This window comes from Lutjanus erythropterus, chromosome 23, assembly GCF_056507025.1.
Source record: "Lutjanus erythropterus isolate fLutEry1 chromosome 23, fLutEry1.hap2, whole genome shotgun sequence".
In the NCBI taxonomy this organism is placed as follows: domain Eukaryota; kingdom Metazoa; phylum Chordata; class Actinopteri; order Lutjaniformes; family Lutjanidae; genus Lutjanus; species Lutjanus erythropterus.
Window position 1 is genome coordinate 17254474 of NC_139339.1, and position 144179 is coordinate 17398652.

The following is a 144179-nucleotide window of genomic DNA, read 5'->3' on the forward strand; positions in this document are numbered from 1 at the left end:
GGTATTGGGTAGAACCTTTCACAGATGGTTCTGGCTTTAACCCTTTGTGTTGGGTTCTAGGTAAAACTCTCTGAAAGGGTTTTAATTGAAAGCTTTTTTTAATGGTTCTACCAGGATCCAAACAGGGTGTGTTCTAGATAAAAAGCATTGAACATAAAAGGGTTCTCACAGGGTGTCAGGTTTCTTGATGGACCTCCCAGAGAGGGTTCTGGGTCAAACCATTGCCTCATAGAAGGTTTCTCTGTAGAACCTCCCATAAGAAGTTTTGGTCAAATGTCAAAAGTCAAAATGTTTCTTAATTTGGTGGTTAGATAAGCACACTGGTACGACTGCTAAGGGTTCAGAAATGTGCGTGACGTTATAGCACATGTTGTTGTTGGCCTGCAGTGGTGTGTACTGTAGGAGCTCATACTGCAGGTCTGCAGAGCTTCAGTGTGGTTGAATGAAGGTTTTGACAATATTTGCTTTCACCTGAAAAATGAGAGAAGATATTGTACCAGACACCAGGTTCAGCAGTTTGTGTTTATGTACTGTCAAGTACTTTGTTCAGGCATTAACGTGTCTTTGGTGATCCAGTTATAAACAGGGGTAAAAATACAGATGTGAACACTTCCATCAGTTAAGTCTATTTTATCTTAAAAAACTATTCAGTTCCCTTATGTGAGTATAAGTAGCAAAGCCATGTCATAAAAACACTTCTTTTCAGGAAAATGTACTTACATCTAAAATAAAAGTTTATATTATGCAAATGTTAAAGTGATCCTTCTTAAATCACATTACCAAAAGTATTTCTGTACCACTAAAAGGTGGGGCTAATTTCAGATACTTCATATGTCGTGGGAGCTTAATATAACATCATATAATACAGTATAATAACAATATAACATATCACAAATAACATAATTTATTTGTTGATTTATATTTACTATCAACAGTCTGACAATACTAGTGCAAGTACCTCAAAATTATAAGTTTTACCAAACCTCCAAACCTTGTAGTGACTCAGAGTATTTCCCCAATACCTGTAATATTCTCTGTTAGTATAGTAGCCAAAATAATACCTCATTCCTGTGGTATTTGTAGTTTTGCTGTGATATTTATACAAATTACCTCTAAATGTTATTGTTGAGCCCCTACAATTATCATTCATTTAGGGGCATGAGTTTGTCAGGAGGTAAAATGAACTGCTGATAGTTTTTGCAGGGGTCGGTAGCAAAGTGGTGGGTTTCATGTTTCAAATGAAAGGCCGGCCACTCACTTCGGATACTGTTATTTGGATGTAGTTACCGCCGTGAGCCTTCTTGACGTTATTACAATACAGGGGTTGTTGCGCCTGTAGCCCCTCCCCATCTTCGCTTCTGATTGGACACACGCGGCCTGAGCCTCTCTGTTATTGGTGGAGGCCTCTGTCAATCACATCCCGCCGTTCGAATAGGGGGCCGAGCTATTCCCAAAAGTTTCCCCAAAGTTCGTAGATGTATCGAGTTAGCCAAAATAACCGGAAATAGTTCATGTACATTTCAAAATTAAAGCACCAACGCTGTTTTATGGGAGAAAAAAAACGTCTCATTAGCTCACACTGACGAAAAGAAACAATCAGCAGAATTATGTTATGAAGTTTCCAGTTGGATTCCATCTGTAGCTCAAGGTAACGTCGACTTTTCCTCAGCGTTTAAGCATCTTGACCGGAAGTTGCATTCGCCATATTAGCATAACTTTAACGATCTTGACCGTCACCAAAACTTTCCTCCCTCCCCCTCACGCTCACTGCTGCCTAAACTTCTCCATCCATCCATTCGTTGTTGTTGTTAGAGCGGTGATGGAGAAGCCCAGGGACTGCTACCGGCACCGCTAGCTAGCAACGATTCTAGGCCGGCTAACAAACTGACAGAGAGAGAGGAGACGAGGGAAGAAGAAGACGGATATAACGTAGCAGAGGATGGAAACGGTTGAGCAACTCGTCTCTTTCCACCACATTCAGGTCCAGTTGAGCGGGGGCGCGCCTTGGGGGTTCACGCTGAAAGGAGGGCTGGAGCACGGAGAGCCTCTCATCATCACTAAAGTAAGCTGACCATCACATTATAACATGAATGACAATGATATACATATGTGAAATCTTAATTACATCACCTCTAACTGCTTAAAAGTGTGTCTAAAGCGCTTGGGGTGAGTTCATGCTGCACTGTGTTACATTTACCTGACACTTTCTTAATATATCTGTATACATCTGCAGTTTTGGTTCCATATGTGCACAGTTTCACCTTGAAATGGACTTTAGGAATTGTGTTTCGTAAGGATGTGGTTGTTGCAACACTCCAGCTCCTCCAAAACAGCACTTGTGGTTAGTTTTGCAGGCTTGTGTGTGTGACTGCTCTCTCATTCATGAGCTTTTTCAGTCTCCTTGGCTGCTGTGCTGGTCCCTTGGTTTCAACTTTTCAACCCAAGGCAAAAAGTCTCTGAAAACTGCTTTTCCCTTTTCACCCTTTCCTGCATTTGGACTTCTGCATAGCAGGGCTGCAAAATCAATCAAAAATATTATTGAAATCACAAAATGGCCAAGTGCAATATCCAGAAGTTCTGTTTGTTGTTCTCTGCACTTAAAGCTTATGAATAAAATTAGATTTGTTTTTTAGATTCTTTTATTGCTTTTTAAATCACTACATGGCCTTGCCCCATCTTATCTATCTGACATGGTCACAATATATGTGCCTGCCAGGCCCCTAAGAGCCTCTGACTCAAACCTCCTGATTGTTCCAGAGGTTAGAACTAAAAGGCATGGAGAGGCTGCCTTTGCTTACTTTGCCCCAAAACTGTGGAACAGTCTGCCAGAGTGTCTTAGGGGCTCTAAATCTGTTGAAATTTTCAAACAAAATCTTGAGACACATCTTTTTACATTGCTTTTTCCTGAAGTGTTTTTAACTGATGGGTATTTTACCTGGTTTTACCTTGTCTTACATTACACTTCTAACTTTCATTTTATTTATTTATTTATTTATTTGTTTCTGCCTTTATTGTTTAAATGTTTCAATTTTCTCTCTTCCTCCCTCTCTCTCCCTCTTATGTTCAGCACTTTGTGTTGCATTTTATGTGTGAATTGTGCTATATAAATAAAGTTATTATTATTATTATTATTATTATTAATATTATTATTATATACTGTATTGTAGATCTCCAGCCGGTGCCAGCTTCCTATGCCCCGCCCCCTTTGCTCTGTGCTCCAACAACAGTTGACCAAGCTTGGTACCTCGATTGGCTTTCTCCTGTCTTGTAAAAAAATACATATGTTCACATCTTAGATTAGCTAATGTTAGCAAAGTGCTAGCTAACAACAGATGTATATTAGGTAGCTAGTTAGCTAATGATTGGTATAGTTTAGCTAGCCCTTTTAGCTAGCATCTTGCTACATCAGCTAACTAAAGAAGGGACTTTTTTACAGGTACCCCAGCAGCATGTTTTAGCTGTCTTAAAATTAGTTGTTTTTTTTTTACATAGACAAACCTAGCACCTAGCATATCAAAGTACAGGGAATGGCAAAGGAGGTACAAGAGGTACCTAGCTTGCTCAACTGTTTTTGTTTTTGGTGGTTATTTAAAATGATATATAATGTATTCAATAGCAAGGTAATAATTTAATTTCTGATGATAAGTTTGTCTACTGCCCCAGAATTATCCCACACACTATCTTTGTGTCCTGGGTGCTGTTTTTATTGTCCCAGGGACAACTGGACATTATGATCCATTTTGAAAGTGAAAATGAAAACTGTGATGCAAAAATGATCATTCTCAGTCATCATGAATCATATTTTAATCTTAACATCTGTAAAAGATTGCAATTGTATATTATTCTTCAGCCCTGCTGCATAGCTACATTTGAAGTTCCACTCTTCCTCCTCCTCCTCTGCAGAGAATAAAAAGTTATTGTCCAAAGCTAAAGCAAATATCCGGGCTAGTTGATGTTTGTCAGCTGTCACTGTCTATGAATGAAAAAGCTCTGTATATAATGTAATGCAGTGGTTGGGTTCTCAAACCTGGAGGTCAAAGGGTTCCCCCAGGGGTGCTAAAAGGTGTTCCCAAGAGGATCCCTGGCGAAATGAGGCTCCGTTCATCTCTCTGTCACTTCATTCGCTGGAAGGCAAAAATGCCCAAGTGCTGACAGACAACTAAAACCACTTCAGATGTCTGAGTTTGGGGCAGAAATGTGGGAATCCTTGAAGAAGATGGACTGTGATTGTTCGATGAGAGACTGTTAGCAGTGCTTTAGCTTATACACTGTGAACTGCAATTCTCTCACAAAACTTTTAATATGCAGAGTAAATAAACGTGAGCTGGGTTCAACTTAAAAATACAAGTTAATTGAACTTAGGTTGAATAATTTGTTTGGACCAACAGAGTTAAGTGAACCTGAGAAAACATGGTTTTGACTGGCCAACAGTTTTCAGTGTACGAGTTAGTTTTTTAAAAATGAAAGTACATAGATGTGATACACGTGCAGAATGACATGTAGTGTGGTCTGCTGTTATGTCTGCAGAACTCTAAGAGGTTAGTTTTAATTGCATGTGTGTGTTTTGGGTGGTTTTTGGGCTTTGTAAGAGATTTAGTGCGTGCTTTCAGATTTCGATGTGACCTCACCTTGTGCGATAAAGTGGCGGGGGCCAATGCTTCCTCCCGGCCTCTTCTCACGGTTTCACGCCGCGGGCGGTGAGCTGCTGGAAATAAGGAGGGTGTCTTTGAATTACTGCAAGTAATTATTGGTGTGTGTTCTGCTGGGGGTGGTCTGCGTCTGTGTGTGTGTGTGTGTTCAGTCCAATGCACAACTAGGCCGTCTGACATGCAACCTCTGCTCTCTCTGTGTCTCAGTCCTTCACTTCACTGTTGAAAAGTTGCAGCAGCGGTGGTGTAAATGTTGGCCGGTGTGTTTCTATATTCACCACAGCACCACAGCAGGGAATGGAAAAGCCTGGCTCAGTGATCTGGAAACACACACTGACACACACACCTCACACACACACACACACACACTAAGTCACACACAGTAACACAGCCCCTGGGAAAATGTGACTGGGACTGCTAAGGAAGATAAAAATCAAACTGTGTTCTATGGCTGTTTTGTGTCCAGTGGCTAGTTCAAACACACACACACACACACACACACACACACACACACACACACACACACACACACACACAATAAAGTATCTGAGGCGGTGAGTGCTGGACAGGGAACTGAGGTGCAGAAAAGTGTTTAAAGTGTTTAATGATTAAGTGTTAAGTCCTTGAAGGAAAGAGACGGGAACATAGAGAGAAGATAAAGGTTAGGTGTACACTCTGAGAAATAAAAGTTCTAACTAGAACCAGAAAGGGTTCTTCAGCTTGTCCCCATGGGAGACCCCTTTTTGGTTCCTGGTAGAAGCTTTCCAGAACCCTTTCAGAATGTTCTGCCTAGAACCCAACATAAAGGGTAATACCTAGAGCCATCTGCAAAAGGTTTCACCCAGAACCCCCTATGAGAGGTTCTACAGAGATCCCTTCTATGGTCTATTTATTCTACCCAGAACCCTCTCTGGGGAATCTATCCAGAACTGTTACCCCATCTAATGATGCTAACAAGAACTCACGAGGAGGGCTCTACTGAGAACCCTTTTATATTCCAAGGGTTTTATCTAGAGCTCACCCAGGGGGGTCCATTTGAGAACCCTTTGATATATATAGGGTTATATGTAGAACACACTTGGGGTTCTATCAGGAACATTTTATCTAGCTCAGACTTGGGGTGGTTCTACCAAGAACCTTTTTTAGATTCCAAGGTTTTTTTTTCTCAAACTCACTGAGAACCTTTTTATTTTCCAAGAGTTTCATCTAGAGCACACTTATGGGGTTCTAATCAGAACCTTTTTATAGTCCAAGGGTTTTATCTAGAACCCGCCCAGGGAGTCTACTGAGGGCCCTTCTATATTGCAAAGATTTTTTTCTAGAACACATTCAGTTGGTTCTACAGAGAACCTTTTTAGATTCCATAGGTTTTATCTGGAACCCATCCAGGTTGTTCTACCCTGACCCTTCTACATTCCAGTGTTTTATCTTGAACACAGTCTACATCCTTTGGAGAACTCTTTCCTCTAAAAAGTATTCTTTGGGTGAAAAGGGTTCTCTAATGCAACACTTAGCCTTACAAAGAACCCTTGAAAAAAACCCTTTCTTCAAAAAAGCTTTCTTTAGAAGCAAATGGTTCTGAGTAGAACCTCAGTCCTTTAGGAAGAACCATTTTAGAACACTTATTTCTAGGAGTGTAAATATCTATATATACATATGCATATGTGTGTGTGTGTGTGAATAACAGACAGGAGTGTGTAATGTGTTTTAGGTTTAGTGAGGGCCAGAGAGACTTTCCATCAGCCTCCACACAGAGGTTTAGTGTGTCTGTATGGACCACAGCTGAATACAGTCTTAATCCTCTCACTTCCGAGAGAGGGGGACGTGTGTGTGTGTGTGTGTGTGTGTGTGTGTGTGTGTGTGTGTGTGTGTGTGTGTGTGTGTGTGTGTGTGTGTGTGTGTGTGTGTGTGTGTGTGGGAAGAGGGAGGTAGCAGTGAAAGATACATAGGGCAAGAGAGCTATAGGAATCACTACATGAACTCTTTTAAACTAAATGTATGTTTAACAAATGACCTTAGATCTTCATCCTCAGATGTGTTTTTCACTCGCACATCTCAGACAACAGAAGTTATTAAATTTTTATCTGTGCAGCTGTCTGCACTAGCTCCATGGGTCTCACACCTGAGCTGCGTTTGATGGGTGCAGACACGAACTGAAACATTTAGCCTATTTTTTTTTAAACTATATGTGCATTAAAGCAAGTTTGATGCCCAGAAAAAAGTGCTCCAGAGGCAGAGATCATCTCCCTCTGTCCTGGTACTTTTTAGACTTTTTCTGCAGTTTTTGTGGGAAAACTGTACATTCACTTCCACCACCAATCTAAGGCATGTCCAAGCCAGACTGAATATATATAATCCCCCCAGCGGGTTCTGGGTCTGCCCTGGGGTCTCTTTTCAGTCAGAAGTGCCTGCAATTTTATAAATGATCAATAGAAAAAGTTCCATCAATACTGAAAATAACACTTGCAGCTTTGTGCTTCTCACAGATTTATGTCAGATTTAATTAATATGTTTGACTAGAATTTTGGGGAACATTTATCCTCTGTCTTTGAAAGAATCTGCTGTCTTTCGGGGGTAATCGTGGACATACATATGAGACAGAAAGTGTATAAAAATGTGCCAGTTGCCCATTCAGGATGTCTATATTTTGAGGGTTGTATGTTTGTGGCCCTTTGAGAGCGTGTACGCTGCTGGAGGGGGGAGGGTAGCCTCCTGTCTGAGACAGCAGAGGGATATAAGCCATTTGGTCAACATTCCTCCAGGAGCATAACAAATCACCACTGTGTGTGTGTGTATGTGTGTGTGTGTGTGTGTGTGTGTGGGTGTGGAGATATTGCGCATGTGTCTGTTCATAAAATTCTTATACACATAATTTTCAGACTGGAATACTTGTTTTCCTTGGAGCCAGTGATCAGCTGTGTGATGACATGGTGAGTTTAAGGTTTTATCTGCTCCAGAAGTTAGCCAGTCAGTCATTAGCTTTGCTAGTCAGTCATTCAGTGAGTCAGTCTGTCAGCCTGCTGGCAAGTTAAGTTAGTCAGTGCTTCAGCATGCTTCAGGGGAAATGCATATAAAAGTTGTGGTGGTGGCATGGAAATCATCTTGTGAGAGTTTGTATTTTGATTCCTTTTTTAGTTGTAGTTTCATTTTTTTTAAAAGTTTAAAGCAAACAGCACAAAGGATATCAGAACACTTCACATTGAATGACACAATGAAGAACAAACCAAACACAAGATTTAAGTGCAAAAAACAGATTAAATATCTTAAAGTGATAGTTCACCCAAACATGAAAATTCAGTCATTATCTACTCACCTTCATGCTGATTGAGGGACGGGTTTATTTTGTTAGTGCAAAACACTGCTGGAGTTTCACAGGAAAACAGTGTTGCAGAATCTCCCAAACAATGGAAATGAATGGTGACCAGTAGTTGACTTTGATTTTGTTGATGAATTTTACGAAACAAGAAAAAAAAACACTTGCTCCAATAATTTCACCGAAGATTCACCCATCTCAACATGCATTTTAAGCAGCAACAATCCCAAAAACAAGCCTGTGAAATTGTATAAGGACTGAGAATCAAATAAAGGTAGTTTATTATTGTTGACAACTTGACGACTGTTACAAGCATGTTTTATTAGCTGCCGCTAGCTAGTTAGCTGGGAAAGAAGAGATGTATACCTCTCCTCCTTCCCAAGAAACACAAAAGTAAAGATAAGTACTGAATAAGGGTAGGATTAGAATATAAATCATGCTTGTCTGCAGACTGAAGGACATGCAGCCATGTTTTAGAGTCATTTATCATTTAAAACTCTACCAGTTGTCATTCCCAAGTGTTTTCTAGCTGTTTTTATGTCCTTTGTCAAATGTGGTGCTAAAAATGACTAAGTGGTGAGTTTCTTCTATTGTTGTGTTTGACAGAGCAGCTGCTTCTGAGCTGTCAGTTCACTTTCATATGTGGTTTTGTGATCTACTGTGAGCTCTTTGGGGACATGCCTCTGAGAGTTTCTGTCTCCTCAACAGTTTTTGGCTGCATTGTGATGTCCCTGACTTTGAGGCGTGTTCCCATTGAACACAAAAAACTGTCCAAAAACCTCCAAGGTGGCGTTGTTAAAATTCACTTGTCGGGTTGTAATAAAGGTGACGCCCTTTTGAAGGCTGTTAATTTAAGAATTGATTAATCTTATGATGTTTTTGCACAGTAGTTTTGATGGATCCCAGTTGCTCGTGTGAACTGTCTGGACTGGAGTGTTTTTCCCACCAGACCACTGCAGACCAGACATGTCTGCTATCTAAATGAACATCAGACTCTTCATGTTGTACAAGAGTCTGTCTGAGTGGACTGAAGCCAAGCCTCACTGGTCTGCTGCCTTCATTAACTTCTTTATTTTCATAGTTTATTGTGCCAGAAGATGTTTTCCATAAATGTTATCAATGTCAAAGATAACAGGAAGCTTCATTAGAGTTAAGAATGAAAGATATTCCCATCTTTAACTTCATCTTCCATCGTGCAGCGCCATCGGACCAATGTGGGGTCCCGTTCGGAGCTCTGACATAAATAAAAGATGGACACCGCAGCTTTACTTCCTCCTGCTGAACACAACTGAATCCAAAATATCCCAGACACGAGCACTTCTGAGTTCCCAGCCAACTCAATCGCACGCAGAGCTCAATTTTTGTATCATCAAATTGTACAAGCTCAGTTGCTCACTAGGCCTAAAGTGCCTCCTTGCTAGGCCTAAGCATCAAGAATATTTTTATTAAATTTTTTTTTTTTAAACCAAACTGTATTATTCATGATAATGATATTATGTTTTCACATCTCAGGTGATGAAGAAAGGCATTAAAATGCAAATCTTAATGTTAAAACTTGCTCATATAGGCTGATACAGGACTTAAATGTGGCGCTGATCTGAAAAAAAAGGCAATGAATTGAATCTTTGTTGGGTGCAGCCTTACTTATGTGTGAGGTGGACGATTTAGCCTCTGGGGGGTCAGTGTTGTAACCAGCAGATATCCTGATAACAGATATCCAAGCAAAGACTGTCTTCTCTGTGTGCTGGTCAGCGTTTACAGTCCACTTAGCAACTTGAGACGTGAGAATGGATTTGAAGATATCTACATATGAATGCAGATGCATTTAAAAAAAAAAGTTGATTAAAAAGCTAAATCACAGTCAGACGATAGTTCATGGGTTCTGAGATTCCATTTTGGCCGTTATTTCCCACCTGATTTGCTCTCCACCCTTGCCAATAGATTTTGCATTCATGTGCAGATATCTGTTCATAGAGGTTAGGTATGTCAACATGTACTTATGGCTTAAATAGGGATGCAAATCGAAAGTGTTGCTTAGTTGATAGTAAATCTTTTTGATCTGACGTTGAATTTCTCTTGAAGATAAACTGCAGTTGCCATCATAAACAGGATTTGGAGCTAGTACATGTTTTATCAGGTTTCAAGTTTTAAACAAGTGTTAACATCAGGAGAAAATATGTAAAAATTGCAGATGTTGCAAATCATCAGATTTGATTTTGTCTTAAGACTTTAACTCACCAGGATCTAGATTTAATGGGTTTATCATGAGAAAAAACTGCTGAATGACCTCTTAAAATGACGATCACCAAAACATTGATCCTCTTTGATGCAAACTGACCCGCTGAGGATCTTGACACTCTCTTTCACAAACTGATTTTTAAATCCCCTGTTGCACAAGTTCACCTCAGCTAAACCCAAGCTGAGGGCTGCTCCATGTGGGTATGAGAGGGATGATGGTGAGAGTTTGTTGTTTTCTATTAGTGGCTGAAAGCGATTTTTCTTCTTCTTTTGTCGGAAATCTGACCATGTTTCTTGTGGGGAGCATACCAGCAGAGTGTGTTTGAAAACACTGCGAGCGAACACTGCGAGTCTGGAATTTGATTCGCCCATAACAGGCAACAAAGATGGAGACGATAATCTTTCTTTCTCTCGTCGTCCTGCTGTTGACAGTAACAGAAATCCAGGGATTTTACAAAAGAATGTTTTGACATGTGGTCGAAGGTATGCAACCAAATGTCTTGGGTTGGTAAACTGTGTGTGTGTGTGTGTGTGTGTGTGTGTGTGTGTGTGTGTGTGTGTGTTACCCCCTACATTCCAGTAAAGGTAGCCTCCAGTAGCAATCTGCTCTGCGGGGGGTAGATGAGGATGCCATCAGATAGAGATGCTATTGTCTCTACTGTGTGTGTGTGTGTGTGTGTGTGTGTGTGTGTGTGTGTGTGTGTGTGAGTGTATTTCCATGTCCTCTGCCCTAACTTGTTTTGCTAACTGTCCTAACTAACCAGAAACATATGGTGTGCAGCAACATAGTACACAATAGAGCATATTGATGAGTGTGTTCATGTTTCCAACAAATTATATTGAGTTTTGCAGTCAGAGCAGGATGGAACATGAAAACCCAGTTTAATTTTTATAATGATTTGTTCATATCAAGTCATTTATGAAGTAGAAATGCCAGAAATTCACTGCTTTCTGCTTCTCAACTGTGAATACTAGTATTTTTTTGGTCTTCTGTAGTAGAAAACTGAATAGCTCTGGGATTTATTCCATTGGTCAGTCCAATTGGGAAAGTTATTTTTGACTATTTAATAGAACAAATGATTATCAATTGATTAGATTTTCTGAAGTGCATATGAGGTACTTACCAATAATTAATGTATTACCTACAGTAGATGGCAGTCAATATGCCCCCAGTTTGGAGAAGCAGGAGGAGTACCGTTGTAGGAAGTTCAGTAATGTACTGCTGAGGACATGGTCAGTAGCAAACTATATTTTAGTATACGCTGTACTATACTTACAAGTAGATGCTATACTTTACTATACTTTACTCTGCTGTCAGACAGCCTTTTCTGATGGGAAACTGGTGTTATATAAGCCAAATATTTCTCTCCAAACCAACCAAACTCCACTGGCAAAACCAGAAATTTTACCTTGTACAACAAGGGAGTTATTGTTGGGCATGTCAACCACCATTTACTGTCAGTACATCATACAGCCCCACTCAAAACATCCGAATTATCCCTTTAAGCAAGACAAACTTTATGTTATAAGTGTTTTTGTGCCGCATGTAACGATTTTTTTGTAAATTTGTTAAATATATTGATGTATAGGGTAGTGTCAGCTTAAACGATGAGATGCTTCTGCTATCATAATGATTACAAGGGCTATAATTTAGGATCATTTTTATTTTGTATTTATTTATTTATTTATTTATGTTTCGTTTAGTCTGTAAAATGTCAGAAAATCAGTAAATCATCACACTGCTTTATAAAAGACGTAAGTCAATTAATTTCTAATCATCATTGCTTTATTTTCTGCACATGGACTAATTTTAGTTTTTAGCACTTGTACAGTTGGAGTAGATGATGTAGACAAACTCCCCTGTTATACTGCAATATCTAATTATTGTGTAGTGACATCAATACATATACCCTGATTTTCTTCTTCTTCTTTTTTTTTTACATTTTCTGCAAAGTTGATAGGGAAAGTGTTTGGTAAAATGAAAGAAATATAAGTGAAGTTACAGGCAGGAGTGTGTGTGTGTGTGAGAGAGAGAGAGAGAGAGAGAGAGAGAGATAGAGTGTGTGTTGGGGTGGGGTTGGAATGTCTCTATCTCTGATCTGTGGAGCCTTTAGCTGTTTCTTTTAGGCTACGTCTGGAGGCTACACACACATGTTAAAATAACAACCTTTCTTTGTCTAGGAACATCAGTACATTGGCCTCCAACACACACAACATTGTTATTATTGTGATGTGAGTGTCTGTGTGTATGTAGTTCATGGAAAAACTAGGGGAGATATGAAAGATACATGGGAGATATGTGACATAGTTGAAGTGTGTGTGTGTGTGTGTGTGTGTGTGTGTGTGTGTGTGTGTGTGTGTGTGTGTGTTGAGGGTGTAGTAGAAGTCCTGACCTCAGGCTGCTGCAGTTGTTATTGTTTTTGTCCGTGCTCTGCATTTTCAGAACCCCCCACCTTACCTTCTCACTGGGGGGCATCATGTTTTTTTTTCTCGGATTACACCAAAATTGCATCTTGATGTGATGGAGGCCAGCTTTTGAAACCTGCTTGGTTTTGTATTCTGCTGATTTACTCATTTAGACCTGCAGTTCCAGGTTTCCTCCTTTAAATCTATTATTGGAGGTGGTGAGCGGAGCGCACCCCCTGGTGAGTTAATTGAAGTACAAATACTACGCTGTGAAAATTCTCACTACAAGTAAAAGTCCTGCAGTTTAATCACTACTGAAGTAAACGTATTTATTCTCATCTAAATGTACTGAAAACATAGTAATAATACTTAGAGTTGCAATTATCTAATTGCAGCCCTAACATTTACAGCCTGGCACAAAAACAATTTTGGTCTCTGTAGTTAATTTCCATGTTAATGACAACTGTATGGGGACTGAATTTTATATAACGTACCTGTTTAAACCAGGCCTGGCTAGCCACTAGCTCAGCTCCACCCACTCTTCACCTTTTTGCCCATTTTTGAGTTTATTTTTGTCAGCCACTGCCAAGATGGCGACACCGGAGCTGCTACACTTAGAGAGTCACAGTGGCTCCTCAGAAACCTATGGGTGATGACACAGAGGCTCCATCCACTTATTATACTGTTTATGCTATTATTATTTATTTGGGGACTCAGATAAAATCTCCTGTGACCTACCTGTGGGTCCTGACCCAGTCTTTGGGAATGGCTGGTCTCGACAAAACTGCCTGACAGTTGCGGTGTTGTACAGTAATTCACTTTCAGGCCGTGCCATCCACTGCTGGAGTAACATGTAAAGACTCATTCATCCTGTCCTTTTAATCCCACCTTGTTTCTGGTTTCAGTTCTTCTTTATTACATTTTCCACCAGCCGCACTGCAGCTATTACGTTTAACGCTTTCACATTAGAAGCAGTTTCCACACTATTATGTCAGATTAAGAAGGGCCTGTTACACACATAACTTGTGTGTTTTCTGTGCGTCAGTGTTTATATGTTTACAGTTTATTGCAGTGTAGCCATGCCCCAAACCAAAGAATGTACCACACACATACACACACACATTCCACCATGCAATGTGGTCCACTCTCATGGCTACCCCGGCGAGTCGACTCCAGATTGAGGTCTAAAATGACACAAAACTCTCTTTGTTTACTGGATCCTCTCTCGTCGTCATCCCTCCCGTCTGCCCTCGGTGGCGTCTGATGGAAATACCCCTTTCATCCCCTCCGTCTTTTCCCCTCTGTCCTTGTCAGACGAGGCAGGTTACTTGGGGGATGTTGAGTGGGATTTTGCGAGTCATATCTTCCCTCACGTTCGCTCCCAGTTTGGATGAATGGAACCTCTGAGAGGGGAACCAAAATTTGTGGGTGCAGTGAGAAGGGTGGGTGGAGGGTGTGTTGCATTCTTGTTGGTCAGGAGTTATGAGGAGTTTGCCCAAATTGTTTATTCTTCTCTTGGGTTTGAGTGATTTTGGTTGGATTTGGGTTTCTGAAAGCTGATTAAAGTAGCTGATAATCAATATTTAGTGTCTCGCTTCCCATAAATAAGAAGGATTTAGTGTCTGAAACATAATCTTTTACAATGAAAGGCAGCCTGTGAAAGAGCATTTCTGACCGCTGTGGGATACAAAAACTGCACTGAAGTCTAGACTAATTAAATGCTCTTATTTAATGACAGGATAGTCAACACTGGCTGTAGTTGACTGTGAGATAAATGTGCTGCCTTAAAATTACAACCCTAATTCCAAAAAGGTTGGGATGTTTTGTAAAACATAAATAACAACAGAATGCAATGACTTGCAAAAACCTTTCGACTTGTATTTTTGTAAATATACACTCATTCTGAATTTGGTGCCTGCAACGTGTTTCAAGACAGCTGAGGATCAAAAGACTGGGAAAGTTGTGAAACACACATTCAACAAGTAAACAGGTTAATTGGTAATCAGGTGATCATCATGATTGAATATGGGAGGTCAGTCGTTCACAAGCATGGATGGTGTGAGGTTCGTCACATTTCAAAAAACTGCATGGAAAATAGTCAGTTTCTCAACACAAAACTGAAGGAATTCAGGGATTTCACCATCTACAATAATAATAACAAAATAATAACTAAATATTCAGATAATCACAAAAAATAAAAGCATATAAGGGACAAACTTGAAAACCAACATTGAATGCTTGTGACCTTTGACCCCTCAGGCAGCACTGCATTAAAAACTGCATTAAAAACCCACATAATTGTATAAAGGATACTACATGGACTCAGAAACACTTTGGAAAACTGTTGTCAGTAAACACAGTTTACTGCATCTATAAATTTAAGTTAAGACTCTACCATGAAAAGAGAAATCTAGAATCACTCCAGACTCACACATTTCAGATTGTTTTCAGAAATCATGGACGTTGTGTCCTCCAAGCTAAAGAGGAAAAGTACCATCCAGTTTGTTACCAGCACTAACTTCAAAAGAAGCATCTGTGATGGTATGAGGGTGTGTTAGTTCCCATGGCATCATGGGTAACTGTCACATCTGTGAAGGCCCCATTAATGCTGAAAGGTACATACAGCTTTTGGATCAACATATGCTGCCATCTAGACAACGTCTTTTTCAGAGACGTCCCTGCTAGTTCCAGCAAGACAATGTCAAGACACATTCTGCACGTGTTACAACAGTGTGGCTTCGTAGTAAAAGAGATCAGGTACTTTTGTGTGGTGTGGTGCATCACAAAGAGCAAAATACAACAACAGAGACCCCAGACTGCTGACCTGAAGTCGTATATCAAGCAAGAATGAGAAAGTATTTCACTTTCAAAAACTTCAACAATCAGTGTCCTCAGTTCTCAAACACTTACTGAGTTTTGTTAAAAGAAAAGGTTATGTATCACAGTGGTAAACATGATCCTGTCACAAGTTTTTGAAATGTGTTACAGGCATCAAATTCAGAATGAGTATAAAATTACAAATCCAATGAAGTTTATCAGTTTAAACATTAAATAGCTTGTCTCTGTATTTTGAAAACAACAGCCACAAAAAAGAAAGAAACTGTTAAATCTAAAAATCTGCAAAATAGTGTGAGCTTGACAATGCAGTAATTTTCTGGTATTTAGTAAAACTCCCATCCAGATCTGTCAGTCCCACAGATTGGAGATGGAGATGAATAAGTAGGAGAGACAGTTGGTGTGATAGGGATGGATGGGAGAGGGAAATGCAGTAAAGACAGATAAATTGGGACAGACAGAGGGATAGAAATTTAAGGAGGAGGGAGGAAGATGGTGGATTAAAGAGAAAAGACCAGGACAGGATGTGTGATGTAAGAAAATATGGGTAAAAGAAAGTGGCGAGACAATTTGATGAATATAAAAACAGTGGCAGTGGGGGTTGTGTTTAGCTCCTTTAGCTGTGGGCTGAAAGTTGGATAATAGATGGATGGAGAAAGAATAGATCAAAAGATAGAGGAGGTGGGGAAAAGGGCAGTCAGGGAAGAGTAAGGTTTCAGATTTCTGGACACGGCTGCCAGATTGATTCTGTCCTGCCTTTTTGTCTGCATTTATGAGTCTTTGAACACATCACTAGCTGTGTTTTTTCCCTTTAGTTTTGACTGAATCTGAAAAGTTTTTTCTTTATCTTTTCTCATGTTCATTTTTTGTTGTTTCCCTATTCAACAAATGCCACCGCCAGACAAAACTTAGAAAAATGACTGCCATTTCTAGACTATCAAGTAATTGTCTGTTGATACATTTTTAATATGTTAAATGACAGTGATAAATCGAGTCAAATACAATAAATAAAAGTATAGTAGTTTGGCACCATGAGTGAACAATCCCACGTCTGTCGTCACATTTTGATTCAAACGTTTCAAGGAAACAAAACAGACAGATTTCTCACACCTGAAATAACCAAAATTATTCTAACCATCACTCATATTAAGAAACTATGAATGAAACCGGTTTTTAAGGTGTAAATAAAGATTAATAATGTAAAAAAAAAAAAAAAAGATCCCTCCAGTAGTTTCCTACAGGTGTTTTCTGTTGTTTTTTCAGTGGCAAGTGTTAATGAATGTTTACACTCATAAATGTGATATCTCTGTGCGGTGGCCTCTCAAATCTGTCTACAACTGCTAAATTAACTGGTAGAAACACTGTTGATTTTGTCAGCAATTAATTGTCCACTAATGATCAGTTTCATCTAAAAATGAAGACGCAGAAAAGCGCCGGTTGCCTTACAGCTGGCAGTATATATGTACACAACAAAACCCACCAAACCACCACTGGCTAAATTTAGCATCTTCATCGCTGAATGTCATACTTTCTTTATCTAGGATCAAAAGATTTTCCTCAAGGAACTGAACATGGTTTTTATCTTATTGTTATCAATTTTGGTCTGAATTTTTCCAATGTGATACATTATGACTCTCATAAAAATACTTGAATGGCAGCCCAGACAGAAAAAAAAACTTTGAGCAGAAAGATTTTGAAAGCTGACAAAGCAGCTTTGATCTGACAGAAAGTAAAAATATACACAATGTGCTCTCTGTGTCTCGCTCATAAACACACCAACCGCTCACGAATCCACACCAGCAGAGAGGGGCAGGGTGGGGGATTTCAGTCGGGAGGGCAAGGTCATTTAGTGCACATTAGGAAGTTAATGTTTCACCCCTATTTAAAGTGTGTGTGCATCTGTGTGTGTGTGTGTGTGTGTGAGAGAGAGAGAGAGAGATAAAACGGATACACACTCACTCACATATGACACTGATGGATCAATCCAGTCAGCCCCTGGTCCCACCAGGCCGCCGACCTTCTAACCTTTGCCATTGTCAGCGCTGGTCACCGGATCTAATGGCTTCCATACTCCACCAGAAACACTCGGCCAGGGGTGTGTGTGTGTGTGTGTGTGTGTGTGTGCGCATTCATGCGTGTGTGTGTGTGTGTGTGCGCACGCATTCATGCGTGTGTGTGTGTGCGTGTGGATGTAGTATGTATTTCAACTGAAAGAAAACACAACACAATAACTTGACTTTTTTTTAGTGGGACTGTGTTTTTGTTGGTGATCTGGCACACTTTTATAAATAATTGTTTCAAAAGAGTCGTTCCTGAAGAGCTGAGGTTCTACCTAGAACCACTTACTTCTGCAGAACCCTTTTTTGAAGAAAGGGTTTGTTAAGGGTTCTTTGTAAGTCTCAGGCTTCCCAGAGTTCTTGAAGGATTGTTGGAGGCATGGGTGCTGAAATGTTGTTCTCTCAGTTTAACTATGGCAACTGTAACATTTATTGTTAAAATCTGTCTAATCTGTAGAACCCAATATGGTTCTCCATAGAACCCTCAGAAGACAAGAGGGTTCAGGGCTGCAAATGATGATTATATTGAGCACATAATCTGTTAATATGTCAATCATTTTTTCAATTAATCAATTAGCTGTTTGGTCAATAAAATGGTGAAAAATGTTGGTCACTGTTTCAGTTGAAAATATTACATTTTAAAGTATTTAAATTTGAATCTGTCGCTGTAAATCTAGTATTAGAGGTCAGAAACAATGCTATCTGCTGTTGTTGCATCCACATGTACCTGCCTGCATGTTGAAAAACTCTCTAAAGATTGTTTTCTTGTTCCTGTTCCGGTTAGATTTTTGTGGATTATGTGTCCTAGATTCCATCACCAGAATAGAAGACCTTTGTGTTTGTGTTTTCTGTGTTTCTGTGAGCTCACAGACTCAAAGTGTCCTCATAAAACCTCTCAAAGTTGAACTGTTTTCATTTGTGTATTTGTGTCATCTCCATATCAACCCCGAGAGCACCACTCCATCCCCAAAATGGTCTTTTTCCCCTTCCGTTGTGTACATATACACAAACCTGTGTGTGTGCGTGCAGGAGATATCACACTGCCAGAGAGTGTGTATTGTTTCCTTTGTGTGTGTGTGTGTGTGTGTGTGTGTGTGTGTGTGTGACTGTCACTTGACTGTATGAGTTAGGTTAAGTGTCAGTGTTTGAGTGTCAGGCTTATGAAGGATTAGAAAGACCCAGCTCTGTGTGTGTGTGTGTGTGTGTGTGTGGAGTGTGGGGGTTGTTGTGGTGGATTATGGGAGTTGGAGTGTGTGTTTTATGATGTATTGATCTGAATGATGGCTGAGGGTTAAAGTTCGACAGGTTGACGTCTCTTCAGAGTCAGTGGGGTTAGTGCGGTGCTGTGGTGCTCTGTTGCTAAGGATTCTGGGTAGCAGAGCTTTGATGTGGCCGACGGCTCAGAGTCTGTAATGAGGGGCTTGTTTTCTCAGATTAAGTCAGAATTTAATGGTATTACTGGGGCTTAAGGTGGTAAGAACATCTTTGGTGTAAAGCAGTCGGGTTTCTGCGCTGGATTTCCCAAAGATCACCTGTCAGTCAAACGCTGTGGGCGGCAGAGTGACGTCTATTTTCTTTGAATTTTCTGCAAATTAAGCTTCTTGTCTTCGTCTTTGCATCCTTGGCAGCTAACACTGGTTATACTTAAAGGGATAGTTCAGACCATTTGAAGTTAGCTTGTATGAGGTACTCGTCTATATGATATGCGGATCTCCATCTACTGTAGGTAATATAGTGACTGTGGATAAGTACCTCATAAAACCACACTTTAAATAATCCAAACTGTCCCTTTAATACTTTGCTCCTCTTCTTTTGATTTAGTTGTGTTTTCTTGTCTTGAAAGAAGACCTAGATCATTAAAGTCAATGTTTTAGTGGTGAAAACTGTTTTTATGGGCTCATAAAATGTCTAAATGTGAATTTTTTGGAGGCCAACAACATTAAAAATTATATTGAGATCTAAATCTTTCTGTCTTAAAGTGTTCTTCTTCAATTTACCCTCTTAACATAAGAATTAAACATGTGACACTTAAACATAAGATGCATTTATCCGTTTGTTGCTTATTTCTATGTTGTCACTTTGGCGTGCTCTCCTGAATTTATATGGCGCCAAAGTTGTGTGTTTTTTTTTTTGTCTGTGTCTGTGAAAAACAAGTATCTCTACATTTCTTGGCACCTCTTCAAGCAAGAAGGAGGGGGGGCGTTTTTAATTTGAATTTAAAATATTTAGTCTTGTTCTGGGAGTGCGGCTAATAAAAATATACAAGTAAGGAGACCCACCAGAAAGTGGCCACAGCACATTTTAAATAATTACTGGAAATATTCTGGATTAAAAACAAACATAAGAAACCACTGAGTTGTGGATTGCTTAGATATATAGGTTTGTATATAAGAGGAGGAAGACATGAGTGCCAAGTGGACACAACATGCAATACAGAAAGTAAGAACAGTATTGTGCCTTATTTAAAAGTCCATCTAAACTGCACAATGCACCTTTCATACAGCACTGTCACTGAAAGTGATTAAGTAACTGCTCAGATTGGTATCAGAGCTGTTTCATTCCTTTCCTGTGAACCTTTTTGGCAAAATTACAAGAATGGTCAAGAGATCACTAAGCTACTACACAGATGGAAACTCCCAAACTCCCACCCAAACTCCAAAAACATTCCTAACACAGTAACAGACACGTTAGGTGGATAAAAAAAAAGGAAAAACCAAAATGTCACCTCATCAAAGTAGATATTTTCTATGGGAAAATCAATAATCATGATTGATTTGTTGTCTTATTTAATTATGTTGAATAACGAGCTGACTGACCAAATCAAGCTTTAGTTGTAGCTAAAGCTGTTGAAAAGCTTGTTGAAATTTGAAAAGCTCGCATAAATTAAATCTGTCTTTGGCATAATATATTCTGTCAGAGTCAAATGCAGGTTATATATGACCAAAACCTTAACTTTAGCTGTCTTAATGCTAAGCTAGCTACCTTTAACAGTTGTTAAGCTGTTTTTTAATTCTCTATCTTGTATTGATTTCTCTGCTGATTTTTTAATTGTGGAATAACAAACTCAATGAGCTTAAATTTTAGCTAAAGCTAGTGGTAGCTATCTTACAGGCTAGCTTTTACTTGATCACTCTTGTAGTTACAGCAAATTTAAAAACAATTACAATTACACATTTCTGTGGCATAAGTGTTTTTTGTTAGAAGATGGAGAGGTTGTAATTTCATTTTGACCAACACATGATGGACGTTGATGGTCAGTAGTGCAAGGATGGGTAAAATATGAAGTGTGTGTGTGTCTTTTGAAGAAGACCACAGGTCCATCTCAGAGAAGGAGAGTCTGTCCAAACTCTGCGTGTTTGTGTTAAAGTCAGATGAAGCCAAGAGAGGCAAACAGATCGGGGGGAATGTAGAAACACGGAGAAGCATTCCTTCTCGATCCAAAACAAAACGCACACTGTTAACGTGAGAGGGAGAGGGAGTGATGACTTATGTTCACAAGCAAGTGAGCGTTTACTCACATGTTGGTGTCGATCCATGTGACTGAACCACAGGATGTCTCTGTGGTTTCACGTTTGAAATTCAGGATGTTTTAGTAATTCACAGAAGAAGAGCCTGTCAGTGGAAAGATTTTGATTTGAAACCAATCAAAATAATCCCTTCATTATCTTCTTATCTTGTTTTGTTGCTCTTCTTTTTCATCTCCTTTCCTTTCTTCACCACTCTTGTCTCCGTCTTCTCTTCCTTTTCCATCCTTAACCTTACCTCTTCTCTGCACATCCTTTTTTCCATTTCTCTCGTATCCTCTCCTTTATTTCCTTCCTTTTCTTTCCTGTACTCTTCTTTCTGCTCACCTTTCTTTACCACTCCTTTTCTTTACATTCCCTTTCCCATTTCCTTACCTGTTTCCTTTGCTTTCCTTTCCTTTCCTTTACTCTACTTTACTCTCCCCTTCTTTAGATTAATATTCTTATGCCATGTCCTTTCCTTTCACGATTTTCTTTCCTTTCCCAGGGTAAAACTGATTTGTTGTTGCAAATTTTCAAAAAAAGGTGGCTGAAATAAAATGCTGCGAGTACTCAGCCAATCAGAAATGTTCAGCACTGCAAGCCCCACCCTGAAAGTTCCCGTACTTTTGGAAAGTACCACCCGAGCTGGGACTTTCTGGCAGTTGTTCCTGGAGTTTAATTTAGACCCTGGTACCTGCAGTGGAAATGTGCTGAGTTTCTCCAAAGGTTCCTAGTCCCTGGGGAAGGTTCCTGTGGTGGAAACGCACTATTAGTAGCATATTCAAGTTCATATATTTCATCAATTCATCCCAACTTAAAATTTGTTCTTTCTTTCTGTTCTTTTTTTCTTTTTCTTCCTTCCTTTTCCCCTAATCTGTTGCCACTCTTGCATTGAATCTGACCAAAATGTGTCAGTGACCAGGGGTCCCCACGTGGTCAGAAAACACATCACCCAGAAAACAGCTTCTCTCTCTGGGGCATCATTGTCTTGTTTGCTTCCTTTAATGATTTCATGGGAAGGCCATTTAAGGACAGCACACCCTAAGTTGCAACATCAGGGATCTATGCAGCTAAACAGCAGTATACATGCAAACACACACACACACACACACACACATCTAGCTGCTGATGGTTTTGGTGTGAGCGTGGGAGCTTTTTTCTTTTTCCATGGCTGCCGTTCCCCTCCTCCCGCCCTGATAAAGAAGGCCTTGTGTGAGCGTGGGTGTGATGAAGGGAGGAGAAGCTCACAAGGCTCAGACTGGAGGGCAGAGGTTGACGGAGGGTGTGTGTGTTCCTGAGAGCTTATAAGAGAGCTTATTTATCATGTATGCATATGTGCATCTCCCCGTTCTTACAAATGGGGAACAGCAACTCTTACAGTGGAACAATGTGGAAATAAAAAGTATCTTGCTTTACCTGAAGAGCCACTCCAAAAGAGTAGGGACATTGTGTAATGTTCAAACTGATAAACAAAAACTTTCCATATTTTGTGCTTCATAATGCACCACACATTTTCAGTGGGAGACAGGTCTGGACTGCAGACAGGTCAGTCTACTACCTGAACTCTTGCACTACAAAGCCACACTGTTTTAACATGTGCAGAATGTGTCTTGTCATTGTCTTGATGAAATTAGCAGGGACGTCACTGAAAAGGATGTGAAACCTGTATGTAGCTTTCAGCAGTAATGGGGCCTTCACAGATGTGAAAGTTATGAGCCATCCTCCACATGTCTGCAGGCCTGCCTGATTATGTTTACTACTTGTTAAGATTTTTTTGATTTGGTCCTCTTTCCTTGCCCTTTGTGCTTCTAACATGGATAAGTACACTGCATGGCGAAATAGCTTCTTTTCTGTCTGTCTTTATGATTGCAAGTCTGCAAGGGGTCTTTTAATTGAAAGTTGACTGTATGCTCTTTTTCTGTGTCAGCCTGCATGCTCAATCTGCTGCGTGCTTATTGACACGGCATCTGTCAAAAATAGACAGCAGATAGGCGCTGCTGGTGGAATCGCAAGCATCGTGTAGAAAGGCAGAGATCAGCTTTGGCTGCTGCGATCCAGCCGTGCCTGGTGGAATTTAGCGGTGAGCCTGTTGAGGATGCCCATTTCAAATCAATCACGATGCTGTCACCTGTTACCAGTTAACCTGTTTATCTGTTGAACGTTCCAAACAGGTGGGTTTTTTTGAGCATACCACAACTTTCCCAGCCTTTTGTTGCCCCTGTCCCAACTTTTTTGAAACTGGTATCAAATTCAGGATGAGTGTGTATTTACAGAACCCAGAAAGTTTATCAGTTTGAACATTAAATATCTTGTCTTTGTACTATATTCAGTTAAAAACAGCTCCAAAAGTTTTTGCAAATCATGGCATTCTGTTTTTATTCACATTTCACACAACGTCCTGGCTTTTTTTTGTGTTTTTTTTTTAATTGGAGATGCAGTAAGTAAATAAAGAATGAGAAACCTTCTGGTAGCTACGCTGAGAATTGAACCCTAACCCCTGGAACTGGTAGTGTCTAGGTCTTCCCACGCGCAAGTTGAGTTTATGCAGTAGTTTGTGCATTTGCAGTCTCAACCTCATTCTGGAGAGTAGGTCAAACAAGTGACTCAGACTTGTGACTATAAGTAGCTCTGTGCCCACAGTGGAAATTAAGGTGAATTCAAACTCTATGAAAACAGGAAATGTGGTAGAAACTGGGCTCTACCTTCAGCACTGCTGCAAAAAGAACTGGCAGCTTCCACCTCCAGCTCTTCCAGCAACCATCTTTCCATGTTGCAAACCGCTGTTTGTGAATTTAATTCTCGGTTAAGACATTATGTTTGCAGACAATAGCAGGAGCATGAAGCTGGTGTGCAGCAGGGGGTCCTGGGAGCTTCTCCTCCTCCCTGCCCCGGGGGTCTTTGTCCTGGGGGGCCACACAGAGCCAAGGGGATTCCTGCAGGGTCTCGGGGCATGTGCTGACCTGTCAGACTGATGGCTCTATTTAGAACCATGACACACCGAGTTAATGTTGCTTATCATTGTCTCCTGGTGTCTCCTGGACAATATAAAGACTCTACAGGTTTATGTTGTGGTACATGGCTATAAATACTGTGGTAATCATGAGCCTCGGGTGCTGCTGTCAGTGGAGTGAATCAGGGGTGTAGTAGCAATAAAAAAAATGCTGCCATAGTGCTGAATTGATCCAAAATTGATCCATAGTAGAAAAAATAATAAAATGATGAGATGTCTTACCCAAAATGGACCATGGAGCTGTAGGTAAAGATGCTACAGGGACTATTATTCTAAACTTTGACACAAACTGAATAATTACTTTGTAAAGATTCTATAAACATATGAGATCATAGTAAAAAAGCAAAGATGGCAGGGTATCACTCTGTGTGAGTCTCATCTTCTGTAAGCTTTTTTTCATTCAAACCGATGACACATTGATTCCAGTCCGAGGCCTGCACAGATCCTCTTATATCCTCTGGATGTCTTCATGTAAACAAAGGCGAAACAGTTTCCTTCACTTTATTTCTGTGCCAGCTGTTGTGCGCATGTGTGTCTGTGTTTTACAAATATGTGTCTGTTACGGCAGATTTAAATTGTTGTGCATCTTCCCAGTAACGCAGCTCTTCCCAAACTGTACTTTCTGCCAGTGTTTTTTTAGTATCTTTTCTTTTGTGTGTTTGTGTGTGTGTTGCACAAACCTGTGTGTTAGTTCAGATTATTAAATGTATGCTCTATTAAGGATATTTTCACCGCTTTACCTTGACGTCACACAGCCTTTTCTGACGGTTACAGTCATATAATCTCCAGACCAACCAAACTCCATTAGTGAAATTAGTAATTTTATGTTGGAGAACACAGGAGTTGCTCAGCTATCGCTGAATCCATCTGTTGGTTTATATGTGTTATTGTGTGACTTCTGCCTTCTAAAAGATTAATTTGAATTCACACAGGTCACACAATAACACAAACAAACTAGCAGAACGAGTCAGTGGTAGACCAACAACTCTTGTGTTCTGCAAAGTAAAAGTAGAGTCTGGTGATATGGCTTTACTGCAGATGTAGCCTTAACTGTTGCGTATCTCCCCAGTGACACAACTTTTCCCACACCATACTCTCTGACAAAGGCTTTGAGCATCTTTGTGTGTGTGTGTGCGCGCGTGTGTTCTACAATTGTTTGTGTTAAAGGGATAGTTCAGATTATTATGTATACACTATATTAAGAATATTTCCACCACTTTACAGTGCCGTCAGGCAGTCTTTTCTGACTGGAAACTGACATTATATAGGCTAAATATAGCTATATCCAAACCAACCAAACTCCATAGGCAAAATCAGTCATTTTAACCTCATAGAACATGGGAGTTGCTGGTCTACCCCTGCTTGATCTGTTAGTTTGTTTGTGTTATTGTGTGACTTCTGTGAATCTGACATAAGCTCTTAAAACACAGATCTGACACAATAACACAAACAAACTAACAAGCTTCAGCAGCAGTAGACCAGCAACTCCTGTGCTCCGCCAGTTAAAATGACTCATTTCGCCTATGGACTTCGTTACTATCCCTTTAATGCAGATTTAAATTGTCTATCTTCCCAGTGACACAACTTTTCCGAAACTAGACTGTCTGCCAGGGGTTTTGAGCATCTTTTCTTTTGTGTGTGTGTGTGTGTGTGTGTGTGTGTGTGTGTGTGTGTGTGTGTGTGTGTGTGTGTGTTTTTAAGTCTCTCATGCTTTGTGGTGCATGTGTATATACACACACTGTTCACTTCCAGACTTTCTTACAGCTGTGTTATCCAGTGAGCTACTAATTTTCTCCATCTCAGCCTTTCAGTAATGTGAGGTCTGAGATACACATGTTTAGTCACGCACGTACGCACGCACGCACACACACACACACACACACACGCACACGCATTCAGATGTGTACAGATGTGTAAAGAAACTTGGGTATCTCCTGCTGTTTAATACTGAAGGGCAGATGTTTGCTGTGTTAATCATCTGTGTCAGAACTAGGCACACACACACACACACACACACACACACACACACACACACACACACACACACACACACACACACACACACTGCCGCAGGATAATTTTGTACCCCCACTGTTAATGATCATCAGGCTGGAGCTGATCGTTTCAGTTTTTGATAAAGACGCTGTTGTTCCATGCACTTTGGTGTGTGTGTGTTTGTGTGTGTGTGTGTCAGGTGATAGCTTAGTGATGACAACCTGTGACCAGCATGGGGATTCCCGTTTTTTTCCAGGCCACAATGATGGGCACCGCGCCACTGTACACACGTACACATGCACATGCACATGAAGTCACCCCTCAAATCTAAAAATAAAAGGGTGTGTCTGACCTGTGTGTTGTGTGTGTGTGTGTGTGTTTCAGCACACAGAGAGGGCATTCTTCTCCATCTCCTCAGTGCCTGGAGTGACCTCACCCTGTCTGGACATCCCACAGAAGCATGGCACACACACACACACACACACACACACACACACACACACTGCAGCATGTAGGTCAGACGGGAGTGAAACTGAGCTAAAGTGCTTTGAAACTGACACAGAAACAGCTGAAAAGAGGGTTTTTAGAACAATCAAGGGAGGCAGACCAGCAGATGAGAATCACATGGAGCTAGGATGGAACAAATAATCAATTATTATTGATAAGTTGGCATCGGTAGAGTTTGTTTTCTTCCGCTACTTCAGAAAGCTTATCTCTGGAACTGTTCAGCGTTTTGCCTGTTTAATATTGGAGTGATGGCACATGTTGTTGAGTGCGTTTCAGTTTGTTGCAAAATGACTCTTGTGAATTTCTCTACCACTGGAAAACTGCAGTAGTTAACATATGATTGATTCCTATTTTTTTTTTAAAGATGCACCAACTGACCAGCCCGTGACTGGAATTGTTTTCAGCTTGGCTGGTCATGACAAGTGATTTGCCATTCAATATCAGATATTCAACTCTGGGCCTGTCAGATTTCCATACATGTGCCACACAAGCTGCTCACAGACGCCCATTCAAAAATGCTAAGATGTTGTCACTGTTAATAAGAGGCACAATAGACTCCAAGAACAGGCTAAAGACAGACAGATCCAGCTCTGTTACTACCTGTGTTGCCAGTTCAGTGGCAAAACGAAAATGCCCGACCATTCTATGTTCATACATTTTATACAACATGGTGAGGTGGAATAATGGCACAATGGTCCCACCACAGGTAAATGTAAAAGGGCACTTTTCAAACAAAGATGATGGAAAATATCCCCTCAGGGAGGTGCAGATCTTCAAGTATACAGAATATAGAATAACAACAAGATAAAAACTGAGCTTCTGGTGATGGAGGTCATTGCAGCATGTATGACACTGTCTAGCCTATGATTCTCTATCTCTTAATATGAAATTAGCCTATTTAGAAAAGTCTTGCAGGGTTTAAATAATGAATAATGAATAAATAGGAAATAATGACACTTTGCCACAGCATATAGGGACACATCAGTGAGCTAAAGGGAGATCATGTGCAGTTGGTAGTGGCGACTGGCAATTGAATACAATCCTGCGGCTAATAAATTGCTTTTGTTGTTGGGAGAAGTCATCTCAAGATAAAGTTATACATGGTAATTCATCATTCCACAACTCATTAATTGATTAGATAAAGAGCAGAAATGACCAGACAGTTATTTCTTTTCCAAACAGTTATTCTGTTCCGTTTTAATAAATACTTTTCATCTTATATTTTTTATTTTTCATCAATAAAACAGTTGCAGCTTCTACAGTATGTTTTAGATGACTTTATCCACAATGACAGTATTGAAAATCACACCTTTGAAATTTCTAAATACTCTGGTGTATCGCATAGTTTTCCATCCCATTACCACTAACTACAACTTCACCATCTGCTATTGCTAATTCTGCTGCAATTAATCTAATAGTCTATGGAAACATGACTCTTTCCTCTGTATACACTGTACAGCCATCCAAACAATATTCATATAAAATCTCAACTCTGAAATAATCTTGCTCGAGTCATTGTGGAGTGTGTAACCAAACTATAAAATACTGAAAATGGAAAGATATGATGTCAGCTTCCAACCCCTCCTGTGTGAAGAAACGAGCTTTGGTTAATGACTTCATCTCTCTCTCTCACACACACACACACACACACACACACACACACACACACACACACACACACACACACACACACACACACAGAAAACATACATCTGCCCACTCTGCCCATAATAAACTCTCTTATTACCACTCTCTAATTACACCCTGCATACCTGCTGGCTGGGGTTAAGTATATAAAACAGCCTCTTCCCTCTTTCCTCCTTGTCTCCTTTCCTTCTATCCTACATCGTCACCTCTCTTCATCCCCATCCCTGTCTCTTCCTCCCTCGTGCTTGTTCATTTCTTTTGTTTTTGCCCTTCATGCTTCTCAACCTTCATTTTTCCTGTCTCCTCCTCCCTTCATCCGCATGTCTTCCCACCCTTCCTCACTCCTCATGTTTTCCATCTGCTTTTCCTCACCTTCCCATCACCCCTCCCTCCCTGCCCTTCCTCACTCCACCCTCACCTCTACTGCTGTTCCCCCTCATCTTCATCACCTTCCCATCCTCTTCCTTCTCTCTTTCCCTCTCTTATTCATGGGAGAATGACAGATTACTTTTTGAGCTTAACCATACACTGATTCAAACACTGAATTGTATGTGTGTTTTAGTCTGTTTGTTTATTTCAGCGTCCTGCTTGTATTACATTTCTGGTTAATTAGAGGTGACTTTATTCCTGTATAGTTGAGTTTCTTAACCATGCATGTTTTTAGGAACAGCTTGTGTGTGTGTGTGTGTGTGTGTGTGTGTGTGTGTGTGTGTGTGTGTGTGTGTGTGTGTGTGTGTGTGTGTGTGTGTGTGTGTGTGTGTGTGTTTGTGTGTGCATGTGTGCATGTGTGATTTGTTATGTGATGAGTTGTTTAATAACGTTGTGTATTTATTTATCAAGCATCACATGACAATTTTTCACAAAATTTCACTGCTGTACCTGTAGCTGCAGAAACACCCTTAAATAGCAAACCCCTCTTGAGCAGGACAACTTTACAGAATGAGATATCTGCGAGGGTTAAGTAGGACAAAATGTATTCACTGTCCGTATGCCACTGATATTTCATGAAGTGACTACAACATTAAAAGTGCGTTGTTTTATAAGGGCTTGAATGTCTCTCTGCTTTGGCTCTTCCACCTCCATGATCGATTTCAGATTATAACGTCTAGCATGTTGCTTTGAACTGGTCTGGAGAGGTCTGCGGGTCCTGTAGCTGTCGTTCAGCATGTTGACGTCTGCAGCTGCACAATATCACATATTATAACATTTTCTTTTGTCTTAAAGATGACAATAATTAGACCAAATCAGTAAAGTGTAAGTGTATTATAGGATATTTATTCTAAATACTTGATTCTGATTGTAGCTTGTAACTTTACTGTTTTGATTCAGTCTCACTCCTCTGACAGTAAAAGCATGCAATAATTAAATTTACTGCACGCTAACTGCAGATAAAGTTAGCGACTAGGTGGTGACCATGCACTGTAAAAAAAAGTGAGACAACTTAAAATTTCAATCAATGCACTGCAATAGATTTTTATTTTTTGAGCCCAAGTCAAACTTCTCAATTTTGTGTGTGTGTGAACTGAAGTGAACAGTGATCCTCGTTGTAAGCAGTGTTAAACATCCCACCACTGAAGCCATTTTTGCCTCTGGTTTGTTTTTATAATGAAAAACTCATTAGACACAAATCAACATAAACACTGTGTCAAATGCATTCAACTCATGCCAGAGGCTCTTTTTATGTCTGTGTGTGTGTGTTCTCTGTGAAATGTGTGTGGAAGAAGCTTAATTTTCAAAGGGCATAACCAACAATCCTTTCATTAGGAATGTAAGAAAATACCGACACAGTTGAGTATCGTGATGCTATGTTGTTACTGTCACTATCAGTTCTCAAAAACAATGTATTGTGATATTTTGAAATGTAAATTTTCGTGACACTGGATCATTTTTTGTTTAAACCCCAGACAGTGACATGGCAGTGATGTTATGCATAATAATATTGCAGTGCCTTACACTGTGTGCTCCAGTGTTTCAAAGTGTTTCAGGTGTTTCCTGAAATCCCTTTTCTTTGCCACGTCATGAGTCAGTATGGAAGCAGCTCAAAGTTGATTAAAATGAGAAGAAAAATGATGAATAGATCCGTCTTAATGTTGACAACAAAGCCAACGTCAGTAGAAACTTGACAGCAGTGTCAGTTCATCAGCCAGGTCTTAAACTGGATCCCAGTCCACCTAAACTGGTTTAAGAAAAGTCAACAGAAGCAAAGTATGAAACTGTTTGGCTCTTACAAAGACAGACCACATCAGAGGCAAAAGCTGTGATAAAAGTTGCCCAGTTCAGCTGTGGCTGCCCGCATCAGGGTTTCCCCCTGTTTGGAGTGGTATTACAACAGGATCAGATTTTCTAATATTAACCTTTGAAGCCAGAATTCGTGACAGCATTAGACCCAAGAGAACATGGCCGAAAGCACAAGTTGATATATGAAAGATCTTGATTTATGTTTGAGTTGGCTTGCAATGCAAAGCTCCCCGGTGCGTGTCTGTAAAACCCTAAAACTATAAAATCGGACCTGTGTTTCCATGACATGCATTCCTTTGATTTCTGCAGCCACAGCAGCAACAAGAGAATGAATGAATGAATGATGGCGGGAGAGACAAGTCTGCTCTCCATTTTCACACTATTTAATCAGGAATTTGTTTCTTTATATATGCCTCTGAGGCATTTATGAACAGTATTTATACAGGGTTGATGGTGGAATTCACCTGGGTTTGATACCTGAAAGGGAGTGTAATATCACCTAATTCTGACCTGCCGAGCAACCCCTGACAAAACAGAGAAAATATAGGATCTGATTTGTATTTGTGGACTATTAAATGTGGGAAAAAATGCTTGCACAGTAAACATTTAATCCAGTGTTTTCCTAATGGTATCAGTCATCCATGAAATAAACTCTTAGATACTTTAACGTGCACCAAACTCCATTCAAGAAAAATATTATTTAGTCCAAGATATCCTAAAAAGTTCTTACTGTTCCAATTAGATACCAAATAGCTCTTTATCACAGTAAACATTGATATGAACTGAGGTTTACATTCTTTGCGTCTTGAGTAACACAGTACCTTTGGCAAAATAAACATATCCTGGGTTAGAAAAAGCTGCAAATAATCCTGCTTCTAACAGAAACTTGTTGCTGCTTTCACTTTGATGTATACCCACTGCAAAAAGTGTTAATGGTACATTTTGTAAATTTAGTTAATTTCAAAATACTTTGTTAATCCCTAAAAGGGAAACTAAAGGCAGGGTTTTCTGCAAACATAAAAAGTCTAAAATATAAAAAAGCAAAGAAAAAGACACATATACCTTTGCCATTGCCATCATTATGCATTATTTGGAGTATTCAGGCTGGGTATTGGTAGAAAATTTTCAGCTGGGTGAAAATGACATCCAGGTGTTTTTCAGTACTTTATTATGAAGAATATTAAAAAAGTAAAGCTGACCTGAATGCTTCAAAGCTTCTGCTGTCGGCGGTAGTCTACATTTGTTTTGTTATGTTTTTAAGATATAATCTTACCATAACCCTAACCAATTTCTCCTCTTGTCTAATCCTAAGCAACCCAACCACTGAAAGAGCACTAACCAATCAGAGGCAGAGTAGGGCGGGTCACGCTTTGCCCCATGTGTAATAGCTCAGTGCCTAATAAATGTCTTTTTTCATGATAAAATTGCACATTTCAGTAGAGCTGAACAATTAGAACAATTATTAATCAATTATTAAATTAATCACCAACTGTTTTGAGTCATTTTTGAAAGAAGAAATATTCAAATTCTCTGATTTCAGCTTCTCAAATGTAATGTACACCTGTCAGGTGAGTGGATTATCTTGGTGCAGGAAAAGTGCTCACTAACAGATTTTTAACTAATTTGTGAACAAAATTTTAGACAAATAAACCTTTTGTATGTATTTATAGTTTATAGTTTTGTTGAGTATAGTATTTTCAGTGGTTTCTTGCATGAGTATGTTGTTATAGTAGAATGAACTGCAAAGTGACATATTACAAAATTTCCTCTTTGAAAAATAAATCACATCCACCACTAATTCTTTTACAGTCATAGTTGGACCAAGTCTTTTCCTGTCTTTGGTCCAGTCAGTAAGTTGGTCAGTTACCCCGTTCATCTGTGTGAGTGTGTGTGTTCCCGTCTGTCTCTCCTCCTTTCATCCCTTCTTTCTTTCTTAATGTCTGTTGTTGATGTGATTTATGGCTGAACTCAAACCTCACACCACACTGCACCGCACACTCGTCAAAGTTTCACCCCTCTGCAGCCTGGAAAAACGCCATGAAACATCCCAGCAATGCTTTAACAACACAGGCCTCACCACTGTGTGACCCTCAGTCAGCACACACACTTACACACAGTCTATTACAGAGGAATGTGACGGGTTTCTGTGGGATGTGTGTTTCAGGCTGTTTTGGAGATGCTCTTTAGGGCGGCATCGCCATGGGGACGGAGACAGTTTGACAAAAATGTCTCCAAAAATGGGTTTTAAAGGAGTCTGCTTGGCAGCGTAGAAGTGTCTCTTCTTCTTAACGTGAATGTGCTTCTGTTTGCCGTCCAATTTTTCTCTTTTATCTCAACCAATCACATCTTTGTCCGCAGATCGAGGATGGAGGAAAGGCCGCCCTGTGTGAGAAGCTGAAAGTCGGCGACGAGCTCATTAACATAAATGGATCCGCCCTCTACGGCAGCAGACAGGAAGCCCTCATCCTCATCAAGGGATCGTACCGGATACTGAAGCTCACAGTCAGGAGGTAAACACTTGACTCGACAACAATGAGAAATAGATGCACAAACGTTCATTATATGATATCTGCATGCATGCAAGTTTTTCCACATGCTTTCGTGACTTCAAAGTGAAGTTGTCCTCCAAAGTGGATGTGCGTGAGCGGCCTGTCTCCTTCTTCTTCTTGCCGACTCTTGCCTTGGCGTTCACACACTGAAATGGGAAGGAAGGTGAGAGAGGAGATGAGGAGGAGGTGACCGTGCTGTTCTCGCTCTGCTCAGGAATCTGTGAGCCTGACATGCGAACACTCATCAAGGCAGAGCTTCACAGATAGAGAACGTCTCGCAGGAAGTGACCCTTGACCCTCAGGGTGTCAGAAGGAAAGCTGGTGGATGTCTGGGATTGTGTTTGTTGAGTAATCATTTGGAATGGTGTTTGAATCTCAAAGGAAACAAGTCAACAAGATGATAAAATACAGATTTCTGTTTTCCTGTGCAGAAATCCTGTTAAAATTCAGATCAGATAAGATTTTATTAATCCTGAAGGAAATTCTTACTCCAGAAATCACAGTAACATAGAATTAATAAAGAGAAATAGTAGAAAGTGAAACAGAAAAGATGCTAAAAAGCTTGCACAATCAGTTGATAATACTGCAGATTTGTCTCTATAAGTGATGTCTTTCACATTACATGCAGTCATGTGATCCGTGATATAAAAACATTAATATGAGCAGCTTTAATGTTTATTTGCAGCACCCTGACACTAGTTGGTACAGGAGGAGAAACTGTTTCCCACTGTACTCCACCCAGCCTGATGTTGGTATTTTGGCTCAGGAAGCAGAACTAATGGCAGTAATATTTCCATCCTGTGGACTAAAGTTAAGTTGGCGTCTTAACTGGGACTTAGAGGGTGTTGGGTGAAAGTGACCTGCTGCAGATCAGAGCTCAGATGTAACAGCATATCAGCTTAAGTTTGAATTACATGTTGATCTCTAGGAAACATTTTCAGTTTAACACTTTCTTATCACCCAGGTGTTAGTTTTATCCTTTCTTTTCTATGTACAGACCTAAATGAATCAGATTTTGTCATTTATTTTTTGATGAATTTCCATTTTTTTGTATTGTCTCCCCCATGAGCTTATTATATGTATTTATTTGTGTGCATTTATTTATTTATTTATTTATTATTTATATGCTCTTTTTTTAATGACCCTTGGTTCCTTACCTGGTATTATTATTTTGGTATTTTTAATCAGTTATCTCTAGATCTCTTTTTACCTTGTGCTGTTGCCACTTAGTGGACGTAGGTGGAAATGCAGCAAATGATTTAAAAAGTTTGCAGTAAGTTTTAAATGTTTGGCTTTCCAGAGAGAGAAACTATATTTCATGTGTTCTGTTATTTTTCTCAGCGTCTCTGCCCCTTTGACGTCGGTCCTTTCCCTACTTCTCAGTTGGGCTCAGATTTAAAACCAGTGTGGCAGATTTCACTGGTGTTCGAACTATTACTTTGTCTTCCCAGACAGCTTCAGACAGCTGTTTGGCAGCGGCGCTTCTTGTTCTGGCTTCGAAACCAGATCAGCCGTCCAGCAGAAATCACAGTGTTGCCGAGTTTTCTGCTCCTGTTTCTGCAGCAGTAGGCAGACCCCCCCACCCACCCCACCCATGTAATGCTGTTAGACACGCACACACAGTACAAACCAGCATTTCCACACACGTATACGGTATCCATGTACATTCACACAGGCTTACACAGACAGAAGGACCAACAGACAAACACAGGAATGCTGCTCATTATGAGCATGCCACCCATTTAAATCCACTGTGTGTGTGTCAGTGTCTGGTATGTGCAGCATGTCTGACTCTGAGGGGCTTTCCCAACGCTGTGTGTGTGTGTGTGTGTGTGTGTGTGTGTGTGTGTGTGTGTGTGTGTGTGTGTGTGTGTGTGTGTGTGTGTGTGTGTGTGTGTGTGTGTGTGTGTGTGTTAAAAGCCATGTGTGCATCATTGTCCAGACTCTATGTGCTCCATATGTAACGACAACAGTTGTTTCCCTGTTCCTTGTTGTTCATGATTTTCCAAACAAATGGCACATTACAAAGTGTCCTTTCTACCAGCACAAGAAATTAAGGATGTCCTGTTGTCCTGGAGACAACAAAAATAGCACCTGGGACGCAGAGATATGATGTCAAAGACAATTCAAGGACAGTAGAGAAACTTTTGGGAAAACTTTATTATTATGTTTATGCTTCTTGGAATGTATATATCATTGTAATTGTTAGGTGATTTGGCACCAGCATGAGCTTTATGCTACATCACACACATGCTTACACACGGTCATGGTGTTTAAAATAAAGCGTTTACTAGAGCTGCAACAATTGTCGATCCTTAAATTAATTGGCAACTGTTTTGATAGGCGATTATTGGGTTTGAATAATTTTTAAGTCACATTTCTTTGATTTCAGTTCCTTAAATGTGAGTCATCTTTGACAGTAAACTGAATATCTTTGGTTTGTGGACAAACAAAGACATTTGGGAACATTATGTTGGGCTTTAGGAAACACCAATCAATATTTTAAACATTTTCTGACATGTTAAAGACCAAACAACTAATTTACACCTGCGCCTCTTAGGAATACTAAACATTTGAGGGCAACAATATGATTTTCCTTCTTGATTCATGTACAGATTATGTTATGTTAACTGATTGTTCAGTTATATTCATACTTTGTCTAACATGCTCCTCACATGCTGAGGTTTAAGCCAATAAGGTTATTTCTGTCTCCCTTAATAAAAAGCACACCAGGTTTTTCATACCTAATAATGACCTTCTGAGTCAGAAAAAGCAACAGAGGCGTCCATCCATTCACATGCCATCTCTGTGCCAACAGTCCCCTTGTGTTTTTAAAGGAGGTGGTAACAAGTTCTGGCTTTTGACGAAGGGCCCTTTTCCACTGTTAAAACTATACGAGAAGAGCCAAGTGAGCAAATGTGAGCATTTCATCATCCCTGAGCGAGCAATATGTGTGCAGTCTGGCAGTGGAGGGTTCCTTGTTCCTACAGTAATGGCTGAAAACCGGCTGGCCAAGGCTGTGACGTGATTGGCAGAGAGTCCAGGTGAAAGTGCGGCAGGGTCCTGCCCAAATACTGAAGCTGAGATTGGCAATTAGTGTCAGTAGCTTGTCAGTCAAAATGCAGTTGTGTGGGTTGGTTTTGGTTAGAGAGCTCCTGCCAAAATATAAATAATGTATAGAGAGAGTAATGCACGCACAAGAGAAAAGTAAGTATTTCTGAGGACGTGCACAACCATCGCTCCAAATGGATGCAGGATACGCGAGGCGGCCATGACGCATAGGGATGCGTAGGGGTGCGTATGCGAACGCGTAGTTAAAAGCAAAGTTCAGTCAGGTACAGCCTTATTAAAAATGATACAAGTAAGTATAACTAACTGTAGACAACTGTAGGTGGCAACATCAACATATCTTCAACTACAAATCAAAGCTGTTGCTGTTCTTACTTTCTCCTTCCATAGATGAAGAAAGCGCAGTTTGGTTTATATAGAACTGGTCTGACAATGACCAAACAGCTCCCCCTTGTGGAGAATCTACAGTTTTTAGACGTGAGTGAGTGAGTGAGTGAGTGAGTGAGTGAGTGAGTGAGTGAGTGAGTGAGTGAGTGAGTGAGTGAGTGAGTGAGTGAGTGAGTGAGTGAGTGAGTGAGTGAGTGAGTGAGTGAGTGAGTGAGTGAGTGAGTGAGTGAGTGAGTGAGTTACAAACCAGCTCCATTAAGTTATTTGCATCTTAGTTTCCTTGTTAAACTACGTTTTTAAAGTGTTAGGGTTAGTTTGTGTTATAATTATACTCGAAAATATAAATGCAACACTTTGGTTTTTACTCCCATATTCTGCACACAGAAGACTTGTTTCTCTCTAATTTGGTTCACAGATTTGTTAAAAAGGTGGAATGATCATCTTGGCAAAGGAGAAGTGCTCACTAACACAAATTTTACAAATTCATGAGCAAAGTTTGAGAGAAATAAAACTTTTGTGTGCACAGAAGAAGTCTTAGAGTGTTTAATTCAACTCAGGAAAAGTACGAGCAAAAATGAAAGTGTTGCATTTTTAGCTCTTTTGAGTGTAGTTAATTTCAAAACCTTTCAGGAGGATACACTTTTTGCTTAAAAGTGTCAGTGTTTCTATATGTATGTCTTTGGCCACCTCTTTCTTTTACCTGGACTTCCAAAATGGCTGCCCGCCAAACATTTTTCACCATTTCTGCCCAGCCGTGGGACTCCACCATGTATGTTTTTATATGTGCATGCGTGCATGTCTACATGTATTTTAGTAAGTGTGAGAAATTTGTGTCTGTGCCTTTTTCTGTTATTCTAAGCTCAATTAAAACTCACTTCACCTAAAACTGAGATGGAGAGCAGCTACGTGAATTTCTTGTCTTGGAAACATCAGGAAATTACACACTGGGGTTCCCCCTGACCTGTACAGTATTTTACTGTAGGAGCTTTTGTGAATAAATGGGCTTTTTCACTGAGAGAGCGGGCAAGGAAAATGTACATATTGGATTTAATTACATGATGTAAACGCAGAGGAAGGAAATGTAGAGTTGGCGAGGAGACGCGATGATTTGTTCAACTTGAGCAAAAGGTTGGAAAATGGTGCTTTTGTGCAGCTTCTCTATTAAAGTCTGGCTGGGAAGCTTTGAAATGAAAGCTTGCATTGGATTCATAAACGGGTGTATTGTACCTGACAGGTTTCCATTACATTAATAATACAGAGCTGTGTAACACCGGAAATGAAAAACATTTGATTCTCATGTAGAAGGATGTTAAAACTCTTCAACATTTTGACGCACTGACACTAATGCTTAACACTTTTTCTTTAGCGGTAATTGTTCAGACTTTTTCCTCCACCCTTCACATTATTGTTCATTCTTTAAATAAAATACATTCAATTCAGACTTGTTGCATTGTCCTGTGCTGCTGAGAGAAGAGCGGGCCTGCAGGCTAAATTTGGCACACCGCAGGAATTTACTGGCCTGCCCAGCAGTTCAGTGGAGGGATAAGACAGCAGTGTTTTAGTTTTTATTTCAGGACAGATGCTTTATAGACATTTTAACAGGCCAACTGATGGTAAAAAGGGCCCACACTGATGCTAACTAGTGTTGTATTTTTCTCTTAATTAAGGGAGCCATTATCTTGAAGAATGCGGTGTACTCTGAGTGTGCAAAAAAAAAAAGCAAAACTGTGATACAGATTTCGTTCAACATAATTCACATATATGATGTAGGGCTGCAGATTATTTCCATTAGTTGTTCCGTCTAGACTGGAGGTTCTCCGTATTTTCTCAGCCAAGGACCTCTTACAAGTGAAAACATACGGAACGTCTCCAGATTGACTGGTTACTAAGTGGACAGTGTGATGAGATTGTTTTGTCAACTGTGTTTCCTTCCACAAATATACATTCTAAAGAGCACACTACTGTTGTGTGCAAAGTACTAAAATATGCAGTGATGGTGTAAATGTGACATTTATGACTTGTTATTTTGCACATCACATATTTACAGTCTTTACTGTAAAATTTTAGATGTTGAATGAGGAGCTCTGACACAGATTTTTTTTTTTTTTTTTTTTTGCATGTGACCTTTCAGCCGTCCACCCTTTTTTCCAAAGCTGTGTCACCACCATTAAACAGCAGGAGTATTTCTGTCTCTTTACATCTTTTGGGCTGCTTTGACTGATGATTTTTCCACTATATTTCTGGAGGGGAAAGAATGTGGGGGATGTTTTGTTGGCTTGACCTGGAAATGTTTCTTCTATAGTACTTCCTGTTTTCACCGACCTTTTGTTAGATCCAACTCTACTGTGTGTATGTGTGTGCGTGTGAGTGTGTGTGTGTGTGTGCGTGCGAGTGTGTGTGTGTGGGTTTTGTCTCAGTGGGCAGCCGTGGAAGAGGCAGGAGGACATTCTTCAACTTTTGCATCATTTCCTGGTCTTTGCAAAGTCTCCCTTCCTGTCCACCTTGGACTTAATGTGTCGGTGAAATTCGTGTTTATGTTGTGTGTGAAAAGAAGCAGTTTTAATGGGAAGTGGACAAAGACCAAACAGTTTATTTACAGCCACTGATGGAACAGGACGCGGCTCTTTAGATGCAGGTGTGTGTGTGTATGGTGGTGTGTAACACTGTATGGACAGGCCATTTCATGTCCTGCTCATCTTTATCGACTCAGTTTGTTACTTGATACTGAAGGAAGGCACAGGTACAAGAGAGATAAAAATGAAAGTTATTCTTGTAGATTTCGCCAAAGAGCATTTGTTCGCTGCTCTTATAAGTTTGAATTTTGCTCATCAAGACCTGACACTGTGCTTTTGTAGTCAAACAATCAATACATGTAGGCTGAAAGGAATATTTACACATTCCGGGTCTATCATGATATGTATATATTTAAAACTAATTTAAAACATATAATAGGAATTCCCATTGATGAACGGAAAGTAGCATTGCAAATCCAGTAACATTTTCTGAATAAACGGATCCATTTTTATTCCACATGCTTAGCATAAAACGACACATATGCTCATATTTTAAGGCATAAATTTCAGCTGCTCTGTTAAAACAAACTAATAGCAGCTGTAAAGCAGTAAAACCATTCTAAATATAGTGTACACAGTCGTGCTGCTTCTCCAAACTGGGGGTGTATCTACCACCACCTTCCATAGGTAATTCACTGACTGAATAAGTACCTCATACATCCCCACTTCAAAAATTCCAGTCTATCCCTTTAAACCAGTGCAGTTTTATTCCTCTAAATTTATGTGTTTCTAGAAAGTGCTTTCATATTCAGCCTGTTACTATTTGCCAAACAAAACCCACCCTCTACCCATTAAAACTGCAGCTGTTTGTTGTAGTTTTGTGATCTCAATCTCTTCATGTCACTTTCTACAAACAGTAGAAATCTCACTCTGGAAGGAAATTTCTGTCAAATTCAGAAGCAAATCAAAACAAAAGTTTGGAAAAGCAAAACCTGTCAGATTACAGAGCAACAGAGCAGGAAATAGCCCTCAAACTCCGATGCAGGCCGGAGTTGCGTGGCAGCATGAAACGCTCACAGCGAAGAGGAGGAGCGAACATAAGGAAATTAAAATGGTAATTACAAGAGAGACTGATATCATGTTTGATGTTTTGACAGGGTAAACATGACTTTATGACAGACCTCTTTCATCTCGGCTCAGTCTTTCATCTGAGCTACACGTTCACTAAACATTTATTTTGCCTGAAGGCTGGATGGGCACGAGGAGGAGGAGGAGGAGGAAGAAGAGATGAAAGAATGGAAACAGGGAAAGTGGGTGAAAGAGAAAAGGGGGCACTTTAGGTAAAATTACATTTTGACATGTTTTGACACGTTTCGTTCCTCAGATTCAGATTTATTAACTCAGGTAAACAATGCATACATTGGATACAAACAAACAAAAATGACACATGATAGGAATAAACTGAAACATGATGTGACCACTCGCTCGGCCGTCACTGGTCCTTCTCACATTGTCAAACGTTTGCTCATTAGTTTTTCAAGAAATGAGAAGCAAGAAAAAGGTCACACATTTGTAGAATCACATTTCATTTTATATCTGCACTGACTGGTTTGAATGGTTTTTCTCATAGGTGGTATTTTGGACATTTTGGACGTCACACTCACTCAAAGTTGTACTGCTATGTTCCAGGTTGCAAGTCGTATAAACGTATAGAATCTGAATTATTGTTATCAAGTAATCACTTTCTGATTGATCAGCAGATGAAAAGACAATGGATATTTAAAATCTGGAGGGACGTCAAGCCATATTTCAAGCTAAAACAACATAATTGTTAACTCATTAGCTTAGAAAAAGCTCTGATAAACCTGCTGTACATGACTTGTTCAGTGCCAAACAACAGACAGACAAAGTTAGCGACTAGCTGGTGAACTTAGTGGAGCAATTAGCAACTAAAAAGATATTTGCCTCAGGAGTTGGTGGAGACCAAAAACAGAGCTAAAAGGAGAGTGAGTATTGGATTTATCTTTGCCAGGCGGACAGAGACACACCACTGCACATAGACAAATGTTTGCTAGGTCTCAATAAGATGATAAAATGTCAAATGTTGGATTCATTGCTTATTTCTACCTTCAAGTGTCTGGTCTGCATTTTGTAAATAATTACCATATGTCTTGTAAGCCTGCTTTGGCTGTTTGTGTGATTGTGTGACTTTGGTGAATCGAAACTAACCTTTTAAAACACCAAAGTCACACAATAGTACGAACAGACTAACTGATTGAGGCAGTGGTTGACCATCAGCTCCTGTTTTACCTTGAGCAAGGTAAAATTTGTGATTTTGCCTGTGGAGTTTGGTGGGTTTGGAGAGAGTGATATTTATCTTATATAACTGCAGTTTTCCCGTCAGAAAGGGTTGTGTGAAGGCAAAGCTTTAATATCCAGCCAAAACTCACATCTGGGCTATTTAAAATCTTCTTCTCGGTCCTCTTCCTCCTCCTCCTCCTCCTCCTCTGTAATCTCTCTCTGTCTCAGTCCTCAGTGTTGACCGGTGAGCTGCTTCAGCAGCGCTGCTCAATTTCACAGTTTGTTTGTTCTTGTTCATTTGAAACATTTGTTTTCATCTGTTCCTGGAACAGTTATACGGTGCTGATCCTCTCCATCTAGATGCTGACTCGCTATTTCAGTCTGTCCGTAGATGCTCGTTTCAGACCAGATACACACACACACACACACACACACACACACACACACACACATGCATGTGATTGTTAGGAATTTTACCGCAGACAGATTGATGGGCAAAATGTGCACATACACACACAAACACACACATCCCGTTGTTTAGATTTTTGTACTGCTGGGTCCCTGGAGACTGGGGCAAGACTGAGGTCTGTGGTGCCAAGAACCCTGAAACACAATAGTCTGCCCCCCATCACTCCTTCCCAAACTGAACAATAGACATTCCTGGCATTCCTCAAGACCTCTTCCTCACACACACACACACACACACACACACACACGCACACACACACACACGCACACACACACACACGCACACACACACACACACACACACACACACACACACACACACACACATACACACACACCATTCTGGGTCTGATTAGGGCCTTGACTGTAAACGACTGATTGTGACGCAGTAACACTGTAGACAGAGAAGTTTGAAAGCGTGTGTTTCTCTGTTTTAGTCAGCGAGTAACTCGTCCGCTGAGACGTGTGAAAGCAACAGGATGAACGGAAACGGGGGTGTTGGTAGCCGAAGGGATGAAGATGAGAGTTTATGAGGTTGGCAGTTCATCAGGATGGTAAAAGTGCTTGTGAGAATTGAGCCTCTTTATCTCCCAGGATTCTGATCTGACGTTTTTTCGAATGTCAATTGTCTTGCCTCGCTAAATAGGTGTGTCAGTGGAAATCTGTGTCCATGCTCAGTATCTACTCAGCACGATGGTACGCGGGAGGAAAAAACATAGTTTAGCTCTTTGAGGAAGGCCTGTCTATGGGTACATTTTGTATTAAATAATCTCCCGCAAAGGAGCGAGCTTGACACGACTCAAACTGTGCAACATAACTGTCAGTTAAAAGGATAGGTTGGATTATTTGGAGCGGAGTTGCACAAGGTACTTATCAATAGTCTGTGTTAGCTACAGTAGAAGCAATGCATATGCTATATTTAAAATATTTTCACCACTTTACTTTGCCGTCAGACAGCCTTTCCTGATGGGAAACTGAAGCTATATGAGCCAAATCAGTAATTTTACCTTGCAGAACATGGGAGTTGCTGGTCCACAGCTGCCTCAATCTGTTAGGGTCAGTTCAGATTCACCATAGTCACACAATACCGCAAATAAACTGACTGAATCGATTAATCAATTACTTATCAACTAATAAAGTGATTGCCTACTATTTTGACAATTGATTCATCGTTTTAAGTACGGCTCAACAATTTTGAAGAATTGCATTTGTTTTTTTTCTGATATTGCAGATAGAGCAGCAATGATTAATAGATCATTAATTGATTATTAAATTAATAGCCAACTATTCTGGTACTCAGTTTGAGTAATTTATCTGCATTCAGCTTTTTAAATGTGAAAATGTTTTATCCCTCTATGGTAGTAAACTGAATATCTTTGGGTTGTGTGTAAAACAAGTCATTTGAAAACATCATGTTTGGCTTTGATAAACTGTGATCAACATTTTTTTTTTACTATTTTTTGACAATTTATGGAGTAATTACTAATCGATTAGTAGAAGAAAAGTTCAGTGGATTAATCAATAATGAAAATAATCATTAGTTGCAGCCCTTGGCTGGGGTTTTTGACTATTGTCACTATTTTGTAAGGCTCTCTCTCTCTCACTCACTGGACTGTTTAATATGAAGATTTGATCATTGATTAATTGTGCAGCCCTGCCAGTCAGAGAAAGTAAAGTGTGCATCCTTCTGCTCATAATTCAGGTATAAAATAACAGCACACCTCGCAGCATGCAGTGCAGTGGCTGCGCTCTGTTTCTGTCACTCTTCTCTGCTTCCATCACAGTTAGTTCTGTGGTTTGTGGTGATTTAGAGACTTGGTTTGTAAAGTTTACAGCCTGTCATGCTGTTACATTGCTCCGTGTACAATGACACAGCTAAAAACAAGAGCTGAAACTTGATTCCCCATATTTATAATGCACATTTTTGTAAGTTTCTATCTATTTTATCCTGTAACTGTGATGCACACAGACTAATAAAGTGATAATTATTAGTTGAAGAATCTCAGTCGACTGAGGGGTCTCCGACTGATGATTCAAATCTCAGGGGGCATCCTGACATTTTATGGACCACAGGATGAATCTGTTAAACTGCAAAGTAGGAGATTGATCATGAAAAACTGCAGCCCGAGCACTGTGTGTGTATGTGTGTGTGTGTGTATATGAGTTTGTCCTCTACGCGTGTGGTCTGCTACAGTTTATCTGTCTCCTCTGGCCTGGTTTTTATTAACTGGACCATTAAACTGCAACTCCATGATACATGACACTGGCCTGACTCCACACACACACACACACACACACACACACACATAGTGGTCGTCTCAGACGCACACAAATTCCTGGAGGCCAACTTGGACACACACATGTTAAAAAGATGTTTCTTTTTGATGGAAGAGGAACCAGGACATTAAGTGTCATCATACTAAATCAGTGAGACAGTGCGGATGTTCCCTTTAACCCTGTAACCTCCTCCGTCCATGTTGGTATTTAATAAGTTTATATTCAGTTTGTTTGTATGTTACTCAAACTGTAAAAATATTTTATTTTAACCCTCGCTGATTGTTTAGTCCAGGGATTGTCAAACTTTTTCAGCTCCAGACCCAAAAGAGAAATTTGATGTCTCTCACAAACCCAAACATACAATAATAAATCATAAATTAACTTAATATCTCCATTTATAAATATGACAGAGGATATTATCTTCAAAAATCATCACTCTCAATTGTTGCCATCACATTCGTCACACATACTGCTGAACAGACAACAAACAATGATCTCCTTTTTTTTTATTAGGAAGAAAACAGCACATCCTCATATCTGCACCGCTGAAAGTCTCATGTCTACTATTCCCTAGTCATTCCCAAATGTCAGAAAACCACGGCCCAATTTGAAATCTGAAAATCTTCTGTAGCCCACCCAAACCTTTAATCACGACTCTGATTAACACATGAGATTAATTGTACCAATAATGAGATAAAAGACACATGCCTGTTAATGGGACTTGTCACCAAATACAGTGTAACGCCTGTTAAACTAGATCAGAAACATGAAGAAAAGCATGTAATTTGAAATGCTATGCTTTGTTTTATTAGGTCTGATTAATTTGTAAAAAAAAAAAAAATTGAATTTGAAATTAAAACTGAAACTGATAATAACCTCTCAAGACCCACCTGTAGTACTTTCATGGCCTGCCAGTGGGCCGGGGACCACACTTTGGGAATCACTGCTGTAAGCCATACAGAAGCAGTGTTTAAAGACTGAGGGAGGCAGAATAAACTGTCAGATAGGGGGAATTACAGCTGCACACATAATTAAAAATCCCAATATGAACAACCTTGTTATTATAATGATGTTATATTAACAGAGAAAACATGATGTTCTCGGGCTGTGCTCAGTCTCCGGCAGAAAATTATTTTGTCTTGAAATCCACCCAAACGGCTGATAAATGTCTAAATGGTCGATCGAGGTTGCATCTCAAGTTCAAAACAAGATGCAGGTCCGTTGATCGTGCACACACACATAGAGTCACGCATGCACGCACACACAGAAATGATTGATCCCCCGGTGAGGGTAAGGAAAAGACCTGCGCATAGAGACATATGATGTAAGACAGCAGGAAATCTTAATTTGGATCAGGAACATCGTCATTGTCATTGTAAAGAAAACACAACTGAACAGGAGGACATGTGGTCTGAAGAAGTTTAATAACTTGTTATCACAGCTAATCAACTGACATTAGCTTAGCTTCTTTCTGTGCTTGTTGTTTCTTTTGGTATTTTCACATTTCTCACTTTTCATCTCCTTTCAACACTTTGATTCTTAACTGAATCGCTGAGCACCAGTACACAAGCAAAACAATGTACTGCTGTGGACAGGGTCAGCAACAAAACATTTTAGACGTGTAAAAAAAAGTCCACCTTAAAAAAATCTACATCAGTTTAAGTACACACTATTTTAGAATATTTTCACCACTTCACTTTACTGTTATATAACAGCTGTTTCGTACCAGAAAAAGCTGTCTAAGTCAAATATTGCTGTCTCCAAACCAAACAACCCTCAAAGTTGAAATCAGTCATTTTAGTTAGTGTTATTAGGAATCCGAACTACCATTTTAAAAACGCCACAATTACACAATACAACATTAAAAAAAGTAACAGATTGAGGCAGCAATAGGCAAGCACTTCATCTTCATTCATAGTTTACTCTGTTACTGCCAATTCGCCTTTTTTCTAGGACTTTATCCAACTCAGGATTTGTACATGGAATACACTACACTCCACATTGTCTGACAAAAAAAGAGATAACCGTTTGACTTGATTGCAGTTGTCTCTGCAGTTTCTTCCAGTGTTTCTGTTTCAGTTGCAGCTACATGCAGTGCTTGAACCTCAGATACAGTTTGAACTCCCTTTAAGTGCCTCGACTTCAGCTGCAGCTGCCATTTAAATGCATTTTATACTGTAAGGAATCAATCTTCGCAGTGTCAAATTTCAGCTGCTATTTGTCATCAGAAAAGACATTTACTTACTTACTTTTGTACTTACTAACTCTGCAGAATATCTAGTCTTTTCTAATTGATTTAAACCACACTGACGTTCTTTGTTGATGAAATGTGAAACATAGAAACACCATTGACATGCCTGGAAGGGCGTGTAATTCACTTTCACTATTTCAAGTTTTGGGAACATTTTTTAAAAAACTAATTTAGACACACACACACACACACACACACACACACACACACACAGGGGATCGAGCAGTAACAAACAGCACATTGTGCTGCAGATGCTAAAGTGGACTTCTCCCTTCCTGCTGTCGACCTCTGGTATGAGCCTAGTCTCACTGTACTGATTACCTGGTATTTAAAAGCTATGTGTGTTTGTGTGACATACATACAGTGTGCTTCTAAGCAGTAAATGCATGTATACCAGTGTGTGTAGGTCATTCAGAAGTCCATAATAAGGGGTGATGAGTGCCCATAAGGCAAACAAACACTAGTCTGATTGCAAACACACACACTGTGCATTGCTCAGACCCATAAAGCAAACAAATAAGGCCTGATTGCAGGCGAACACAAAGGGACGGAGGGGAGGAGGTGAGGTTGTTTAGGCTTTCTAGCATAGTTAACCCCTCACCCTTTTGAAGGGAAGATAGGGAATGTAAGGAATCTGCTCATATGCATGCATATAACTCTCTCACACACACACACACACACACACACACACACACACACACACACACACATACAGACACACGTCTTGGTGGAGTCTGCAGGAGATATAAGTCTCCAGGAAATCCTTTGAAGCCCGCTGAGGGCCTCATGTTATTAAGTGTCTGCTGTTGTGCGGTCGGTTAAACTTCAACACAGTTAACGTCGGGCACTCACACCTCTTCATGTTTGCTCAACAAGGTTCAAGTCTGGTCGAAACAACGAGGGAAAAGTGACACTGATACAGGTGTTTTTCTCCAGACTGAAAGGAAAAATGTTGTATGTAGATTTACGTTAAATCCCTGAGGTTGTCCAACAGCAAAACTAAACGCTTATCGAATGATTTGTTGATGTTTTTAAGCAACAGTATCAAACATTTGCTGGGTCCAGCTTCTTAAATGTGATGATTTGCTGTGTTTCTTTGCCATTTATGGCAGTAAATTAAGTGTCTTTGGGTTTTGGACAATTAGACAAAGCATTTTTTACAATTTTTTTTTGACATTTTATAGATTAATACATTAATTGTGGAAATAAGTGGGAGGTAGCTCATAACAAAACAGCCCTTTTGTACACAAACGTACATTTTGAACCACAAGTTGCACTATTTGACCAATTCAGTTTGGCAACTTACAATAATGAGATTTATTTTATGCACGTAAAAGTACTTACTAAACTTCTGTAGAGGCCTGCAGGACAGTACTCAACAATTTGTCCAATAAATGAGAAATCAATTGACATAAAATTAAATGATGAATTGTTTCAGTCATTTATAATATATATATAATATATATTTGTAAAAAAAAAAAATGTTCCAGCTTCTTCAATATGACCACATGCTGCTTTTCTTTGGTTTTTCCCATTATAAATGGAAAATCTTTGTGTGTTTGAAACAAACAATTTGAAGAAGTTGCCTTGAGCTCTTGGAGTTTTGATGCGAATTTTCACTATTTTTTAAAATTTTATGGACTAAATGACTGAAGATTTATTAGAATATTTTATATGTGATATAATAATTTAAATGTCCACTTGGACTCAAATATGAACTGATTAGACCTCCTTAAACACATTTTTGGACATAACTCAAGAATTCATTTGGTGATTATGACAAAATTACACGCAAATATCTAACAGGATAAAATGATGAGGTGATGACATTTTATATCCAGAAGGTCAAAGGTCAGTATCACCATGACATCATAATGTTGTGTACTATACACGTGTGGTTCACCCATCCTTTATCCTTTGAGAGTGATACTAACATGCAGTGTTCAGTAAAAAGTTTTAAATGCAAAAACCCACTCCAGTATTACTTTATGAGTAGTATGGGGTTTAATGGTCAGACCCATAATTCGTTGATGATATTCCTGTAACAGAAGTGCGTACATGTCAGATAAGGAGGATGACTATTCGTCACTTCTACTCGTTGTTTTTGTCTATAATTAATCCTCCTGTATCCTCCTGCAGACCTCCCATCATCTCCTACATTCCCCTTCTTTCACCACATTTTGTTTTTCTCGTCTCTCCGCCAAAACTGAAAAAGCCCCCTTGTCTGTCCAACAGTCTCTGCTTTCTTTACTCTTTCGATCACTTTTTCATGCTCTGCAAACACCCGTGTGCATTAACACACACACACACACACACACACACACACACACGCACACACACACACACACACACACACACACACACACACACACACACACACACACACATATAAGGAGGAAGTACCTCTGCATTTTTTCCCTCATGTCAAACAATAACAGTGTGGAACTCTGGGTATTATTTTAGCCGCCGTCCACCACTTTATCTGCTCTCCACAATACTTCCTCTCTCACTGACTCACACATCCTGCCTGAGAGGGGGCGAGAGAGGCAGGGAGAGAATGAGATGGGGAGAGAAAGAGAGAGAGAGAGGGAGAGAGAGGGAGAGGGGTGGGAGAAATGCAGAGTGCAGGAGGGAGAAATAGCCATGTTTTGTCTTCCAGCGAGGGAGGAGGAAGAGAGGAAAAGGAGGGAGAGGGGATATGAGGATTGTCGGTTGGTTTTTCCCTCTTGGTCAGAACCTGCCAGACACTTTACTCCTTCAGATGGACATCAGCTCGTGGACACTTTTTACCAAGACTCAGACATTACGGACCAAACCTGATTCTCTCACCAGACCTCAACCGGCTTGAGGACAAGAGGCAAAAGTCTTGAGAATTTTTTAAGGTGGTGATTCTTCTCGGAAAACGTGAGGGGCATTTTAGAGAAGCCAGCCTTGCCTGAAGGCTTCCTGAGTAGACACTCAACTTTGAACTCTGGGCATCAGGGATGCTGGGACCTGAACTTGGATCAGTTTGACAGTGGATGCTTCAGCCTGTGGAGACTGGTAGGTTTGAATCTCTGGCATCTTTAGCCACCTCTTTGTTGGGATTCCACATCAGCATCTCTGATTACTTCTTGCTTTAACTTGTGGAACTTTATTTTCTTACATCTGCCATAACTCCAGACCTAGTATGGACGCTAATATTTTTAAGCACTCGCCTCATGGACCACCAACACCAATGAAAGTACATTTTTGGTTGGCCAGATGTAAACACAGCCTTTCTTTACTGTGACACTTGTCCACTTTTCCTATGAATTGTGGTGCTGAGTTTCCTGAATGCATTGTTTTTGATGAAAAACAGGCTAGACTTCTCAGCTAGTTGAGGGAACAGTTGGCACACATCGCAGTACATTACATCCATTTCATTCCGGTCTTCTGTTTTCATAGTCTGCCTTTTGTGTTTCTGGTTTTCCTGTAAGGATTGCTAGGATAGCAGTTTAAGTAGGCTTAGTAAATAAAGACTTAAGTAGCCCCGACAGTAACTTTTTGAGGTCAGGGACTATTGGACCATGGTCAATATCGAACCCTGCAGACTAGTATGAAGCTTCTTCCCTCGAGCTGTAAGACTCCTCAACGCAACCTCTGCAATCCACCACAAAACAGTTTGTCTTGTGTAGTACACCCTTGGAAATTAAGGTGCTAACTAGAACCATAAAAAGTTCTTTTGCTTGTCCCCATTGGTTTCAAGTGAATAACTTTTCTAAAGCTTCCACTTTTAACCATGGTGAGAAATTTGAAATGTTAACATCTACCAGACACTGGCAAATAATTGTTCAAATTCACCAGCCACTTAATTGTAAATCTTTATTTTTTCATTTATGATTAGCCTTTGGCTGGTCGCTGGTGCTAATTTCCCACCCTGCTTGGAACCCTTTCAGAACGCAACATAAAGAGTTGTACCTGGGACCATCTTTGAAAGGTTCCACCCAGAATCCTCTATGGGAGTTTTATCCCAAGCCCTTACACCTTCTGTGGGTGCAAAGAAGAACCTACACTGTGGGCTCTACTCAGAACACCGTTATATTATGGTACAAAGACCCCAAAGACGAAAGAGATTCAACAATCTTTGAAAGACTCTTTCTTTCAAAAAGGGTTCTTGGGATGAAAAGGTTCCTTCTCTTACAACGAATTCTTGACAAACTCTTTCTTCAAAGAAGGTTTCTTCACAAGCAAAATTGTTTTGGGTGTTTCTAATTTTGCAACGCTTTATTGCAGAATGATACATAAATGAACCTTAAAAATCAGAAGCCCTTGTGTTCTTGTTGTTTGGCTCAACAGTCGCCATGCTTTTATCTTCCCAGGGAGGGGCTGTGGAGCACATGATGCATTTTTTCACAAGATATGCAAATCTTTCGTCTTCGTCTTTACAATCTTTTAATCATCCCTGCCTTGTTCTGAGTCCTATCCTCTCAAAGTCTTGTATTGAAACAATTTCTATCCTTATCAGTAAGACAGAGTGTAAGAGAGTGCAAATCTATTTGTCTGGCTGTGTATCTGGCATTAGTTCTGTACTGTATTGAGACTGTGTGTGTGACTCAGATTATGCGTGTTGACCTTTGCGGTATCAGTCAGCTGTTGCAGTTGCTGACCATTAAGTGGGACATTCCAGCAGACCCTTTCATAGAGGCTCATTCAGAACTGCAAGACAGAGAATTCATAATTTCTCTGCCTTTGACTGCTGTCAAGGCTCATCAACGCTTCTTCTTCCTTCTTGTCGTTTTTTTCTGTTTTTGGATTCTTGTTCTCCTCTCTTCTCTCCATCAGAACAAATCTGTCTTGTATTCACTTGAAGATGAACGGTAAAAAACCAATGCAACACCCAGAGAATGTGTTTATAAATAGAAGCTTGCCATGTCTTGCGAACCTGATTGGATTTCCTGGTTGGTTGCGGTCGCCACTACAGCAGTCGATTTACTCATTATCTCGGTTTCCACGTCAAGGACACACTGTTGCTTCTCATATGCCAGCAAATTCTTCAACGAACATGATTCATGTGATTCCTATTTGCGTGTTGTTCCTAGCAGACACAGGTAGCCAACTGGGTTACAGTGTCAGAAACAGGAAATGGAACTTCTTTGGATTATGTTATTATCAGCTCATGCAGTTGTAATGGGGCATTGGTACCTCAAACGGACAGTAAAAGCCAGAACGTTGGTATGTTTCCTGTGTCCTATAAAGGAAAGGGCCACAGACTTTATGGAGCCTTCATAGCTGTCACTGAGTTCAGCCCCAACAAAAAGCTTTGGAAGCATTTTTAACACTTTACTCCCCAAGAAATTCATTCCTTCCATTTTTTAGTTGATGTTGTCAGTTGTACAGTTGCAGCACATTTTCTGACTCAAGTCCTTGAGATAACTAAAATGACTGTAGCTGCGTAGCTGAGGTTGAACCTAAACAATCCAGACTCTTATATCTTCTATCTTACATCTTGGCCACTGTCTTCTTAGACAATGTCCTTGTGAAACCCACACAACACAATCTGGATCTGAAAACTCAGAAAGCATGTTTTTGTTTTTGTCATTTGTAGGTCCTTTTCTTACTAAGACTGAATCAATTAGTTGTTTGTCAGGCTGCGTATTAAATTTTTGATACTGGTACAGGTAGCGGTCCATAGCTTCGATATGGTTTCCTGGACAAAATGGTTTTTAATACCAATTTTGTAAAATCCATTTTAACAAAATGAAAGTCACCTTACACCATTGGACATTATGATACAAATCTTTAGTTTCATTTATCAGCTATTTTTTACACACTCAAGCCGAAGTCATAAGATAAAAATATAAACCTTTTTACCAACATGTGGTTAAACTTGAGTTGTCTGCTTCAACTCCTTAGTTTTATGTTTCAGCACCTTGGTATTTTTCTACTCAGAGCAGTTTTTGAACATAAAAAATAAACCACAACTTTGGAATCGAAATTTGGTATCTAATGACAAGCCATTTTTTGATGCTCAGTGGTGTTGAAGCAAGTCGATCAGGGCCATAAAAGTGTTCAGTACTCAGCCCTATTTGTTTGGTCCATAATATCTCAGAAAATGGTGAAAGATGTCAATCACAGTTTACCAAAGCCCAAGATAAAGTCCTCAAATATCTTGTTCTGTCCATAACCCAAAGATATTCAGTTTACTTTCATAGACAACTAAAGAAACCAGAGAACCAGAAAATATTTTAAATCAAAATATTTTGCGACCAATTTAATAATTGACACATTATTGAAGAATCAACTAATTGTTGCATTTCTTTGATTATATGTATAAACATAGATTCCAGTACATCTTATTTGTTGCTTTTATGTTTTATGATTTTATAAATGATATACGTATATCTTTTCTATCTTTGTGTTCTGGAAAAACAAACCAAGCAATATGAACATGTTACCTTGGAACTTCCAGGAATGTCTCAGTGTTTACACTTTCTAGACTAAACTATTAATCAATAATGACAAAGATAAGATTAAGCAATTGTTGTGTGTTTTTTATAGGTTGATTAACAAACTTGTGGTGTGTTCCATTTATCTTGGAGGTCAGAGGTGGGAATGACTTCATACTGTACTCAAGTTGACCGCCTTCCAGTAGTTGATAAGGATTTGATAACAATGCACTACACAGTACTTTATGCATACAAACACCACAGCAACATGTCCACAGAACTTGGACAGTCCTGTGACTGATTTAATGAGACACAAAAGACCGAAGTGTGAATAAACAGCTTTCACTTCTACTTGATGCGTGGAGCAGCCATCGTGGATTTTAAGGTCTGCGTTGGTGAGGTTCCTCCGAGTCAGAAATCCCACTTCAGGGAACATTTCAGAGACAAACAAACAAAAAAGGTTTTTGTTTCTTAGACATCAAAGAATCTTTCACTTTTTGACCAAATGTAGCCTGGTTTTGACTTGGGCGTCTTTTGACCTGCAAATCACTTAAACTGTCCGTACTGAGAAAAATAACTGTTCAGATTTCCTTCTTTCAGAGGTAATTTTAAAATCCCTACTCATTCTTCTGGTCAAAGAAGTGTTAGTAAACCACTAAAATGACCAGCATTGTACGTACCAAAGCAAAAACTGCTTGTTCTTAGGCAAACTGTTGGGATTTTTCAGATTTTCGCCACCTCACAATATCACAGCTTTGGCTCCATGTCAAAGATGCAGTCCTTCTTGCTGTAAATCCCCAAATTTGTGGGATGCATGATTGCTGATCCCTCCTCAACATTGCTCTGAGGATTCTGGAAAAGCAGCGATGGTTATGTGGTTTGGAAGAACTTTCCCTTTCTCCCCTGCATGGCTACAAAACAGTACAGCAGCTTTCTATATTACATTCTTAAGTTGCAAAACTGCACTTTTGTCATCATTTTTGAGTTGTTGTTTTGGGTCTTTATCATACATTCTGTCTCCGTCTCACTTTTGCGTCTCATTGTTTGTTTTGATTTTCACAGTCATCAATCTCTGAAAGCTAAACTCGGAGAAAAGAGGAGGTGGTGGTGAAGGGGGGGTCTGCTAATGTTTGTAGTAAGTTCGATAATGGTATTTTGTCTGGTAGAGTTTGGATAGTTCCCACACATATTCATGTACACACACATACAGGCATAGGCACACATGCAGAAACACACACACACAGGCTCTACATAAACTTTCTCAGGGGATAATTTAAGGACATTGTCAGCGGAGTCGAACAATCAGTGGGCTCAGATAGAAATCCCTCTTAAGGAGTCCAGAACCAGGAAACTAGAGTGTTTATTTTGGAAATGGTTCTCCTGCTCCTGCTTTATCATAAACAATAATACTCAGAAATGGTCCTTTCCTTTCCCTCACGGTGCCAGGATCCGCATTCCTCTCCCAAAATTGTACCTCAAAATGTTTGTCTGAAATACCCGGAATAGTCTCCTTTTACATGTTTGTACTTTCAGTTTGGGAATACGAATGAAAAGACACGTTGAAGGGACTCGTGAGCTTCATGGGTATCAAACCTTTTCATTAATGTTGGGCATTCATTTTTTTCAGAGATGATTTCAAGTCCAAGTCAAGTTTGAGTTTTATTAAGTATCAAATCAATTGAGAACAATTCCAAGTCACGTCACAAACTTGTAAATTCCAAAGTTTATTTGGACGAGTCCAAGTTAAGTCTCAGGTTACTAGAAACAAGTCCAGGTCAGTCAAGATAAGTTCAAGTCAGGTATGAATCATGTAAGGTTTCAAGTCATCGAGACAATCCAAGGCCAGTCATGTAAAACAAGACTTGACTTCTAGGCCAAGTCCAGGTCAACACGGATAAGTTCATGTCAAGTCAATTGAGACAATTCTGACTTTGAGTCTTGTTTAGTGAATCAAGACAAAACCAAGTCAATTCTGAAGTCAAATAATAGTAATAATAATAATAATAGTAAGTCAAGTTATACATCTGTTTGGACAAGTTTAACTCAACTCAAGTAATTCTTGTCAAGTCTCAAATCAAACAAGACAAGTCCAAGTCAAAGTTGAAGTCAAGTCAGAGTCTTGTAAAGTTTTAAGTCAATCAAGACAAGCTGCAGTCAAGCGTGGGTCTAGCCAAGTTCGAGTCAAGTTCGAATTCAGTCATGAAAAATCATAGTCAGTGATCTTGTTAGTGAACTTAAGAAGTCTCAAGTTTATGGAGACAAATCCTAATCAAATCTCAAGTCAGTCAAGACAAGTTCAAGTCAGGTACAAGTTTTGTTCAAATTTTTATCAGTGTTTAGTGAGACAGCTCCAAGACAAGACTCAAGGCAGTCAAAATCAAGTTTGAGAATTGCCAAGTCAGCAGCTTTTGTTGTTTTCTGTACGTTATTTCCATCCAACTCTAATATTCCCAACTGTGCATTAATGTGAAAGATATCCACATAATGGTCCATTCAGGCGCTGAGAAAGGAACATTTATACCTGACTGTGTTTCTTTCTTCCTTTCTATCCTTATTTCTAGCTCTTTTTAAGACAGTCTTTCTGTTTGTCTTTCTGTCTCATACACACACACTGTCTGCGGGGGGCTGAATTGAATCTGGCTAACATCTGGGATCGGAAGTCTGTATAAGGGAATTAGTGAATATCATGGGATATGCTGGAATGTCTGGCTTTAGATCAGACTGAGAACTTACTGTACATGTTTGATGGGTTTTTAATGGAAGTCCAATATAAGGCCAAACAACATTTTAGGAAGCTGTTGCCACAGAATTTGGGTTGGCACGGTATTACTGCTGTAAGTTTTATGTGAGCCCTGATCCTCCAAGACACTTACAACTGTGGTTGCAAATAAGGATGTCATCTTAGCCATCTTGCCTGGGTAAATCATCACATTTGTGCAAAAATATAGATTATAGGGATCCTGTAGTAAAACAAGGGGAGGTTTCAGAATGGAAAGACTGACGTACTGTATAAAAAGGAAATTTCATTAGGCGTAAGGGGAAAGGATGACAGCCTTAATTTATCTATGTTTCACATTTATAGATTTAGACTGAAAGAGTTCATGCAACAATCACAGCACCGTGGCAGCTTCTTTATATGTTGGCAAAATGTCAGGGTTTACCTATATAAATTTATATTGTCAGTCCTCAACTGTTGTTAGTGCCAACAGACTGTAAATCTGAAAAATCCAGTTTAACGTTGACCTCCAAGCTACCCTTTTAAATGTTTTTTTTTCTGTCACATACCCCCTGACAAGCACAAAACACTTTTGGTAGAGAAAAGAAAGAGGAAAAACCTATATGAAGACATACAGTAGCGCTGCACCATCAGTGTCCATGTCTTATTAAAGAGCTTTATCAAATGTTTGTATGTTTTTTTTTTATTCTGTGAGGTTTTACAGCAGTTAACAATTGTACTGAAAACAGGGATAATGAATATAAATGTGTTTTTTTTATTATTATAGTATAATTATTTATTTAGGAATAAGGGCTGCACGATATGGTAAAAAAGTCATATTGTGATTATTTGACTGAAATTGTATTTAGTTTATGTAATAAGATTAGTGGGAATGATCATTTTTGCATCACAATTTTCATTTTGACTTAAAATTGTGATGATGTTACATTTTTTGGGGTCTGTGCTGAACAAACGTTTTCTTTCATCTGGAGAACAAGAATTGTAGGTCAGGGCATCTCCGCAGCACTACAGTACTTTTTCTCATACATTTTTCCTTTTTCATAAAATCAGATTTGGATATAGCACTTGGCCATATTGCAGTTTTGATCATTTTGTGATAAATTGTACAGCTCTATTAACAATTATGCATGACTGATGTTTTTTAAATGAACATTTTTTTTTTTAAAACTCATGTACCCCCTGTGGTGCTGTAAAATTTAAGAAAATGATAGAATGTAATTAAAGGGCACGTTCATTGTTTTTTGTATCTATCCAAATCAGAACAATGAAAGTTTGGTCAAAGTATGCATGCAAAATGCTATTTTCTCTTCTTGGGATTCTGTGTAATACGTAAATAAAACAGAATGTAATCATTTGCAAATCATTGACTTGTATTTCATTTGCATTTGAGGGTGTGGTAGTACACACAAGTAACTGTCACATCTGTTAAGGCAGCATTAATGCTGAAAGGTACATACAGGTTGTGGGGCAACACATTCTGCCATCCATACGTCTTTTTCAGATACGTCCCTGCTTATTTCAGCAAGACAATATCAAGACACATTTTGCACGTGTTACAGCAGTGTGGCTTCATAGTAAAAGAATTCAGGTACTAGACTGACCTGCCTGCAGTCCAGATCTGCCTCCCACTGAAAATGTGTGGTGCATTATGAAGCACAAAATACAACAACAGACCTCGGACTGTTGAGCACCTTAAGTCATATATCAAGCAAGAATGGAACAGAATTTGTGTAACAGCAGGATATATACAGTAAAATGGCTCCAAGTGTTTGAAAGTTGCTGAATGTGTTTAAAGTTGGACTTCTGTATGTGTAAACTGTGATGGTTTGTTGCTGCCGTTCATCCTCACCCGACCGTCTCCCTCCTTCTCGTCTCCACAGGCGCAGCGTTCCTCTCATCAGGCCTCACTCCTGGCACCTGGCAAAGCTATCGGAGCCGCCCCTCCCTCCCCCTCCCCCTCCTCCATCTCCTCCTCCTCCACCCTGCCTCCCCCCTGCCGACTCCCCTCCTCTCCCCCCTCCTCCCCCTCTGTCTGCCATGCAGCTCCACCCCGGCCCTTACACACTACCCTGGCACACAACTGACAACAGGTGAGTGGACTGTCATCCCAGCCTTTATGTAATGAATAATTAACCCTGATCTCAAAGTGGAAGAAGGTTTATTTCTCTCTTGGGACCACAAAAACCTTCCATCTATCTAATAAAAAGTGTTATTACATCTTCAAATGTAAATATGAAATACTGTTAGCATTGAAAGTGACCGAATAAAGCATTTCTTTATTTTTAATATAGTGTAATAACACTTTATTATTACAAACCCCTTCCAACATGGTTATAACGTTATCATCTAAAACAAACTTCTGCATTAAAAGTGACATTTTTAACTGAATGACAATAACTGCAAAGTTAATTTATGTTCAGCCAGTTTTCTTTTAACTTTAATTTGACACTTCTTATGTGCAAAAACGTCCCAGTGAACATGGTTATATCCACTGCCAGATATATTCTCTTTTTCGGAGCCAAGGGAACTCAGTTAGTTCCTTTGATTCCAGCTGATGAAGTTGTTTCAGTTTGACAACAAAGAAACTTTCCTGAACCACACAGCGAGTGTGTCATCCTGTCGTTTTGAGTTTGTGACTCCAAAGGATGTAGATTCTCGATCGCTGCAGGGGATTTTTGGTCCATGTGACTCGCCCACAAAAGCCAACAGTCTCCAGGAAACAGGTGACATCACCATGTTCTAATGTCAACACTGCCCACGTAGGAAGCCCATTGGTCTATTTTTGGCTTCTATTTAAACATTCCGAAGTGATAACCAATCAGACAGTCAGACAGACCTGTTCTTTTTTAGTCTGTCTTTTGGGGACCAGGTAGATATAAATGACAGTTTTTGCTGTATTTGCTTTATTTGGTTAATTGAATTGAATCAGGGCATGGACTCGCAATACTCACTGATACCCAGTCCGGCATTTTAGGTTGTATGGGAGGCATTTCTGATACTGGTACCAGTATCAGAACAACTCACTGAAACATGTAGAAACCCCGCTGTTTCTGTCTATTGATTAATTGATCACACACCTCATTGTCTCATCTTTAAATAATAATAGTGGATATTTTTATGTTGCAATGAAACAGTTAGAACAAAGGACTGATTTGTCAGGTTGAATATAAAGAAGGTGTGTTCGTACAGTAGTCTTTGTATTAACAGTATGATCTCACAAAGCTAAACTGTAATCCTTTAAAGGGAAAGCGGAAGTTACCACGGTCTGTATATTGACTCACAATAAAAATAACCTCTCTGTCTTTGTTAGTCAGCTTCATGGCTTCATGGTACGTCAGCTCCTTGTACTGTTCTGCTTTTGATAAGAATCAGTGATATAATGGACCACGATTAGACTTAATAGTCCCACGTGGATTAGAGTGTGGTGTGTGTGCGCATGTGTGTGTTTGTGGGTCTCTTATTCCCACAGTTTCTCTTGACTGATCTCATCATATACAAACACGCACACACGCACACACACACACATACACACACACACACACACGCACACACACACAGCATCTGATGAGGAGGCAGCTCCCGGCATAACTCTGGACAATGGCATGTGACTCCCAGAACATGTGGACAAAGAGAGGAAGACATTCAATAAACTGTGTTTGTGTGAAGGAAAGGGACATTTTGTGCAGTTTGCATCTGTATGTGTGTTTCTACACTAAGCAGATGTGTGTTTTTCTGTAAAACAAAAGTGTGTTTAGCCTACTCGTGATCACTCAGCAGAGAATCTCTCATTTCTCCTCCTTTGAGATCAATCCAGTTGGCCTAATTATGCCCATATAATTGAGGATTAATAAACAGCCCACAGTAACGAAAAAGAAACTGCCTGACAGCATCTGGCAGATTGTTTTAATGGCTTAACTGCAGCGAAAGGAAGAACAGACACATCATAAAAACTCACCTGGGTGGACTTTGTCCCTTAACTGTCTTAGTGTTTGATGATTTTGCAGTCCATTTCAAAAAGCCGTTATAAAAGTTTAACCTCCTCAAGTGTTGTTTCAAGTAAATACTGAATCACATTTTAAATTGGACTTTTAAGTTTTGGTGCAACAGAGTAAAAACTAAACTGAGATTAAAATGTAATCCTTTTTTTTAAGTTTTAAGTTTTAGTGTGATGCAACATAATTTAAAGTTAAACCATGATAATCGCAAGACCCACACTGAGAGTTAACCCAGACAGTCTAAACTCACACACACCATCATGTACAGTATTTTCGTATGTGTGTGCATGCTGGTTTATCTGTGTCAACCCTCCTCACACTCACATGTTCCACATGATTGGGCAGGAGTGACTGTCATTTCCTGTCCAGCTCCCGTCTCATTTCCTCTCTTCCTCTCTCTGTGGTCCAGGTCAAATCTATACAGCAGCCTGTCCTCCTCTCTCATTCATTGCTCACTTCCTTTAAAGATCATTTTCTCATGCAGATAATGAGACATTTTTTCCCACAGTGCTTTCTTCCTTTGTTATAAATGTCTGGTATCTTTCATACGATGTTAAAGGTCTGTTTCAGTGTCGCCTTTCCAGGCAGCCGTTGTTTTCCATTCACCTATATAGGATATGAGAATCACGTAAGCAACTTTTGAAATTTGCTGAAACTGCATATTATGTGTGAACTTGACACCTACAAGTTTCCATTGAAGGTTATTTTCCCATGTTTGTGTCAATAAGTGGCTAATAGGGACATCAGTTTTTTTGTGTCTGTCTTGTTTTTGCCACTGACAGGCTCAGGTTGTTGTTGTAGGTGTCTGACGCCGTTATGGAAAGGATTCCTACAGACAGAGTGCTTTTTGTTACAGAATATGACCCTTTTTGTTAAACCAGAAACAGCTGTTTTATTGCTCTCACCAAACTCACCTGATTCCATTTGCAAAACTCTGATTTTAAAATTGACATCGTCATCTTCATTCAGACTCAACATAAACAGAACAAAACTCGTCAAAACTGTTTTGGCTCATCTTTCCTCTGCTTTAACAATCAGCAGCTCTGGTCCGGTCGAAATAAACCTTTAATTCTCAGCGTTAGATGTGAAAATATCAGGAGAGGAGCGAGAGGGAGGTCAGAAAACAGAGCAGCAGCAGCAGCAGGGAGAAACAGTATGTACAGCCAGAATATTTTTAGATCTACCACAGTGAAGTAAGGGTTTACTTTGACCAAACGACCAGTTTTTGGTTGTTGGAGCAGAGGGAAAGACAAGGCAAGACATTTTTGGTTGAGTTTTGTTTTGCTTCGGTCATCTTTGAATGAAGATGACAATGTTAAAATTACTGTTTCTGTAAATGGAATTTGATTGGCGAGACCAAAAAAAAACCTGCTGTTTCTAGTAAAATAAAACATATCTTGCCCCTTAAAAAAAGGTCTCTCTCTGTAGCGATCCTTTCCATAATGTTGACAGACACTCTGAATAAGAATCTGAGCCTGTCAGTGCCAATACAAGAGTTTTTAATGGACTCAGTTTAATGCAGTTGCCGGGAGGGTTACATTGCAGCTCAGTGTTACTTCTGACGGCTGCAGCGCTCTCCTTCAACACTGGACCAATTTCAAAAAATGTTGTTCTTATTAGCCACTTCGCCCCCAAAAACATGCAAAAATATGGTCTTGGTTTAAAATTACTTAAGTTAAAGGAGAAGGTGTGGGCGCCATCTTCTAGCTTCACCTCCAACAGCGAGAGATGTCTTTTGTAGCTGACTTTTTCTGCCTGTACGAGTTGACATACTCATTCCCGTGCAAATTCAATGCATTGTTAATCAAAACAAACTGTTGGACTCAAAATAGATGTGAAAGTGAGGCGTGATTAACAAAAGCTACCAAATTTGTACAGGAGATGCACAACGCCACACAAGACAAGGACCAACTTTAGTTTATAATTTACTCTGTAGGTGCAGGGGTTTATTTCACAATACTGACCTGCTCACTGCACATTATCCTGCTTGTTATATGAGTATGTACCAAAAAAATGCAGATAAACAGAAGAGGTACAATAATGTATCATTTAAAAACTTGATGCAGATACGTTAAACAAGTTTTCAAGAAGTTTTAAGAATCAGCTACTTAACTCAAACATTATACAGAAACAAATGAAAACCAAACAAATCCATAGGCTGTAGGTGTGATATAAAGCATACATGATTTGTAATAAAGGGGCTAAAACATTCTTTAAAACCACCAAAACATTCAACTACACGAGCATGAGAAATCATATTTTGCCAAGAGTAAGTTGTGGTTAATACAAGAGGAGCAATCAATTTTCAGATCTCTGTATGGACCCTCTCTGTGACCATAAATACCACAGAAACAGCCTGAGGATAGTCTGCTGCCCTTCAGAAACCTCTCTCTTCTCTCTCCTTGGCAACTTTCACTATCGTTTGAGAAAGAAGCAAAGAAGTACAAAAGACGAGTGTCCACTCTCTCTTTTCTTTTATAGGAAAAATAAATACCACAATAAAATGAAGATATGTCCTCAGACGTTATTGTTGCAGCATTTATGGATTGGATTTCAACCAAGCAGAAAAACACAGGGAGCTCCTGCCTCCTGGAGCTTGTATTGATAACAATATGTGTAAAATCCCTGAGCTCTTCTGCTGAAAACAACTCCCTGTGATTTTGTCTCGTGGTTTCCCTAAAAGGAAATTCTTTATTTTCTTCTTCTGTTAGTTTGATTTTTTGTTTTTGCTTGTTATTAGACTGTTGGAAATAAAAGAAAGAGAGTGATGTGCAACAGATGTTGCATGTGAGATTCAAACCGGCGACATTGTGGCAGAGGGGGCAAAAGTACCCACATTTTTTTTAGTCAAGTAGAAATACAGATACCCGTGTAAAAAGAGACTCTAGTAAAAGTAAAAGGACTGATTCAGCTTCTTTTCTCAAGTAAAAGTAGAAAAAGTACAGGCTCTGCAATGTACTCTGTGTATTAATGTAAATTAATGTAACATTTTTTCTGTGGTCAAATCTCCCACTTAATGTTTCATCTTGTTACGTCTTTTATATTGTTTTTGTCCTGTTACATCTTTTATGTCTTGTTATGTCTTTTTCGTCTTGTTACTTCCTTTATATTGTTTTTGGCTTTCTTGCATCTTTTTTTTGTCTTTTTAGGTCATTTTTCAAAGTGTTTTACATTGTTTTTTGTCTTGTTAAGTGTTTCTGTGTCTTGTTATGTCTTTCTCAACTAACTTTCTCAACTTTCTCAACATTTTTTGTTATGTTATCGTTTTGTCTTCTTGTGTCTTTTTTGTCTTGTTATGTAATTTGATTCTTCTGTTCTTTTTTCTTGTTACTTGTTTCACATTGCTTTCGTCTTGTTACATCTTTTATGTTTGTTATGACATTTTCATCTTGTCAAGTCTTTTGCGTCTCATTACGTCTTCAGCATTTTCATCTTGTTATGTGTTTTTCATGTTGTTACGTCTGTTACATCTATTTTGTCCTGTTACTTCTTTAAAATTGTTGTCGTCTGGTCCGGTATTTTTTGTCTTGTTAAGTCATTTTTGGTCTTATTATGTCTTTTTATTTTGAGTCTTCATCTTGTTGCATCTGGTCCTGCTTGTTATGTAATTTTTCGTCTTGTCACATATGTTTTGTCATGCTTGTGGATGATATGCACGTGTTTGATCTTTGTGTTATTTTTTCATCTGTTTAGGTTGAAATCAGTATTGATATTGAGAAGGCAAAATAAAAATAGTCCACAATACCACTAAAATACATTAAAACTAAAATAACAAGCATGTTGTACTCCTTAAACATTAGGAGTAAAAAAGTACAGATATTTATGTTAAAATGTAGGGATTAAAAGTGAAAAGTCTTCAGAAAAATAAATACAGTAAGTACAGAACAGATGCCTGAAAACTCTACTTAAGTTTAGTAATAAAGTATTTGTACTTAGTTGCTTCCCACCTCTTCATCATGGTTGCACGGTGTGTAGTTTAGCCTGTTGAAGACCACACTATTTTACGCATGTATGGGATTTATTCAATGTGTGTCTGTTGTGGATCCATTTTAAAGTTTAAAGGGGTCTTCTTATCTTAAACAAATAGTGTGTGCCATATGTTGTACAGATCATAAAGCCCTCTGAAGTAAATTTGAGCAGTTTCCTCTGTAAACATCATGTCATCTAATCAATGCAAAGCTTAACCCACCCTCAATCCAGTGAAAGGAAACAATTTGTTTTCATTTTTCAATTAAATTTGAATAAGTATGTTTCAAATGTTTTTCAAAAAGTGCTTATCAATTTGGGACAAAGCCATGGTTGATGTAAAGGAGATGGGACAAGAAGAATCCGCAAGAGGAAGAAAGGAATGAAATAGGAAGCAAGGAATCAAGGGATGACTTAGAGATTTTGACTCCGGGCAGTGGGAGTTGATGAGGAGGAAATCCCTCTCCGCCTTAAGAGGCTTCCTCCGAGGGTCTTTAAAAACACATGGGGCTGCCGCGGATCTTCAGCTCAGCACTGATAGAAAACAGATTCCTCAGCTGTACACTTCAAAAGTTGTGTCCCAGAACAATATGCTGTTAATGTCTCGGGGGAACATTGCAACTTGCCACTTCAAAATTAAATATGACTTATTGTATGTAGTTTCCAAAAGCGTTAAACATTTTGTCAATGGAGGAGTAATGCCATACTGTTTGAAAAGAAACCACATGAATTTCACTGAGGGGCCATTAAATGTTACTTTGATGAATGAAAAGACTATAAAATGTCACAGTACAATGCAAGTTCCTAGAGACTCAGGTGACATTAGCTTATTTTGTCTGAAGAACAGTTAAACAGCCCAAAGGCCCCCAGTAACACTCCAGTCTGCTCTGGTCAACAGATATATTCTCCTTCCATGTTCCGCTGGGGCATAAGTAAGAAAGTATTTCAAGTGACGCAAATGTAGTGTACGCCCCCAAGTGCAGGATGAGTCTTCAGCATTATTAAATTGTTTTCCAGAAAAGAAAAACAAACAGTCTGAAGTACCATAAATAAGTAGTACGGCGTTATCACTGAAGCATAGCACTCACTCTCCAGTTTGTGCCGCTAACGTTACCCTGAGAAAGAGACTTAAGGGTGAGCTGTTATTCCGACTTTTAGCTGCCGAGTTGGAGACTCAGAGGGGGTGGCTCTCTCGCCGGTGGGGTACAAGGACATGTCCCTAGAGTGAGCCACCCCCCTCTGAGCAAAGCACGCCAAGGCAGCGTTGAATTCAGCGGGACATCACAATAGCTGATTGGTTGTTAGCTGCTGAGTTGGATGACAAGCTATCCCATTCGTAATGGTAGAACAGTGTTATTGCAGAAGGGTCAAGGGTGACAAACAGGCATGACTGTGTGTCTGTGCTAGCTTGGAGGATGATGTATGACTCTAAGCTTCTACTGTAGTCATACATCATAGTTCCATTTTAGCCTCAGCTTGAATTTTTTAACTTCTGGCACATTTGTCAGAAAATATTTGGCAAACAGTGTCGTTAATCAACATTGTCAGAAAAAACTAAAATTTGTACGATCATATAAAAGGTAAAATACCCTGGCGTCAAGCTGTAAGTTGATCTTCTTTGTCTCCTTGTCTTTGCAGTGACTTGTCCTTGCAGTGGGGTCAGCTGTCCAGACCTTACTCCTCCACTGACCGCAGCAGTTCCCTGGGCTCCATGGAGAGTTTGGACACACCAACACCCACCACACAGCCATATTCTGATTCCCATAATTCACCGGTGGACCCCACCCTCTTCAACAACAAGAGAGACTCTGCCTACAGCTCATTCTCTGCCAGCTCAAACACATCTGACTACGCAACAGTGCCATTGAGGCCCGGTGAAGCCTGCTCAATGGATAACCTCCTCCAGAGCCTGGGTCCAGCTTGTCGAGGTTACCCCGGTGCTGATACCTCCACCCTGGGGAGCTCCTCTGGCGAGGCCCCAGATGAGGCACAGCTTATTGCGCACAAGTCCAGGTCGCTGACCAGGCCTAGACCAAGACCTGTTGAGGTAAAAGAGAGGCCTTCCTCCTGCTGTTATGAGGAAGAGCGGAGGGGAGGCGACTTTGAGATCATAAGAAATGGAGAAGGACGTGAGAGAAAGGCAAACCCTCCTCAGCCTCCAACAAGGAAGGACAGTTTTAGGGCAACCCGGGGTCGCCCAAATGTCATCAACAAACGTTGCGTTTCTGCTCCTGTTGAAATTTCCAGTGTTTCTTGTTACTATGAAGAAGACAAGTCCTCTCTGAATGTTGAATCAGGAATCCATAACGGCTTCCCTGCACCAGAAAACGGTGACAAAACTGGGAATATGGTAGACTCGCACTGTCTCCAAAGACAAGCTAAAGACATTAGTCCTATCAGATCTGATACTAGTGCAAATAAAGACTGCAATTCAGAGACCACCTCAGATCACCTCTCTGACCCAGTCCCCATCACCTCCTCTTGTCCTGGCTCCTTACCTGCAGAATCCTCCATAGAGGTTCAAGGACAGCCTCAAACCATGCACTCTCAGACCAAGCACTCCTCTACGGGGCTGCACCGGCATAGTGCCCCCGAGAAGCTGCTAGCTACACAGCTTCAGTTACTACAATTTAACAGTGATAGCTCATCATTGGACCCTCCTGATCGCTCCTTGTCCCCTTGTAGCAGCCAGTGGTCCCAGTCATCCCTCCAGCCAATGAGGGAAGACCAAGAAGCTTCTCACAACCACCTCCACGCCCCGTCAAACAAATGGGAAGGCAGCCGTTGCTCAACCCCAGGATCTGTGTTCTTGGAAGGGGATGATGATGATGGGGCTTCGAGTGATAGGCTGGAAGGGATGGGTGTGAATGGCGGGTGCCTCCCTCCAGTTGAGCATCACCACCACCCTTGGGGCCGCTCTGTGAGCGTACCAGGGGACCCCACTGGATCGTCAGCCCAGGGAAGGTTGAGCTCTGACCAGATACTCGACAGAGACTTTGAGCCTCTTAGTGCTGCTGTCAGCATGGACACCTTACTGGAGGAGCACAGAGCAGTCAAAAAAGAGGATGTAGAAGCAGAGACAGACACGAAGAAGTCAAACTCGGCCAGAAACCATCGTAGGAACCGTCGTCGTAGCGAGCGATTTGCCACCAACCTCCGCAATGAGATCCAGAGGAAGAAGGCCCAGCTTCAGAGGAGCCGTGGTCCAGGAGGGCTGCTCTGTAGTGGGGAAACTGTCCAGGAGGAGGAAGGTCCAGACCTCAATGAGGAGGGGGGAGATCCAGACCAGCCAGCCCAGGAAAGGAGTACCAAAGTTGCATTTGCCTCACCTGTGAGCCCCCAAGATGCAAGCACCACAGCACCAGTTGAGAAATCAAGTGAACCAAACCACAATGTCTTGCAGACTCAGTCAACAACTTACTCTGAAAACACCAACATGTCCAGGTCTGTTCAGATTCTGGACCCAGGAGTGCCTAATTTTGGTGTTGGCATCCGAGTTGTGGAGGAACCAGCCCCTGCTGGCAAAGCCCGACGCTGGCGTTGGACCCCCGAACATAAACTGCAACCAGAACCAGAACCAGACCGAAGGTGTGGAGTTGTGGGTGAGAGGGTGTTGGGAATCACAAGGTCACGGCATGGGGTTTGTGCCTTCACCTCCTCATCCACCTCCTCTTATGGTCGCTCCTCTTCCTGTTCTCGGATGGAGGAGTCGGATCTCCTCCCATTTGCAGATAGAATGAAGTTTTTTGAGGAGACAAGTAAGGGTATGTCTGGGTTAAATGTTTTGAGTCTGTCAAATCGCAGGCAGCAGAAGAAATCCCCCAACCATCCAGAGCTCCAAGGAGGGGAGCTCGGTCAGCACCCAACCCAAAGAAGATACTCCTACCAGGGGGGACTTCAGCAGGAAAGTGCCCTGCATCCAAATACTGTGGAGGCCAGGAGGATGTCTGTGAGCACCAGCAGGGAGAGGCAGAGAGAGAAGGAGAGGGAGCAGGAGAGGGCAAGAGAGAGGGAAGAGAGGTTGAGGGAAAGGGAGAAGGAGAGACAGGAGAGGGAGTTAGAAATGGAGAGGGCGAGGCTGAGGGAGATTCAGCGGGAGGAGAGGGTGAGACAGTGGGAGAGAGAACGAGAGAGGGAGCTTGAGTTGGAGAGAGAAAAGGAGATGGAGCGAGCCAGAGAGAAGGAACGTCTCTTAAAAGAAAGAGAGAAGGAGCTTGAGAGAGAAAGAGAGAAGGAAAGGGAAGAAGATGCTCAGCTCATGTCACATCAGGACTTTTATGGCAGTTCTGGCATCAAAGAACAGAATCAAGACTTCCAACACAACAAGGAGAACTTCCACAACTTCCAGCTGAAACCTCAGGCATTCTCTCATAGCCAGAATCAAGTCCCACGATCAGCTTTTTATCCGGTCAGCACATCGTCCCAGCCCCTGGAGAACTGGCAACCTCCTCACCAGGGATACACAGCAAGGAGCTACACGCCTACAGAGGTAAGAGCCGCCATGAACACGTGCTTACACACACACACACACTGGGCCCTGTTTTAATCACACAAGTGCAAAGTGGTAGGTAGGTCTCCGGACACAAGACAATAAAGACACTGCATTTCGTCATGAAGGAGTCAGGGGTTGCCAGGTTAGCTCTCAGTGCAGTCTGCTGTGTTGGGATCTGAATTATAAACTTGACTTTGTCAGGTGTATGGGCAAAAACAGAGTGAAGAGTGAAAAGTGGGCTGAAAGAGAAGGTGATAGTGATCTGTAATGAGCTGAAGTATTGGCCATTTCACCAAGAAGTGGACTTAGTATGAAGAACATGCTATAGGTGGATCTTCATATCACTGAGGCTAACCAAGGGTCTCCCTTCAGACAAAGATGGAAAAAGCCAGCATGTTTCTGACTCTGGGAAAGTGGGAAAAGCAGTGCAATCCCTCAGTACATACTCATCTTTTTAATCTAATAATACACATTTAATATATGTGATCTCCTTTTGACAACTAATGTAATAACAAATGTAATACTTTTCATTTCCATTCACTGATTCTTTCCTGAAACTGCTGGGAGCCATCCTGGAGAAGGCTACCTCCCACTTTGAAAACCTCTGATCTGTAGCATAATTACTCTAATTACTCATAATTACTACTAATTTAATAAGTCTGAAATTTTCTTGCAGAAGACAGAAGTTTGCTTTTGTTATTTTGTGACTTTGGTTCCAACTCACATGTCGTGTGAGGTGAAATTACTGTTTTTGCTAATGGAGTCTGGTTGCTTTTGACAGAGTGATATTCTAAATATAGCTTCTAAATATAGTTTACACTCAAACTGATAATGGCTAAACACACTAAAAACACTTTCAGGGGAGAATCAGTGAATGGAAATGAAAACTGTTAAATTTGTTTAGTTGTTTTCATTTCATTAGTTGTTCCTTATCATCATTAGTTGTAGTTGTTTCATTAGTCATTAGTTGTTAAAGGAGATCACATAGAATAATAGAATAGAATTTCCCAGAGTGCCTTTAATATTATTTCATCCTATGCATAACATTTACTAACACTCATTTTGTGTGAAAGAAGCTCATTTTTTAGCAGTTATATTGTAAGAACGGGTAAATGGCCTGCAAACAAAACATTATTAGCAGCATTACTAATAAAGGAATTTATATTGTTGAGTAAAATTCATGGTTTTAAAGGCATCAATCTTGCTTAGATATAAACATGTTAGCGGTTCTAAATGCATTCATTAACAAGTGTGTTTACAAGCCTGCTGGCCTCAGCCCTGGTTTCCAGCAGCAGACTTGTTAAGCTAAATAACAGCCTGCGTCCCTGCAGCACTGAAACCAAGTAACGCCTTTCAGTGGAAGATAAACTCGGCAGCTCACTGAAATCAGACTGTGGTTTTGGACTGAGCTGAAATGACCACTGGAGACTGAAAACGATCTCGATTCCTTAAAAACCAGCACCAGAAGGGGATCGAGTGGCCTCACTTGGATGTTGTTGCTAAGTGGCCACTCGGTCCAAGCGCTCTGTGGTTGAACGGTTGGTTTGAAGTTGAACCTTGCATCCTGCATGTGGTCACAGTCTGAAAGTCTCATTGAAAATTCGTCGAATCATTGAAATAGCTCATGGAACTGAGGGAGATTGGGCAACGGCGGCGGACACTTGTGTCAGCGATAATAACAGCGTCGGGTTACATCTTGACCGCAAACTGATGCGAGTGTCCTGGCGGGGGGTGTAGTAGATCATCTGAACTTTTGAAAGTCCCGTGAACTTCAACATATTAGTGACCTTATCATCTCACACTGAGCAGAGCTGAACTGGCATTTGTTTTGGACTAAATCTGTCTTCAGCTCTGGTTGTTTTCGTGTGGTGTTGCCACACTGAGGCCTCAGGGGAGCCTTGGACCGCTGCATCCTCCATGTTTTAAATGAAAGGTCGTCGGTTTAATGCCATGGCGATATTGAATCTCGCATCATACCTGACAAAGTCCCACATCTTTAATGGTAACAGATGTGCTGGATGGACTACAAGTCTGTTGTAAGATTTTCTACAGACTCATGAAGACGTGCATGTAAACACTCAAACGCTCACATTTTAAATTAAATGGGGAATTCAGGTTCATTCATTACATTGTGTGTGTGTGTGTGTGTGTGTGTGTGTGTGTTTTGGAAGGAAGGAAGAAGAAAGAAACCAAATGTGAAAATACAGGAACGTAACAAGCTTCTGTTATTATTATTATTACTCGTGGTCCGTCACTCAGTGGACTCTCATTTTAGAAGCCCAGCTGTGTTTTCAGAAGTGTTGGGAAACAGTTCAGTTGAATTGTTGTTGGCAAAATGAGACTATTATATTAGATTATTTTTTATATCCCACCTCATTATATGAACATTAAATATACACTGTAGTGAAATGTGCCCTTTTTCTCAAAGGACCATATTTTTTGTAAAAGTCTGGGCAGAAAACACATTAGTGTTGTGATATTTCTAATTTTAATACAATACCTTGAAAAATAATGATATTTGATACCATTTACCAAGCCATATACCACATGGAAAAACTAACTCAAAATCAAAGGCATAAAATTTTAGATTTTAATTAAAAGTTAACTATGACAGTATTACAACACGATGATGCTAAATGAGATTCGTGACAAAAGGAAGACAGTGGGTGCTACTGCAGAGGAGAGAGCGAGAAAGTGCAGCTGGTACCAGAGTATCAATACTGCCAGCATTTCAAATATTCAACATCAGTATTTATAGATGTGTCAATATTTTTTAGTGTGCATAATATGCAAGATTTGTTGCTGGGAGATAAATGGTCATACCATCAGTTAGCTCATTTTAATCACTAGCTGATCTACATCAGTTGTCATCTAGTTAGAGAGTATCTAGTTACAGAGCAAAACACTAGATAACTAGCTACATGTTTTTTTTTTAGGTGGCTAAAATACATTTTGTTGCTGACCCTGTGAATAATACTCAATTTTATTTCCAGCTATTCACCAATAGAGGCATAAAGAAGCCATAAATTACTCGATGCCCCTTTTAAAGCATCCATTTTAAATGCATCCAGGTACTTGTGGTATAGTTTATTATCACAAAGTTATCAGTTGTTACCATTTTTCAGATTTTATGCTCTGTTGACAGCAAGTGACGGCCAAATATGTTAATTTTAACTTCTCACCATTCCAACAAAAATACCATCTGAATGCTCAGATTTACATTGTAGACGGTCAGAAAATATGTGGACCCCACGGGTGTGTTTGTGCAGCTTATCCTCGCCTCTCTACTGGCTGCTGTATCTCTGACCAGTAATGAGAGTTCAATGAGTTTGTTCAGCATTCCAGCGGTGGGGTAATAAAAGCACGTCAAATGTTTTGTGCAGACATATCCTGTATTGCAGCCATAATGAGCAAAGCATCATATTGTTGCTCAGATCAATGAGAAACATTTTATCAGTCTTCCTCAGTCTGTCACCTAAACTCTTGCTGTTTTTTTCACATATCACAGAAAATGTTTCACTGGGAAAGTTCAGTTAAAGAAAATGGATCACCCGTGTTTTGTAATAATGATAATACTAGTAGCTTAACTGTAGCTCTCTTTAAGTTACAAATTTGAGTTTGAAAGTTCAGTCTTGACCTAAGAAGTAGCTTGACAAAATAACAGGGATGTTGAAATTTCAACTTTTATTAAAAACACTTCTGATGTGTATTTTTTGCTCGCATAAAATTTGCATTCCCTTTCCACTTAAAGTGCCTCTGCTTTCTCTCTTTAATATAATAAAAATAGTCAGCCATGACCTCAACATGTGCAAAAATAGTCAAGAACTGTCTTTGACAGTGACTGTTTTGCAAAACAGAAACAATGCAGCTGTCAGTAGCGGCCATATTATAGAATTAAATAATCATAGACTCAGGAGGAGGAACAATAAAATCATTGTTAAACCAGTAAAATTGGTGGCCTGGTAGCTCAGTTGGTAGAGCGTTTGCCCCATGTCCTGAGGCTGTGAGTCCTCTGCAGAGGCCGTGGGTTTGACTCCTGCCTATGTCCCTTTGCTGCGTGTCGTTCCCTCATTCTCCCTCCTCCTTTCCTGTTCCGTCTTCAGCTGTCCTATAGTTAAGGCATAAAAGCCTCCAAAAATATCCTAAAAAACGAAACAAAACACTGAAATCATTTAAAAATTCATATTATGTGTCAAATTATTGATTTTTGGTACATTACCATGTAACAAGCAGTGTAACAATATACAGTGAGCAGGTCACTATTGTGAAATAAAGCCATAAAATCATTATAAACTTAACATCTTATGTCTCATAAATGTGTGCCAAATATTTTTATTGGTAACAAACCATGTTAGGACCGAATGGTGCAGGATGATTCAAGTCCTGCATCATTCTGTCGTGGTTTATTTCACCATATTGATCTACTCACTGTACATTATCCCTTTCTGAGATGGAGTAACGGTGAAAATGTCAAGAAATTCCTCAAAAACAACAAACAAACTAAACAGGCAGACAAGTGACTCAAACTGAAATGATAAAAATTCCCCACCTGAAGAAGCAAGTTAGGTTAAAATGGAGTGATGTTTTTTGACATGAACTCAGCAAAAGAAAATGCCTCCACCCCAGTTAACCTGATCGGACTGAAGTGTCAGCTGGGTGGAGTAACAGACCCACTTCCCTTCAGCAGGGACCTGAGCTCACCAAACACCAGATTGAAGCCTTCCTTCATTCCTTTGGTGTTATTAACCGGCTTTAAATGTCTTCCACAGACGTATCCCGCCCGGCAACAGGAAACGACCAAGCTGAACAGGAAGTACAGCCTGACTGAGAGGTGAGCCACTTCCTGTAACGACCACACAGCACAAACACAGACAGTTGCAGTCATATAAACAACACATCTGTCTTAATCTGGCTTAATTATCATCTATATCTACGATCGTGGCTTTTTGACAGACACACTTGCTCCATGTCTGTCTGATTGTCTCTAAGTGCGTCTCCGGAGACTTTAGGTGGGGTCGGCCCATTGTGCAGTGACGGGCGGAAATCCTCCTCAGTCATGCCCGGCTGTGATTTGACTATAATGAGCTCTAAGTGTGCAGAGCAATCATCCATGCTTAAAATGTGTCCATAATGACATGTGGTTGGAGGGTGATTGCTGTATGTCAGGAGGACGTTGGGGCATTTAGGACACGCATGGCTTGTAAAAAAGACCTCTACTTATATTTGACCTGAGACAGAAACAGTTGAGTGAGTCTGGAATGCACACAGGAAACATTTACTGTAATTTAACCACTTTCTCTGTCTCTCTGTTTTTGTTTTGCAACATTTCTCACCAGAAATCTCTGCCGCACATCCCTGTTTACCCACAAGACCTTGACAACCAGAGTTTTTTACTTTAAATGATGGGCTTCTTCATGAATGAACCACTTTCTGCCAAATTTAGAATGGTTTTATTTATTTTGCATTAGAATTGTGTATTGCTGAGTGTTTTCTGTGCTCTCCTTTGGTGTTAGGAGTGCAATAAAAAAAGAAAGAAATGTATGAAAGAATAAGAAAATAAAGCAGAAATATAAAGAAGCATAAATAAAGAATAAATCAGTTAATGAAGAATGTTGAAAATTAAAATAAACATTGAATAAGTACATTTAAAAATGTGTGAATACAAACAAATAAATAAAAAATAAACAAAAAATAATAAACAAGTAAATTAGAAAATATAGGAATATAAAGACAAATAAATAAAAGAATAAATAATGTAGAATTAATTCTAAAAATAAATATACAAAATAATGACTAAGTCAATTAAAAATGTGGAAATATAAAGAGAAATAAATAAAATAATAAGTACTTTTTAAAAGTAAAAGAATAAAAGAATAAATATTGAAATTTAAAACAAATAAAAAAAAGAATTGGAAGCACTTTAATTTATTTTCACATGTATTTCTGTATGTATTTATTGACACATTTCTAAAAATATGTATTTATTAATTTTTTAATATAAAGTCCTTAGTTTTTTCTGTACTTTATATTTTTATTATACAACAGTTGAATAGTTTTTTTGTCCTCTCCACATCACAGGGATTACCAGAGCTGGAGGCGGGAGTCCAGACCTCCAGACAGCGTTAATCAGTACCACCAGCATCCCCACCAGGGTCGATGGGGCCCCAGACACGTTGATGGTAGCGATGACCGCAATGGATACGCATTTGCTCCGACGCCGGCCCCTCTCTCGCTCCGAGGACGAGCCATGTCCGAAAATGACCTCCGCTTCGACAGCAGCCACCGCTGGTCGCCGTCGATCTCTATGGCGACCAGCCAGACCCTCAGTGAGGTGGAGGAAGGAGGTGGCAGCGTCAGAGGAGGACAAGCTGCCAACGCTGTCCGGCCAAATAGGAAGAAGACGCCACCTCCACCGAGACCGCCGCCCCCCAAGTGGGAGCAGTTCCATCGCAGGCGAGCATCTCACCACACCCTGTTCTCCTCTTCTTCATCTTCTTCTTCTACTGCTCCTCCCTCTGCTCCTCTCTCTGCCCACATCCCTCCAGCAGAGACGTCCAGACAGCGATCCTACAGTCTCCCTCCAGAGAGGCAGGATGTGTCCGAGGGCTGCCCACGCTGCAGCTGCACCCAAACCCAGGAACACGCGTTTCCCCGCGCCTCGTCCAATCAGAATCAGCCGCACAGGCAGGAACACCCATTCTCCCATGCTCCGTCCAATCAGAACCAGGCTCAGTTTCAGGAAGTGCCCTTTACTGTCGCTCCGCCCAGTCCCATGTTCTCCAGGAGAACGTTCAGACCAGTGGCTCCGCCCCAGAGGGAGCGGGACCAGAAGAGCACGTACGGAGGACAGCAAGAGAGGGTGGAGGCACTGTCCTCTCTACCTCCACCTCCACCTCCACCAGCAGAGAGCAGTGTGAACAGGTGAGCCCAGCAGGAAATTAATTATTTATTGTAGTTGTATTATTTTAAAATGCAGTTGTCTTCAAACTGGAGTTCAGGGACCAACAGAGGTCCTTGAGTGGACTGTAGGGGGTCTCCAGCAGAAAGAGGGGGAATTTTTTTTTTCTTGCATGGAAAGAGTGAAACAAGGTGCATGCAATCTACAAACTCTCCTTTAGATGACACCAAAATCCTACATCCTACACTACTTTAAGGACTGTAAAATGAAATCGGCATATTCTCTGTGTGACTTAACTGTATGTTCACAATAATATAGGGCAAGCTAGCTAGGCTAGACTAGACATTTCAATATCATGAACAACTGAGAGTGAAAGTCTGTGATTTCTGCACCAACGATCTTTATGTGCAGTCAGTGCCACAGCTCATAGCTCATGACCAGAAAGAGAAGGAAGCAGAAGATAAACTTTCAAAATAAAGGTCTTAACATAAACGTTTGAACTATGAAATTGAAAAATTTGCAACATCAGCTAAATAGAATATTTTGTTTCTGAGAAGGAACACTCAGTGTTTCTTTTACTAAAAATCTAAGATGTTAGGGTTGTGTCAGTATTTACCCCTAAATTAATAAATAAATTTTGCATCCTGTGTGTCTCTGCAGTTTATCTGAGATGAACTTCAGCCGCAGCCCCGACCAGGACAGAGTCACAGTGAAACCTCATAAACACCAGCCCAATGTGAAACCAGGAGTTGAGTGGGAGAGGGCCTCATCTCCCAAAGTTCATAGCGACTCAACAGTTCCACCTGTGTTAGAGAATGGAGGCGTTGGCGGGGTTCTACCTGCTGAGTCGTACTTCTCCATCGACTATGAGCAGCAGCAGCTGTGTGTGAGCAGAGGCTTTCAGAGCATCGATCCACAGAAGATTCCAGAACCAGCGACAGAATCAGAGACGACCCTCAGTCCGAGTCCGGCGCACAGCCTGGACGCAGACCTGGACGTCCCCATGGAAACAGACATCGACGACTTCCAGGAGGATGAGGGACTTCCTGTAGAGGACGAGCCAATCACCAGCGAGCTGCCCTGCTTTGCGCTGCCGGTCACGGTCCTGGAGACAGACATTGACACCTTACCGGACTGTGAGGCGTCGCCGTCGGGCAGGACGAGAGCGGAGAGCAGCTCTGTGGAGGAGGAGCTGGAGGCTGGGGAGAGCAGTAGAGAGAGGCTGAGCCTGGAGGAGCTCTTCCCCCACAACAGTGAGGGGGAGTCGGGCACAGAGTGTTGGAGAGGAGCCTACCAGAACCCTGAGCACAACACAGACAGCCTGGATAGGTAACCAGAGAGAGGCTGAGTGTGTTTCTCTGTGTGTGTGTGTGTGTGTGTGTGTGTGTGTGTGTGTGTGTGTGTGTGTGCATTAATTACACACACCATTTGATCTGTACAAGACTTAACTGTTCCTGTCACTAAGCTCATTCCCTCTTTCCCACAACCTCCAGATCTCCTCACTGCTGCCAGATTTCTTTTTCTCTCCCTGTTACAAAATGTTTGTTTTTGCAGACACAGGTGCCTGATGGGTAATTGTTGCCTAGAATTTTTAAATGATCATGGGAAAATGTAGAGGAAAGTGAATATAGCATATAAAGTGACCCAGCGAACTGCTATGAGCAGAATCAGCAGCACGACATATTTCAGCCGCTTAAAAAAAAATCAATATCAGTTTATGTGTGCAGTGTATTTAGAATATTTTTTACTGCTTTACTTTGCCGTCAGATAGCCTTTTCAAAGAGGAAACCATCGTTATATATCTGCCAAATATCGCTCTCTCCAAACCAACCAAACTCCACAGGCAAAATCAGTAATTTTACCTCACAGACAGGCAACAGGAGTTGCTGGTCTACCACTGCCTCGATTTATTAGTTAGTTTGTGTTATCATGTGACTTTGATGAATCCAAACTAATCATTAAAATCATAAAGTCAGAATATACATTAAATAAAGTATAGATTATGTATGCACGAAGATTATAACTAGATAGATATATAACCACAATTTTAAAAAAGTTGGAATGCTGTGTAAAACATAAATAAAAACATAATGCAGTGATTTATAAAACTTTTCAACCTATATTCAATTGAATACAGAACAATAAAAAAGTATTTCTTAATGTTCAAACTGATAAACGTCATTGTTTTTTGTAAATATACACTCATTCTGAATTTGATGCCTGCAACGTGTTCCAAAAAAAGTTGGGTCAGCTCATGAGGCGGCTGTCTTTGTACTGAATTCAGTTGAAAACAAGTCAAAAATGATTTGCAAATCACTGCCTTCTGTCTTTATTTATGTTTTACTCAATGTTCCAGCTTTTTTGGAATTAGGGTTTTATATCTGACCAAAACTTTTTAATAAACTTTTTATTTGATAATTGCAATTCCATGTCCAGCTGGTCTTTTTAACAACACAACTATCTTGCCGTCTGCAAGCCTTTAAAAGTAAATATAAATCAACAAAGTTGTCTGATAATACCACTACTTTTATCCCCCTCTGTTCCCATTTGTCCTTTTGTCATCTGTTCTGTTAACTGCTGCAGGTTCTCATTATTTTTGTTGTGCTATTTGCTTGTTTGCAGTTGAGATGTTTTCCATGTGCTGTTTGTTTTTCTTTCGTCTCACTCAACCCAGATAATTGATTGCATTGATTATTTATGTACTCTTCTAATCACTGTGTTTTATGACTGTGTCTGTTTTACTGCTTTGTCTCCTGTGTGTTTTATCTCCGCGTAAATAAAACAAACTCCCTCTCGCCCCCTCAGGCGGTCCGGTGCGAGCTCCAGCTGTTCGTCCTATTACAGCACGTCAGCCGCCAAAGCTCAGCTCCTGTCACAGTTGAAGGACTTCACCGATAACAGAGAGAGGGATGACGACGACGACGAACTGACATACAAGGTAACACGTGAGGCTTCTGTCTGGAAACTCATTAATGTGTGCTGTATTTTTAGGTTTTCTCCAGCCAAAGTTAACACGATGATGATCTTAGGTTAAGAGACGCGTGCTGCCTGTTATTGTCATTTTGTGGCGTTTAAACGGTTCTCCTCCTGTCGTGCAGAAACAGCTGATGGAGAGCCTCCGCAAGAAGCTAGGAGTGTTGAGAGAAGCTCAGAGGGGACTGCAGGACGACATCAGAGCCAACGCACAGCTGGGAGAGGAGGTGAGGAGAGACTCCTCTTATTTATTCATCTCCTCATTTTGTCACCCACTGGCTTTTACTTGTGCATCCAAACCTTTTTTTTGTTTTTACCATTTTATTTATTAAAAAATGCCCAAATTCTCTGACTTCAGATTCTCAAATGTGAATATTTTCTGGTTTCTTTCTGGTTCTATTTTTTTATGGATGTCTTGTCAAGCTGCACAGAGCAGATCAAACAAGAGAATCACAGATAGCACAGAGAATCTGGTCAGTTTTCAAAACAAAAGACCACATGCAGAGTCATGATCATAAAAAGGGACAAAACAATACATACAAAACAATAATTTGTATGTAAGAGTCAAGAGTGCAAGAGTCACATTCTTCCCTTTACCTTACATCCCTTTGAAATGTATTATTTAAGTTTGTAAACTTAATATATTTTGAACCAGGACCTTCATTATTTGTTCTAAATAAAACGATTGATTGATGAGTCTCACTTCCAAAACATCAGTATTTGACTGTGAATGAGAACGAATAAACAATCAACGATCTTTCAAGAAAGTAGATCTGGACATCTCTAGTTTTCCCTTGAGTTCAGTCACCTCCAGCTGTGTCTGTGTCTGCGTCCTCAGGTGGAGAGCATGGTGGTGGCGGTCTGTAAGCCCAACGAGGTGGACAAGTTCCGCATGTTCATCGGCGACCTGGACAAGGTGGTGAGCCTGCTGCTATCGCTGTCTGGGAGGCTGCTGAGGGTGGACACCACGCTGGATACACTGGACCCCGACACAGAGCACCACGAGAGGGTGAGGAGGAGAGGAGTAGAAACAGGGTGGACAAGTGGGGTCAGAGGTGTCTGGGTAATTTTCTGAGCTTAATGTGGCAGTTTGGATTGTTTTAAAATCGATAGTCATTGTATTATCAACAGTGGGATGTGTATCTTAACATTTCAAATGATAGTTATACTTAAAAATGTACAGAAAGGCATCCAAATATACTAAATGTAGTAATGTCCCCTCTCTCTGGCCTCTAGCTCCCCCTGCTGGAGAAGAAGCGTCAGCTCATGAGGCAGCTGTCAGAGGCTCAGGACCTGAAGGATCATGTTGACCGCAGAGAGCAGGCTGTCAGCCGGGTGCTGTCCCGCTGCCTGTCCCCCGAGCAGCACAGAGACTACAGGTACAACTTTATCATACATTTACATTACATTTCTAACAAAACATTACTCCATCAATACAGTCATATTTCTGCTTTAATTCAGGGACATTATGTTCACTTTGGGCGATGTTATGTTCTAGAAATTTACAGCGCGAGTCAGTGTGTCTTTTTTACTAGCCATTCTGTCTGACCCTGCAGAGCCACTGTAGTTTAGAAGCGACATGCTTGTGCTAGCAGCCCTGTGCACTTTGGCTGTTTTAAAAAGCACCAAAATGAGACCCTGATATAAGTGTAGTTTAATACACTGTATCAGCCCACGTTGTATTAAGTGTGAGATGAAAATATTCAACTTAAGCAAAAAGTTTGAATGTATCACTTTGATGGGCAGAGCCACTGCTCTCCTACAGTTTCTAAGCAAATAAACACAGCATCAGATTCTCTTCTGATCTGATGGACTTTACTTTGTGAACGCTGACGTATAGAGAGGAGAGGGGAAAAAGAGAGAAACCAGAGGAAAATAACAGAAACGGTTGTTGTGCAAGGTACTTAGTCAGAGGCAGAACTGAACTCAGACACACACTGGAGGTGAAAATTTGATTCAGTTTTACATCAACACTGACTGTTTTTAATAAAAAGGTATAAAAATAAATGCTTAAATTATGGTATGGTGTGCAACTGGTACCTACACAATGTAGGCGCTTGGTGTGAAAATGACAACAGCATCAATCAAAAAAATTACTATAACAATTGTACTTGAGTGTGCGTCGCATTGTGCCCAGCAGAAGATAGAGCCGTGAGACGTCAACAAAGAAGCAAATGTTTTAATGGCCACAACTTTTTGAATTGACTGTTTTTTGTATGATTGACTGATTGCAAAGAATTTAAGTCACAGGCAACATTAACAACAACTTTTCACTCCTGCCATTATAACAAGAATTGCTAGCTCACATATAACATATAAATAAAACATAAAATTCATGTTATTCTCTGCTTTTTCCCTTGTAGCCACTTTGTGAAGATGAAGGCGGCCCTGCTGGTGGAGCAGAGGCAGCTGGAGGACAAGATCCGGCTGGGAGAGGAGCAGCTGAGGGGGCTGAGGGAGAGCCTGGGTCTGGGGCTGGGGCTGGGAATCGGTATGGGAATGTCGATGGGATATGGACATTATTGAAGAAAATAAATCTGAAGAGATGAAGAAAAGTGAGGCGTGTAGTAACATTAAGTCAGAATCAGTTTCATGACAACAAGACAGAGTGGAGTCCATCTTGAGATTTAAAAGAGGTGGTAAACATGCAGTGTTCATGTTTGTTGAAGCTTTGATTTACAGAGATTCTTAAAGGAATAGTTAGACATTTGGGGAAATATGCTTATTCACTTTTGTCTAAGATAAAGATATCAATACCACTCTCATGTCTGTACACTGGCTCTGCACAAAAGTAATAAAACCTGCCTGCCAGCACCTCTAAAAATCACTGTTTAACACATTATATCTCATTTTGACTCCCTGGAGTCTTTATACTAAGCTAAGTTATGCTATGCTAAGCGTTCCAAAATGTCAGACTATTCCTTTAAGGATTAGCAGATCTGGAGATCCAGAACTTCTTGTGCCAAACTAACAAGTCAAACACCATGAATGTTTGTAGGTAGGTGGGGAAAACTTGACTTCTGCACTCAATGAAGGCCAAAACCAACACAGGAGGCCCGAGTCCAAGGTGTCATAACAGAAACAGACTGGACTTAAGTGCTAGAGGAAAAAAAAAAAGTCCAAGAAGAAGAAGAAAGAAATCAGATGAATTTTCTAATTTCTAGAAACATATCAACAACTTATCTCCAGACCTGAGATTAGAGAGCTTGTTGATGGAAAAGGGAGATTTGGACGTTGACTGGAAAGGAAGAGGATGTTTTTCCCCAATTTCACCCAAGTAAAAGACTGAAACGACCCTTTCTAAGTCCCGCCCCTTTTCACTCTGCTCCAATAACAGTTGAGCACATTTGGTCCCCAGCAGAAGTTTGTCTGTAATGTAAAGAAAACTGAAATTCGAAGTGACGAGCCAAGCTTGCTCAACTGTTAATGGAGGAGCGGGACTTAGGACAGATAAACTTAATAATAACGAAAAGAATATAAAATACGGCCTGATTAGCATATTTTATTTTGTGAGGCCACAGTAAGGACTCATAAACATGATACCACCTGCTTCACAAAATGTGCCTGAAACATGTACTGTAAAACTGTACTAATGACACTACACATCTTCTAACAGTATCACACTACGTTGCCAAAGACATTTTCTCTTGATGAATGTGTCACTGAGACGCTGCTTTTTTTGTGTGTGTTTTTCTTTTGTATTTAAATCTCCTGGTTCAGAGAACCAAAGGAGGCTTTTTTTTTTCGGTGCTTCACACTAAGAAACTGTGTTTCCTTTAGCAACACTAAAGTCATTATTGTGAGATGCCATTCGCAGCATTATTAACTGCCATATGGGAAGTTAGCTAAATGTGTGATTTCTCTTTTTGTATTCATCTTTGTTGCTGGTTGACACCTGCATTCAGCCGAACATATACTGTATTATCCACCATAATATCATCATATCTCTTTATATTCCCATTACTGTAATGTCTGTGGCTGTAACATGTTTTACTGTGTGGAGTTTGAGACTCCACCGACTCATTTTACTGTCACGTTTTAACTGTACAGAAGACACTTGTGTTTATAATGTATACGATGTGTATATAGTGATTTTGATTTGTGAAGTGACTGGAATTGGTTGTAAAAATTGGTTGTAAAAGATGAACGAGCAGACTGGGAAGAGGCAACGTTTACTGTATATTTTTTGATGGGGAATGAGAGTTGCAGTTTTTGTTGTTAGCTTGTTCAAGTTTTTGCCCCATCTCTTATGTTCTGCTACTGCCCAGTTGACTTTAAATTCATGCAGTTAATATTTAATGGAGTTTGAAGAACGTTTATTCACTTTGTTGTTGAGAGTTAGATGAAAAGATTGATACCACTCTCATGTCTGTACGATGAGTGGAAAGCTACAGCCAGCAGCTGCTTAGCTTAGCTTAGCTTAACTCAGTGACTGGAAACAAGAAAACAGTTAGCCTGGCTCTGTCCAAAGGTAGCAAAGGTGCCTCTATAGCACAGTAATTAACACACTTAATCTTTCAGATTTAATCCAAACAAAAGAAAACACAACACAAGCTAGCTGCTCTTTTTTTGTTAGCCTGCCCCTGTGTCATAAACAGCTAGCCTTTTGAGATTTTTACACTTAGGTTTCCATTTATGTCAGTGTTAGTAGATTTAATGGATTTATATAGCACTTAACAACACTTGATGATTCATGACTGCAATAGAATTACACCCGACTGAAGAGAAACTCATGCTAGCTAGGCTAACAACAAGCTTCAGAAAGTCTCTCGAAGCTAATGGGGCATAAAATTGATCATGAAAATCACCACTTCCAGAGTAAATAGACAAGCATTTAATGACCAAACTAGAAAAACAAGAAAAAAACATGAATTAAACTAAAAGGGCCAGCTACAATCATTTTATGTTGTGTTCTGTTTTTAATACACTGTAAAAAGCTCAGTGATTTTTAGATTTGGTCCACTTGCTATTGAAGTCAGTGAGCCCTGTTAGATACTAATCTCTAATCCATTACATGCTATACAGGAGAACAAAGGACCCGGGGAACATAAGACCCTGGGAGAGTTTATATGTAGAACTGGAGAACATAGAACCTTTCGTCATGTTCTGATCATCATACAAACCTGGGGAACACAGGACTCTTGCAACATAAGAGTGACCCCACTGTTTCCCTCCATTTCCAGTGTTCATGCTAAGCTAAGCTAACTGCTTGCTGGATTTATCTTCGTATTTAACACACAGATATGAGAGTGGTGTCAATCTTCTCATCAAATAACTTTGGTATAAGTTTGGTAAAGATAAACTTTCTTGAAACACAGTATGTCAGAAGGGCAGATTCTTGTTTTTTAAAGTTGATTAGCCACCATCACACTCCAGCATTAAACCTAAAATAACTGCAGCTGCCTGTTTTCCGCTCTTATCTGCCTTGATGCCTTATGATTTGATATTTTGCCAAAGTCTCCTGAGCTTTAACCTGTATCCCGAAGCTTGGACACAACAGGTTTTTATACAGTTCAGCCCTGCTTGTCTGAGTAAATCAAAAAAAACAAAACAAAAACAAACTGCAGCTCAACAAGAGCTGGGAGGGATTTGGAAGAGGAAATGTGTATATTTAGGCCGTTGAAAGGTGGACTTGCTAAAGTTAAGTGAAAACACAGACACCTTTATCAGTTTCACTGTTGTAGGAAGCAGCAAATCTGCAGCAAGTTGATTAAAAGTCACAGTTTTACACTTGGTTTTGCTCATTTCCTTTAGACATTTCCTGCTGTTTTAATACCAAACAACCATGGACTTCAGATGTCCACATATGTGTTCTTGTACCATAACAGCCATTTTCTAAGCCGACTGGAAACTTATTGACTTGACAAGAAAGGAAAAGAAGTTGGACCAGCAAGAGAGTATATTTCTTCTGTTTGTGTTTTCCTATGTAATTCTGATTTATTACAAAACCTTTTTTGTAAAGTGCGTTGCAAATTTTGTAACTGCAAAAACACTCCTGTGAGGAAAAAAGTACCGTAAATAATAATAATAGTATTTTAAACTAGTCGCACGTCTCCTGTTGTGATTCATGTCCTCCTGGGTGGACGGTCTCTTCAGTGTCTGGTGCTGAGATTTATTCCCTCCAGGGGGAAGCTGTTGTTTGAATGTGGTGCGGCGGTTAAGTAAATATGGCTGAGGGCAAATGGAGGTTGACGGATGATGAGTGGAGCTCCGAGGCTGGAGTTATTCAGCAGCCCGGCGGGAGCAGGAGGGAAGTTATTGACATTAATGTACTGCAGGGTGGGGCTGTGTTCAGATCATTAAAGTATATTGATGATCTTGAGGTGTGTGGACCGATCAGCAGGACGCCAGAGAGACGCTGCTGAGGGACCTGTAGGAGCAACATATAGTGACATCATCTTAATCTACATAAATAAATGGCTCGAAATCAGAGAATTTAGATTTCTTTTAATTAAAAAAAAGACTCAAAACAATGAATCAATTAATTCATCCTGTTACAATCTTGTCAATTGGAAAAACAGGTCCAGACCTATGTTTCAAATCTTTCCTGTAACAATTATTGTCATTATCGATTCATCTGTTATTTTCTCCATAAAATACCAGAAAATGGTGAAAGATTATCAAAGTCCAAAATTATGTCCTCAAATGTCTTTTACTATTATCAAAATAGCATGCAGATTAATTTAATAGTAGATCAATAATAGATTAATCGTTGCAGTTTGTGTTTTGTGTTTGTTTTTAGGTTTATTAGTTTGTCCAGCTGTTCATTCCTTTGTTTTGTGCAATTGATTGATTGATTGATTGATTTAAGAACAAAAACAGTCAAAAATTCCAAACAAAACAATTGTCAACATTAATTATCTTTCCTCCTTAATACTCCTTATTTTTTTTTTACTGTAAAAAAAATAGTAATGAGAATAGGTTTATTTTTCCAGTCAAATTTTATTTATATTTTAAGTACATTTCAGTTTGTTGAGCGATAACTATGAGCAGAGGAAGAGACTGTCTGCTACAGACAAAACCGACACACAGTTTTGTCTGTACAGCTCAGAGGTTTAAAAAGAACAAGTGAAACATGGTTTCTGTTGTACCACAGCTCCTGTGAGAGGAAGGGTTACACTGAGGGCAGGAAGAAGCTGTCGACACCCAACAGACACATGCTTGTGAATACAGGGCCGCACACTGATGATAAGTTGCCTGTCAGAGCAGAAAACCCAGCTAAAGGTTAAACAAATTGGGAAATCTTGAGGTGTAGCATGAGTTATTTGCATGATATATTCAGACCCATGATTTCTCTTTTCCCAAGCTATATACCCATTTCCATATTATCAGTTTATTAGAATAATATTAGGACTGTAAATTATTTTTTACTTGTGAGCCATAGCCAGAAATTCCACCAAAATATGGACATTAATTTCCCATTCGTGTCAGGCTCCACTGCAGATGAATTTTCTTTCATAACAGGGACAATTATTCATGGAAAAACTTCCAGAGAAATACAGATATTGACACCACTCTCATACCTGTAGGGTAAATATGAAACTTTAACCAGAAGTCTGTTAGATTAGCCTAGTATAAAAACGGGAAATGAAAAAATAGGAAACCTGTCTCTGCTCAAACATCCCCAAACAGCAGCTCCAATGTTTATAAAACACAGAATGCTGATGACAAAATTTTCCATCTGGATATGATAACTGGATAGGAAAACCAGGATTTTTAACCAGTTATCCAGAAAAAGAGGCTAACTGGTGACTATCTAGAGAGGAAACAGGGGTGCAACTTGGGAAATGCTTTGAAAATCTTTTTTAGTGTTCAGCAGATGGATTCTTTTTTAATCCAAATTATTATAAAAGTCTTTAAGGATTCTGGTATCTTCATTTCAGTGCTAAATCTTGTTAGACAACCTGTGGGATTTTCAGACTTCACTGGGTAATTATCTTTTAGAGAAATGAAAACTTAAGCCTTGTGACACAAATGTGACAATAATCCATGAGAAAGGCTTCAAAGGCTGTAAAATCTGCTTCACAGAATATAATTTTTACATCAAAATTAGTGTGTATGCAGTTTTGCAGGTAAACCAACTAAAAATAGGCAAGTGATTCCTTTCCTGTTCACCATACGATGGTCATTTTCCTTTGACATCTCACTTTTTTTCAAGACTCCAGGAGGTAACTGCTCCTAGCCAAGCAACAGTCCAACAAAAAAAAAAAAACGTGCCAAATTACATTTTGGTTTTTGAATAGGTTTAGTGGTATGGATCTTTTCATCAAGAAATGTCCTTGAAATGTAGATTTATGAATAACAACAGAACTTTTTTTTAGCTTGTTTTAGGGGTGGAGTTTTGTTCCTAGTGACCTCTTTACTGAGTCCAGAAGTGTTATGCATTCTAAGTGTGAAAGCAGCTTTTAATGAAGCGAAACGCTGCCAAGGACCCTGGCAGAGACCGACACAGAGTGCCTGTAAATCACCATGTACATTTCTCTGGAAACAAGCCAAAAAGCAGATTGCTTTTGCCGTCAAAAATGAGACTGCTTTCCATCATACGAGTGTGATTCCTTCAACGTGCGCTTCCTCCTTTTTTTTTTCCAGAGGTGACTTTCACAGCTCTGAAATTCCACATCTTTGTTTGCACCAAGCCGAGCCTCAGATCAATAAAACTCTGAAGCAGCCTTTGTGGGGAAGAAAAGGGACAAACTTGATAGAGCGGGCCGCCAAGTCGGCCAAAAACTGGTGCTTTCAAGTTTAGAAATGTCACGTGATTTACTGAAGACTCTGCATCGGAGTTGAGGAAGGAAACTAATTTGCTTCACTCAGAGTGAAGCCAACGACATTAACAGCCACTTGCAGGCCTTTAGGGACCAGAAGGAAGAGGTCTTTGTAATGGTTTCTTCTTCCCTAGAGGCCTGAAGGACATTTTCAGTAGCTTGTTGCTTATTTTACACACTGACTGATGAAGAAGGGATTGAACTTTTAATCTGCTTTAACGTAAAATGCAAATGTTTGCATGTCTGGCGAATTAACTTAATTTAGCCTGCGCTTCCTTTCCCGACATTAATGAGTGTTTTTTGTGTCGTATTTCTCCATCCAACCAATGTTCACCTGGATGTAGCTTTAGCTAACTTTATATCATGTACACAAACATTAAATAGGCCTTATTATACATATATAAGATCCTTTTACAGGGTTCTTGTTTTAAAACGTGTTTGATGGAAACTGAGACAGACTTCTCAGATGACTCAAGGAGTTTAAGCATCTTTAGTGAGAGACATTTTAGCTGAGAAAATCTACAGTCATCAGCTTGAAATGAGAGGTTGCTTTTGTTTACTTGACTATCATGTCATATTTCACAGTTTGACCAATAATTTTATGAGATGTAAGCTGGCTGCAGCTTCAGTCTGTTAACATTAACATAATATCATGTATGCAGTTGTTAACTTGACATATTTTTACAGTGTTCTCATTTTTAAATTGTGTCAGATGGAAACATTACAAAGTCAGCTGAAGAAGTCAAAAAGTCAGCTTTAAGTTTTCTGCTGATCATTCAGACAGTGTAGGAAGTGGGAAAATGAAGCCCTCAGCAGCTTTCACCAAAATGGATTAAAGTGCATTTGCTGACTATCTTAATATAATTTTGCTGTGATCTGGCCTTAAGCAAAATAACATGTACCTCCAAAATAACTACTTTTTACTCTTCACAGGTGAAGAATAACAGTGCTATTTTCAAGCTTTGTGACAAGGCATTTTTATATAGGATAGGATTTTATAAAATATGTTTTAAAATGATGTTTTATTTATTTGAAAAATGCAAATTCACTATATTTGGAGATACATGTTTTTCAGGAGACAGAAACATGAAATGCTTTTTAATGCCCTAACATTATTTTTGTCCTCGTTTGTGTAACTTTTGCATTTTATCAGTGCAGTGTAGGCTAAATTGGGACAAAAAATACTAATATGGAAGCAAAACATTTGTTCTGAGGGATTTGGAAAGTAAACTCCAAACATGATATTTTTGAGACTTTTTATTTTATTGTAACTACTTAAATGAATAGTTCAGGATTTTGAGAAATGTACTTCTTTGCTTTCTTGCTGAGAGTTAAATGAGAAGATTGATGCCATTCTCATGCCTGCACACTAAGAATGAAGCAGTACTAAACTAGACTGCACACACACAGACTGATTAGGTCTAATTAGTGATTGACTGCAGCTGCAGGGAGGGGAGGTGCAGGACCTGGACACAAGAGAGCACAAGAAGACATACAGATATAAAAAGACACCACACTGGCCTTTGGACTGAACATCAACATCGCCTCCATGTTCCCTCAGTCAAGACTGACCTGAGGGGAGCCACAGTTTTTCTGGGAACAAAAAAGCACTTTAACTTTTATTTCTCAACCAATCTCAGTGAGTGGTATTATATTCAATGATTTATGATCTATGTGGAATAAGAAACTTACTCCAATTTACTTATAATAAACATACATAAACCCAGGGCAAGTGGGATTAAGAAAGGTCAGTTCAATTACTCAGTTATTTAGGTATGTTTTCAAGCAAGGAATGAGTTACTGCTACAATTTGACCATAAGTCTACCATTGCAAGAAGCACTGCTCCTGCACATCACTGGAGGAGACTCTGACTGCAACTTTTTTGCATTTGAGACACAGAGCGAAAAGTGACAAATAATTTTGTAGCATGTACCCCAAGCACAGCTAATTAAAACGCCATATCTTGTTTGTTTAATCCATATCAAAACCAAATGTAAACCACAGTGTAAAAATGACTAATTGTGGTTTCAGAAGAGCTTACAAAGTAGTTCAGTGATTGTGAGGTTGAACAGTGGAGCCTCCAGGAAGATACTTAGTCCAGCATATAACCCTCTGGAGAAACAAAAGAAATTTAACATGTAAATTAGTGAGTTTTGTATGCCTTTTCCATACACATGTGGCTGTAAAACAACAAATAAACATTTAATTTTTTTTTATAAATTCCTTAAGCTGAAAGCGCTCCATTATTTAGTTATTCCGTGGCTTTTATAATGAAGCAGCCAAAATTGGAAAAGAAATTTAACACAACTCCTATACGGCTGAAAGCGAACATGAAGCAGTAAAATGAAGCTGTAATTGTTGCCATTATATTGTACATAATTTGTATAATTTTGAGGATTAATTTGCATTTTTCCTTTAAAACATTATTTTATTTACCAAAAATAGCAGTGCTTTTATTTTGAAGAGACAACTAAATTACCTGAGAGTCTCATTAGGCTGCTCTCACATTAACAGGACTGTCAAGCAGCAGCACCGGATTTTAAGCAGCTGTAAACTGTTAAGAGGAAAATTTAAGCTTGAACACAATTTCCTGTTTAACAGCATGCAGCCAATGAGGTATTTTGTTTTATTTGTCTGCCTTTTATGTTGTAAAATGTTGTAAAATGTTTCACATGCTGGGCATTTTTAGTTTAATTTAACACCCTCCCCCTTGTGACCCCCTGAAAACGAAATAATACATCTCAAGGGGTTTATCCTAATAAATAAATTTTGATCAACATGGTCTGATAACTTTTATTTTCCTGATACTGTGTGTTTAGTTTTCACTATGGATTTGCAAAAAAAAAAACAGTAGCAAGAAAGCCACTTGTGTCTGCCTGCGCTTCAAGGGAATTAGAAAAGCAGAAGCCCAGAAGTGCAAACAGTGACGCAGGAGAGAAACTAAACTTCAAAACGCAGACATTCAGTTAGAAGCTACAAAAGTACTGAGGTGAACACAGAGACACACCAAAAAAATTGTGCTTTTAGGCATAGGTTGTTTCTTTTAGACAGAACCCGTTTGGTGTCTTAATGCTAAGCTAAGCTAACCAGCTGCTAGCTTCATATTTAAGAATCAGACATGTGAGTGGTAACAATCTTCTCATCTACATCTCAGCAACAAAGTGAACTAGCGTATTTCCCAAAAAGGTGGAACTGATGTAAGACAATATTTCAGAGTGTAAGCAAGATATTACAGAGCTCAGAGAAATCCAACTGGGTGCTGTACAGCAGAGCAGATCTACCAGCCGGCTGACATCTGGTGAAAGAGCCTTGGCAGCCCATAGGGAGGAGCTGCATCCACACCCACCCACACAGACCTTACCACTTCTGAACTGTCTACTCCACGACGGCCACTTGGGAACGTTTAAAACTGTTTCAGCAGAAAAAGCACTGGTGATGATACAGCAAGCAGAGAAAGGAAAACAGACATTGGATAAAAACATAACCCTCAATGTTCAGAAACACAAAGAGCATCAGGGAGAAGTCAGGCTCTTTTCTTTTTTTTTTTATTCCTGGAAGGATTGTTGAAGATCGATCCTCTCTGGCAACATTTCACTCATTTCAGTAAGGAATAATGCAGTGTGTATAGCAGTGGAAATGGACTGTCATTTGAATAATTTCCATCAAGTCTCAAAATGTTTAGCTAGATCACCTTTGTCAAAGCTCTTGCAAGAGAAAAGGTGTGTCGCTTTGACTGGAAATGTTTCTCATTCACACATCTCTTATATGACAACTCAGTGGAAAAATCTCACCTTTTTCCCCCTACTGATACATTCATGTAAAAAATAAGATAACACAAGCAGAACTCTTTGGAGACATGTAAAAAGAAGGCATACAGTGTGAGAAAATGAAGCACTTACAGTTTCCTCACTGATCTACAGATTACTCTAATTATGAGCTCCATGGTGAAAGGCATTGGATGATGATTAATTTTAAAAAGAAACAGCAGATTTGAGCTCTCATTTGGGACTGTATCAGATTAAAGGTCAAAAAGGAGTTTAAAAAGGAAATACTAATTAAATAATGTGAAAAGAATTAAAAGAAAATGATTAAGGGAATAGCTTGGATTGCTTGAAGTGGGGTTAAACAAGTTTTTAAACATAGTCAACGTATTACCAACAGCATGTCCCCAGTTTGAAGAAGCAGCAGGAGTACTGCTGTAGGACATTAATCAACGTATTGTTGTGGACAGGGTCAAAAAAGATTAAGTGCACCCTATATTTAGAATATTTTCATAGCTTTACCTTGCTGTCAGACAGCTTTTTTCAAAGAGAAACCACCTCATATAAGCTAAATATTGCTCTCTGCAAAGCGGCCATACTCCATAAGCAAAAACAGTCATTGTACCTCGCAGAACACAGGAGTTGCTGGTCGACCACTGCCACGATTTGTTAATTTGTTTGTTATTGTGTGACTTTGGTGTTTTAAAGGGTTCATTTTGATTCACAAAAGTTAGACAGTAACACAAAATAGCTTAACAGAATCACATGAAGGCTAAATAAGAGAGCCTCAAACATTGAGCCCTGGGGAACTACACATCATTTTATGCCACTCAGTGAATCCAAATTAACCTTTTAAAACCCTTAAGTCAAACAACAACACAAACTAACTGATCAAGGTATTCTAAAAAACTTTTAGCATTTTAAGTGCATACTAAATTTAGATTATTTTCATTGCTTTACCTTGCTGTCAGGCAGCCTTTCTGAAGGGAAACCACTTCATATAAGTAAAAAACTATGCTCTCTCCAAACTAACTCCCTAAGTAAAAAGTTATTGTGTGATTTTGGTGTTTAACACAGACAAACAGATCAATGCAGCTGAATACCAGCAACTCCTGTGTTCTCCTGTTCACTGTGTTACTGTGATACTTTGGGATTTTCCGAGGTTAGTTTGGATTCATCGAGTGGTGTAAACTGATATGTGGAGTTCCCCCAGGCTCAGAGTTTGGGCCTCTGTCATTTAGCCTTTGCCTGCTGTTTTGTGTTATTGGCTGACTTCTGTGAATCTGAACAAACCCTTTAAAACACTCAAGTCAAACAATAACACAAACAAACAGATCAAGGCAGTGGTGGATCAGCAGTTCCAATGTTCTGCGAGGTAAAATGACTGTTTTTGCCTTAGATGTCTGGTTACTCTGGAGAGAACGATACAACAGCTTATATAATGGTGGTTTCCAGTCAGAAAAAGCTGTCTGAAGGCAAAGTAAAGTGCATTGTTCAGCTTCAGTACTGGTGCTCCTGCTGCATCTCCAATCTGGTGGTGTGCTGACCTCCATCTACTGTAGGTAATACACCAACTATGGACAGGTACCTCATACAACCCCACTTCAACTTATCCAAAGTATCCCTTTCAATAAAGATTCTTCAAACATGGTGTATAGAAATACAGATCTACACCAAGCCATCCAGGTACTTAAGGTAGATAAGGCAAGGAACATTTAATTGCTAACAATGCGAAAAGTCTCTCTGTTCTTTGACAGTAACATGTAACTCACAAAAACATTAAAACAGATGAATATATTTGGTCCAGCTCCCATCTCATGAGAATATGTAGTTTGAATGGGAATCTACTGGAAGATTACTGGTGTTACTGATTCAGCTGACAAGTTGCCTGCCAACTCATATGATATTTTGTGTTCCTTGAAAACACCAATTATATTTTTCATGTTTTGTCCTGATGCATGAATGCATGGTCTACAAGCCAATTAAACAGTATGATTCACTATATCAGATTTTCCTTGGCATTTAAAGAAACGTCAGTGACTGGGCATCTTGGCATAGGTCAAAAATGGCAATTTAGGAGTCTTGGCCACAGCCCAAATAGTAGTAGTTTTGTTTGGATCTGCTCCTTGGCTCCATTTACACTTTCATATGTAAGGGATCAGACAAATGGCCAAAGGCATGGTACACCTTCTGTATGATCGCGTGGGTCAAAATCACTGGAGCCATTTTATGCCCGCTGCTAATGAGACAGCTAATTTAAGTCTTACATTATCATCAGGATAGATACTGTTAGTGATTTTGTCCACAGACTGCTTATGGACCTGTTTAAGAGAAAGAGCTGATTCAACATTTTGGTGGAGTTTGGAGGCTACAGTTTATGGTTCTGTTAATGTTTTAGCCCACCCATTTATATCCACGAGGGTGGATTACATAAGAGGAAAAAACTTTTAGTATAGCACAATCATTTCAACAGTCCCACAAATTACAGCCATCAAAATGATCATAAAGTTCAATCAACACCTCTCTAAAACATTTTAAACAAAAACTGAACATCACAACCTTCATGATGGGAAGATTTATTATTGTATTAGACTGCGTTAGGTTTGGCTAAGTGTACCTTATAGACTGGCAACTGATTGTATGTCTCTGCAAGACAGTTGCATTTACACTTTTTCAACATCTGGGTAGTGTGCATCTAAAACCTTTCTCCAAGGCATCAAGTTTCCAAGTGTAACTGACCCTCTCTAGGTCCCACCTCTTTTTTGCGCTATGCTCCAATAAGAGTTCAACAACCTTGGTACTCAGCGCAACCTAGGTCAGTCTTCTCCTTTCCTGTCTCCTGTACTAAGATACAGGGTATCGTGTGGGTGTTTTGTGATACCACTGTTAAAATGATACGAAACAATACCTATGCCAAAACTGTACCCGAACCTTTTTTTTTTATTCTCTTGCTATTACAATCCTTTAAATTAAAATACAGCTACACTTTAGACCAGGTAGTTTGACATTTTCACCATGGTAAAGGTAGCTACTAGCTAACAGTAAGCTGTCTGCTGCCAGAGCCATGTAGATAAAGTGTCGCCATAATGTCAACAAGGCATGTGGCAACAAGATGAGGCACTGTAATCTGTGTTGTAATTTTGTCCGGTGCCATGTTTTTATTGCATTTTCATACCCTACTTCACTCAGATATGCTATGTGCTAGTCTTGTCTATGTTGAAATACCAACCAAATTTTGAAGATGGTTAAGATGTTGCTTGGAGACTTATAAAAAGACACCTTAAAGTACCTAACTTTGGCAAAATGGACTTATTTTGACATTCTGATATTCTGATTTTTTAACCTTTAATGTAATTGATGCAGCTGTTTTACTAGATCTTTATTTCCTTTACATTCATGTTGAGAGTAGCAAAGGCCACCTATACTGATGTGCACAAAGCCCAAACTGTTGCATAAAAATCCACCAGAATAATTAAGTGTCTGAAAGTCAAAATATTTTTTTTACAGCAACTGACATGTTGAGCCCTGTTTTTCCACACTAAAGGTGTCAGCCCTACCTAGCATTATCTTTTAACCATTTTCAAAATTTGCATTTCTTTTCAACTTAGATGAACCAAGCAGATTGGAAATATAAATACAGGAAACAGGAAAGGAGAAAGTTGACCGAGGTTCCACCAGGTACCAAGCTTCCCCAACTGTTGGAGCACAGAGTAAAAAGGGGTGGGACTTTGGAAGGGTTAAGTGGCATCTTTGAACTGCAGAAAATTCCCAACTAACTATCAACCTGTAGCATCTGAGTGTATTAAAATAAACATAAAGGTTTGATGAGATATTACACTTGCGCGCACACTTAAAAAAGGCATAGAAATCACTTGCTCAGAACAAAAACTTAATCTTGTAGTTCCCTCGTGCCTGTATCTGTGTTGGCTTGATTCTGCCAGTTGGACTTTCTTTGCATGATTATATTATCCGTATGCGTGCATTGTGGATATTGTGGTTCTTTTGTGGAGTCCGTGGTCTGGTCCCTCTTTGTTTGCTTTGCTTTCAAGAAATAAATTATCTCCAGCTTGTTTAGCACCCCTCAAAAGTCACAAACGAAGCTCCACAGTTAAGGTGGACTTGGCTATTAAGGTGCTTTCTGGATCCAACATTCCCATCGGTCCACCTTAACAAGTCCCCAATTAAAGGCAGACAGTCAGGAGTTGTTAAGCTAGTCCAGCAAGTCCACCTTGGTCAGTTAAGCTGTACACGTTGTCTCTTCCTGCTTAAGGAGTCCATTAGGAACTGGATGGGTGACGATGTTGTTATAGTGTGGTATTTAGCAGAATGATAGTGGATATAACCATGTAGTCAATGTCATTGAGCTCACTGGAGGCCTAAATTGCTCCAAAGAGAAATAATGTGGTCTCTGGCAACAAGATCACAGCTCCAGGAGGGAAATGCTCTTCCCTCGTCATATTTAGCACCTCCAGGACTCCTCCATTGAGCTCTGGTGGTGGAATGTGGAGCAAAATGTCAGCACAAGAGAAAAACAACTCTTCTTAACGATGGCGTTTGAATCTAACGGTGCTGACTAAACTTTTTTTTGAATATGTGCTAGGAGGATGTTGGACACCAACGTAAAAGTGATAGTTTCATATGTGGTCATGTAATTGCATATTGGAGGAGAGGAGAAGATTAAGAAGTAGTGGGAGGAGATGACGAGAGAAAGAAAGATTAAACAAGAGTGTCAATGGATCTTGGGGAAGACCCAGAATGGATCCTCTTTCTAAGGCCTTTCTAAAACTTTCAGGGAGGTACTTTCAGGCAAGAAGCCCAAAAGAAAACTAAAGGAGTTGAATCATGGGAGCCCTCGCAAGTAAATGAGCATCTGTGATCCTTCCTCTCTGAGAAATAAAAGGTTAACAGAAATGGGCACAACCCTTCAGCTATCCACCCACGTTCAAGGTGTTCTTCTCCGCCATCTACCAGCCTTTTCATTGGAATTCCACTGTATCCAGTCTGAAGAAAGAACAATAGAGGGTTACCAACAGTTTCAGTCCGAGGGCTGACACCTCAGTCCGTCAGCCACTCCCCCTCTGAATCCTTCCTGGATCCCGCCTCTTTTCACCTTCAGTCACAAAACTCTTCCCAAATCAACATAGACAGCGGCGGTCACTCTTGGTCACTTCCTCTGAGGAGTGAACCACGTTGGGGACGAACCCGCTCTTCACGCCCTCCCAGCCCTCCTGGATTGTGATATCTCCAGACCGCACCAGGGCAAAGATGTCTCTGGTCAGCTCGGTGAAGGCATGTTCCACGTTGATGGCGTCGCGGGCCGACGTCTCGACGTAGCGCATCTTATACGCCCCCGCCAGCTTCTCTGCTTCCTGACGGGTCACCTATAAGATCAAATGAGATGAGATGAGATGAAACTTTCTCTAGTTGGAACTGGGCCCTCAGAAGCTAAGAGACGTACCACACCCTCTGAGAACTATAGTAGAGGTTTTGAGGTCTTCAGTCTTTCCCGGGAACTAAGGAGCTCCAAGAACTAAACCCAGGAATGCAGTTTTCAAACCCATAATTTGCTTTCTTTGGTCCAAATCGCTAAATGAGTTGGTAAAGTTTTTGTTTTTTGCTTTGTTCAGTTTCTTTTCACACAAAAAAGAAATTCAAGCGAATCAAAATGCAACAATTAAAAGTAAAGAGAGGCAGAAGGTCTTATATAATATAACAGGTGACAGCGATCATTATTGGATATTAAAGGTTTATTTGGAATTGTGGCTGTATAATTGACATTTTTTAATGCAAATATTGGCCTCTCTTATTCCAAATGGATGAAATATAAGATAGCAAGTGTGTTTTGGTCCTGCAACCACAGAGTGCATTAATGCATTGACTGTGTGTGTGAGCACGCTGCCTCTAAAGCTGCTAGATAGTGTCTGAACCTGCTTTTGGTTATGATGAAATGAGCCAGACTGCTCACTCACAAGATCATTTGGCAATTCAGCCAATCCACACGAGACTGAACAGAAGCATCAAATCATCTGCACTGAGTAGCATCACTTTCACAATTTTGAGGTGAGTGTGATAAGAGTCTTGTAAATGAGCTTTCTGGTTCAACGCTCAGTGATGAGATGAACAGATCAAGATCAGAATGAAGCCGCTAAAATTGGAAATTTGATTTTTTAATCCCGCTGCTACAACAATGTTAAGTGTGGACAGTCTTATGCCGAGTGTTTTTGCATTGTCATCCTGTAATGTCTAAATTTCAGTGGTGATATTTTTGCTTTCTGTCTGCCATCTGACCCAAGAGAATTCAACAAACAATGACAACTTGCCTCTGATCCAAATGTGTGTTGATCTAAATCTGGACAAAAAAGTTATTTTTAATCCTGCAGACTTTGCTAAATGTTACATAACATTCAAGACAGCATTATCCCATCAATTAATTTTAAGTCTTATGAATATTGTGTTCTTTTATACTTTACACACCTGGCGCTGTGCCTCCAGGTCACATTTGTGGCCCACCAATAGGAAGACGATGCTGTGTGGTTGCACATGGCTGCGAGCTTCCTCCAGCCAATCATGGACGTTCTGGAAGGAGCGGCGGTTGGTGATGTCGAACAGGAGGAGCCCGCCCACAGAGTTACGGTAGTAAGCCCTGGTGATGGACCTGCAGAGGTTGCAAAATGGAGGGGAAGACAAAGATCAGAGCCAGAAACAGTGGTGTAATAGTGTCTGTAGAAGTGGGTACACTCTTAATCTATGACCCCAGTTTTTTTAAAGCAGCCTGTTTAGCAAAGGATAAATGCCATGTGTTATAAATATGACATGTAAGACTACTCTGCTCGTGCCCATTTAAATAAATGGTTAATTAGTACCCAGCTTTGTCAGCACTAGAACAGAATTGCACCTTACTGTCCACAGCCTGTCTGTGCAGAACTTTGCGTGCGTGTGCGTTTTGCTAACATTAAGATGTGACCCTATATGTTGCTTTATAAGAAAATAACAAAGTTGACTGAGTTACCAAGCTTGCAGAAATGTTATTGGAGCACAGATCAAAAATGATTTAATGATAGTGTAGTATTTTTCACATTTACATCAGTTAACACCATCTGCTGAGATTTTTTTATTTTATTGTGAAAGCCTACAACAACAACCTTTGACCCCACATCTGGTCAAATAATGGAACATCACTTGTCAGACAGTGATGTGGGTTAGTTAGTACATGAACATGGACATAATGACATAAAAGCAAAAATAGCCAATGGGAAATACCAAATTGTCGACAACACATCATCAAAGTCAGACATTTAAACATTTGGTGGGGCCTGAGAGAATAACTTCAGATGTGTGCTGCTTGCAAAAAGTGCCAAAAAGTGTTAGCTTTTGATAGCCACAAGCTAGTGTCATTTAACTTGGCAATTATGGTGGTTAACAGTTAGTTTCAGTTTCCAGCTTTGCGGGTGCAGATTTGCACGTCTGGATGTGTGCAGGACTCTGGTATGATACAGAAAAAAGCAAAAAGCAAGATTAATTGTTATTTCAATCTAACATATGGCATATTTGGCCAACCCATAGCTGGACACTCAGTAGCTACAATGCTTTCCTGGTTAAGGAGTTGCTTCTTTAAGAACGGAGCAGACATTAGCATTAGCCTACATGCTGATTAGCAGGGCAAATACTATGTGATGTGATGGCAAAGCTTTTCTTAGTTTAACATTTCTTTAACAAACAAAATTAGTTACACTGACAATCACACAGATTAATCCATTCTTAACAATTTGTCTTTCTGCTCAGGATAAAGAGACATGAATAACCTGCAGTGAGGGAAAGGGAAAGTGAGACCTGATAAATCCAGGGTGAAAGCTATTCAGAGGAAAAAAACTGATGACAGGAGGTGTGAAAGGAGCAGAAGAAGCAGAGGTGATGGAGGTGTCAGGTGGAGGAGCTGAGAAGCTGGGAACAAACTGGATGAAGAGAAGATATTGTAGACAGCTGAGTATGAAGGATTGTGGATAATATGATGATCTAGATCAGTGGTTCTCAAATGGTGCGTAGTGACCGTGAGGCAAGTCCAGGTGTGCCTTGGGATTTTGTGACAACCATACATGATTACAGCACTTTGTATGCACTCTTCCAAATACAGAGAAAAATTCTATAACGTAAAAAACCTTTTAAAATGCCGTATTTTTTTCTCTCATCCGCACTCTGGGAACTCTGCCCCTTATTGGCTAGGACTCGTTGCCTCCTTTGGTTAAGTTGGTTATAGGGGCATGGATATAAATGAGATTTTGGCTTGTCCTTCGGTGCGACTTGGACAGAAAATGTTTGAAAACCACTCATCTAGGTCATTTTTCCAGCTACTGTGACTTGTCTTGTTTGTTTTGATGAATTAAACAACATAATAAACAACATTAGTGATGTAATCTAAAAAGGGTTAAAAGGGTATTTTTCATTTCATCTGGATTTTAATGCATTTTGTTGTCTGTTATCAGCGTCTTGACTAATTTAAAATAAATGTGAAATGAAATATATCAGCACTAGCCAGCATGCCAAGTATCTGCAATGAGTAATTGTACAGATAGTGTTCATTTTAATACAACATCAATAAAACTTAATATCAGTTGAGCCCAAGTGGAAACTAGATTCGTGTTGTTTGACTTTACAAAACAAACACTGCAGCGGGAGGAAGTGAAGAGAAGTGCTGCTAGATTGTGACAAGATGTGACACCCCGCATCCACACACCAACCCCCTTATGATGCGCCTATCTTCCCACAATGTCCTCACAGAGAGAACATCGACATAAATACAACGAGAAGGAAAATTACAGACCTGAGGTAGGGATGGGAAAGAGGGACGTGTCATGAAAGAGGAAGAAGGGAGGATTAGTCGACGGAGAGGGTACAGTAAAGAGAGGAGGAGTAGGTGGCAAATGTTCAGAACCAGCGAGTGATTCATTTGATTCAACACACAAACACACACACACACACACACACACACACACAGTATATATAGTTATCGAAGGAGCAAATACACAGTTGAAATAACAGTGACTAAGATGAGATCTGGAGGAGAAGAGAACTGACAAGGAAGATGAGGTTGATTCAAGTCAGTCAAACACTACAGCGTCACAAAATCCCAAAATATGTAAAAATGTCAGTACTAGTGAATCTTAAATACTTTCCTAAAATGGCTACAGCACATGAGTCAAAATGGCTACCTCAGTGGATCAAAGGATGCTGTCTGGGAGCGTTAAAACTTTCACTAAATTAATACTCCACTCAAGATAAACAGACCCACAGAGGGAACAAGTTTAAATAAAGTAAAATTAAAATTAAGACTGGGTTCATTCTATATTTCTGTTATCATCAACATAATCTATGAAACTACAAACTAAAACCAACCATGTATTAATTCCATCTCTCTATACTTTATGACTTTTCTTAAAAAGAAAGCAAGCTGGGTGCTGTAGTTTGTATCTAGTACATTTGTTGGGGACTATTTTCCGTGGCTGACTGGCACACATTTGAAGTGCTCAATAGTACTGACAGCAACAACATGTCACCCAGTGCAACAGCATTTTTTTTGGGGGGGGGGGGGGGGGGGGGGGCGGTGAGAATGGAGCTGTATGGTACAGAGGAATAATCTATATTCAGCTCAAATGTTTTGGACTTTTCATTGACTTTGTTGACAATTTCTTTACGCCCAAATTTTTTCAAAAAGCTTGTTTTGTCCACTCAACAGTCCAAACATGATAGAAGATGATAGAAGATTACCTTTCAAATGCGTTTCTCAGTCCACAAAAATCTTGTTAGCCGAAAGAAGACTAGGAATGTGGTTTAAGGGCCAAAAAGCCAATAAGCCACAGAGGTTTCACATGATCAACCTTTGTTTCTCCTATGAGAAATTAATGGTGCATCCAACTGGTGCATATCTCATTTAACAATGCTGTCAAAAAATAAATGAAACAGGTGAAGTACCACTCGTCTTACATAAAGTGACTCTTAAATTCCTATCCTACAGTTTTAAAGGAGAAAAATGAGCAGATCACTGATTTATTTGTGAGAGAAAAGCTCAGATTTTCTCTTCATCGTGGCTCCTTGACATTTGAGAAAGGTTTCTGATGTGTCCTTCGGTCTTGGAGGGACGTGTCACGGTTGCCATAGAGACACTAATCATGCTGACAGGTGAGACCAGGCCCCTTCTGTCAGGATGATGAGTAGAGCTGAATGTGTGAGTGCGTGTGTGTGCAAGCATGTGTGAAAGATGCATTTTAGGCTCTGACATATACATCATTCTGGCTTTATTACACCTCTCTCTACAAGCTGATGGGGAGATATTTGCATTTTAAATGTGCATTTCCTGAACTTTTATGTGATGAGGTCAGGCAGTAGAGGAATGTTACTAAGTACATTCACTCAACTACTGGACTAAAAGCTAACTGGTGTTTTTCAACCTTTTTAACCCTATTTTCCCATGTTTCGTTGTCTAAGTTACTAATGGGGGACAAACTTCTTTCAGATTAGTCCAGTATTATGCAACACTGCTGAACTGTCTGAGTACGTCCACTAAAAGTTTTGTAAATGGAGTCTGGTGGGTTTGATAAGAGTGATAAAATAGCTGTTTCTAATTACGATGTTGTCAGGTCAGCAGCAAAACGTATTTTAGCTACTTAAAAAGCAACCATCTGAAAAAAAAAAATCATAATCAGTTTAAGTTTACGTTATATTTAGAAAAATTTCACTGCTTTACCTTGCTGTCAGACAGCCTTTTCTAAAGAGAAACCGTCATATAAGCCAAATATTGCTTTCTTGAAACCAAGCAAACTCCACAGGTACAATCACCAATTTTACTTTCTGCAATGTAAAATCACTTATTTTGCTTATGGAGTTTGGTTGGTTTGAAGAGAGCAATATTTCAAATAATCCAAATTATTTGATGTAGAGTAAATAAAATGTTGGACAGTAAAAACAGAACACTACATATTGAAGTAAATAAGGAGCCCTAAAATAACCTCTACAGTAAGTTTCTCCAAACATGTCAGTTATGACTTCTTTTAACAGAAAGAAAAAAACATGTTTGAATTAAGATTCCCCTTCAGCCCTTTTACTCCCCAAACAGGTTTATTTTCCTCAGAATAATGTGAACTACGGCTCTTGAGAGCACTTTCATCTGTTTACTCATCAGAGACAACCCCTCCAGTCATTTTCTCTGCTTGTATCACCTCAAACCTCATTTGAAGAACTACACTCTCTGTTGTGTGAGTAAAGAATTAGACAGAGGTAGCAATTCCAGTTTTGAGACCTCTGGGCTACTGTACGTTATTAAGTTCCAAAAACCTAGTGTCCCCTAACATTAAGTACAAATGATCCTTTTTCTTTTAATTAACAAATACATTTAGACCACATTTATACCCTGTATTAAAATGTGATCTGTATTCAGGCAGATTATCCTGGAAAACGTGTTAATGCAAGGTTTAAAACTTGAACTGCCTGATGACATCTGGAGGTAGCAATGTAAACATCTGTACATAACATAACACTGATAAAGACTAAAATAAAAAAAAATAATTCTTTCAAATCTTGACAGCGAGCAAGTGGGAAGCCTGAAAATGATGTGTCTAATAACTAATTACACATTTATTCAGATGTAAACACACAGATTAGATCATTTGTTATCCAGATAATGTAAAAAGATACAGATCATATTTTGATACCAGGTGTAACAACACCTGTCACAACGAAACAAATCTGAGAAATAAACCAGGGTGTACAATTTCTACAATACATAAATGCATCTATCCTGGAAATGTAGTAAAATTGCAATTCTTTGGCACTATTTTTGTCTATTAATCATCTTTCTTGTCATGCATTATTGGGTTTTTTCTTTTTTCTTTACTGAGCTCTATGAGAAAATGTAATCATTTCACGTCTGGTCGAAGTCAAAGGTCCATTCAGCTCTCAGTTCTGTAAAAGCTGTTTTTTTCCCATTATATATTCACAAGACATGAGGAAACATGTCACACTTTCAGTTTCCAAATAAATCAGAATCAACACCAGTAAACCACAGGTTCCATGTTGTCCTCAGTGTTTGGGGACATCTGTGGTGCGACGTGGCCGAGATTCTGCACTGCACTTCCCAGAGATCACCTGTCAGTAAAGCGGCGTATTACTGTGAACGCTCCTCTGATGTGTCTTCCTCAACTTTTCTGCTGAATTAAGTTTCTCTTTTATGTGTCAGTCAGCTGCTTATCCTGACTACCCACTTCTTCTTCATAAACTACTGTTGCATAAACAGACACTGCATTATTTCCTATTGTGCACCGCTGGTTTTATTTTTAGACAGCAGATGTTTCAAAACAGCAGATGGTGAAACTGTCAAAAATGTTTTTTGTCAGTTGTCTTTTTACATCAGTCTGTGATTTAAAAGTGTTGTAAAGTAGCACTTTAATGGAACGGTTCAGATTATTTGAAGTGGGGTTACATGAGGTACGTAGCCCCGTATTACCTGCAGTAGAGTTCAACTTCTCGAGCCAGCGACGCAATTCAGAGTCAGCTTTTCAACAGTTTCCTCAGAAATTTCCTTCTCTAGTTTGTGTGTATTGTTGTGTGATGTCAGTGTTTTAAAGTCACACAATAATACAAACTGATTTAAGCAGTGTTTGACAAAATACATTTAAATGTCTTTAAAATGTATATAGGCCTAATTTTAAAACAGTAGTATTAAATGAACTTCTGCTGTAAGGATGTACTAAATCAAACGGTGCAAACCATGAAATCACAGACATGTTCCAGATTAAAATCTTATCGAATATGTGCAATTTTGAGCACTTTTATCTACATTTTGTCCAGTGTGGTGGAAATGACAGTGACCCCATGAGACAGGTGTTCTTTTTATGAAGAAAATGCATAAAATACTATTTCTTACAACACATGATACATGATACATGATACATGTCATAAATACGAGTTGTTTTGTGTCATTTATGTTTGAAGTTAGTATTGGATCAATATTGAATTTTAAAATTAGGCAAACGTCCAAAATCTGGGACAAAGGAAATCTAACAAAAATCACTTTTTATAAAATAAAAATAATGACTGAGTTACAAAAAATTACGAAGTTAAAGAACGATCCTTACATATATTATATCTTGTGATGCTTAAAATTAAAATTCATAGATGCTGGTACATATCAAACTATAAACCACTATGCTAATAAACCTACCATTACAGTACTATTACAGTAGTCTCTCTCTCTGTCTGTCTCTCTCTCTCTCTCTCACACACACACACACACACACACACACACACGCACACACACGCACGCAGCCGTTGTCTGACCTGAAGCGCTCCTGTCCCGCGGTGTCCCAGATCTGCAGTTTGATCCTCTTGCCGGGCTCGATCTCCACCAGGCGGGAGAAGAAGTCCACGCCGACGGTGGGGTCCGACACCTGGGCGAAGCGACCCTCCGTGAACCGCCGGATCAGACACGACTTCCCCACCGTGGAGTCCCCGATGACGATCAGCCGAAACTGATAGAGCCAGATCGCCTCCATGACTGCTTAGGAAGTGCCTGTCTCACCGTCTGTCTGTCTGTCGCGTTGTAGCGCTGTCTGCCTGTCTGTCTGTCTGTCTGTCTGTCTGTTATATCTATATGGTGCGTTTATGAGAGAGAGAGACAGAGAGGAAGAAAGATCAACATTAGATTAAATCTCATCTCTGTATTTTTATTACATTCCTAATATGTGTAAGGCAACTTTATTATCAACTTTACTGGATTAGGGGAGAGTGGGGTAAGATGAGCCAGTGGTAAGAGGAGCCACCCCTTGTTTCTATGCAGTGGTGCACATTTATTGTCAAGTGACCATAAATTTGGGAAGCATGCATAACTTCTATCTGGCTGTGATGGAGAGACGATCATGGGAGAAGTTAAAAGTATTTATTTATGCAGAAAACTTTAGACCATTTATTGAGTTTTTTAATAGCTTGTCATCCTTATTTTCCAATACTAATTAAAAGTGTGTAACCCCCTCCTTGATTAATGGTGTCTGTCTTTGTATTCTTTGTACTTATGGTGCTACTACTGAATTAAAACACGTTAGAGTCACAAGGAGCAAAACATATTACAACAATTTATATTGCTAGACTAACTCTGCCTTGATTCAGGGGCTGGAACATAACCTTTAATTGGCTGTTTGCCCGCGCGTTCCCCTCCCCTCTAACACACATAACTGGCTTACTGTGCCTTATTGTATTCAGTGCGTGATTCAATTAAAATCACGAGATATAAGAGAAAATCCTCTTATGCTTTTTTTTTTCTTGTCACTTGATGGCGTCAACTGATGTTTTAATAAGCCAGCTTTTTGGATTATTGGCCGTCGTCTAATGCCTCTTTTTGATATGAGGCTTTGGCATCTGAATGTGTGACCCTGCTGGCTTGTTTACATATTCAGACTACTGCAGCATTTTAAAAGGGTTCATTATGAATAAATATACTGTTATGTTTATGTTCATGTTTTAAGTATATTTTACTCACCATAATTTAAGTAAAGCTCTGAATACTTGGTTCAGACCACTTGTTTTTTTGCACAGAATCAGTTAAATGGATTCCTAAAACTCCCTTAAAATGTGACATTGACATTAAAATTGCATGTAATAAGCAATGAGTCAAACAAGTGAAATTGACTATTAATACCAAGATATGCCTTCTCTATATGCTTCTACCCTGCATTACTTTAATGTGTAACAATATGTATCATAATATAGAAGCAGGATACTTTAAAAATGTACAAAAACGTATTCTGATATAATTACTTATTACTTGTTTAAAAAAAAGCAAAGCTAATCCAAATATCACAATATTCAAAGTAATGTAACTTGATTGCTCTGTTTATAATGGTAATTCTACACATTTAAACAGACTTTGTTAAGTACACTATTCACACTTCACACTCAAACTTGATGTAAAGTGGCATAAACTTATTCTGCTATTCTTGCTAACTGTATTTCTGTGCAGCTAACGTTAGGTTGGTAGCTTAAAAAAGCTGAGAAATATGTGGAAGAAGCTTTTAATTTAACACAAAAAGCAATAAACGTGTGCTAGCTTTCACAATATGGTGTACGTTGGTTACTCTCTTTTTGGACTTTGCAGTCAGGCAGCCTTTTCTGATGGGAAACTGAAGCTATGTAAACCAGATACTGCTTTCTCCGAAGCCACCAAACTCCATCAACAAAAATGTATATTTTACCTTGCAGAACATTTTATTGTTGTAATCCAGTCATATAATGTAGGATATTATTCCACATAATAAATTCTTTTAAATTTAAAATTTTTTACTAGAGTAAAATTTTGAATTCAGGACTTTTACTTGTTACAGAGTATTTCTACACTTTTTGAGTGCTCCTTAAATCAAACAAAGATTTTCATGGAGCTCTTTACACTACAGCTCTCCCTCTGACCAGGCCATCAGCAGGCAGGGAGCCAGACACACGCAGCCTCCCTCCCATCACCCCCTCCGTGTGTGTCTCTGTGGAGTCGGGTTGCGTAGCTTGCTCGGTATGCAAACATTAGTGGCCGAATCCCCGGTGAATAGCAGCCTTATGTGCTCTCACATGCACCGGATGCGTTATCATAGGGCAGTTTGGAGGTCCACATCATATATCCCACATTTACAAACCTGTCAAACCTCCAATTTGTAGTTCACTGTTGTTTTTGCGAGCAGTATTGTTGTTCCAATTTGAGTTTTTAATGACATTTATGCTGTGAAATATCTATCAAGCGGCGCCTATAATTAAAAAGTGGGGGTGCAAGATTAGTGAGTGCAGGTCTGAAAAAAAAAACATATTAGCAGTTGTAATTGAACTCCCTGCAGAAATATTACACCAAAGTCCAGTGAAGAAATATGATATTTTTACAATTCCTAATGTGTCTGTAAAAGCACATATCTCTACAGACACAAGATAAGAAGCATCAAATGTTGGCAGCCTTCAATGTGGCATCAATGTAATCCATAAAGAAACTGTATTTCAGTACAAACTTCACATTATGGATTTTGTTACCTCAACTCGCTACCAGCCTCCATTGTTTTGCTGCATCATTTTAGTGGTATCTATCTATCTATCTATCTATCTATCTATCTATCTATCTATCTATCTAATTAAAAGTGGGGGTGTGGTGGTTTTCTTTAGTGGTGACAAAATGTTAAAAATATACATAATAGCAGTTTTAATTAAACTACAGATCCCTGCACTCTCCAGGGAAAATATTATGCCAAACTCCCTTTCAGAAACATGATATTTTAACAATGTCTAATGTGTTTGTAAAAAATACTTAGCTCTACAAACACAAGATAAACTGCGTCTTGTATTGACAGCTTACTTATCAATTCGGCATCAGTATAATCAATAAAGAAACTGTCCTATCTCTGGGCACCTATAGTTAAAAGTGGGGTGCAAGATTAGTGACAGCCAAGGGAAGGTGTGACATGATTTTTTTTTTTTAATTAGTGGTGACAAAATGTTAAAACTATACATATTAATATGACATTTTAACAATTCTTAACGTGTCCACTAAAACACATGACTCTACAAACACAAGATAAAGGGTGTCAGATGTCGACAGCCCTCTTGTAAATTCTACATCAGTATAATTAATAAGGAAATTGTATTTCTGTCCAAACTCTATCTAATTTGTCAGAGTTTATGTATGTTTGTGTATTGTATATGGAGTCTAGGAAGACTCCATCCACACTCCATACTTAGAAAATGTCTTATAGCAGAGATTGTGTTTACTGAAGGCTATTGCTAGACAAGTGCACATTATGAAAATGAAAAATACACCTTGTGCTTTCTCATGGAACCACTTTTATGCTTAATGGCCTGATAAATAACAGAAAAACAGCATTGAAATGCTGATAAACAGCTTACTTGGAACAGGAGTAGGGTTTAGGCCAGAATGGTTGCTGTTTCTTTCAGGACCAGGCTGATGTGGGCTCCATGGCACCGACACGTCTGGCTGTTTCGATCCTCAGGACGCAGGAACACAAGAGAAACTCTCACAAAACCGCCGATGTTTCGTGCTAAAACACAGAAACAGACCGAAGCTGCTGTCCTGTAATAGTACCAGCAGGCCCTGGAGGAGTCAGGGCTGGTTTCCTTGTTACTGTCAGGCCCGATCGAGAGCTGGAAGAAAAACGCATCCAGAGCAGGTGCAATATAAAAAAAAACCCGGATCTTTTTCGCTTTCAGTTGGAGCCTCGAACAAACCGCGGAGCAGCCTGTGGTATCCGTGTGTGTTTATGAAGGCAGGGTGCTGGCTGTCAGAGGGGAATCCCGCCGTATCATGTCAGTGTTTGCTGTGTGTTTGTGGGGGTTCGCTGCTGATGAAATGGCAGCAGTAGCAGCAGCATCATATAGCCTGACTCATCCCGCATCAGTACCACTACCGTAAAGGACAGTGGAGAGGCGCAACACTGAGGAAAAAACACTGTGGTGACTCTTAAAATAGAAATTATCCGGGAAGGAATAGTCAAATGGAAAAATAAGCGTATTGTGAATGATCTTATCTATTTTTTTTGTTTTTGTAGACACAGAATGGTGGAATAATAAAAATAAATTCCTCCAGGAGGATTTTAGAGACATATAGCTGCAAGAAATGCGTTTTAATATCTTTAGGTAAACGAAAAGCCATCCGACATACAGACGCTCCATGAGAATTATATTAAAAGTGTCTTTTATTTTATTAATACATTACTGTTTGTTCTTCATAACCACACACTGCGCCAGTGCACTGTCCATGTGCGCTCGCATCAGTGCGCGGGCCGGAAGTGAGCGCGCTGCATGCTGGGAGGGGTAGTCCATGCAGCACGACTCGTGTGTGTCTGTGTGTGTCATCGAAGGACCACAGTTGTATGAGTGACATCACATATTCTATCATCTTGAACACATCACACCTGCACAGAACTACTGACCTACTGAAACAGGAACATATTAAAGAGAACGACAGAACCTAAAATAAGTTCTGAATCCGAAGAACATACACAAGTTGCAAAGAAGACAACTCTGAGGAAATGAAAGAACAAGACACAATAATCATATCTGAGGAAGAAACATCTTCGAGCATCTTCGAAAAGGAGGAACCTTATTCACTCTGCTGATCTCACTCCATCTTCATGTGAATCTACAATCAAGGCAGACAGTGAAAAGCAGCAGCTCCAGTTGTTTTCTATAATCTCAATGTAGATAACTCTGCTAAAGTAAAAGGCAGATGGGAATCTGACTTGGGTACAATAGAGCCTGGGGACTGGGATTCTCTGTGCAGCCAGCCCTTCAAGGTCCTGGTGTCTAATTCTGCCTGGGAGAGGCAATTCAAGATTTTGCATAGGCTTCACTCCTGAAGCCAGACACAGAATGAATCCAACTCTGTCAGAACTTTGTACTAAATGTCAGTCTGCTGTCGGATCATTTATTCATTGTTTGTGGAGCTGTCCTCACGTCCAGCAGTTCTGGATTATAATTGTTCAACAGTTTAATGCAATTTTCAAACATCATATCTGAGTGCAAGGACTTGTCTGTCAACCACTCAAAGCTCTTTACAACTACTGGACACGTCACATTCACCTATTCATGGACACGGACCAATCACAAATTTGGGGCTCACTTTCTTGCCCGAGGACACTCGTAGAAAAGGTTGTCGCTGACAACTGGACTTGGTTAGAGTTCTTGAAACTCAAGAAAAAAAGAAAATAAAAGCAGGCTATATTAAAAAGAAAACAATTAACATTTAAAAATATTCATCAAACACTTGTTTGAAACTTAAGTCCCACCTCTCACTAGCAGATAACCAATCACATTTGAAGATAAAGGGGTGGCACTTGGGATGGCCAGTTAAATTTCAGAGGTGGACAGTGCCCTCTTGTGGCCCTTTAAGAAACAGCCCTATAACCAAGCATCTCCATATTGATTAAACTCTATGGTTTACATCAATAAACTCAACTAAATAAACCAATTTTGCTCAACACTGATGAGAGTGGATCTCAGATTGATTTAATCTTGGTTGGTGCAACACAGTCCAAAAGTTCAACTTCGGCCAATAACTGTTTTTCCACTGAATGTGCTATTTTAAGTTGCAGCCACATGATTCAGTAATGCTTTCATTAAGATGCAGGTGTATCTAATAAACTAGACTGACACTCTCTCTCTCTCTCTCTCTCTCTCACTCTCTCTCACACACACACACACACACACACACACACACACACACACACACACACACACACACACACACACACACGCATGGGGGCGTGGTTGTCCCGTAGCTTCAGCAGCACACAGACTGAAAACAGTGTCTCAGCTGAGGAGCTGGAGGCGGACCAAACAGCAGCAGCAGAAGGAGATGTGCACACAGACCGCAGGCTAAACAGATAACAACACCAAACTTGTTTTTTTTCTTCTTCTTTTTGACTTGTTCTTCTTTTTTTTAAACTTTGCACGGAGAAATCGGAGAATAATGGACACATGCACGGACAGTGACAGTGATAAAACAACCTAAACGTCAATATTTAATTTTTTAAACATAATTTATTGAAATTCTTATAATATTCGGGTTCACAGTGCGTGTTCAACTGCTGTAAGAGTTCTGCTGTCAGATAATAGAAGTATCAGTCTGTCCTCCAGCTGTTTGCCTCCATACATGACTTCAGCTCCACTCTCTGGTCAAACCCTCTGCACTTTGCTCCTTGTCCTCCTCCATGCGGAGCTCATAACCGGAGACCTCACCGCGCCATCATTTATCTAACGGAGCGGTCATGATGCAGCAGGAGCGCCTGCTCAAAGTGTTGGTGATCGGAGACCTCGGAGTGGGTAAAACGTCCATCATAAAGCGCTACGTGCACCAGGTGTTCTCCCAGCACTACCGAGCCACCATCGGGGTGGACTTCGCCCTCAAAGTCCTCAACTGGGACCACAAGACCGTGGTGCGGCTGCAGCTGTGGGACATCGCCGGTAACTCAGTGTGTGTGTGTGTGTGTGGAGATGGTTTTATCGGCCAGAAAAACACCTGTATTTAATGAATAGCTTATGTTCATACTTTATTTGCATAGTCAAATACAACTGCACTTGTTCAAAAGACAGGAGCTGACTGTCTGGTTAAGGTAACACAGTCAGGTTAGAACTAGTCCACAAAGTTTAGTTAATCTTCAGATTGAGTTAAGATGAAAAATAAAAAACTGTACTAAGGTTAAGTCAGTCGAGTTCAAGAGAAATAGACAAATCATAGCCTTTAATTTACTTATGAACAGTGGTGGAAGAAGTACGTATAAAAGTAAAAGTACTAAGTAGTTTACATTGAAAGTAAGGTACTGAAGTCCTTTGGGATCAATGTCATGTTAATAAATTAAAGGTTTATTGTTACAATGTATTGCTTGTCATGTTATAACAAGATACTTTCACATACTGTTCATACTTATAACAGTGTAACAAGAAGCTTTTCTTGTAACAACAATATATTATCCGGTTTATCTTGTTAAAACTTGAAAAGTTTATGTATCTAATAACGTGAAATATCTCGTTATAAAGTGAAAAGTGGATCAGTATCAGTTTATTGTTACAACAAGTCATAAAAAAGAAGCTCTTCTTATTACAATAATTTAGTATTGATCTTGTTATAATATGAAAAGTTTCTATTTTGTAATGACGTGATGTTATGATGTGAAAATATCTCGTTATAACAACAAAATTACTGGTTAAATGCTTTGTTTCAGTTGTAGAGGAAGTATTCAGATCCTTTACATAAGTCAAAGTACACCTTCAGAAGTGTATTACAACCATATCAGTGAAAAGTGAAAAGTTTATTGTTAAAAACAAGATGTTTTTCATGTTTTAACAAGGTTTTTTTTGTAATAAACCCTGTCAAGGTGAGGCAGGACTCGAAAGCCGTCTTGAATCATTCTGAAGGTATTTATTTAATAATAATGACCTACTCATTGTACATTATCCCACTTATTAACATGGTTACTTACCAAAAAATCAACAATTTGACACAAAATACTTAATAATGATTTTATTGATTTAAAAATAGTTGTTTTGGCCCTCCAGAGTCTATCATAAAAACATAAAACATTTTAGGAGCAGCCAAGAGTTTCGTCATGAAACATCCTTGACAATGAATGTTTGCATTATGTGCAATTGCAAAACAAAAACAATGCAGTCAGTAGCAGTCCTTTATAAACTAAAATAAAAATAATTAAATGAAATAACCGTCTTGGTAGATATCATCACAGTATGGTACAGTACAGAGACATTCATTTTTTTTTTCAGTGTATTAGTACATCTCTAGTATTTAGAGTACAATATATATTAAAATGTTCAAAGTAACTTAAGACATATTATATTTTCTGTTTGGGCTTAGATGCAGCAAATAAAACACATTTAGTATCTAATAGGTTAATCAGATATCTTGAATTAAAGGTTTGGTCGTAAATGCATTGTGGATATTTTTATCCTGATCTTTAAAATGTTAGATCTCTTTTTCCTAGCAAATTGACAAAGTGGTTGAACATATACTTCTATCACCAGATCGCTATTGGACTGTCAAAGTGCAATACCGCCAAGAAGCAAATACACACACAGTCTTTTGCATCTTCTCACTCGATGGCTGCATTTTGCTGACACATCCGATGATGACGATGCATGACAGAAGGGGTGACTGCCCAGAAAATGTGGTAAACCTTGTGTTTCCGTAGATGAAATTTTGAGTTTACCCTGCAGTACATCCCATTATCTACTAGATTAGGAACTTTGTAAAGAAAGGTGTGTTGTATTCTGCTTGTAAAACCTGTCATGCCTCCCTAATTGCATGTAATTTGATGTTCTTCTGGAAGCACTTTTCTAGTTGCCTCCAAGCTGTGTCACACACACATCAACACAGTTTGTCTTCCTCTTATTGAGTGTATGGGTGTTGAACAAGATGCTGATAAAAGCTGTCATTTAAATAAAGACATCCAGCCGGAGCTGTTGATCGAACGGACTTTAGACTTGTTGATGATGACTCCTCGATGGAAACACTACATGGAGGCTTCTGGGTCTGTCTCACACACACAGAGTTGTCAGATTAAGTGCACCAAAGTGATAATTGCATCACTGTTTTGTGTGAATGACCGGGTGTTTATCTGGATCAAATTAGGTCGAGGTGCACTTGTCCATTAGCGGATCCTTCTTAGTTAATACAAACTGACAGTGTTTTCAAGTCAAAACGTCTGTTTGTAACATTCGTTAAACTACAGGTGTCAAGTTAGAACTTCATGTCAAGAAACACATAACCTCTCATAAAATCACAACTTGTTGTTTTTATACTTCAGTTGTTCACTTTGGTCAGAACCAGGCTGGCTGTTTCCCCCTGTTTTGCAGTCTATGCTAGCTAGTTACCTTATGCTAAGCTTACAGGGTGCTGGCAGTAGTTTACTGTACATGAGAGTGCTGTCAGCCTACTCATCTAACTATTGGCAAGTGTAAAGTGTGTTAACCAAAATGTTGAACTGGTCCTTTATGTCTGCTCTTTAACAGTAATCGTGAAGCTGCAGCCAAGACCCTGTAAGCTTAACTTAAAGAGTGGAAGCAGGGGCAAACATGCATACCACCGCCATGAAATCACAACTGGTCATTTTACACTTCAGCTGCTAGCTTACTGATACTGAGCTAAGCTAACGGTGTATTCAGTGAGCTTAGTTTCATATTTACCATATAGACATGAGAGTGGTGTTGACTTTCTCAACAAACTTTTGGCACGAGAGCAAATAAGCGCATTTCCCAAAATGTTAATTTAGTCCATTAGTTCTATGAGGCTACACCCAGGAGACAGTTAGCTTAGCATGAAAAGTGGAAGCAGGGGCAAACACACATAACACCGCCATGAAACAGCTGGTCATTTTTACACGTCAGTGGTTAACTTTGAACAGAGCGAGGCTAGCGCTTCTCCCCTGTTTCGAGTCTATGCTAGCTAAGAAGCTTACGGTGAGCTCAGCTAACTGTGTCCTTGCAGTAGTTCCATATTTACCGCATAAAAGTTGTATTAACACTTTGCAAGAAAGCAACTAGTGTATAGTCCAAAATGTTGATGTAGTCCTTTGCTTTAAAACAGTAACTATGAAGCTACAACCAGCAACAGTTAGCTTAGCTTAGCTTAGCTTAGCTTAGCATAAAGATTTGAAGCATGACAGTTTATGTTTCCAACATATGCTAGCTATCCAGCATATGCTAAGCTAATGTAATGGTGTGAAGTCCTACTGGAAGTCTTTATTTGTTACAAGCTGATTTCTGTATTTATGAAACACCCACAACCCAAGTTAAGGCCCAACTTCTACTGGAAATTGGCTGGTTGAGCCTTGACACTGATCTCCAGGCTGATACCATCAAACAGGAAGTTAACAGAACTGCTGATTGCACTGACATGTTGTGTGTTGTTTTAGTCTGTGAAGTTATGTCGTTTCTTTAGTTAAGTATGATCTTCTATAAATATGGCACTGAAACTGACTTCACATATTTGGTATTGGCACTTGTGGCAAATAATATATAGCAAATACTCTCATGCAAAAGTTTGAGTGCTGAAGACGATCTGATCAGACTGTGTTACGAGGAGAGTTTAGAGTCTCACACTCTCTCTCATAGTGAGTGAAAGACAAAGATAGCATCTGCTGTTAGGAAGGAGATTCAGAGTGTTTTTTGTGTGTTTTTGTATCAGCTGTTGTCCTGCTCTGTAGGTCATGTGCACTGTGTGTGTGTGTGTGTGTGTGTGTGTGTGTGTGTGTGTGTGTCACTCACTTGCTGATTCACCACTGTATTAGGATCATGTGGAGGAAGTTAGCGTCCAGGATAGAGACTTATTCATATATTCAGTTACACACACAAACACTTGGTCACACACACACTTGCATGCCACAACATTTTTGAGCCTGCACACACACCGTTTAACAAAATGTTATTTAAATCTGTTTCTGATTCTGCTGTCCTTGAGCAGTGTTGACATAAGCAAATAATCATTTAAGCAATTGATTTTTTTTCAGGCAAAAGTGCCAAACAATATCCTTGTTCCAGCTTTTCAACTGTTTTTTTTTTCTTTCTTTTATATCTTAATATCTTTGGGTTTTGGATTGCAGGTCAAATAAAACAGACAATTAGATTACAAATTTATCTACAGATACGTTAGTTATACAGACCTACCACTAACAGCTACACAGAAAAAAACACTCATGTTAGCTACATAGACCTACCAAAACATTAGTTTGAGTGTGAAGTGTGAATAGCTACTTGATAATTTTATCGGAGTACATTTTTAAACGTAGACAAAAAGTATTTATTCTGCCGTCTTCTCTGTTTTCTTTAAAAGGGCAGGAACGCTACGGCAACATGACCCGTGTGTACTATAGAGAGGCAGTTGGGGCCCTCGTTGTCTTTGACATGACCAGACTGTCCACGTTCCAGGCCATCCTCAAGTGGAAAGGAGACCTGGACTCAAAGGTATATACGATGATGGATGGTCGGAGGACACGAGGAGCAAGTCAAGGAGAGAGGGAAGCAATGAGTGAAAACTTGTATCTATAATTGTTTTAATTTTAAACGGACAACATCCTGCGGTTGGAGTTGAGTGTTGATTTCTGGGAAATGTTTCTTTCTAACTGTGTGTTAATTCTTATTTTGTGTCAGTATTTCCATTCACTTCTTTTGTCTACTTCTGCTTCAACCGTGACTCGCCACATTACTCAGATAGTCTTTTAACGGTATCGACAGACAGCACATGAACTTGTTTCACTGTGTGTTACACCAGAACAGAGTTAAATAAGCTTGTGGCCTTTTCAGAATATCATATTCTTAGATTATAATAATTAATACATTCATGTGGGGCTAATATCAGATACTTTAACTTATACTCTATAATAATAAGATAAAATTTATATTTTTAAATAATCTGAATCTGTAAAATAACTAATAGCTATGTTTATCAAATAAATGTAGGGGAGTAAAAAAGTACAATATTTGCTCAGTAGTGGAGTGTAATAATAAAGTCCCTTAAAATTGTACTTAAGTACAATGTCTACTTCCTGGTTCTGTTAGGTTGCCCTTAGCAATGGGAGGTCGGTTCCAGCTGTTCTATTGGCAAACAAGTGTGACCAGCGGCGTCATGGCTTGTGCCCCAAGCTGCCCAAACTGGAGAACTTCTCCAGAGAGTACGGATTCGTCGGCTGGTACGAAACCTCTGCCAAGGTAAGACGTCATTGTCTTCTGTTTGTGTGTCTTCTTCTTCTCCTCATGGGAGCCAGTGTCGCTAACCGTACACGGTCAAGGTTCTCCTTGTGCTGGTTGAGTTCCTACTCTGAAGTGAGAGCTGAAAATGTCCCTCTGTTCTAGTTCTTGCAGTGCGGACACAATAGACATGAGGGATGGGCTCCTCCAGCTGTTCTTGAACTATGAAAAAGTTCCTGCAGTGGAAACTTGGCTAGGGTCTTCTTCTTTGTACCATTAATGGTTCTTGGTAGAACCCCCCTGGCTGGGTTGAAGCTAAAACCATCTGAATACAAAAAGGCTCTCAGTAGAATCTGCTGGGTGGGTTCTTGTTAGCACCCTTAGAAGGTGGAACAGGTTTGGATAGAACTCCCAGAGATGGTTCTGAGAGCAAATATTATGCCATCGAAGGATTCTCTGTAGAGTGTAAAACCTTTCACAGATGGTTCTAGGTATATTCCTTTATGTTGGGTTCTAGATGGAACTCTTGGGGACAAGTTGTAGTTAGCACCTTTATTTCTAAAAGTGTAAGGCTGGTAGCAGATATATATGTAGTAGCACATTCACACTTTAATTAAAGCCAAAATTTACCCATAAACCTCAGACATATTTACTCAGTAAAGTACATCTGCTTCTGGACTAATAAGGACATCTGATTTAGATCCAGTTAACTGTTATTTACTCTCTTTGTTTCTGGGTAATGAAGTCTTCAAAATTAAAGCAGCCTCATCTTGATGCTATTTGTAGCCGCTAACATGCAACCACACATTTATCTGCTGCAGCTAAAATCAGCAACACTAAACCTTAAACTGCATAATCAGTCTTTTGTAACTGAGAGCCTGAAAGAAGTCAACAGTTTTGCGGACAAAGAGCTTATTGTGGTGCATCTGCTCTGTTTGGTTTATTAGATTTTATTTATTTACTAATTCAATTCATCCGTATTTGAAGGTGCAAGTTAGAAGCACAGCTTTTTATGCTACAAAATGGAGAAGCTTTAAAGGTTTAAACTCTTGCCTCTGCTTTCATGTCCCTGTTTTTTAACCTCTGGCCATTTTTTTAATCCTAATTTATAGATTATCTACAGTAACTGGGTGTAATTTAACTGAAAGGGACAGATTGCAGTTGTTGGGATATTTGTTGGATTTAAGGATTTTTTTGAATCTGCACCAATTTAAATTTTCATGTTAAGAATAGGAAAATATGAAAGGGGACACTTGTAGTGACAAAACCACAAGGAGTTTTTACCATACTGCAGTTCCTCTGAGCTCTATGGAGTTTCTCAGTGTCTTTCGGTTCTGTGTTTTGGTTTTACAGCCTGCAACTTTATTGTTCTGGTTTACTCTCACTGCTCTAATCAGTGAAACTTCCAGCCACAGGCAGCTGTTTTTCATCAAGTTTCATCACAATACAATATATCAGGTCTTTGTACAACAATACAATATTTGCTGGCTTCATCATCTCTCTCTAACACTTCATTTCTGTCCTGTGTCTGCAGGACAACACCAACATCGACGCTGCCATCACGTGCCTGGTGAAGAACATCATGTCTGTGGAGGAGGAGAGAGCCGTGAGCGACGCCACAGCCACCACTGCTAAAACTGAAGTAGAAGGCAGCGTTCTGGTTCTGCCTCGCTTCGACTACAACGTGAAGGAGAAGGGACTTAGTGGATGTTCAGGCTGTTCCTCGTTTAAACCCAGAGACGGAGGCAACAACTGAAGGAAGGAGGGATGGGTGTGAACCAAGAGACTGGAAGGAGGCTGAGAGCAGGGAGGAGATTACTTTGTTGAATGATTAATGTGGTCTAACTTAAGGATGCATCCTCTTCCTCCTTTCCTTTGTCCTCAAAAATGCATTTCTTCAGAGACGTTAGAGGGAACAGTTCAAGAGTTTGGGATTTTTCCAAAAAATATCCATTATAAAATAATGTAATTGACACTTGAGCATGCTTTTGTACCCGGTGAAACCTCTGTTAACCTTCTCATCTGCTGTTTTCCTGTACTGGGCTTGTCTATGTTGAAAAGAAAACCAAATTTTGAGGATGTTTAAAAAAGCCACATATAGTCATAGTTAGCTAATCTTGGCAAAATGCCAGCTAATTAGCTAGCTAATCTACATCAATTGTGAGCTCACTGGTTACATTTGATAGCTAACATTAGGTTAGCAAAATGCCAGATAGCTCATCCTCATTGTTAGCTAGTAGTAGTTGTGTTTTTCTAACAGAAACTGAGTAAAAAGTTAGTTCCATTCTCAAAGAAATGCATTATTTGAGAAAAAAGTGATACTGAAATGTTTAACGGATTTTAAAGAAAAGTCTTTATAAATTTATTGGAAATTTTTGTCTGCAGTACAGAAACTTTTTTCTGTCTAGTGACGGATGACATTTACAAGAATTTCTTGTTTTATAATGACATGATGGAATTCAATGAGTAAGATTAAAAAACTAATTTTATATTTTATATTCATTCATTCATTCATTCTTTTTGGTGACTTTGATGTTTTTGTTGACAGACAGTGGTTTTGTTTTGAAGAAAAGGAAAAAAGGAAAAAAAAAAAAACCAGCATGTGTTCAAATTTTAAAAAGCCCCAAATAGTGTTTCTTCTAATGTTATTGACATTAGATGTCCAGTATTTTGTCTGTCCATTAAATGCAAATTACTTGGCATGGCACAGTGCTATGTGAATATCATGTCGTGGAGTGCCACGAAAACGAATAAATCTGTAAATGAATAAATAAATAAATAAACTGATTTAAATAAAAGAATAAATACTTCAATATAAAAATGTGGAAATATAAAAGAACATAAATAAAATAATTTATAAATGTGGAGATATAAGGACAGATTACATCATTCATTCATTCATTCATTCATTGTCCATAACCACATATCCTTGATGGGTCGCGGGGGGCTGCAGCCTGTCCCAGCTGACATTGGGCGAGAGGCGCCAGTTCATCGCAGGGCTGACACATAGAGACAGACAACCACTCACTCTGACAGTCACACCTATGGAGAATTTAGTCTCACCAATTAACCTATTATGCTGCATGTATTTGGACTGTCGGAGGAAGCTGGAGAACCTGGAGAGAACACATGCGGACATGAGGAGAACATACAAACTCTGCACAGAAAGGCCCCAGCCACAAACTCCTCAGTGCACCGGCCGGCTGGAGCATTTGAACTCAGAGCCGTCTTGCTGTGAGGCAGCAGTGCTAACCACTGCACCACTGCACAGATTAAATAATATGAAATAATACTTATGGGCATTTTCATTTATTTTCATATTTATTTGTTCATTTATTCTTCTCTATATATGTTAGTACATATATATTTTAAAAATATTGTTTTTGCTTGAATGGACACATCAGTCCCTCCCTCCCAGTAATACATTTTTTTAATGTAATAAAAGAAAATTAAAAAATAAAGATATATACAGATTTTTTTATTTTATTTACATACATAAATTATTTATTTATATATGTATTCATTTATTCCTCTTTATATTTCCACTTTTTTCGCAGATTTATTCTCTGTATGGCACACCTATGATTTTGTAAGGAGGTATTTTAGTGATCCTACATTAATTGATCTTTTATAATATAAATTAAAAGAGTGTTTTTGTATTTCTTCTTCTGTCTTAAGTGTAAGTGAGCAGTATTTTAACTGTCACAATGTGGTCCGATGACTTTCACACCCACGCAAGCATCCTGGGGCAAAAGTGTTGACTTTTTCAAAGTGTAACTGCAAACAAACACAAAACACTGGTGTTTTTGGTTTAAAGGTGATAAAGACCCACAGTCATAGTGGATGACAACTGATGCTGCATATAGAACTGTTAGGCTACTGTGTCTTTTTTTCTATAAATAATAAAACAGGCAATCTTTCCTTTACAAAAGATCAAAGCCTTGGATCAGTTTTTACTGGACCAGTGTTTTCACAAAGTGAAATATCATTGTACACGTCCAGTATTTACTCATTTGGCATCATTCTCTCATCTCTTGAGTCTAAAAGAAGAACAAAAAGGTTGATAACATACATAAGAATGAGTCTTTTCTTCCATGCTCATTTTTGCTGCTTTAATGATATTTTTCTCTCTCCTTTCTACACAGTGTCTTTGTTCTCTCACTGTCAGCTCTTACAGCCACATTTCTCTGTTGTTCATAGCTTGTAAACTGACCCTAATTATATGGTAGCTTGTCAAAAGTATTGTGTGTTTCTGTGTGCTTGTGTGCGTGTTGTTCAGCTCGGTTGTTCTCTCCACTTGCACTATAATTTTGTGCCCACCCATGTCAATATTCCTTTTCAGAATATGCATAACACTAACTTTCTCTGGGAGAAAGTTAGTATTATGCTTCTTCCATCATCCGGCTTCATTCATGCAGCAGTGTGCATTCAGAGTACAACCTCAGTATGAAAAGGTTCACTTTAAACTGCTGGAAATGCTTTGCAGAAAAGATGCTTTGTTGGAAAGAAGTAAATCAAGTTTTTGGTAGAAAGGACCAGCATCAAATTATCTGTTTTATGATGAAAATGTAATGAAAACGAGGACAAAATAACCCAGTGGTTAGAAAGATGGCTGTCTGGGTGGTGATGTCAGATGGTCGGCCCACCACAGTCCAGACTGAAATGTCTCAGGATGTTCAGGATAAATGGTAATAACACATTAGGTCAAAATTTCAATTTGTCCAATAGTTTTGTTCATGATCAAATAGCCTGTGTGAGAAAACATTCCCATTAGCATCATCTGTACTTTTGTGTTTCTGCTAGCAGGACTGTGTAGTCTTGTTCTTCAGTGTTAATTCTGCACTGGTTGTCAGATAAATTCCATATTATTTGTAAAACCTTTTGTGTGGCGTAGATTTGCACGCTAGCTAGTGTTTTGCTAACACTAGCTATAAAATGTAATTAGCTAGCTAACAATTGATGCAGATTATCTTGCAAAGTGCAGGAAACCCGAAAGTAGAAGTTGATTGAGGTTCAATCATGGAGCTCGGAGCAAAAAATCTGTATGTAGTTTTAAAAAAACAGAACAATCAAGTTCAGCCACAGTAACTTTCATTGCACACATTATTACACATATTAACACATAAAACATATTTTTTAATTGTTTGAACTTGTGAATTCTTGTTCTTAGCAATGTAAAAATAAATCAATAAATCAAACCAAAACCTTTTAGAAAATATGTATACTTCAAATTGGAATTAAAGTCATTTTTTTTGGGTGGGACATGATTTGTGCTAATTCTCATAAACACAGTGATGAGAAGGGAATTAACTGTCATCCTTTTTAAACACCATGCTGCATGTGACAGCAGTTTGAACCACTAGATGGAGCCACAAGCTGTGGTATTATTCAAAAGTGAGTGATTTCCAGCTGAAATGTTGGTCTGTGCTGTCGCTGTGTTCACTTTCCTACAGTAAATCATGCTTTCACTCCCTCCATGTTGTTTTCATTTCTACATCCCTCCCTCACTGGATCTGACTCCCCTCATTCTGCTTCTTTTTTGCCTTCAAGGACTTCTGTTTCTGGGAGAATCCTCTCTCTTGCTCTCGCTTATGTTCCTTGGTGTTTTATTCCGGTGTTCCTGATTCCCATACTCCCATTGGCAAAGCGACGCAGGCAGAGCCGAGCCAGGATCAACAGGAGGAGGTCTCCTCAGGTGTCCTCTCAGCTCTCTGCAGCACCAACGGTGGCTGCTGCTGTCGTCGCCTGTGCAGATTCTCACCGCCAAAACCTCCCTGCTGAACTGATTTGTTTTCCTTCAGTCCTCTTGAGAACAAATTGATTGTATTCATGCTTTTTGTTGCTTTGTTGCTGAGAGACCTGTTGCATGTGAGAGAACCTGACAGCAGCGAAGGAAACGCTTTGTTCTGTGAGTTGGGAGAAAAGAAGAAAATCTTTTCCATTCACTAATTCTTGTTTCTGTCGTCTGCTCACACATCTGTCTGTTTTTTGTTTTACATCTGCACACAGGTTGTATTCTTTTTCTTTCCACCTGGCTCAGTTATGATCACGTCTTGAAAAGTAAACAGGGCAGATTTTTGTCTGTTTTCTTAATTGGTTTGAGTGCGATGAGATTTCAGTCTTGATAATACACCATAAAAAATGATAATATACCTGAGTGAGATATTGATACTGCACATGTTGAAGTGGAAAAATTACACCTGAAAAACTGACTACTGGTTGTAGTCTCAACTGCAGGAATGAAGGACCTGCACTACTGCTCCTCCTTTATATCAGATTTCTTCAAAATGTTTTGAATTTTTTTGGAATTACAGTCCAAACCATGTGATAACTATATTTTGACTCAGGTGTCCAGTCAGATGTATCAGGTGAAGTTTATATAAGCCATATCAGGTGGTTTTCACCCATGACTGCATATTAACCTACTTTTCCAAACCATTATTGCTAAATGTTTCATGTCATTTCCCAGTGAATCCACAATGAAGATGTCTGCTGCTGTTAAAATCCTCATCAGCCTGCTGCTGATTCTACACTTCAGCAGAGGTGAGTGGCTCTAAGTGCTGGTTGTTTTGTAAGACGCTGCCCATCAGGCATCTGAGCTCTCAAAAGTCTCTTTAAATCATGCTGAGAATTATTGAAAGGTGCCTGTTCCTGTGGTCCTCTAGTTTGAAGAGTCTGTATGTTAATTAAGGGATCATGCACAGTGAGTGTGAAATAAATTGTGACTGGGTGATGCAGGACTTAAATCATAAAGTGCTCATGCATCACTATCATCAAAATCTGTCTTCAATTTTTCGCTTTCTCACAGTTTCACAGTGAAGTCAATCAACTGGTGGCTGTCATTGCTAACAGCTAGCTGGGACCAGGCTATTTTCTGGAACAAAACTTTTGTTCATTCTAAAAGTTGATACTTGACTTGTTTGAGTTTAAAGGAAAAAAATGGCAAAGTTATTAAACAGCGATGCCCAATACACAATTAGTGATGGGAATCTTAATTAAAAGAAACATTCAATTCAATTCCAAAAGTTACATCACTGATGCTTGAAATGTTTGAGTTTACAAAATACAAAACAAAATAGCAAATTTATTTAATGGTGATGACCAGGACACAATTAAATACAGGCATTTCAAGCAAAAGTAGTGAATTACAGAATTTTGAATGTGAGTTAATCATCTGGCTGTTGTGATTGCTAACAGCTAGCTATTTGGGAGCAGGCTATTTCTTGGAACAAAAGTGTTGCTGATGCCTGAAATGTTTGAGTTTAGAGAAACAAAATGGCAAATTTGAAAATAAATGCAAGAAAATACCCTGACACAAGTGCCACAAGGCTTGCAGGTGCATGAGGTAGCATAGATGGTCGTTTTTTTCCATTTTGAGAAAGACCTAGAGAAGGATAGAGAGAGGGGATATAGGTCAGTATGTACTCTCAGAGGAGGTAGGTCAAGCAATCTGTGAAGACTGAAAGGGATTCTGAAGAGAGCAATTCATTCCACCAAAGAAGGACCATTCGGTTGAAGAGTTTGGATTGTATAGATGAAAAGACAATCAATTCAGGGCATCACGGATGTCAGATTTCATGGCAATCCAACAGGAGTATATGCTGTATGTACATCTACAGTCGAATACTGCCCTGCACATTAAACACTTGAACACTTGGTAATGATTCTTGCATCTTCCTCTGTCAGTTTTCTTGTTTGGGACTGTGTTGTTCTCATTCCTGCAGCTATCTGTTATCGCCCAAAGCCTCTTTTAGGGAGCTCAGTGTTCAAAAGATATTCAGCTCTCTGAAGCATCAGTGGTAAATTACAGGTTTTGTACCTCAGAATGAAAAGATAAAGGAACTCTGGCTGGACACATTTTGTAATATGTTGAATACTTATATAAGCAGATATTATTTCAGAAATGAGCTCTGCTAGATTTCCATTTTCTGCTTTGATTAAACATTAATCAAACTGAAGAACCACATTTGAAGTAATGTTTTATTTTTCTGTGTTGACCCTCCACCCACAGCTAAGTTTCATGTTATATTTTGAGTAGTATAATATAGCATAGGAATAGTATTTGCATGTGGTTGCATGTCCACATGTGATTACCTGTATGATATGTCAGTTTCATCAGCAAGCCTGACATATTTCCACTCTGCTGCGGCATAAAGAAACCAATTTTGTGTCGCCTCTGACTCTCTCAGTGAGAGCTAATTTAGTACTTCAGATCACAATTCTATCATGGCTAGATTAACCTGCTGGGAGCCCCTGGGGCAAAAATGAGCATGCTTGACCATCCGCTTCCTCCATCTCTATATTTATTGTGTATGCACTGTTCTCTTCAAGTACCCTTCAAATACAGCCTCTCTGTGCCACAGCAGCACCCGAGGAATTTCAATCAGCCTTGATTAAATGGTAGGATGCAGACATGCCGCAAAACATAATCTCAATATTTGCCCTTTCCTTATACATTTCTCTTTCTTTCCGTAACACCTTAGTAAACTGTTTCGTGAGCAGAATGGCTTTATAGATTAAAACCTGTCTGTTGATCAGTCCACCACTTTGGTTCAGTCTAAATATCTCCAACTCCAAATTCAAGGTCTCCAGGGGCCAGTATTTCAAAACTTTTAATCTAGAACAGAATTATCCAGATTGGATTAAACCTCAAATTTGGGTATTTCCTGATCCTACAAAACATACACTTTCAGCATCATTTAAAGCACTACAGTCTGCTTCACCTCATAACAGACCTTAGTCAAGTCTCTTTATTGTGACTATTTTTTCGTCTTCTTTTCTGCTTCTTTCCATCTTCTAGCCCAGAAACCCAGTGAAGACTCCATCCACCCCTCCTTCATCATGCTGTTCACTATGAGTCCTCAGTCCCTCGTCAGCCTCCTCCTGCTGGGTCTGACTGTTGTCCTGTCCGGCAGCATCTACCTCTGGGTCCTTAGATACATCTGTGTCGGCTGCTGCCAGCCCATCGCCATCGGCACAGATTCAGAAGCCCTGGATGGGACGGTGTGAAGCCGTCAGCCCCTGTCAGAGTGGATTTGATTATTACTTACCTTAAGGCTAACAAGTCACACCAGAGATTTCCCTTTCTTCACGGGTTAAAATGACATTCTTCTGACCTGTGAATCGGCTTTATTCAGAAAAGAACTGAGACTTCGATGTAAGAAATGACATGTGAGGCCAGAATATGTGACAAAAGGTTTGCTCAAAAGACTTTTTCATACTTTGTAGAGGACATATAAATTTAACATTTTCATGTTGAAGATATTTTAACTTATTTGATATTTACGTAGCCTAGTAAATGAAGAATTCTGTCGTGGTTGCACACCTGAGAATTGCTGCACACATCCCAGATGATAGACTTATTTGCATGGGAAGATTTAAAGAGAGTGCTCAGGGGGGTGGGGAGATGGAGGTGAGCTCATCTGTAGGCAAACATCAGGGACTTTCAACAATATTCAGCCTGCCAAAGCTTAGAACAGAATCCAAAGTACTGTAATATATTTGCAGTATTACTTATTGATATATGGGTTGATCAATATTATTGACCTGATATTGGCCTATCACAGCTAAATCATTCTATATCAGTATTGACATATCTTTTTATAGGCAGCACTTGTATGTTTTATCCTTGTCTTTATTCAAGATTTATATATATAATATATACAATATATATATAGCAAGAGCTTAAGTTCTTAGTTATATTTGTGTGTGTGTGTGTGTGTGTGTGTGTGTTTTAAATTCATAGTTATTTGTAATTAGTAAAACTACCAGTGAAAGTTTACTGATGTCATATCAAAATCTTGGCCAATATGTTGATATCCAGTTTTTTTTACTCCAAGTGGAGTCACAATTCTCCAAAATCCATGATTCAGTTTGACTTTCAAATTTATTTATTTATTATTTAAACGTATTTTCTTTTAGCACAGAAGCCTATACCGCTGTTAAACTACCAAGTTTTGATTTGTGAAAATCAACAGATCATTGGTTTTATATTTTTACATTTTCAAATTCTTCTTAAAATGAAGCAATAAAAAGTCAATTTCTTTGTCACTTTGTGTGTGTGAGTTTGACTTTGGAATATCAAATCACTGTAAGTAAAAGTACAAAGTGTGAAAAATATACCTGAAAAACAAATATTTAATTAATATCCAAGGAAAGCACAGATACCTGAAAAATCTACTTAAGTACAGTAACAAAATATTAGTACTTGCTTACATACTTACTTCCTGCCTCTGGTGATTGCCCGTTTTTTTAGGAGCCTTTTCACACTGATATAGGCTTATAAAGAGAAATTAAAATTATTAAACAGTAGTAGGTCAATTCAGCCTACATAAATTTTATTTTAGTATTTATTTCAAACAATTCTGGCACTTGAATAAATGTAGTTGGTGACTTCTAGTGTACATTATAAGCATGTGTCGACAGTGTGTGATTACTTTCGAGATAGAAATTCAACACTACAGGTTTAAATAAGTCCTCTATAAATTAATCGCTTCTCTATCTGGCCTTTTGTACCATCTGTGTCTGTCTTTGAATAAACAAAAAAAAAAAAACATTTCAGATGAAATACGGGTCACCTCACAGGCTGCCTGAATAATGGACTGAGCGCCTCCATAACACCGAGGCTATCAAGTTTGCATCTTAATGTATCCAATTAAATTTTATCAGTCTCATAATTCGGCAGCTTCATATCTCTTAAAAGCTCCATGAATGAATAAGTGATCTTAGAGAATCACAAGCAGGCAGAAGGCTTCGCGGCCTCGGCAGTATTTAATATTTAAGCCTGGAATTATGCATGTGTACACACGTCCATGACCTTCCACATGCATACACACATGACATGCATACACATGGACATGAGGGATATTTCTGAACGCTGTGGAGCAGAACATTAACAGGTGAACTTTCTGCAGCTCTTTATGTTGACAGCTTTTATTGATTTATACAGTTTTCTGCAATTATAGACATGACTGACAAAGAGGAAAAATCTTTCTATTGAGCAGCAATCGGACAAGTATGGACTTTTCCAAGCGCTCCTAGAATGTTCTTGTATGGTACTTTTTTATTGCAATGTTTGTGATGTAAGTGGTGAGGTCTGTGTTGACTTAAAGGGAAAGTTCTTGTTTTTGAAGGGGTGTTGTATGAGGGATTTATCCATAGTCGGTGATCAACACGTCACCAGTTAGGAGAAGCAGCAGGAGTACCAGTGTAGGAAGCCAGGTGATGTACTGCTGTGGACAGGGTCAACGGAAAAACATATTTTACATATATTGTCTTTCTTCGCCCAGGCCCGTGCATTACTGTGAAACCCTCCAGAGCTGCAAATCTTCATCCATCCACCAGATGTCCTCAGACGTTCCCACTTTTCCCAGTCACCTCAGCCCTACTGGTACCTGCTCTCATATCCTTCAGTCATCAATGAACCCTACACAGTCAGTGTTGCTTATAACTTTTGCATCCAGCCCCAGTTGAATTTTACAGTGTCTTTACAGGCCACTTTCCCTATATGATTTTTCATACTCTAAGTTGCACATCTCTACTTCAGTAGCACTTACATACACCAAACTTTCCAGTTTTATTCTTATATACACTGCCTGGCCAAAAAGAACAGGTAAGGTAAGAGTCCTTCATTAGATAATTACTGCAGTGATTAATGCGTTTCAGCAGGCAACAAGTTATTTAACTCTGACTGATGCAGTGAGGAGCTTCTCATTTCTTATTCAACCATGTCAGAAGACATAACCTGTGGTTGTCAAATTATTGGCATCAAGCAAAGAAAGCAACTAAGGAGATCGCTGAAAATACTAAAATTGTGTTAAGAACTGTCCAACATATTATTAAAACCTGGAAGGATAACGATGAACCATCATCTTCGAGGAAGAAATTTGGTCGGAAAAAATCTTGAATGATTGTGATCAGAGATCACTTAAACATTTGGTGAAATCAAATGTAAAAAAAAAAATCAACAGTAGAACTCACAGCTATGTTTAATAGTGAAAGTAAGAGCATTTCCACATGCACAGTGTGAAGAGAACACAAGGGATTAGGACTAAACAGCTGTGTAGCCTTAAGAAAACCACTTATCAGTGAGGCTAATTGGGAAAAAAAGGAAAAAAGGTTTCCATTTGCTAGGGAGCGTAAAGATTGGACTCTGGAGCAATGGAAAAAGGTCATGTGGTCTGATGAGTCCAGATTTACCCTGTTCCATAGTGTTGGGAGCATCAGGGTAAGAAAAGAGGCGAATGAAGTGATGCTCCCATCATGCCTGTACAAGCCCGTGAGGGCAGTGTTGATCTGGGGTTGCTTCAGTTGTTCAGGTTGAGGTTCAGCAACGTCATGTGAACATAAATTGAAGTCAGCTCACTACCTGAATATATTGAATGAGCAGGTTTTTCCATCAATGGATTTTTTTCTTCCCTAATGGAATGGGAATATTCCAAGATGACAATGTCAGGATTCATTGAGCTCAAATACTGAAAGAGTGGTTCAGGGAGCATGAGACATCATTTTCACGCATGGATCAGCCACCACAGAGTCCAGACCTTAACCCCACTGAGAATGAAGATTTTACACAGCGGTCCGACTCTCCCATCATCAGTACAAGATCTGGGAGAAAAATTAATCCAACTCTTGACAGAAATAAATGTTGTGACATTGCATAAGTTTATCGAAGAAATGCCATGGTGAATGTGTGCTGTAATCAAAGCTTAATGAGGTCCAACAAAGTATTAGTGTGTGATTTTTTATTTTTATTTTTATTTGTTTATATATCAGTCATGGCCTGATTTATGTTTTATCCCTAAACATGTGGCAAAATGGATGTGTGTTTTGGTAAGTGGTTATTTTCTGATTTATAAAGTGATTCTAAAAAGATACCCCAAATCCCCTCTGTTGAAATCTCTAATATAATAAACTCTAACAAAACGAAACAGGAATTTTGTCCAGTGCTTAGATTTCTGTTCTGGAAATTTATGCAAATCAGTGCATATTTAATTATATGATGCAACACACTGTAAAAAAAAAAAAGTTTAGACGACTTCAAAGTTCAAGGCAGTTTTGAGCCCAATTCAAACTCTTAGGTTTTGAAATACACTTCAGAAAGTTTTGTAGACCTATAATCTTTAGTCAAAATAGTTAACTTTTCTTCTTGAGATAAACTTAGATATTTGAGTTTTAGAAACTAACAAACAAAAAACAAATATGGTCACAGTGAGCTGTGAACCTGAGTGCCTGAAAAATTAAATAGTTTTAATTGAAAATATTTAAATTTTAACATGTACTTTCACTTAATTTACTCAATGTTTTGTAAAAACACAATGTTTTGAGTTTCTACAATTCAAAGCCTTAAGCTTGTCCAAAGAAGAAAAGTAAATGATCTCAACAAAAGATCAGTAGTTGGTAAAACATTTTTCAAAACCTACAAATTTGATTTGGGCTCAAAACTCAGAAATCTATTGCAGTTTGTTGCCTTGAATTTTGATTTTTCCCAACAGTTTTGTTTTTACAGTGCATTTGCATATTTAAACATAATATATATGAAAACGTGATTCAAAAAATAATTGTCTTAATGTAAGTAATCAACAGGGGAAGTTTCATTGTGATATCTATTAGCTTTTTTTTTTTTTAATTTACAGTCATTCAGATACCAGACGTTTTACAAAACATGAACAGTGAATCATTGCTACTACAGAAGTGAATGTGGTTTATCATACTGGGAAAATGACACCCACCTCATTTTCAGAACAGGGCAAAACAGAAGGAGTAAAAGCACAATTAAAGAGGATCTACAAGAAGCAATTGGCTCCTGTGGAGTCAAAGTCGTGTACATACATTATAATCATGGATGGATGGTTGAATATGCGTGTCGAGCACAGACCCAGAGGGGCGAGAGTTCCCTCAGACACCGTGTGAATTGAGAGTTAGCAACATTTTTAATCAAAAAGTAGAGATCCTACTTACCTCTTTCTGGCCTGAAATTTATTTCTAATAGAATTCCAGTGCTGTTGTAGGTAACAAACAAGGTAAGGTAGTAACAGATTACATGTAATCAGGATTATGTAATCAGACTACAAAAATAAGTTTAATCAGCCCAGGTAATATTTGGAACAAAATCCAAACAAATATATTCAAAGGATTTCATTGAGAACCCACCTGGGGTTTCTAACATTAACCTTTTTATGTTCTTGGGACTTTATTAAGAACCCACCCAGTGTATTCTACCCAGAGCGCTTTTATATACCAAGAACCCTTATATATTCCAAGGATTTCATGTAGCACCCACTCAGGAGGGAACACTTTCATATTCCAGGTATTTTATGTGGACCCTACCTGAGGTGTTCCGCTAAGAACCCTTTTATACTCCCAAGAGTTTCATGTCGAACCCACCCAGGGTGTTCTACCGAGAACCCTTTTATATCCCAGGGGTTTTATCTAGAACACAGCCAGGGGATCTAAAAGTATACGTTCATGTCTTCTAAGGGTTCCCTTACTTCTACACTGTGTACATTTCATTGGCTCATAATCCATCCATGCAACCAGATGTTGTGAGATCATGTAACACTGTTTATGGTCAAACATCTGGGTTACATCACTTCAGAGGAAACTTTCCTGACAGTAAACATTCTTTAGAGACTGTACTGTAAAGGTCAAGACAGTCGAGGCACGACAAGAGCTGTCATTATACAGCTCTCCTCACCTGATGCTGAGCTGCTTCATCGATCGTAACCATGGTAATCACAGTGAAAACTATCCTCCCAGTCCATTTACACATTATGGATGAACTGTGAGCACCTCTGGGTCCTCCGCTCTCTGTCTTTGTCTCTGTTTCGAGCTGACCCTGTCCCCGTCAATTGCGCGGTAATGGATTTATTCCTATCTCTCTGAGCACATTGGCCTTAGGCGAGGCAGCGGCTCATCCCATGATTGACAGCTGCTGATAGGACTCCAATCCTGGGCCAAGTGAGCCTGTTGCCAGGGGCTACAGGGGGGCTTCCCGCATCCATGCAGTTGCCATGGAAATAGAGAGTTCAGCCCTTCCGCCTGTAGATGGCAACACTGCACTCCGAGTCAGGAGAGGCGGGACGAGTCCTCTTTGGCAGAGAGGTGAGGACGCCTCATCAAGAACAGGATGTAGGTTTGATTTTATGGTTTGCATGTTCACCCTGACTTCACCTCCGTCTCCTCTGGGTGCTGCAGTTCCTTTCAATTACATGCAAGTCAGGTGGAGGCTCCACATTCCCTGTAGGCATCAGTCAGAGTGACTGTGCCTGCCAGTCTTTGTGCTGCTGTAAATCAATTCTGCATGTGCATCCCTCATTTTTACATGATCCAGTTAAGCAGTGTTTGTACGTGTGGTTCTATCTCATGAGACGTGTGCAGCCAATGTTCTAAGAGACTGTATCTGCTGCAAGAACACAACTGCAAATCATCACTTAAAATGAAAAACAGATTTAGTCCAGTGTCGCAGCTGTTTCAGCACATGAAAGAAGCAGCTTTTTTTCCCCCTCTTGATGCATTTTGGCGCACTTTCAGCTGTGACAGAGCATACAAAACTGGGAACTGAACCCTATTCGGTGGTCTGTGCAGTGCTAACCACTTCCATCTACTGTGGCTGCATTTCTTATTTCCTTGTTTCTGCAGCATGCATGTTTATTCAGCCCACATGTATGTTCACACACCTCATTATATTTGGTGGAAATGAGTACAAAGATACCAGTTAGGCTGGCAGTTGCTTATAGGTGGATCACACACACACACACACACACACACACACAGCTTTGAAGTATGGAGATGCTTGCTTATTAAAATAAACAAAACATTACATTTTTGCCAGTTTGCCATGAAGTTAACAAAATGTTACATTTGTCCCTTTACTTTCTTTGAGCAACTTGATTGTTTTTGTTTAATCCATCTAAAAAGGCGACCATTTTCATTAAATTTAATCTTGGTTTGGTTTGGTGCAACATAATTTACAGTTAAATCATGTGTTTCATTGGGTTTAAAAATGAATCCTTGTTGGTGCAACCAAGCCAATGTTGATCCTAACAGTTCATCATATCAGTCATGACATCTTGAGTGTTTAATCCCCCACTGACAAAGAGTCCAGAGGTCATTGAGGTCAAAAAGCAGCGGTGGATTCTAGGAACTCACCTGCTGTCTGCCTGCTGCTGCTGCTGGGGTCAGTTTGCAGTATTTCTCACACAGGCAGGAAATACTGCAAACTGCAGCTGGTTCTCTGAAACTGAAAAGAAACTGACACACACACACACACACACACACACACACACACACACACACACACACTACAGTCATCAGGCTGTACATCTGTGAGTTACGGTCTCATGCAACCACTCTCTTTCTCTTGTGTCCTCAATCACAGGTCATGTGCACCAGATGTATTTTTTCTTAATAAAGGTTTATTGCATCATGACAGACTCTTTCTCATGCATGCAGGCTGCAGTCAACGTGAACCACTTATGGTGACTGGGGATCAGCCTGGTATGTAATGACATGTTATAATATGTGTGAAATACAGTCGTCTGCCGCCAGATATTTGATTTATTCATCTCTCAGATCCGCTGTGATACCCACCGGGCTGTGAACAGCGCAGCACCAGCGGTTTCCACTGATTTTTCAGCACACCGTGTTCCATATAGCCCAGTCTGGAGTCAAACAAGGACACGGCGTCTGAGGAATAATTTAATACGACCTTAAATTTGGATTAGTGCGGCACGAGAGATGGCTTTATAAAGCGCGAGTGCAGAGATTAGAGTCAGTTTGGTGATGTGTTGTAGCGGAAACATATTTATCGTGTGAAAAAATGTGAAATTTGATACATTTGTTTCATAAATTCCGCTACAATTTAAACCGTAACACCTTAAAGGATACACTCACTCCTCAGGTCTGGTCCAATAGACTTTGGAGGTGTTCAATGGCTGTCGGAAATATAAACATTAATCATTGAGCGCGCATAAACAATGTGAGGAAATTGCTGCTTTTTGTCGACATATATTTACAATACTTCACGACGCTGATTATTAAAAAAAAAAAAGAAAAGAATACATTTAATTTTATTTTTTACTTTTGCTAACATTTGATGTTTTATTACGTTTTATTGCATATATTCTTTATATTTTTACACTGAACATTTACACATTCAAGCCTTTTTCGATTTTACAGATTGAAAAAATATATATTTTTTCATATTTTTATTAATATTTCTATTTTATATTTGTAATTAGTGACTTTTACTTTACATGTTTTTCAATTATTTTCTCTTACTACGTTTATTGATATTGCAGTATGTGACATATAGCAGTGCAAAAGGCACATGTAAATCAACTTTTAACTTTTATTTCATTAATTTGACTATTTAGCAACTGTTTAACGGTTTAACTTTATGTTTAAACCAATAAACGTCAAAAACTTAGACTTGTTCTAAGTTTTCTCCACTTTATTTAACCACTGCACATAAAATATAAGTTTAAGAACATCACATACAGACTGTGGTTGACACAGAATGAATGCTGGGTTGTCCAAGTAAAGCCAAAAGTCGAGAAAAAAGTCCAGGTAGTACCCATGTAAGAGACGAAAATGGTATTTCGACTTTAATTATGACAGTATGACTTGTAGAATGCAATTTAAAAAAAACAAACAAACAAAAAAAACTTTTACTTATATTTTCTTATGCTTATACTGAAAGTTCAGCTTTATTGTCTACATTTCAAGTTTATTCTCAAAATGGAAAATACATCCATAGGAAACCATAGGAGTTGAAAAAAAAGAAAGAAAAGGACACACACACAAAAAAAACCCAAAAAACAAAACAAACAAACAAACAAACAAAAAAAAAAACAAGAGCAAAAGTAGAGCAAATGGAATGTGCTGTCTTTAACAAAATGTTACTAGATAGCTAAAAAGTTACATTGTTCATTGTTTCATTGTTTGCTAACTAGCTACAACATTAACAATATGCCACATTGTTTGTTAGCTAGCTACAATGTTGACAAAACATTACCTTGTTATCTTGCTAGCCAAAAGTTAACAAATTGTTAGATTGTTTGCAAGCTAGTTAAAAAAATTAAATAATGACATAATTTAGCTAGCTAAAAAGTTAACAAAATGTAATTGTGTTGCTAGCTAGCAAAAGGTCTTTTAAAGAGTTATGTTCCACTGTTTGCTGGCTAGCAAATAGGCTAACTAAATGTTGTGCTAGATAATTTTATTATGTATGTAAAGAACAACAAAAATAAAACAAAATAACGAAAATCAGGTGGTATGAGGAAAATTAGAATTTGAATATAAATGAAACAACTTATTATTAGTATAATTTTATTTATTTATTTATTTATTTATTTATTTATTTATTTATTTATTTATTACATAGCAATTTTCCTACTATTTATGTTGTCATGATAACTTTCTTGTTTGGAGAGAGGTACCTAATACTGTTCACCGGAATCGAACGATTAAATATACTCTTCTAGATTCCGAGCCTACCAGCTGGACTTGAATGCAGCACAGTTGTGAGATCAGCTGATTTTTTACGCTGCCATTTTGTCCGGCAGAGCAGCAACCAGCCAGTCAGTCAGCCAGTCAGTCTGTAAAGAGAAACCACTGGCGAGACTTTTTAACACAGACAGTAGCGCAGGACGAAGGGACTGTTGGTGAAAAAAAAACACGAACCGATGATGTGGAGTCGACAGCCGGAGGACAGCACCGACTGAGCCCGAGGACCGTGAGGGGAAACACCCGAGCTGAGCTGAGGGAGCTGTCAGTTTGAACTTAACAGCTCCGCCACCGGCTCCGCTCTGTTAGCTAACCCCGCTAGCTGCTCGGCTAACACCCACCGCTCCTCGCAGCTCTTCTCCCCGGGACAACCCGTACCTGTCCGGGCTGTCAGTCCCTCAGTCTCTTCTTATAGCCTCCAGACAATGTGCTGCTCGCTTCTGAGTTACTTTTTAAACCCGTGGAAGGATTTAACACACACTTTTCCGAGCGAGCAGTGAGAGCTAAAGCTAACAAGTTGACGTGGAGGAGTTGCTGGTGTTCTCAAGCTGTGATTTTCATACGGATTACTTTCTTTTTATTTCTGTATTTCTTTTTATTGCCTGTCCTGAGGTGGTCTCTTTGGTGATCCCCAAACAAATCATCCAGGTTATACACAAACCAGCCAGTTAGCGATGTTTATTAGTGGCCAGAAAGTAATTTCCAGTGTTTACAAATTCCACAGTGGGACTCTTTCCTGGTTCGACGGGAACATTAGCTAACACAGACTAGCTCAGATTAGTGTCGTCGTGGTGTGTTTACTACTTAGATAGAACGTGGGAATTGCCAAAAATTGCAAAGGAAAACTGCACATCAGCTGTTTTGAGTGGTTTTCAGATATTATTTTACCTGACATTACTGCAGACAGGTTTTATACGCAACTGGAGAGAGAGAGAGAGAAAAAAAAAACTCGCAACCCTTTACCTCCTCTTGACAGCTTGGAGTTGATCGTTTTTGTGCTATTTTAGCTGGGAATAAAGAAGAAGCAGAGATGTCGGGCCAATCTATCACGGATCGAATCGCAGCAGCCCAGCACAGCATGACCGGGTCGGCTATCAGCAAAGCTGTGTGCAAAGCCACCACACATGAAGTCAGTGGACCTAAGAAGAAGCACCTTGATTGTGAGTATAGATGTCCTCTCTCTCTCTCTCTCTCTCTCTCTCTCTCTCTCTCTCTCTCTCTCTCTTTGTGTGTGTGCGTGCTGTCAGCCAGCTGTAGCAGGGCTGCTTCATAAAGTAGACATACCGGTCCTCTCTGATAGACACATTCCTTCACACCACCTGGCAGCCAGGGACTCCATCAGGAGGACAGTCACGAGTTAATACAGGCTGGGTTTGGAGAATTAATACATGAAGCCTGTTAACTGTCAACAAGTGACACTGTGTTGGTGCTGGAGTTGAGTCTTATCACTGTATTTAAGAAATTTCTTTTTGATTTTGATCGCTTCTTTGCTCTGCAAATGCTAGATAAGATCACAAAATGCCCTTTAACTTACCAAAGCTCAAAGAGATGTTCTAAAATTGCTTTTACAACAGCCATATATCCTTAGATATTCAATTCTCCCCAAATTTTCCCCTGACTTCCAATTCAAAAATACACATTTGTCCTCTGGCATGTTGTGCTATTTATCCAGCTAGATTGTTTTGGTGTGAGTTGCAGAGTTTTGGAGATAACAGCCATAGAGATGTCTGTCGTCTCTCTCATATAATGTGTTGGTGGACAAAAATAAAAACAATCCAAGGCACTCTGTTCAATGCCTTTATTGGTCCACGGCGAGACAGAGTTAAACAATCAGAGACCGACTGATGTGTTTCAGCCCACAAGAGCCTTCATGAGGGTGCAAAAGTCATGACAGTGACGAAGGCTCTTGTGAGGTCTCTCAGTCTGTGGCTTTTTAAACTTTGTCTGACCATAGACTAATAAAGGCTTTTTACATTTTTGGAACAGATCAGAGTGCCTTGGATTACTATTATGTTTGTCCAGATGGTTTTTCACAACACAGACAAACATATTTGTTCTTGTTGCTTGATGTAACCCTTCCCAAAGAGCACCTGTTTCTTTCTCGTCTTGATTGTGGCCCGACGCAGCGCTCCTGTTTTCCTAGATTTTTTTTATTCACACCAAAATAATACATTTGAAACATTGTCTCTCCAAAAATCAAGACCAAGTCACTCAAGATAATCCATAGACCTTGTTGTGAGCAGTTTCATGTAGGAACTACTTTCTTTCTCCAGCATGATCTACCTGAACTACTTTCTTTTCTACTCTGTCCTCTGCAGTTCAAACCAGAAAAATCTAGATGGATAAATAGCTGGGGAGGAAATGGAAAACCTTTGATTTTGACTTTTGATTTCTTTTATATGAGCTAGCTAACCTACTAAATTACTATGTGGCACATATCAACAATGGCTAACTAGTAGGGAGTGTATCTCACTGGCTGGCGATACATATCTCGATACATGTTCAACGATACGTTACATCTTAAAATTTTTAAATGGCCAACGATTCTGTTCGATTCGATTCAGCTCTGTCATGATACAATATGATTCGATATGATGCAATACAAGACAATGCAATGTGGGAATCTTCACATTTTGATTCAATTAATTTTACATTTGTAGAGTGCTATTGGTTGCAAAAAGAAATCCTGATAGTCTTACTAAATATAATGACAGTAGAGACAGAGAGGAGACATTACAGTGGTGTTAACATGTTATTATGAGTCTCATATGTAAATGAGATACTGTACCCTAAATGAGAATCTGTGAACCAACTTTAAAACTGTTTAATTATTTTTGTAGTAAGATGATATTCTGCTCTGTTTCATATGAAGAGTGCTGTTGATTAGTGTGGAGGAACAGTGATGCTCTGTGTTACCTGCTCTCACAGTGACGTGACGTCTCTGTGGGTCAGACTCGTGGCTCTGTTCTCTGCTGTCAGACACGTTTTGCATAAATGATTTGCAGCAGCGTTTCTCATCTTTCTTATGAAACCCAAAACTTATTCTACACTTGCGCATTATGAAAGTTTAGTGGTGCGACACAGTACAATGTCACTTCTGTCGCTGTTTTCAGTGCGGTCTGTTTAGAGCAAATGAAGAGGAGACGGGGAAGGGGGAGCGCTTATTTTGTGTGAGCACCCAGCAGGCATCCAACAAGAGCGGTGCAGGCAGAGGCAGGACGAGAGAGAAATCAGAGGAAACTTACAGTGGCAGCTCCCTGACGCCAAAACTGAAACACACATGTTCTAATGAGATGGACTGATACACTAGTTCTGCATCAGTCTGTTTCTGATTCATGTTCAGCTTCTTACCAATACTGGCCGTCTGAACTGATGCACTCGTATCTTACACATTAAAGTCACAATGGATTATTTTGTGACTTCACAAGCATTAGACCACTGGTGAAAGTGCAGAGGGTGATGCCAACGCAGCTAACATTAGCCATGCTACAACTGTTGCTAACGTCGCAGCTACAGTTAAAAGCAAAAGAGAGGAGTCCACTGCTCTGTCTCTCTATAAGCAGAGGGGTCCATGGCCTGAAAAATGAGAGTTGAGAGCTCCTGCTTTAAAAGGTTAGAAAATAGCCAACAATTCCATTCAAAATGTTCAGAGTCAAGGCCTTTAGATAAGGGCTGCAGCTAATGATTCTTTTTCATTAGAAATTAAAAAAAGAGTAATGACTCTGCTTGTGTCTGAACAAACAGCAAGAAGACAGAACATTTTGTTAATTTATTTCAAAACAGCACAATCTCACACAACTCTTTTTATTCAGAACACAAGAATAAATAACTTCCAACTTACCAAAAACAAATACTCGCAGACTTACCAACAAGATGGGTGATGTATACGTACAAATTAATTTGTTACAAACTGGCTCCTCAACCACTTCACACCTCCTGTCCTCACTTGAGCAAGGGCTGGATACCAAACTTCAATACGTATATGGCACTGATCAAATTGCTTCAGTGCCACCGAATATTGAAAAATGCCTTGTCATTGGGTACCAAATGTTGATACCCAAGGAATTTTGGCAGGTATTTACATTTTTTGTATTGTTTAGTTAAAAGCAATGTGCAGATACTCAGATAGAGTTTCTTCATTTTATTCGAGTTGTCCAGGTTGAGTAAACAGTTGCTCCAGCTGCTCCCAGCTCTTTGGACAGCTTCTTACTTTGAAGTCCTTGTAAAGTTAAAAGAGAGTTTTTCTTCTAAATACATCATAAATGTTAGAACATAGTTGCTGAAAATATGTGAAAAGACTGAGAACTGTGTTACACAGAATTCTGGAGTTAGACCCTTAAACTGTTGTTCACCATTTCTGTGTTTGGGCGGACCTGAAACATGGCTTGGTGATGTGCTGTTGCCATGGCACTGACACATCAGAGTGGACACGCTGCCAGCATTTCAGAGCCGCTCATTTTTTCACTATTTTGAAAGCTATTTTTTTTAATCATTCAAATTTGGCTGGGTGGTTAGTAACACATTTCTGTGGTGTGAAAATCTCAGAACTAACAGCTGCAACTAATAATTATTTTCATTATTAATCAGTCTGTCAGTTATTTTCTCAATTAATCGAGTAGTTAGTTGGTCTGTAAAATTAAAACAAGTGAAAATGAATGCTTAAGATGATATCCTTAAATGTCTTCTTTGTCATATAGATCTGAAATAACCAGAAAATATTCACATTTGAGACGAATTTGGACATTTTTTTCTTTAAAAAAAGACCCAAAATGATTAGTTGATTATCAAAAAATTTGGCGACTAATTTAATATCTGATTAATCGTCGCAGCTCTACTCAGAACATAAATTTCTTGCTGCTTTACAGTATCTTTAAAGTGAGTAATTGTACTGTACTGTTATTTTCTTTTTGTTAGAATGGTTTTGGTATTGAAAAAAGTATTGCTCCAGAGCTGATATTGAAGCCAAGTCATCATACTGGTATTGACAATTTTTGAATGATACCCCTGACCCCGCACCGTGTCTTCATTGTCCACAGAGTCAGAGTCCTGGTTGGAGTAGCTGGAATGTTAAATCACTACAGTGCTGTATTTCAGGACGTCAAACTGGCCTCCGTCTGTCTCAAAGGCTGTATCCCAGTCTAATTCAGTTTTGCAAGAGAAAAGGTCCATGTTGATAGTTTCATCCTAGGTCTAATGGCAAGACGCAGCTCCTGAAAAGAGTTTTGGGCGATTGGAAACTTGGTTGACTAAGACTCTTCCCAGTTTAGTCGACTGGAAGGGGGCAACCCTAATGGCTTCCATTCAGAACATCTTATTATGAGCTTTGGCTCAGTTCCAAAATTGTTATAGCAGGTTCCTGTTGTACAGACTTCAAGGCAAGTCACACACAGATAACAACACAAGTGACAAAAGCAACAGAAAGCAGGTTTTTCATCAAACCTGCAGCCCAGGAAGCACAGACTGTGCTCACTTTATTTGCAACACAAAAAGACAGAGTTAAAATCACAGGAAACACTGCGTTTCCTTCCTTGTTTGCCTTTATGTTTTTGAGGAAACCTTTTAGAAAACAAATTCATACATGTCGCTGAAAAGAATGTTGTCAGCAAAAGCAAATCGTAGTTGCTGTTATTTCATTTTTTTTAAGCAGCTGATTCCTGGTTGTCATTTCACATCTTACTCTGGTAATAAAGAGTGGATTAAATCCTTCAGCTGCCAGTAGAGCCCACTGAAATTAAACGTGAGTCATGTTGAAGGTGGGAAAATACAAAAGAAAGAGTGAATCAATTTGTTTATTAAAAATAAGAATGACTCAAGCAGGGACTTATGTGTAATAGTAGAGCTTGTGTCGGACATTACCAGGATGAAATGTGCTGAATTTCTGTTTCTGGTAAGCAGCCCTTGTCGGCACGGTATGCACATGTTTGATCAATGCTTCGGCTCAGCTGCCTCGCATCCGTCAACTCCTCCTCCTCCTCCTCACTCGTTCACAAGACTCAGCTGCTGACGTTCAACAAAAGTCATGTATTGTCTCCGCCACTCCTTTGTGAACTTGGCTGGACCTTTACAGCCAATACGCCATGTCAAGCTTAATCATTGTAGGATATTGATTTTTTTTTTTTTTTGTGAGAGCAACGACCTCTGTGCCGCAGGGGGAATGGACAGCGAGTGGTGCATTGCTCAGAGGCTCGATTGTCATGTCATTTGTCCGTTTGATGATTTTACCATGAAGGTAGTGTCCACTGTTGTCAGGCTGTCATTGTGTTGTTGGTATTAGAAGGAAAGGTGGCCAGCAGGCTGGAATAAAGGCAGGTTATAGGTTAGGTCGTCATTCAGTCAGGCAGGTAGTCAATTTGTGAGTCAGTTAGCATAGCCAGGGAGGCTGGCAGGCAGTGTGTTCGATCATTACTCAGTCAACTAGCCAGCCAGCTGATCCAGCCATCCAGTAATGTAATGAACACAGGCAGCCAGGTGAGATAGTTTGCCAGCCATTCAGTCAGTCCTATTCAAAATGAAATGATCTGATCCCACAGCTGTAACAGGTGGGAATGGACCCAGAATGTAGTGGGGAAGTCAAACAGCTTCATTAGAGAGTCATTAGAGTCATTCTGATACCCATATCAACATCAGAACTAAAGCTGCAAAGATTTGAAAAATTAATTCCCAACTATTTTGATAATTTACACAGTCATTTTTCAAGCAAACATTACATATTTGCTGGTTCTAGCTTCTCTGCTTTTCTTTGTCATTTGTGACAGTAAATGAAGAGTCTTTGGGTTTGGAGTGTTAGTTAGACAAAACACGCATTTTAAATACCTACTTTGAGCTCTGGGAAACTGTGATGAACAATTCTTTTTTGGACATTTTACGGTCTAAATCAGCTGATCCCAAACTTAAGAATGCTACGACCCAAAAACTGTCTGCAAAGACGTCTTCGGCTGTGGTGGAACGATGCTAGTGTTCGTCACTGTGTGTTTTAGGAAAGTGATTAAAAAGTTAGGTTTGCGCTCTTTATTATAAATCTCATGCATCGTGCTGTTAATCCTGAAAGTTCCTCCTTTTCTAATGTAAAAACATTTCTGCCATCCCAAAAATCAGTAAATACCAAATCTAAAATAGTGGCCACTGGCTAGTGTCTGGGTAGGCTATTTGTTTAGATAAAAAGTCAAAATTCTCTTGATTCCAGGTTTTTAAATGTGACTGTATGATGTGACTATATGACAGCAAACTGAAGATGTCATCTTGGGCTTTGTAAAAGTGATTAACATTTTTCAACATTTTCTGACATACAGCTAATCAGTTAATTGAGAAAACGATCAACTGATTGACAACAAAAATAATCATTACTTGCAGCTAGGGATGCAACAGATCATAGTCTTGTGTCCCATGCTGACCACCCCCCACAGTTTGGCATGCATGTGGTCCATGGAGTACATGTAGCCATCATAGTGTGAAACACATTTTTACTGTTGTTACTGTTATATAAGTAATAATACCCAAACTCTCAATGCAGAGTTGCAGTTAAAAGACAAAACAGATGCATGCTGTTTTATTCTGCAGTGCATCTCTATGAAGTGTGACTGATTTAAATGTGGTCACATCGCCGCAAGTGAAATCCCGACCAGACTTCTGGCATTTTCAGTGGTGTAACTCTGTCTCTGTCATTAAAGAAACAGATCATAAGATTATGACTGAAACTTTGGTGATATCTGCTGTCTTAACTTCTACAGCACCTCGCTGCTCAGCGGTGCAGCTCTGTGTCTCTCTGTGTGTTTTTTTTTTTTTTTATATTATTATCATTATTATTATTATTACATTAGATTACTGTGGTGATAACCACAGGCAGAAAGAGCTCAAAACAAAGTGCATTTTCAAAATAATTTAACCCTAATCCCATGTCTTTTTCTGCTTCCTTTTCTTGCACTGAACCAGTCCATGACTCAAAAACATGATATGATCCAAACCATGAATTTTGTGATCCGTTGCACTCCTACTTGCAGCCGAATTGTCAAATATGCCGAAGGGGAGTGAAGCTTGCCAATAAGGACACAGTTAAAATGCATTTAGCAGCCAGGGACCAAACTGCAGTCCATATCAACTGGATATTGGCACAAACTGGATACATCTGGAAACAAGATGCTACAGGTTTGAACAGCGCCTAGGACAGCGAGGCAGCTAATTGGTGTGATTCAGCTTTCAGTCTGTTGGTTAGTGAACTGTATACTTGCAGCAGTCTATCAGTGGTTTGTGAGACTGTATGCTAATTGTGCACCAACTTTAGTGTGTATATGAAGTTTTTTTTTGAACATGGGAACTTGACCAATTGCCATTGTTTTGCCTTGAATCGAGTTTGCCTTTCTGTTTTTTTTTTCTGAGGTTCTCTGGAAAGCTGAGACTTTGCACATGTATGTGTCAGAGAGCAAGGAGAAAGATGTCTGTGTTCAGCTCTCAGGCCTTTTGTAGCTTCTAACTGAATCTCTGTGGTTTGAAGTTTAGTTTCTCTACTTCGTTGCTGTTTGTTCATTCAGGTATCTGCTACGGTTGCCTGACATGATTTAAAAAAAGTCATATTGCGATTGTTTTGACTTAAGTTCTGATATGATTTGCATCTATGCAGCACTACAGTACTTTATTAAAAAGCTGTTCTCATACATTTTAACTTTTTCAACAAATTGTGATTTAGTTCTGGTCCATTGATTTGGGTATTTCACTTGGTCATACTACAAAATCAATAATATTGCATTTAATTGTGCATCCTTAGTAGCTGTGTTTCTTCACCGTTTAGGGGTGAAAACTACCATGTCTACACTGGTGCCATCAGGGCTCAACAATAAAGCTTGCCCACTTTCAAAGTAAAATGCCATGTCAGCCAAGTAAATTTGGCAACTAATTTTCGCGAAATGGCAAGGAATTAAAAATGATTCAACTATTTTACTACTTTGTTAATCAATTAATTGTTAAAGTAATGTTTCATGCAGAAGTGTCAGAAAACTGTGGAGAGAATTTCTTCATTTACTATATTAAATTTAATATCTTTGGGTTTTGTACTGACAAAGTTGTGCATTTAAAGACATCACTGTGGTTAGACATTTTTCATTATTTTCTGCTATTTTCTAAACATTGTGGCCCTAGATGAAACATGACAATTACTTAAGTTTTTTATGTGATAACTGTTTAAAAAAACAATTTGTACAGGGGCAAGTAAAAATTTAATTTGACAAGTAGGTTTCTGTGATTTAAAAAAAACCCAGTAACGTTGAACCTTGGTCATGTTTCATCACTGATGATAGGAGCTTGAGATGATAAATATGCATGATTACTGCAGAGTCATTTGACCCGGGACCGAATGCTGATTGTACCCTTTCCCACTGCAGACAAAAGCCAGACGTTAGTGGGTGTTAGTGGATTTTTTTTGTCCATAGACAATCCGGGAAATCTGTCAGGCTTTGACACCGACAAAACCTGTATTGTTGCTAACATTGTCTTTTTCTGTTTAAACATCTATTTCTCACAAAGACAGAGCCCCCTACCCTCCTATCCACACATATACACACACATAAACACACACACACCCATCATATTCTCTCACTTCCCTCTTGGCACAATTTCCCCACAAGCAGCTGTGACTGTCTGACAGCAAGCTGTGAATGATCTCACCGGCATATTTGCATCTAGACCCAATAACCGAATAACCCTGGCAGAAGCATTTCAGCTCTGCCAGTCCCTGTGGCTGGCCGGCCAGCCAGCAGAGAGTGCGCGAGGGTTCGGGGGTCTGCTGTTAGCTCGAGCAGCCGTGACATTCACGCACCACTGGCGAAAATAAGTGCCGTTTTAAAGCCATTTAGTGTCATGATCGGGACTGTCCACCTCAATTAACCCTGCCTTTGTGAGTCAGCGGCAGAAATGACGAGTCCTTCCCATCAGCTCTGAAAAGCTACTCTATTTATGGAAAGTATTGTCATAAAAATCAATGAAGGGGGGTTAAAATGTGCTGGAATATGTGTGTTTCTGCTTGCACACCTGCAGGTTGTCAAGACAAGAGATATTGTGTGTTTAATCCAGCTAACTGATTGCTGCAGAGGCCACATCTTTCCACTTTGGCATCATTGAAACATTGATTGTTTCACCGTCATACAGCTGTTAGAGAGAAGTTGTGACATTTAAACTGAAGTCTAGTTTCCCCCTTTGCCGGCACTCTGTTGTCATGGCAGCAAACCAACCAACTGGCTTGTGTTAAATGGCCTTA

The 144179-nt window shown here is 39.5% G+C and overlaps 4 protein-coding genes across 6 annotated transcripts in view; 3 read left to right on the top strand and 1 right to left on the bottom strand.

The window, feature by feature from the left end:
- The first annotated feature begins 1786 nt into the window (after positions 1-1786).
- On the top strand, positions 1787-81121 carry shroom4 (shroom family member 4). The gene is made up of 12 exons (XM_084711742.1): positions 1787-2062; positions 32760-32911; positions 57241-57450; positions 64960-67810; positions 72583-72644; positions 73892-74734; positions 75372-76040; positions 77517-77649; positions 77810-77911; positions 78523-78693; positions 78921-79063; positions 80048-81121. Exons 1-12 carry the CDS (start codon positions 1940-1942, stop codon positions 80208-80210), a joined length of 5622 nt encoding a protein of 1873 aa, XP_084567868.1. The 5' UTR covers positions 1787-1939; the 3' UTR covers positions 80211-81121.
- Positions 81122-93735: 12614 nt separating this feature from the next.
- On the bottom strand, positions 93736-103994 carry rab39bb (RAB39B, member RAS oncogene family b). Its single transcript, XM_084712404.1, has 3 exons — positions 103538-103994; positions 96686-96866; positions 93736-95592 (listed from the first exon to the last, which is right to left on the bottom strand). The coding sequence occupies exons 1-3, from the start codon at positions 103750-103752 to the stop codon at positions 95347-95349; spliced, it is 642 nt and encodes a 213-aa protein (XP_084568530.1). The 5' UTR covers positions 103753-103994; the 3' UTR covers positions 93736-95346.
- A 5560-nt stretch (positions 103995-109554) lies between these two features.
- LOC146305958 (ras-related protein Rab-38) lies at positions 109555-117463 on the top strand. The gene is made up of 4 exons (XM_084711860.1): positions 109555-110197; positions 114576-114706; positions 115301-115450; positions 116964-117463. The coding sequence occupies exons 1-4, from the start codon at positions 110002-110004 to the stop codon at positions 117183-117185; spliced, it is 699 nt and encodes a 232-aa protein (XP_084567986.1). The 5' UTR covers positions 109555-110001; the 3' UTR covers positions 117186-117463.
- A 16496-nt stretch (positions 117464-133959) lies between these two features.
- LOC146305959 (phosphatidylinositol-binding clathrin assembly protein) overlaps positions 133960-144179 on the top strand; it is a 109977-nt gene continuing 99757 nt past the window's right edge. For 2 of the 3 annotated variants that reach the window (XM_084713023.1, XM_084713025.1), the window contains exon 1: positions 133960-135096. In XM_084713023.1, coding sequence (XP_084569149.1) covers positions 134967-135096 — 130 coding nt within the window. In that variant the 5' untranslated portion in view covers positions 133960-134966. The remainder of the gene's footprint in view (positions 135097-144179) is intronic. The other variant, XM_084713024.1, reaches the window with a different exon arrangement.

What these genes read in the sequence shown, in the direction of transcription:
- shroom4 (XM_084711742.1), top strand. Translation starts at nt 1,940, where the DNA reads ATGGAAACGGTTGAGCAACTCGTCTCTTTCCACCACATTCAGGTCCAG. An exon ending in TGGCACACAACTGACAACAG is followed by an intron (nt 57,451 to 64,959) that starts GTGAGTGGACTG and finishes TTGTCTTTGCAG; the next exon opens with TGACTTGTCCTTGCAGTGGG. An exon ending in ACGACGAACTGACATACAAG is followed by an intron (nt 77,650 to 77,809) that starts GTAACACGTGAG and finishes CCTGTCGTGCAG; the next exon opens with AAACAGCTGATGGAGAGCCT.
- rab39bb (XM_084712404.1), bottom strand. Translation starts at nt 103,752, where the DNA reads ATGGAGGCGATCTGGCTCTATCAGTTTCGGCTGATCGTCATCGGGGAC. An exon ending in GCGGGACAGGAGCGCTTCAG is followed by an intron (nt 96,867 to 103,537) that starts GTCAGACAACGG and finishes CAACCTCTGCAG; the next exon opens with GTCCATCACCAGGGCTTACT. An exon ending in ACCTGGAGGCACAGCGCCAG is followed by an intron (nt 95,593 to 96,685) that starts GTGTGTAAAGTA and finishes TTGATCTTATAG; the next exon opens with GTGACCCGTCAGGAAGCAGA.
- LOC146305958 (XM_084711860.1), top strand. Translation starts at nt 110,002, where the DNA reads ATGATGCAGCAGGAGCGCCTGCTCAAAGTGTTGGTGATCGGAGACCTC. An exon ending in GCAGCTGTGGGACATCGCCG is followed by an intron (nt 110,198 to 114,575) that starts GTAACTCAGTGT and finishes TTTCTTTAAAAG; the next exon opens with GGCAGGAACGCTACGGCAAC. An exon ending in GGTACGAAACCTCTGCCAAG is followed by an intron (nt 115,451 to 116,963) that starts GTAAGACGTCAT and finishes CTGTGTCTGCAG; the next exon opens with GACAACACCAACATCGACGC.